A 144,179-nucleotide genomic window follows, 5' to 3' on the forward strand; every position below is an offset into this window, starting at 1 on the left:
TTTAGAATGAATTTTAAAACAATTTATAGACGAAACCAGGTATTGTAGTGTAGTGCAAACGTTTAGCTTCTTCTAGTAACTTTAAAATTTTACCATGAGTGAAACGCGTGGGCTCTGTCGTAGATTTGTGAGTACTGGGTTATGGGGTGGGATTTGTTCAAAGTATTTACATTGGGGGGAATGCAGTACGGAAGCCAGTGGGCATTCTGGCGTGATCCTCTCCTGGGAATGCAGAATCTGTAGTATAAATAAGTTCATAGAGGAGCAGGAGCGTAAGATCTGTGCCCTTCTGATGCAGTTACAATACACAAAGAAAGAACTAGATAGGTAGAGGAGGGAGGGTGAAGGATGGTGGGGAATGGGAACTGGCAGTTGGCACGAAGGTAACTAGGAGGAGGAGGTATTCATACTGTTGTACTTTGGGTATATGCAATAGATTTGAGCAACTGTCAGAGTTGAGTGGAGAGGAGCCTGTTGTAGCTGTAGGTGTAGGAAACATGCAGCAGTCCTCAGCAGTTAGGAAACCCTAGTCAGTTGCAAAGTCTAACAGAATGAAGAGGGTTCTGCTGCTAGGCAGTTCACACGGTAGAGGTGCGGGCCAGCAGCTGCAGGAAGTGTTGGGGAGTGAGTACCAGGTCACCAGCATTGTGAAGTCTAGTGCAGGGTTGACTCAGGTGACTGACAGCATAGGCGAGTTATATAAGAATTTTACGAAGGAGGATCAGGTAGTGATCGTGGGTGGAGCAAGGAATAGTCTTGATAGGGACAGGGAATATGTTGTAGGTGGTGACCTGGTACAGATAGCTACTCAAACTGGTGGCAATATGTGCACTTCATGCAACTGTTTCAACACCACGATAGGTCTCATATTAATGCGGCTGTTAGGCACGTTAACATGGGGCTGGAGAAGGCACTGTTGGCAGAGGGCATGGGTCAGTTGGGTCTATCAGTAGATCAGGTTTCACTAGGCATGGCCAGCACCTCAATAGGCATGGGAAGAGGATGCTGGCAGAGCTTAAAGGTAACAGTGTAGTGGGTGGTGGTGGGATCATTCATGGAGAAATTCCTGTAGTATTTGGTGTTAGAGCTGCACCTTTTTTTAGACTGAAGTCAGCTGATAGGTGTACCTGCTTAAAGGAAGTGCCTCTAACCAAGACATTGCATGTAGAGAAGGAATTAGCACATTTCGTCAAAATATAAGAGGTATTAGAGATAAAGTTAGTGAACTGCTTATAGATGTTGACTCTGAAATTATTGGTATATTGGAGCACCACTTAAATAATTTGACAATTCAGATGCTTCCTTTACAAGGACACAGACTAGCTGGCTGTTTTTCAAGGCGTTCCTTGCAGAGTGGAGGAGCGGCCATGTACAAAAAAACAGTATTCAGTTTGAGTCCACAGACATATGACGGCACTGCACTGAACAGTTATTTGAATGCTGTGCAGGGGCAGTTGAATTTAGTGAAACTAAACTTCTAATTGTTGTTGTTTATAGGTCCCCTAATTCTGAATTCAGAGCATTTCTGCTCAGGCTAGAGAGCGTTCTTGATTCACTTTATAGGAAGTACCAGAAATTAGTTTTATGTGGTGACGTCAGTATTAATTTTGTATATGATTGTGCAAGTAAAAGGTCGTTGGTATATCTCCTAAATTCGTAAGATCTGATGAAAACTGTGATTTTTCCAACTAGGGTGCAGGGGAACAGTAGCACAGCCATAGACAATATTTTCATTCTTTCTTCATTACTAGTTGGGCATTCTGTTAGTAAAAGGGTGAATGGCCTTTCAGACCATGATGTATAAATTGTAACACTAAAAGGCTTTTGTACTCAAACAAGTGTCTCATACAATTAAAATCAGTATAGGAAAGCTAATCCAACAGCAGCAGAGAGTGTTTCAAACCTTGCCAAGTAACAAGAGTGGCAGGATGTTTATAGTGCAAATAAAATAGATGGCAAATATGCTTTCCTTAGCACATTTCTCATGTTCTTAGAGAGTTGCTTTCCAGTAGAACATTCTAAACGCGGTACTAGCTGTAAAAGGAAGCCTGGGTAACTGACTAGTGGGATAAGGATATCATGTAGAACAAAGTGGGAATTATATCAAAAAGCTAGAAGTAGTCACAATGAAGCTAGAGTAGCCCATTACAAACAGTATTGTAAGGCACTTAAAAATGTCATTAGGAAGGCAAAGAGTATGTGGTACTGAAATAGAATAGCTAATTCACAGGATAACATTAAACCATATGGTCAGTTGTTAAGGAAGTATCCGGTCAGCAACACAAGGCTGACGATATAAAGTCAGTTTGCAATAAAAATATTTCTGTTAGTGATAAATCAGATCAATGTACTGTATTTAACAATCATTTTCTGAGAATTTCTGGCGAATTAAATGAAAATTTAGTTTCTACAGGGAATCATATAACTCTCTTGGCAAATGCCTTTCCGAGGTTGATGTCTGAAATACTCCTTCGTGATACAGACAGGGGTAGATTGAGTCAATAATTAAATCACTGAAGACCAAGAACTCTTATGGGTATAATGGAGTGCCTATCACAATATTAAAGTATTGCGCTGCACATGTCAGGCCTATACTTAGCCATGTTTATAATTTTTCATTTCAGAATAGTCAGTTTCTTGAACGAGTAAAGTTCTCAGTAGTAAAGCCACTTTATAAAATGGAGAAAGGGATAATGTAGATAATTTTAGAGCTATTTATATGCCATGCATGTTCTCTAAAGCTATTGAAAAGGCTGTGTATGTAAGGATAATTGATCAGTTTGGATCACCTAATGCTATTCGATGTACAGCTCGGCCTTAGAAGTCGTTTAACAACTGAAAATGCTATAATCTCTTTTCTCTGTGAGGAAATGGATGCGTTAAGCAAAAGGTTCCGAACGCTAGGCATATTTTTTGATTTAACTAAGGCGTTTGATCACAAAATATTACTCCAGAAGTTGGACCATTACAGAGTATGAGGAATAGCTCACAATCGGTTCACCTCTTACTTTAGCAACAGACAGCAAAATGTCATTATTAACAATGTTGAGAATGGCTGTGATGTGGGGTCTGACTGGGGTACAGTCAAGTCGAGTGTGCCCAAGGGATCAGTGCTGGGGCACTCCTGTTCCTTATTTATATAAATGATATGCCCTTTAGTGTTACGGGTAATTCCGAAATATTTCTGTTTGCTGATGACACTAGCTTGGTAGTAAAGGATGTTGTGTGTAACATTGGCTCAGTTTCAAATAGCGCATGTCATTATGTAAGTTCATGGCTTGTAGAAAAAAACTAACGCTAAATCACAGTGAGAGTCAATTTTTACAGTTCCTAACACACGATTCAACAAAACCGACATTTTAATTTCACAGAATGGGCATATGATTTGTGAAACTGAACAGTTCAAATTTCTAGGTGTTCAATAGATAATATACTGTTGTGGAAAGCCCACATTCAGGATCTAGTTCATAGATTTAATGCTGCCACTTCTACTATTCGAACGATATCGGAAGTAAGTGATAGTTCGATACGAAAATTAGTCTACTTTGCTTATTTTCATTCGCTTATGTCGTATGGTATTACACGTTGGGGTAACTCTTGCCATTCCAAAAAAGGATATTTTTGGCTCAGAGACGGGTGGTTCGGGCAATAAGTGGTGTAAGTTCGTGAACCTCTTGTCGACCCTTGTTCACTAGTCTGGATATTTTGAGATTGGCCTGTCAATATATATATATATTCTTTACTGTCGCTCCTTGTTAACAATATTAGGTTATTCCCTAGAATGAGCAGCTTTCACACAGTTAATACTCGGCAGAAATTCAACCTGCATTTGGACTGGACTTCCTTAACTCTTGTGCAGAAAGGTTGCGGCATACTGCTGCATCAATTTTCAATAAGCTACCACAAGAATTCAAAAAATCTTAGCAGTAATCAACGCTCTTTCATATCTAAACTGAAGATTTTCCTCATGGGCCACTCCATCCTTCCTTGAAAACTTAAGCTGATTCTTATATTGTTGATTACGTTTACTTAAACTTATGGATAGGCTTTTTTCGGGTTCATAAAAGTTTTATTTTTATCTGTTATTACTTTTATGTTGTAATTTCATGTAACGACACGTTCCATGGCCTTGGAGATTTGCTGCGCAATTTGGTACTATGGAAGTAGACGTGCAAATAAATAAATAAATAAAATAAAAAAGTATTTTTTGTCGTCCTATTAATTCATATTTACTAATAGGCAAGTCATATTTACACCTTTTGTTAGTAATACGCCAAGCGAAAATGTATATATTGGTCATATATTTAATGACGCAAGAATAAAAACGTAAAAATGTTACCCAAATGCACTATTTCAAGTGATACTGTCAAAAACAAACACAACGATTACTAGAAAGCTTCATTTGTCAGGAGTGTAGTAGACGAGCAGCGTGACAAACTAGCCTGTGCGCTGACGTAAGAAATTGTTGGGAGGAGTCAACAAAATGTTATCCAAGCCAACAAAGGCGGCTTCCGACGTAATAAGCAGCGCACACGTGGTAGCACTATTCAGTTTGAAACAAATTCAGTCTGGTTAGACATGCCGAAAGTAAAGTGCTCGAGCTGCACGAAACTGTTCGTGATTTTGGAGAGAAGTTCTTCAGCACTGACGAGGAAATACTATTTGCTAAAGTATGTGAAGTTAAATTTAATACATAAAACGCTTTAACGGCCAACATCACTATAATACCGCCAAACACAGCAGATGTGATGAAGAGAAATACCGGAAATGACAGCAGAAAAAGTCCGTTATTTGAGCAGAAGGTAGTCTTCAATCGTGCAGCCATGATTCAAGGACTTGTGTCAGATTATGGTGTCTTGTAGCACCCCATTGGAGAAGCAGAAGAATCCACTCTTCAGACAGTTCTTGGAGAAGTACACAACAAATCCAGTTCTATATGAAGATACTTGAGAAATAATATTTTGTCCGCCTGGTACGGGAATGTACTAAACAAAATACGAATTAATGTTGGTGACAAAATGGGTTTGGTGTCCATAGATGAAACCGCCGACGCGGGTGGGTGTTAAGTTACAAATGTTGCTGTTGGTGTTCTAAAACCTGACAGGCCTGCAGAAATGGTCCTACTAACGTAGGAAGCTCTCGAGGGATTAAACAACTTGACAACTGTCATTGTGTTTGACAACTCTGTGTAGTTACTGGTGTGAACTGAGACAACGTTTTACTGCTAGTGACAAACAGTGCTTCGTAGGGGGCTAAAGCAGGTGGCACCAAATTCTCAACCCCAGTACGATGTACCTCACTTGCTTTGCACGTGTGTTACACAGAGTTGCAGAAGAGGTACGATCAAATTACCCTGATATTGAAAAAATAATTTCCTGTGGCTAGAATATATATGTGTAAGGGTGCAGAAATTCATGGAACAAGTATCTTCACTGCCCCTCTCACCTCAGTCTGTTCTTACACGAAATATTACTGCACGAATTTCATCAAAACTAAGACAATATTTTGTGAGCCTGATAGCGATGTAATCAGTTCCTATAAAAACTGTAAAAGGGGAACTATGACAAGATATGAGGTATTCACGCTGTATTCAGTTGTTGGGCTATTGTGGAGGATATGATGTTCTTACAGATATTTGCATAATGAAAAAGGTATAAAGCGTAATACTCGTGATTCAAAAAATTAAACATTTACAGCTACATAGATTTCAGGGATGAGAGCCATAGTGCAATGCTATCACCTGAGATATTGCCTGTTGAAATTGCATGAAGCATTTAAAAGTTGTTAATTGTAGGGTTCTTGTGAAAATATTTAGTACTTATAAAATATTAAGTTCTGTAGTTTTCAGTTATTGAAAATATTATTGTTTCATTGCATGCACCTCATTTTTCTGAGATCGCAAATGTACTCAGTTTTACTTTATTATGAAACTGTGATTTATTACAGAATTTCTAAGAGCTCGAAGTAGCCATATTTCAGATTCCCTTACGCTATACCATTTCTGATGCATTGTCTGCCCTCCAGCTACAGGAGTAACCACTGTGCATATGATCTGTGATCTGTCCATTTCCTGCTATTCACTCCCCGCCTTTGTAGCTGGGCATTATACAAACAAATTCATCTCCTACCAATTCTAGGCGTTACAACTCGACGTGGTAATTATGATGGAATACTTTAAAAACGTGGTGTGCAATAGCAAGAACAAGGTTTTATTGTTCAGATCGGTGTCATTGTTTCCAACTTCATGTTTACACATGCAGAAATTTGAAAAACCAAGTGCTGGTTGTTTTCAAACATTGCACTCACAATGTGTTAAGAAGTGAATTCTGTATCCATGGTACTTAAGAAAATTATATAAAGTCATCCTTTATTTTTTATGCTTGTATTTATATACACTCCTGGAAATTGAAATAAGAACACCGTGAATTCATTGTCCCAGGAAGGGGAAACTTTATTGACACATTCCTGGGGTCAGATACATCACATGATCACACTGACAGAACCACAGGCACATAGACACAGGCAACAGAGCATGCACAATGTCGGCACTAGTACAGTGTATATCCACCTTTCGCAGCAATGCAGGCTGCTATTCTCCCATGGAGACGATCGTAGAGATGCTGGATGTAGTCCTGTGGAACGGCTTGCCATGCCATTTCCACCTGGCGCTTCAGTTGGACCAGCGTTCGTGCTGAACGTGCAGACCGCGTGAGACGACGCTTCATCCAGTCCCAAACATGCTCAATGGGAGACAGATCCGGAGATCTTGCTGGCCAGGGTAGTTGACTTACACATTCTAGAGCACGTTGGGTGGCACGGGATATATGCGGACGTGCATTGTCCTGTTGGAACAGCAAGTTCCCTTGCCGGTCTAGGAATGGTAGAACGATGGGTTCGATGACGGTTTGGATGTACCGTGCACTATTCAGTGTCCCCTCGACGATCACCAGTGGTGTACGGCCAGTGTAGGAGATCGCTCCCCACACCATGATGCCGGGTGTTGGCCCTGTGTGCCTCGGTCGTATGCAGTCCTGATTGTGGCGCTCACCTGCACGGCGCCAAACACGCATACGACCATCATTGGCACCAAGGCAGAAGCGACTCTCATCGCTGAAGACGACACGTCTCCATTCGTCCCTCCATTCACGCCTGTCGCGACACCACTGGAGGCGGGCTGCACGATGTTGGGGCGTGAGCGGAAGTCGGCCTAACGGTGTGCGGGACCGTAGCCCAGCTTCATGGAGACGGTTGCGAATGGTCCTCGCCGATACCCCAGGAGCAACAGTGTCCCTAATTTGCTGGGAAGTGGCGGTGCGGTCCCCTACGGCACTGCGTAGGATCCTACGGTCTTGGCGTGCATCCGTGCGTCGCTGCGGTCCGGTCCCAGGTCGACGGGCACGTGCACCTTCCGCCGACCACTGGCGACAACATCGATGTACTGTGGAGACCTGACGCCCCACGTGTTGAGCAATTCGGCGGTACGTCCACCCGGCCTCCCGCATGCCCACTATACGCCCTCGCTCAAAGTCCGTCAACTGCACATACGGTTCACGTCCACGCTGTCGCGGCATGCTACCAGTGTTAAAGACTGCGATGGAGCTCCGTATGCCACGGCAAACTGGCTGACACTGACGGCGGCGGTGCACAAATGCTGCGCAGCTAGCGCCATTCGACGGCGAACACCGCGGTTCCTGGTGTGTCCGCTGTGCCGTGCGTGTGATCATTGCTTGTACAGCCCTCTCGCAGTGTCCGGAGCAAGTGTGGTGGGTCTGACACACCGGTGTCAATGTGTTCTTTTCCATTTCCAGGAGTGTATATATCTTAGATTGTATGTGCTTGCAAATTTTGCTGTTTTTAGGGCATTAAAATCTGCATGCTACTGATGAGGAAATACTGAATCGATTCGGGTAAAAAAGAAATTTATTACACATTTCACTAAAAGAAGGCATTGGTAGATAGAAGCTTCGTGAGACATCAGGAGCTCATCAGCTCTGAAATGGAGGGACATACGGGAGATTAAAATTGTACAGGTAGACCAAGGCATGAACGCAGTTCAGATGGAAGTAGGACGTCGTAGTTACGTAGACATGAAGTGGCTTGTACAGGTTAGGCTAATGAGGAGAGCTACGTCAAACCTGTCTTCAGAAGGAAGAACACAACTAAAGCACTGAAATACTGTGTTTCATAATTAAGAAGCACCAATTTTTCAGCGATGGCCTTTGGTTAATGCATTTTTTTTCCAATGCCACTGCAGAAAACAAAACAAAAAATCGTTTTCAGGAAACTAGGTGCATTCCGCAAACAAAGGTCTTGTGAAACTCAATTCGCTCTGTTTGTTCATGACATTCAGAGAGTCCTAAACAGTTTCGTCCAGGTTGATACCATGTGCCTTGTTCCAGAAATTTGAAAAGTTCCGCCCTACTGGTTAGTGAACAAAACCGAAAATGGAAAAGAATGTAGCACAGCACAAAAGGTGTCCTTTTTCCACCTTCCTTTGTTGCGCGGTAAAGCAAAGAGCTGAACAGATTGAAAGAGAGAATAGCTGACAAAGCAAGAGTTTGTTTTACAATCGGTAGCTCACTATTTCTAAGGCTGCTATCACAGACACCAGACGACGTCTCCGGAGGCCGCCGGTAACATCGGCCGATAAATTTGTCATAGAGCGTCCGACCTCCTTCGTGAATTTTTGGTTCCACGAAGGTCAGTACTTGATCCATGAAGGAGTTTAGAACCTATTCTGACCTCCTCTGGCGAGATGGATGCCGCGATTTTGCTCTGATACGAGTGCTGTATTTCAGCTTTTGCTGTTAAAAAAACGTGCAACTCATGTGACTGGGCCGTACTTGTCTCGAAAAGAACATGTCGTTGACTGCACAATTTTTCCGCGTTTATTGTAATAACCAGGCAAGTTTTACGGTATATGAAATGAAGAGAGAAACGTGCTATTACATAAGTACTCTAAACACAGAAAACCAAAATTACAAACACACTACACAGCTACAAATAAATTCAGCTAAACAGGCATTTGTCAGTTCACCTTCAATGACTGTCATTCAGCTTACATTTAAAATAACTTACTGCCGGCCGAAGTGGCCGAGCAGTTCTAGGAGCTTCAGTCCGGAACCGCGCTGCTGCTATAGTCGCAGGTTCGAATCCTGCCTCGCGCATGGATGTGTGTGATGTCCTTAGGTTAGTTAGGTTTAAGTAGTTCTAAGTCCTAGGGAACTGATGACCTCAGATGTTAAGCACCATACTGCTCAGAGCCATTTTAAACATTTGAAAATAACTTACTAGAGCACCTGAAGCACTGAAAAGCCGAAAAACCGCACACCAAGTTAGTAAAATATCTCATACAATAGAATCACGAAACTGCTAACATAAGAACCCCAAGTAAGCTGGTATAGCAACTTGTATGCTAATGCTCACCCACCACAGTCCAAAAAAGGACCACTACAGAAAATTTAAGCATCACCTTTCTCTCCCGAAAACAAAATTTTTTGAGATTATAATCTAGGTCTAAAATTTCCGATACACATTTTGCTTGTGATGCAGATGACATGCTGCATTAAAAATAGACGTGAGGCTGAAATGCCTGGAATGCCACAGAATATGTATAACGTAATAAAGGTAACTTTCAATAGATTATTATTAAATTTTTAAGTTCGAAACTTGTGGTTTCCAATAAAGCAGCGATTTCATATCATACATTCCGAGGTATATCCTCGTTATTCTATTTATTTTCCTCAGCATGTTTTCCGTGCGCGAACGTCGTCCGATTCGATGAAGTTAGCAAAAACAGTGGTTCAAATGGCTCTGAGCACTATGGGACTTAACATCTGAGGTGATCAGCCCCAAGACTTAGAACTACTTAAACCTAACTAACCGAAAGCCGTCACGCGGATCCAGACTGTAGCGCCTAGAACCGCTCGGCCACTCCGGCCTGCCATATTTTATGTTGTACCACTCCTGCGCAACGTCTTCTACGACGCAGTTGAATATTAAGGGAGAAACCATAACCTTGTCACGATACAGTTTTAATTTCATTTCTCTGTTAGACTTTAGGTTTTGTACCATTGAGCCTTTTTCACATAACTGGAAAACCTTAAAGAAACTGGTCAAAGAGCGTGTCTGCAAATCACACAAAGAACAAAATACAAAGTAAATATCTAGCAGTAATACAGTGCCCTAAAATTGTAGAAATAAAGTACGGAAAACTGGAGAAAGTTCCTCAGTGAATGCATTTAGACGACTCCATTCACGAGGCTGGTCCGTAAAAGAGTCGCCAAGAAATTCATTGACACGAACTGGAAAGTGTTCATACTTGCGAAAAAAAATTTATGACGAACAGTGCACGTCAGTACTCTCAAATCTGAGGCACTACAATACGATCGTCAAATTAGAGCGTATTTGGGACTGAAATACAGATTTTAAACCAAAAGAGACACGTAGAACGAATTTGTACGAGAGAATAACAGGCAATTAGGAAATTTTGAAGCCCAAAATACAGACTAAGAAAAAATAAGGAAATTCAGAAGTTTATCAACATTTATTAGAATATAAAATAACACGCTATTAACATGTAAACAGAATGAAGCCAACTAGATTAAATAGGCAAATTGGGGAGTTCCACGAAATTTACATAAAAACTAAAATTAGGGCAATAGATTGACCGCAGCAATGAAACGGTACCTGAAAGAGATGGGGGTAGCAGAGCAGGAAATACAAGATCGAAAAATGTTTATTTAACGTATGTAACGACTGTACCGTTGTCTAGGTAGATAAATCAAGGACACAGGAACCACTTTGTTCTGGGGACAGGAACTGAGGAGTTCTGATATCCCCGTTGTTGGACATCGCGAGGTCCGGTAGGATATATACGAGAAGAATTGTCTCTTTATAAAAGCAAATCACCGTGTGACATTTTCCAGTAATTTCGGAATAAGTACGAAGAAATAAAGCACACTGACTACTGGGTGTTTCCACAAATGTAGATTCGAACATTAATGCGTTATAGCGGTATGGAAACTGTTTATTTTTTTACCTGTTTATATATTTTTCTATTTATTTTACGATATTTTTTGAAACAGTGTGAAAGACAACGTCCGTTTTGTTAGCAGAAGGCGGATAAGATTTGGAATGTCGTAATAAAAATAGTTAAACACCAAAAACACAACAGTTTCTCTTGTAACTGCAAAACAAAGGAGACAGGTTTAGTTTCCTTCGGCAAACGTGGAGACTTGTCGAATTTGCTGTTTCCAAAGTTCTCAAGTTGGAACAGTGTCAGTATGTGTTGCTTGATGTCAGCATGCAGTATTCTACCACACTAAACTGGACAACTTACCTCATGTAGCTCTTTTGGGACATGCACTTGTGGCGTTACGTTTGTTGGACATCTCCTTGTACTTACCTGAAAAAGAAGAGCAACATCAATATTAGCACAAAGGTACAATGACAGTTGTACTTTTAAATAGTTTAGTTTGATTATTCATGCTGTACAGTATATACATAGGGAACTGACATGAAGTCGTGCGATATATTGCGGGTTAGTCACTGCTTGACCACAAAACGAATAAAAAATTATGACAAGATCTGCGCGTCCAGAGCATCATACACTGTCTGAAAAAAAAAAACACCCAGAAGACATGGTCAGACGTCAGTGTAACTTTGTATACGCACGCACCATCGGCAGGTAATGATTCGAGTTGCAGTTCTCTGTGACAGGTAGAAGGACCACCAAAGTGCCTTAGTTTTACCAGTGTTTAGTGTTGTTATCGGGTCAGGTAGGGTATATAAGGGGCGTGAACATCGTCATATGTTGAGTGATCACCCTGTGAGACACGGAGATGCCGCTTAGTCGTGTAAGCTTTATCGGCGCCAGAGAGAGTTAGAAAGAGACCTCATTCTGGGTCTCCATGGAGCCAGCTGGTCGGATCGCATAATACCCAGATCTGTGGGACATTCGGATGCGACAGTGGTTCGATGTTGGACTGCATGGGTACGTGAAGGCAGGTATACTCATTGTCAAGGTTCTGGACTACCACGTCTGACCTCAACAAAACGGGGCAGCCGTATTGTGCACCAGGTAACCGCTTCACATCTGCGCCTTCCATCAGAAATGGCTCCCTACAATATTCTGTTTCATCCTGCACCACAGATCGTGTACTAGCACCAGCCAGATAACGGAATTACTCATAGTTTCCCACGCCTAGGAGCCCTTGACACCGTAACACAAACGACTGCGTTGGGCTGGGAACGGGCAGCTGATGAGTTTGTGTTTAGCAAAGAACTGTAGTTCAACACTAGCACGGCAGATATGGCAGCGTCCTGGGAAGAGGTCTCATTCTTCCAGTGTTTTGGAGAAGCATAGCGGTGTTACTCTCGGCGTGGGGAGTCATAGGGTGAGATATCAGGTCACGACTGGTAGTAGTAGTAGTAGTATGGTATTCTGCCTTACGACAGGTCTTGTCACGGGTTAAGTCTCTTCCACTTTTGTCTGTCCATTGCCAGTCTTTTCATTCCCGGATATTTGTCTTCTTTGATATTGTCCAGCATTTGTTATCTTCTTTTTCCTCTTCCCCTTCCCCCCCCCCCCCATTCCTTCTATTCCTTCCTTCAATAAACAGTCCCTCCTCAAACAATGTCCAATCCAGTTCCGTTTTCTCTTTCTGATGACTATCAGCATGTTTCTTTCTTCGCCAACTCTTCTTAATACTCCTTCACTCCTTACTCGGTCTTCCCATCGCACTTTTTCCATTCTTCTCCATATCCACATCTCTAGTGCCTCCAATCTTCTTTCATCTTCCTTCCTCAACGTCCAGGTCTCCGCACCACATAGTGCAACGCTCCAGATGTAACATTTGGCAAAACTTTCCTTCATATCTTTGTTTAGTGGTGTTTAGTGGTCCACAAAGTAATTTCTGTTTCCTCTTGAATCCTTCTTTTGTCATTTCAATTCTTTTCTTAATTTCTGTTGGGAAATACATATCATTCATTATTACACTTTCCAAGTAATTGGAGTTATTCGCGTGATCTGGTTCCTCTCCCCGTATTTTCATACGGCATTTTCTCCCTTTCCTCCAATTACCAAGCTTTTAGTTTCTTATTGTTATTCTTCATTCCATATTCTTCTAATTTTGAGTTTAGATCATCTAACACTTGTTCCATCTCTGTTGCACTCTCTGCCATCACAACCATGTCGTCTGCAAATCTTATACACTCCACTCTCCGACCCCTACACAAACTCCTCTTCTTCCATCAAAACTTTCACTAATAATTTCCTCCAGATGTATATTGAACAGTGTTGGTGATAAACAACCACCTTGTCTTATACCTCTTCAATTTCTTCACTCATCACACCTACTCTTACTCTTGCTCTCTGGTTCTAATATAAATTTCTAACTAGCCATCTATTCCTCCAGTCAACTCCATGTTTCCTTAGGATTTCCATCAGTTTGTCCCATCTGACAGTCAAAAGCCTTCTCAAGTTCAATGAACACAAAATACACCTTCCTTTTCTTCCCCATGTACCTCTCCCATATCACTCTCAGTAGCCCAATGGCATCTCTAGTTGCTACTCCTCACCTGAAAACAAATTGTTCATCTACTATTACGCAATTCAGCTTTCCATATAGCCTTCTGTTGAGTGTTCTCAGCAAGGCTTTGGCTGCATGCGATATCAGGCTCACTGTTCTATGTTCCTCATACTTTTTGCTGTTGTTTTTCTTTTCTATACGTCTTAAGATACTTTCTGTAAAGTCCTTTGGCCATTTTCCTGTCATGTATATTTGATTACACAATTCAATCAACTCCCTTTTCCCTTCTTTCTCCAATGACTTTAACAGTTAGGCAGGAATATCATCAATTCCCATTGCCTTTCCGTTTTTCATCTCCTCCATAGATTCTTCAATCTCACTAGTTAGTATTGCATTTCCTTTGTTATCATCTGCAACTTCTTCTAGCCTAAGGTCTTGTTTACTTGGCCGGCTGTCTGCAGCTGTCACTGATTAATTAAAAACTGATGCTACAAGGGTACGTCATGGACATCCTGCGACGTCTCATGCGACATTATTGTGGTGTCATTTTTCAGCAGGACAGTGCTCGTCAAGATATGGCACGTTTCTCTATGAACTGTCTGCCTGATTTTGTGCTGCTCTCGTGCTCAGCAAGAGCCCCAGATCAGTCCCCGACAGGACTTTCTGGGGATCAGTTCGGCCCTCAACTCTATTCCAGTGCCAGTATCCAATCTCTCCACCTGTGGATTTTCATTTCGTTTCCTTTCCCCCTTCTGGTTGTTTCAATTTTATTGTCAGGCAGTGCATAAAATAACAAAATATATGAGTAGTTGGTTGCCTCGTTTGCAGCGCTTGGCAGTACCTAGGACAGAGAATACAGCTCAACAGCACAAATCAGTACACCTCTGGAAAAGACAACAGAACCAATAAGGATCCGTACAGCCTTAAAGAGTAAACCCTGCTGCTTTCTGCTGCTGATGATGACAATGATGCTATACGATAGTGGAACGCTACACTGGAAAACCTTCACTTCTAGTAACTCACGAAGTAAAACAACTGATATAAGGCTGCTTTAAATCAAGTAGCCGGAAGGGACGGACTAAGTCTCTGGAATTAAGTTAAAATTCCCCGCCCTCACTCCCATGTAAATATCCTACTGATTTTCACTCTTTATCTCGACCGATTGGCGGATGCCCAAATAGTTTCTATATTAAGAGACCTCCCGAATGCTTCCCAGTCTTACTCAGTTCTGAATGTGATCCGCTTTACGATACTTAATTCGTCACCTTCCTCCCTACCCCCTCTCCTTTCTCCTTCTCTTTTCCAACAAACTTCTTTTCTTAAATTCGTGGACTTGTTGGGTTGGTTCTGTTACATTAAAATACTTCTCGGTGTACCACCATGTAATCATATAAAATACTTAAAATAACCTACGTTTCAGCGTATTGCAAGGGCCATTCTCAGGAGAGACTGTTTTTAATGAAAATATTTTGGTTTATAATGGTTTCAACGTTTCGGTTAGGCTTAAAAAATATGTGGTTGATAAAAGAAAAGAGGAAGACCACCCCAATATGACTAAAATGAATGTTATTTTAGAGTATTAACATTTTAATTATTTTATATGATGAAACGGAAATGACATTTTTTACAGATCTACATACGACAGATACTTCGGATGTACCATACTTTATTTAAAACAACATTTTTTTCTCATTTCTTTTATAGAACATCTTTATCACCTTTAAAACTATTCTCCATTATACATATCACGTTTGTCCATTCACTGATCGGTTATTTTATGCGTATCTTCAGTCATTATGGTTGACAGCCTCTGCCTCGTTTTCTTCCTTCTTGGCACTTTCTGCACCATCACATTGGCGTCCTTTCATGCCCCTTTCCGTATGTGTAAACAAAAAAAACGCACGAAACCAGGCGACGTGAGCAAGGAACGTGGGGTCAAGGAACCATGCCATTTTCGGCCAAAAGCTGGAGTAACCAGATGGCTGTCTGAGCAGCAACGTCGTTCCCTCAACCCTTGCCACCTTTTCCAACGATCGAAGTTACGGAACGGTCGAGAACCTCCCGTTAGAAAACATGATTAACAGTGTGACTTGAATAAGGCTATCTCTTTTTTTTAAAAAAAAAAGGAGGGAGAGAGAGGGAGGGAGAGAGAGAGAGAGAGAGAAAGAGAGAGAGAGAGAGAGAGACAGAGACTTAAAGAGAAATGCCTTGAAAAGCTATTTTTGGGCGAGGAAACCACAACGTCTTCCAATTACTCGACTATTTCGTTTTAGGGTTGTAACCATAGCATCACGACTGCCCGTTAGTTATAAACCTGGAAAAAAAATGGGAGTCAGCTTGGAGCTGTTCTTTCGAAGTAAGCACGCTTCCAAACGGCACTCGTGTTGTTGGTCACTCAGAAGCTATGAAGCTTTGAATCTTCTCATACTTAAATATTCTGTTAAAATATGTTGAGCTTCAAGACAGTCCATTTAACTTTTCCGTGAATTTAGTAGTCTATTGTTGGTCTTCAAGCACTAACTGGTGGCTAGCGTTGCTGCCTGTGGATCACGGGGTCCCGGCTTCGAGTCCCGACTGGGTTGGGGATTTTCTCTGTCCGGGGACTGGTTGATTGTGTTGTCCTCATCATTTCATCATCATCATAATTTGTAACAGTACCCAGATTGGACTGCGTAATAACTGGGACTTTGTACGGGCGCTGATGAACGCAGTTCAGCGCCCCACAATCCAAACATCACATCATCAAGCACAAACTCAGGAAATCTCTCATTTTCTTCCATTTGAAGAGATGGTGGATATCCCAAACGAGGATTGCATTCAAAGACCATGTCACATTTTTGAACGAGGCATGTCACAATAGTTTCTGTGGAAAATTTCAAGCTGCGTGTTGTTTGCTTACACATGCCTTCGGAAAAAGACGAGGAGAGAATGAAACAATCGGGGTGACAAAATTCATATTATCTTGAAAGTCTCTTCGGGTTTGCTGCCGGATCCTAAAATCAACTTGACTCGATATTTCGGCGATCCAACTGTTCGCCATCTTCAGGAAATGCTGCTTCTGCTGATGAGTCCCGCTGAGAACTGACGCAAGATTGCAATTCGACGTCCTATATAGGCCACCGTTCAGTACACGGCGCATGTGCCGCCCATCACGGTTTCTGGCTTCCATAACAGGGAGGTGGAGCCGCCCTTAGTGAAACACTGCTGGCAACGATATATCGCAATCAAGGCCGCATCGAAGAACGTTCAGTTTTGATGCGAGATAATACAGGATTCCACGTTTTGCTAAGAGGAAACCCATTGTCCCTGTTGATTAAATTATCAGCCAACCTAATTTCAATTGCCTCTTTATACACAGTATTCCAAAAACCGGAAATGTTGGCAATTACAACAGTTTCCTCAAATTTCTTCGTATGGCCGCATGGACGTGATGCTCTTAACAGGTTTTTGGACCACTTCAACTGTCTTCATCCCCGTATCAAATTTACTATGGAGGTTGAAAATGATGGGATGCTTCCATTTTTAGACGTAATGGTTTATAAAAAACCAGATGGAACTTTGGGACACAGTGTTCACCGAAAGCCGACACACACAGATTTGTACCTGCACCCTCAGAGTTGTCATCCACCACACCAACGTAGTGGCGTCCTTAGGACTTTGGTACGGAGAGCATATGCCATTTCCGACGCAGACAGCTTAACCCAAGAACTTGAGCATTTGATGACTGTTTTTAAGGAAAATGGATACACCGAGAAACAGATTCGTCGGGCTATGGAATTTGGACCGTCTCCGGAGGTGTTCGAAGAGGAACATAGATCGGTGGCCTTTCTTCCTTATGCTGGAGGCTTATCGTTTAAGATTGGACGAATTTTAAGGAGTTTTAACATCAAGAGTGTGTTCCGTCCACCCTCTAAGATTAGGGCTCTGCTCGGCTCTGTGAAGGATGATTTGGAATAGTGTGTATAAAGAGGCGATTGAAATTAGGTTGGCTGATAATTTAATCAACAGGGACAATGGGTTTCCTCTTAGCAAAACGTGGAATCCTGTATTATCTCGCATCAAAACTGAACGTTCTTCGATGCGGCCTTGATTGCGATATATCGTTGCCAGCAGTGTTTCACTAAGGGCGGCTCCACCTCCCTGTTTTGGAAGCCAGAAACCGTGATGGGCGGCGCATGCGCCGGGTACTGAACGGTGGCCTATATAGGACGTCGAATTGCAATCTTGCGTCAGTTCTCAGCGGGACTCATTAGCAGAAGCAGCATTTCCTGAAGATGGCGAACAGTTGGATCGCCGAAATATCGAGTCAAGTTGATTTTAGGATCCGGCAGCAAACCCGAAGAGACTTTCAAGACTTATTACGCCGGGAAAGCCTACGTAGTCACAAAATTCGTATTAGGTTTTATCTACCAACAGTCGGCAGAGGTAGAAACGAACGCGCCAGTAGTTGCGCGGCACAACCCTAGCGTAAAAAATGCATATCACAGAAGCTCCGCCGAGGGCTACACTGTTCCGGAAACTTTCGGATAGCCCCGTACCCGCTAGTAATTACATACCAATAGCAGCGTGCTGAGTAAGTTATACGCTGTTAAAAACTACCACGTGTAATAGAACAGGCATTTTATTCACCCTGTGATTGCTGCATGAGAGTGTTTAATGTGCAAATGACGAACTTTGAACACTATTTAATGATTTACTTGTACCTAGTAGGATAATAATCACATATTGGGCGACTGTTTAGCGCTAACTCGAAAACGTGGGTAATTTCGCAGCAAACTTGGTAGCCTGAGCTACTTTTCGTACTATGGTCATATTCTAGGCACTTTCGATGAAGGAGCAGGTATAGACTCAGATCATGATGCAGTAGTGATGATGGATAGGCTGAAGTTTAAAAGATTAGCCAGGAATAATTAATAGGCAGAGACGTGGGATACAGAAGTACTAAGCAATGACGAGGTACTCTCGAAGTTCTCTAAGGCTATAAATACAGTAATAAGGAATAGCTCAGGAGGCAGTAAAGTTGAAGAGGAATGCACTTCTCTAAAGAAGACAATCACAGAAGTTGGAAAGAAAAACGTAGGTACAAGGAAGGTAGTGTAACTGCGAAGAAACCATGGGTAACAGAAGAAATACTTCAATTGATCGATGAAAGGAGGAAGTACAAAAATGTTCAGCGAAATTCAGGAATACAAAAATACAAACCGCTGAGGAATGAAATAAATAGGAAGGGCAGGGAAGCTAAGACGAACTGGCTGCATGGAAAATGTGCAGAAATCGAAAAAGAAATGATTATCGGAAGGACTGACTTAGCACATAGAAAACAACCTTCGGTGGAGTTAAAAGCGAGGGTGGTAACATTAAGAGCGCAACGGGAATTCCACTGCTAAATGCAGAGGAGAGAGCAGATAGGTGGAAAGGGCGCATTGAAGGCCTTTATGAGGGGGAAGATTTATCTGATGTGATAGAAGAAGAAACAGGAGTCGATTTAGAAGAGATAGGGGATCCAGTATTATTATCGGAATTTAAAAGAGCTTTGGAGGACTTACGGTCAAATAAGGCAGAAGGGATAGATAACATTCCAGCAGAATTTCTAAAATCTTTGGGGGAAGTGGCAACAAAACGACTATTCACGTTGGTGTGTAGAATATATGAATCTGGCGATATACCACCTGACTTTCGGAAAAGCATCATCCACACAGTTCCGAAGACGGCAAGGGCTGACAAGTGCGAGAATTATCGCACAATCAGCTTAACAGCTCATGCATCGAAGCTGCTTACAAGAATAATATACAGAAGAATGGAAAAGAAAATTGAGAATGCGCTAGTTGACGATCAGTTTGGCTTTAGGAAAAGCAAAGGGACGAGAGAGGCAATTCTGACGTTACGGCTAATAATGGAAGCAAGGCTAAAGAAAAATCAGGACACTTTCATAGGATTTGTCGACCTGGAAAAGGCGTTCGACAATATAAAATGGTGCAAGCTGTTCGAGATTCTGAAAAAAGTAGGGGTAAGCTATAGGGAGAGACGGAGTCGATTTAGAAAAGGTAGGGGATCCAGTATTAGAAGCGGAATTTAAGAGAGCATTGGAGGACTCAAAATCTAACAAGGCTGAAAGAATAGATAACATTCAATCAGAATTTATAAAATCGTTGGCGGAAGTGGCAACAAATTGAGTATTCACGTTGGTGTGTAGAATGTATGAGTCTGGCGACATACCATCAGATTTTCGGAAAAATATCACCCACGCAACTCCAAAGAGTGCAAGAGCTGACAAAAGCGAGAATTATCACACAATCAGCTTAACAGCTCATGCATGCGAGTTGCTGACAAGAATAATATGCAGAAGAATGGAAAAGAAAATTGACGATGTGTTAAATGACGATCAGTTTGGCTTTAGGAAAGGTAAAGGCAGCAGAGAGGCAATTCTGACGTTGCGATTGATAATGCTAGCAAGACTAAAGGAAAATCAAGACATGTTCATAAGATTTGTCGACCTGGAAAAAACGTTCGACAATGCAAAATGGTGCAAGATGTTCGAAATTCTGAGAAAAGTAGGCTATTGGGAGAAACAGGTAACATACAATATGTACAAGAACCAAAAGGGTGTAATAAGAGTGGACGACCAAGAACGAAATACTCTGATTTAAAAGGGTGTAGAACAGGGATGTAGTCTGTCGTTCCTTGTGTTCGATTTGTACATAGAAGTAGCAATGATGGAAATAAAAGAAAGGTTCAGAAGTGGGATTGAAATTCATGACTAAAGGACATCAACGATACGATTCGCTAATGACATTACTATCCTGGTTTAAAGTGAAGAACAATTACATGAACTGCTGAATGGAATGAACAGTCTAATGTGTACAGAATATGGATTGAGAGTAAGTCGAAGAAGGATGAAAGTAATGAGAAGTAGCAGAACTGAGAACAGCGAGAATCTTAACAACAGGATTGATGGTCACGAAGTAGATGAAGTTAAGGAATTCTGCTAGATACGCAGTAAAATAACCAATAACGGACGGAGCAAGGAGGACATCAAAAGGAGACTAGCAATGGCAAAAATGGCATTCCTGGCCAAGAGAAGTCTACTAATACACTCCTGGAAATTGAAATAAGAACACCGTGAATTCATTGTCCCAGGAAGGGGAAACTTTATTGACACATTCCTGGGGTCAGATACATCACATGATCACACTGACAGAACCACAGGCACATAGACACAGGCAACAGAGCATGCACAATGTCGGCACTAGTACAGTGTATATCCACCTTTCGCAGCAATGCAGGCTGCTATTCTCCCATGGAGACGATCGTAGAGATGCTGGATGTAGTCCTGTGGAACGGCTTGCCATGCCATTCCCACCTGGCGCCTCAGTTGGACCAGCGTTCGTGCTGGACGTGCAGACCGCGTGAGACGACGCTTCATCCAGTCCCGAACATGCTCAATGGGGGACAGATCCGGAGATCTTGATGGCCAGGGTAGTTGACTTACACCTTCTAGAGCACGTTGGGTGGCACGGGATACATGCGGACGTGCATTGTCCTGTTGGAACAGCAAGTTCCCTTGCCGGTCTAGGAATGGTAGAACGATGGGTTCGATGACGGTTTGGATGTACCGTGCACTATTCAGTGTCCCCTCGACGATCACCAGTGGTGTACGGCCAGTGTAGGAGATCGCTCCCCACACCATGATGCCGGGTGTTGGCCCTGTGTGCCTCGGTCGTATGCAGTCCTGATTGTGGCGCTCACCTGCACGGCGCCAAACACGCATACGACCATCATTGGCACCAAGGCAGAAGCGACTCTCATCTCTGAAGACGACACGTCTCCATTCGTCCCTCCATTCACGCCTGTCGCGACACCACTGGAGGCGGGCTGCACGATGTTGGGGCGTGAGCGGAAGACGGCCTAACGGTGTGCGGGACCGTAGCCCAGCTTCATGGAGACGGTTGCGAATGGTCCTCGCCGATACCCCAGGAGCAACAGTGTCCCTAATTTGCTGGGAAGTGGCGGTGCGGTCCCCTACGGCACTGCGTAGGATCCTACGGTCTTGGCGTGCATCCGTGCGTCGCTGCGGTCCGGTCCCAGGTCGACGGGCACGTGCACCTTCCGCCGACCACTGGCGACAACATCGATGTACTGTGGAGACCTCACGCCCCACGTGTTGAGCAATTCGGCGGTACGTCCACCCGGCCTCCCGCATGCCCACTATACGCCCTCGCTCAAAGTCCGTCAACTGCACATACGGTTCACGTCCACGCTGTCGCGGCATGCTACCAGTGTTAAAGACTGCGATGGAGCTCCGTATGCCACGGCAAACTGGCTGACACTGACGGCGGCGGTGCACAAATGCTGCGCAGCTAGCGCCATTCGACGGCCAACACCGCGGTTCCTGGTGTGTCCGCTGTGCCGTGCGTGTGATCATTGCTTGTACAGCCCTCTCGCAGTGTCCGGAGCAAGTATGGTGGGTCTGACACACCGGTGTCAATGTGTTCTTTTTTCCATTTCCAGGAGTGTATTAAATATCGGCCTTATTTTGAGGAAGAAATTTTTGAGTATGCTCGTCTGGATTACAGCATTGTATGATTGTAAAACATGGGCTGTGGGAAAACCGGAACAGAAGAGAATCGAAGCATTTGAGATGTGGTGCTACAGACGAATGTTGAAAATTAGGTCTACTGGTAAGGTAAGGAATGAGGAGGATCTGCGCAGAATCTGATAGGAAAGGAATATGTGGAAAACACTGATAAGGAGAAGGGACAGGATGATAGGACATCTGTTAAGACAGCAGGGAATGACTTCCGTGGTACTAGATGGAGCTTTACAGGGCGTAAACTGTAGAAGACAGAAATTAGAATACATCCAACAAAGAATTGAGGTTCTAGGCTCTTCAGTCCGGAACCGCGCTCTGCTACGTTCGCAGGTTCGAATCCTGCCTCGGGCATGGATATGTGTGATGTCCTTAGGTTAGTAAGGTTTAAGTAGTTCTAAGTCTAGAGGACTGATGACCTCAGATTTTAAGTCCCAGAGTGCTTAGAGCCATTTGAAGGAATTGAGGATGTAGGTTGTGGTGTCACCGCCAGACACCACACTTGCTAGGTGGTAGCCTTTAAATCGGCCGCGGTCCGCTAGTGTACGTCGGACCCGCGTGTCGCCACTGTCAGTGATTGCAGACCGAGCGCCGCCACACGGCAGGTCTAGAGAGACGTCCTAGCACTCGCCCCAGTTGTACAGCCGACTTTGCTAGCGAAGCTACACTGACAAATACGCTCTCATTTGCCGAGACGATAGTTAGCATAGACTTTAGCTACGTCATTTGCTACGACCTAGCAAGGCGCCATGACCAGTTTATACTGAGATTATATAATGTATCAACAAGAGCGATGTTCTCCAATTATGGATTAAAGTTAAGTATTACATCAACTACGTACTTTATGTATTAGACTCAACTCCTTTAATCTGTTCCAGACCTCGCGCCAGTCTGCGTGAGCTTAAACGCGTGCCTTTCGGCATCCTCGCATAGTGACTTGGCTGTCTTGCCAAGTCACAACATAGGTAGCAAGCGGTACTCTGAGATGAAGAGGTTGGCACAGGAGAGGAATCCTTGCGGGCAGCTTCAGACCAGTCAGACGTCCGCCGCTCGTGGTCTCGCGGTAGCGTTCTCGCTTCCCGAGCACGGGGTCCCGGGTTCGATTCCCGGCGGGGTCAGGGATTTTCACCTGCCTCGAGATGACTGGGTGTTTGTGTTGTCCTCATCATTTCATCATCATCCAGGAAAGTGGCGAAATTGGACTGAGCAAAGATTGGATAATTGTACGGGCGCTGATAACCACGCAGTTGAGCGCCTCACAAACCAAACATCATCATCATCACCAGTCAGAAGACTGATGATTCAAAAAATAAAAAAAATGAAAGAACGGCATACTACATTCTACATTTATACTCCGCAAGCCACCCAACGGTGTGTGGCGGAGGGCACTTTACGTGCCACTGTCATTACCTCCCTTTCCTGTTCCAGTCGCGTATGCTTCGCGGAAAGAACGACTGTCTGAAAGCCTCTGTGCGCGCTCTAATCTCTCTAATTTTACATTCGTGATCTCCTCGGAGGTATAAGTAGGGGGAAGCAATATATTCGATACCTCATCCAGAAACGCACCCTCTCGAAACCTGGCGAGCAAGCTACACCGCGATGCAGAGCGCCTCTCTTGCAGAGTCTGCCACTTGAGTTTGTTAAACATCTCCGTAACGCTATCACGGTTACCAAATAACCCTGTGACGAAACGCGCCGCTCTTCTTTGGATCTTCTCTATCTCCTCCGTCAACCCGATCAGGTGCGGATCCCACACTGATGAGCAATACTCATGTATAGGTCGAACGAGTGTTTTGTAAGCCACCTCCTTTGTTGATGGACTACATTTTCTAAGGACTCTCCCAATGAATCCCAACCTGGTACCCGCCTTACCAACAATTAATTTTATATGATCATTCCACTTCAAATCGTTACGCACGCATACTCCCAGATATTTTACAGAAGTAACTGCTACCAGTGTTTGTTCCGCTATCATATAATCATACAATAAAGGATCCTTCTTCCTATGTATTCTCAATACATTACATTTGTCTATGTTAAGGGTCAGTTGCCACTCCCTGCGCCAAGTGCCTATCCGCTGCAGATCTTCCTGCATTTCGCTACAATTTTCTAATGGTGCAACTTCTCTGTATACTACAGCATCATCCGCGAAAAGCCGCATCGAACTTCCGACACTATCTACTAGGTCATTTACATATATTGTGAAAAGCAATGGTCCCATAACACTCCCCTGTGGCACGCCAGAGGTTACTTTAACGTCTGTAGACGTCTCTCCGTTGATAACAACATGCTGTGTATACTAAATATAACCACGTACTATGAGCGAAATATAAATTGGCACATAGATCGTGAGACTCAGAGCCTCCCCAGTCGTGCAAAACCAACAAGCCTGAAGTAAAAATTAACGACTGTGTACACAATGATCACACTTGGAGGCGTCTGTTACCATCGCAACGAGGTCGCTCAAACCTGACCGATCTTCAGCGTGCCGACCAGCCGCACACGATTGTAACGACTGCAATGTCGGAACGTGCGGACACACTTGTACGAGGTGACCGACAGATCACAATCAAACAGCTCGCTGCTCACTGCACGTCTGTCTGGGTACTGCTGACACACTCGTTCATCATTTGTGGTACTGTGTGTCCTCACCTCTAAAGGCCATAAAGAGCAACGAAGGAGCATCTGTGCGGAACTGCTTTCGCGTTACGAGGCTGATCGTGGCAACTGTTTGTCGAAGCGGAAACAAAGCGGCAATTCATGGAGTGGCGCCACATGTAATGGTCCCCTAGTCGTAGATATAGCTAATTGCTATAATCGCACTATTTCACTCCCATTTACGGAGCTTGTTGGCACTTGATGTTAGGTTGGCGCCATTAAAATGCATTGTGTTGTGGTAATCGCTGCTACTTGCTGGATCGCTGCTGTGTCTCGATGCTGATGCTGGCTCTAAATCTGGTTGTCTACGGTTAAAAACATGAGGTCCCGTGTTTTTTATGTGCTTTTGATGATAAAGAACGAGCGAAACCAACAAATATGTAAACTTCAAATATTTATTACTCTGGTGGCCATCTTAATTCCACTGTCCACCAAAGACCATGACTCAACACAAAGTAGTACTTCCGTTACATGTTCTTTGCAGTGTTTATCCACCTCAAACAATAACACACAAACACACTTTACCAAAGTGACATTCCGACTGCCCCCCGACCCTTCTTGCAGCTTGTATTTATAACATTGTCAAAGAACTACTAAAAAGAGATATAGTTTATAAGTCACATGTACATCTGTTATCATAATTTGTGCAGAAAAGTTATTAATTTGCATCGAGTGACATAATTTAACATGTTATTAAAATGACAGACAGATTTGTTGACTTGACAGAATAATTCTCTGTTACAAAAAGGCCGTTTTTTAGAAGTTTGTCAATTGACTTCTCTAATTTGCATAAATAAGTAAATAACATGAATTATTAAAAATTACATTTGTTTTCGTCTAAAATAGGATTGATTACATGAATACTGAGTGAAAACGCTCCTAGTGAACAAATAGGTTTCACTGGGTGATTTTTATTTAAGGAGATCCAAAATTCCTAAGTTGGCCACTATTTTTCGTACTTCATATTAATTATTTAAGATGAACATAGTGTTTTTACATGATGACATTTGCTGTATCAGTGATCAAGTGATATAAACTTTCGTGTGGGTCAGTTATTCAGTATAATTTAATGGGTTGACTGTTTATGGAGACATGTTATGCAATCATTGTTAACATACACAATAACTTTTCTATAATCATAAATACTCGTTAAACTGGTTGAATTTGGAGGGTATCGCATACTTCGGTACAGTATAGCCTTTAATATGTTCCGTTACACACACCACCACTCCTCTCAAGATACAGTTCAAATCGGCACCATCAGCCAGCCGGTAAAATCGTGGCGACGGTTTTCTGGCACTCTGAAAGGGCGTTGTTCTGATTGATGTCCTTTATCATGGTGCCATGATCAACACTGAAGTGAACTGTAATCCTCAGGAAATTCAAGAAACAATTTCATCGAGTTCGTCGTCTACAATTTGAAATGAACTTCTCCTTCTCCATGATAACGCAAGGCCTCATACAAGTCCGCCCATTTGACAGGAGCTCTCACATCTTCACTGGACTATTCTTTCTCATCCCAGACTCGCGTCTTCCGATTTCCATCTGTTTGGCCCAATGAAGGATGCAATCCGTGGGGAGCAGTACATGGACGATGTGGAGGTTACTGATGCAGCAAGACTTTGTCTACGACGTCGACCAGTGGATGGTTCAAATGGTTCTGAGTACTATGGGACCTAACATCTGAGGTCATCAGTCCCCTAGACTTAGTATTACTTAAACCTAACTGCCCGAGTCAGGATTCGAACCTGCGACCGTAACAGCAGCGCGGTTCCGGGCTGAAGCTCCTAGAACCGCTCGGCCACAGCGGCCGGCACCACCAGTGAAGTGGTACCATGTGGGCGTATAGGGTCTCCCAGTAAGGTGTCTTAAAGTCTTTGCACTGAACGGATATTATGTTGAAAAATAGGGTATTGTAGTCAAAAGAGTGGGGCACAGTATAGTGTATTGGAATCCTGAATAAAACCACCTTGCTTTAACACCCCTCCTGCATTACGTAACGTAGTAGAGTTTTTTTCCTTACTTTTCAAGTCAGTGTACGTTGCATTGTTTCCAACTAGGGTGTGTTCCGTCCGAACTTACATGTATTTGTTTCAATCATTAGCTGTAGTATTTGTGTTAATGGGTCCCTGCTGCACAGACTACACATCGAACGTCAACAGCATACAATAAAATAAGAAATTAAGAACAAGCATAAGAAATTATTAGCGGTTGCTAGGACGGTGAAGACTAAGACGGAAAACTTTCAAATACTGTCAGCTGTGCAAGTTTAAGTAATGAGTCAGCTTGTGCAGCTTGCAGCTTAGAAAGTAATAAAAGAGGGCTACCTCGGCTTCCGCTGACACCTGTGACGTAGTTTTGTCATTCAAGAGAAACTTCTGATAGCGCGGGTGCGCTTTACGGCGGTAAGAACACGCGAGGCAATAAAAAGTGGTCTTGAAAGTGCCTGCACACGCCATCGTTTAGATTAAGGCGTGTTTCTAACGGACAAGACGAGGAACGAAGTAACATTTCAGTTCTATTTCATCCATTTTACATGGTTGGTGAAAACCTGCAACTGTAAAAACTATAATTTTGTCTGTTATAGAATTGCGTGCTCCACTACCGGTCACGATTTTGTCTTATATATTTTCTGCACGTCGTGTCTCGGGAGACAACCGGCATTATCACGTGTGTTTTTCTCTTCTTCTTCTTCTCTGTAGACATGACATGTGAGAAGCTGCATTATTCTGCTGCCTTTAGTTTTATAAAAACAGGAGCTATTTTGTAACTACTGAGGACTCTTTCTCTATAGATAATAAGGAGTTTGGAAATGACTTTTACGTACGTACCACTTGTTTTCATTTTGCTGTCAGTAAGTAAAAGCGATTTCCCAATTCACTATTATCATCAGAAAAAGATACATTAGTAATGTGAAAATAACGCGTGTTTATATAACAGTAAACTCACCATAATAATGCGAGGGCTCACACATCGCGAACATCACACATAAAAAATGCCGTAAAAACCCATAAATCCCCTTCAAAATGACTTTTTCCGAAACGCGTCATGCAGAAAATAAAAAAGAGGAAATGTGTGACGCAGGTCCAGATTTTACTTTGTAACATACACAACGATAATATTTCAGTGCCAACGGATTAAGTTTGTAAATGAGTGTGACAGCGCTCTTACATTTGTCCTGTATTGCAGAGAACATTGAATTATTCAGGTGAAAGATTATAATTTAATATTTTCATTAGCATAATCGCAGTAAATGTTTTACCTCGTTAACAGGTATTGGACGCCACCGGCCATCACCAGAACTAGGAATGAACACTTATTTTCCTCTCCGCACTCTGAACACAGTACAAAAAAGGAAAACAAAAACTGTGTTTCTTATTCACTGATCCCTTGCTCCCTGTGTTTTCTCTGGTCTGATAAAGCATTTTGTAGGTTGTTCCCAATGCAGAGAGTACATAAAGTAAAGTATTCTTTTCTTTCTCTTTTCTAGTTCTGTTGATGGCAGTCCGCTTGACAAAAGTCGTTTTATAAGAAAATTATAATTTTTCATCTGTGTAATGATGATTATAGGAGAGAAATATCAGCATCGTTGCGAGTGAGACCACAGTTCAAAATGCTTTCTCTCCGTACAAAAGAAAGCTCTTGTTAGAAAACTTGTGTCTGTGGACACGTGCAGTTAGTGTAGTTGCGAGATGTATACTAATAAGCATTTTTACATTAAGATAAATGTGAGTGTGTGAAATTAAGGGCATCTGCTGTATAACAGTTATGCTTATCGACAAGTTTATACAGTTACAACCACTGCTAACAATAATAACATTAATAGTAATAATGATATGCATAAGTTATCTGCCAAAAAAATTTGTTTTGTGAAATTTTTTTTATACTGTAGACAATTAAGTACAGTTTATGGCAATAACGAGATAATGTGTAGGCTTTCGCAACGCTCCTTTCCGCATTTTTGTATAAGTGGGAGTTTTCGTGCTTTTCCATTTCTTCTGACAAATGTACATGATCCCTAACAAATGTATTAGTTCACGAATTTACTTTCGGTCTGAAAATCAGATATTCTTACGCTGCACCGACACAATAACTTGTGGTAACTGTATACTACCTTGTTAAATATTCGCTTGCAGTCACGGTTATCTGATTTCATCACTCTCAATCAAACGATGTGTTCTCGGAGGCCCTAGTTGCTTTCCGGCTAACTTTTCCTGCTAATTTACTTTTCTGTTCTCGGAATGAGAGTTTCGCTCCGCAGCGTAATGTGCGCCGATATGAAACTTCCTGGCAGCTTAGAGCTGTGTGCCGGACCCAGGCTCGAACTCGGAACCTCTTCTTTTCGCGTGCAAGTGCTCTATCGACTCAGCTACCCAAGCACGATTCACGACCTGTCCTCACAGTTTTACTTTGCCGGTAGTATGTGAAAGAGACTCAACATAGTTCGTCTTTACACTACACACTGAAAATCGATTCTCGCACAGTAAACAATCAACTTCAAATGCAAAAGAGCCGCTTGTGGAAATGATTAAACTAAAGTAGTAATGTCTGCCAACATGGTCACTTGACTAAAATACAAATGAACCGCTGAGATCCATAAGGGCCTAAAGCACACCGCCGTCGATTCCACATTTAAGTGAATATTGGAGCAATCAGTGATACAGATTTCTTGAATTTTCATAAATACAGTGTGGGCCCACAGCACAGATAAACCCGACTCACGATAGGATCAACAGATTTCAGAAGCATGAATAAATGCTGCAATCTCACAATCTATCTTAATGTGCTTTAGGCTCTTATGATTCTCAGTGTCTCAAATGGATTACTGTACGGTAAAATTCATAACTTATCATACTATAAGTCATCCAGAAACCCATGAAGCAGGTTTACTTCAGTACAACGTTAACATATACTGCCGTCAGATACAATTTTACCACGTTATGTAGTGAGGGTTGGGGCTAAGAAATGAAAGAGGAAGCCGCCTGGTAGAATTTTGCACAGAGCACAACTTAATCATAGCTAACACTTGGTTTAAGAATCATGATAGAAGGTTGTATACATGGAAGAACCCTGGAGATACTAAAAGGTATCAGATAGATTATATAATGGTAAGACAGAGATTTAGGAACCAGGTTTTAAATTGTAAGACATTTCCAGGGGCAGATATGGACTCTGACCACAATCTATTGGTTATCACCTGTAGATTAAAACTGAAGAAACTGCAAAAAGGTGGGAATTTATGGAGATGGGACCTGGATAAACTGCAAAAACCAGAGGTTGTACAGAGTTTCAGGGAGAGCATAAGGGAGCAATTGACAGGAATGGGGGAAAGAAATACAGTAGAAGAAGAATGGGTAGCTTTGAGGGATGAAGTAGTGAAGGCAGCAGAGGATCAAGTAGGTAAAAAGACGAGGGCTAGTAGAAATCCTTGGGTAACAGAAGAAACATTTAATTTAATTGATGAAAGGAGAAAATATAAAAATGCAGTAAATGAAACAGGCAAAAAGGAATACAAACGTCTTAAAAATGAGATCGACAGGAAGTGCAAAATGGCTAAGCAGGGATGGCTAGAGGACAAATGTAAAGATGTAGAGGCTTATCTCACTAGGGGTAAGATAGATACTGCCTACAGGAAAATTAAAGAGACCTTTGGAGACAAGAGAACCACTTGTATGAACATCAAGAGCTCAGATGGAAACCCATTTCTAAGCAAAGAAGGGAAAGCAGAAAGGTGGAAGGAGTATATAGAGGGTCTATACAAGGGCGATGCACTTGAGGACAATATTATGGAAATGGAAGAGGATGTAGATGAAGATGAGATGGGAGATACGATACTGCGTGAAGAGTTTGACAGAGCACTGAAAGACCTGAGTCGAAACAAGGCCCCCGGAGTAGACAACATTCCATTGGAACTACTGACGGCCTTGGGAGAGCCAGTCCTGACAAAACTCTACCATCTGGTGAGCAAGATGTATGAAACACGCGAAATACCCTCAGACTTCAAGAAGAATATAATAATTCCAATCCCAAAGAAAGCAGGTGTTGACAGATGTGAAAATTACCGAACAATCAGTTTAATAAGCCACAGCTGCAAAGTACTGACACGAATTCTTTACAGACGAATGGAAAAACTAGTAGAAGCCGACCTCGGGGAAGATCAGTTTGGATTCCGTAGAAATACTGGAACACGTGAGGCAATACTGACCTTACGACTTATCTTAGAAGAAAGATTAAGAAAAGGCAAACCTACGTTTCTAGCATTTGTAGACTTAGAGAAAGCTTTTGACAATGTTGAGTGGAATACTCTCTTTCAAATTCTAAAGGTGGCAGGGGTAAAATACAGGGAGCGAAAGGCTATTTACAATTTGTACAGAAACCAGATGGCAGTTATAAGAGTCGAGGGGCATGAAAAGGAAGCAGTGGTTGGGAAGGGAGTGAGACAGGGTTGTAGCCTATCCCCGATGTTATTCAATCTGTATATTGAGCAAGCAGTGAAGGAAACAAAAGAAAAATTTGGAGTTGGAATTAAAATCCATGGAGAAGAAATAAAAACTTTGAGGTTCGCCGATGACATTGTAATTCTGTCAGAGACAGCAAAGGACTTGGAAGAGCAGTTGAACGGAATGGACAGTGTCTTGAAGGGAGGATATAAGATGAACATCAACAAAAGCAAAACGAGGATAATGGAATGTAGTCGAATTAAGTCGGGTGATGTTGAGGGTATTAGACTAGGAAATGAGACACTTAAAGTAGTAAAGGAGTTTTGCTATTTGGGGAGCAAAATAACTGATGATGGTCGAAGTAGAGAGGATATAAAATGTAGACTGGCAATGGCAAGGAAAGGGTTTCTGAGGAAGAGAAATTTGTTAACATCGAGTATAGATTTAAGTGTCAGGAAGTCATTTCTGAAAGTATTTGTATGGAGTGTAGCCATGTATGGAAGTGAAACATGGACGGTAAATGGTTTGGACAAGAAGAGAATAGAATCTTTTGAAATGTGGTGCTACAGAAGAATGCTGAAGATTAGATGAGTAGATCACGTAACTAATGAGGAGGTATTGAATAGGATTGGGGAGAAGAGAAGTTTGTGGCACAACTTGACCAGAAGAAGGGATCGGTTGGTAGGACATGTTCTGAGGCATCAAGAGATCACCAATTTAGTATTGGAGGGCAGCGTGGAGGGTAAAAATCGTAGGGGGAGACCAAGAGATGAATAGACTAAGCAGATTCAGAAGGATGTAGGTTGCAGTAGGTACTGGGAGATGAAGAAGCTTGCACAGGATAGAGTAGCATGGAGAGCTGCATCAAACCAGTCTCAGGACTGAAGACCACAACAAAAACATGTAGTGAGGGAATATCTGACAATGAGGAGTGTGCCATCATCTAGGCCGGCCGCGGTGGTCTCGCGGTTCTAGGCGCACAGACCGGAACCGCGCGACTGCTTCAGTCGCAGGTTCGAATCCTGCCTCGGGCATGGATGTGTGTGATGTCCTTAGGTTAGTTAGGTTTAAGTAGTTCTAAGTTCTAGGGGACTGATGACCCCAGCTGTTAAGTTCCATAGTGCTCAGAGCCATTTGAACCATTTTTGAACCATCATCTAGCAGGAGTCTGCCGCATTTTGCTACCACGTGGTGCCACCGATGTAAACATCTAGATGAGTGGAAAGGGATAGTTGTGCACATCGTGAAAAACGCACTTTGTTTACCAAATCCACATGTATTTGGTCCGTAAGGTAATTATGCCAAGAGAGCTGTGCATGAGCAAAAGCTCCTTAAAATGGCCACAAGTGAAGGTGTGCTCGCGAACCCGATGCAGAGTTTCACGGAGTCTAAAGGAGCAGTAGCGTGGTAGATGTAAGTGCCGTACCTTCCAGATTGCAGCATCTGTGTTACGTTTCAACAGTGTTGGAAGAAAAACAACCAATAAATCTGCAAGGTGTCCAAAGTAAGGGTGTTCACGTGCTCTTGTGTTCTTACACAGCAGCCGCCATTGCTAATAAGATAACAAATGATTGCGCACAGTAAATACTATCTTTTATTTTACGCTTAGGATAGAGGTCTTCCCAAGATTTATTAGCGGCGTTGTGGTGAAGTTAATTTCGAAGTTCTGTTGCAAAGTGGTTTACGTACGCAGTAGAAAAACATTACAGTAGAAAATTGTTACCGTTCGACGGGAAAGCTTTCACGAGTAATCAATGTGCTATTTAGCTAAGAAGCGACGGCCTTCGTCAGTTACAGGCAAATGAACTTAGCTTTGTCAGAGTAAGCCACACAGCATATAAATGAGCGCATTAACATGCACACACTCACAATTCGTTATGCAAGATGCAAATCAGATTGTCGGAGAGCACACCTGACCACCTCAAATCGTAGCCAATTGACCGCCCGTCTATAGTTCGTCGTCGTCAAAGCGACCATTGATGGGTCCACAAGCCAAGCGTAATAATGTTCGTGCGTACACACACACACACACACACAATTACATGGGGAGCCATCAGTCTCCCTCACTGAAATTACGCCTTCCCCAATCTCATTTCACCAGTGATAACCTCTGCCGTGACCGCATTACCTGTTACACTTCACGTCGTCAATAATACCTATTAGATATTCATCAGTTCTTTTTCTTTCCATCGCTGTAGTGTTTTGAGTTTATATCTGGTACAGAATAACAGAGTGATCGACAGATGAGCATGGAACAGGAGGGAGATTTCAGATCATCGTTTCGTGCCGTCGCAATGTGAACCCAGTAGAAGCAGCGATGGTGTTCCGCACCGAGCGTATTCATACGTTCCTCGTTAACGTGCAGCGTTGATACTTTTTCCTCGATTTGGTCGCTACTACCACCTCTGAAAGTTCACCACCCTGCAGACTTAGCAACCGGTACATGTATTCAGCTGTCAAAAGTATCAGAAAGGTTTTCGCTTGTAACTTCCGACTCAGCCGTTTCGGAGCAAGGGTCCGTTACCTCATATTGATACCCTTCTCTACCATCTCTCAAAGTTTGTAACATCATCACAGAACCATCCTACATACGTAAGAGTGGAATTCGTATGTTTTTCTGGTAAACATTTCGTCCAGAAGCCACTTGTTTGTCTAACGCTGATACAGTTTGTATACTATCAGCCAACATTTTTTACATCTTTGTACGAGAAAACACAAGAAGAATTTTCTATCACTGTTTCACACATCCATAATTTATTTCACTATAGCTCCGGATTTAAAATATACTGTTTGAGGGGCCGTTTCGTCGAATCCGGTTACAGAACATCTTTCAGTCCAGTTCAGTATATATATATATATATATATATATATGGTGTTACAAAAAGGTACGGCCAAACTTTCAGGAAACATTCCTCACACACAAGTAAAGAAAATATGTTATGTGGACATGTGTCCGGAAACACTTAATTTCCATGTTAGAGCTCATTTCACTTTCTTCCACCTACGCTCAATGGAGCACGTTATCATGATTTCATACGGGATACTCCACCTGTGCTGCTAGAACATGTGCCTTTACAAGTACGACACAACATGTGGTTCATGCACGATGGAGCTCCTGCACATTTCAGTCGAAGTGTTCGTACGTTTCTCAACAACACATTCGGTGACCGATGGATTGGTAGAGGCGACCAATTCCATGGCCTCCACGCTCTCCTGACCTCAACCCTCTTGACTTTCATTTATGGGGGCATTTCAAAGCTCTTGTCTACGCAACCCCGGTACCAAATGTAGAGACTCTTCGTGCTCGTATTGTGGATGGCTGTGATACAATACGCCATTCTCCAGGGCTGCATCAGCGCATCAGGGATTCCATGCGACGGAGGGTGCATGCACGTATCCTCGCTATCGGAGGACATTTTGAACATTTCCTGTAACAAAGTGTTTGAAGTCACGCTGGTACGTTCTGTTGCTGTGTGTTTCCATTCCATTATTAATGTGATTTGAAGAGAAGTAATAAAATGATCTCTAACATGGAAAGTAAGCGTTTCCGGACACATGTCCACATAACATATTTTCTTTCTTTGTGTGTGAGGAATGTTTCCTGAAAGTTTGGCCGTATCTTTTTGTAACACCCTATATATATATATATATATATATATATATATATATATATATATATATATAGGGTTATTACAAATGATTGAAGCGATTTCACAGCTCTACAATAACTTTATTATTTGAGATATTTTCACAATGCTTTGCACACACATACAAAAACTCAAAAAGTTTTTTTAGGCATTCACAAATGTTCGATATGTGCCCCTTTAGTGATTCGGCAGACATCAAGCCGATAATCAAGTTCCTCCCACACTCGGCGCAGCATGTCCCCATCAATGAGTTCGAAAGCATCGTTGATGCGAGCTCGCAGTTCTGGCACGTTTCTTGGTAGAGGAGGTTTAAACACTGAATCTTTCACATAACCCCACAGACAGAAATCGGATGGATCTAAGTCGGGATAGCGTGGAGGCCATGACATGAATTGCCGATCATGATCTCCACCACGACCGATCCAACGGTTTTCCAATCTCCTGTTTAAGAAATGCCGAACATCATGATGGAAGTGCGGTGGAGCACCATCCTGTTGAAAGATGAAGTCGACGGCACTGTCGGTCTCCAGTTGTGGCATGAGCCAATTTTCCAGCATGTCCAGATACACGTGTCCTGTAACGTTTTTTTTCACAGAAGAAAAAGGGGCCGTAAACTTTAAACCGTGAGATTGCACAAAACACGTTAACTTTTGGTGAATTGCGAATTTGCTGCACGAATGCGTAAGGATTCTCTACCGCCCAGATTCGCACATTGTGTCTGTTCACTTCACCATTAAGAAAAAATGTTGTTTCATCACTGAAAACAAGTTTCGCACTGAACGCATCCTCTTCCATGAGCTGTTGCAACCGCGCCGAAAATTCAAAGCGTTTGACTTTGTCATCGGGTGTCAGAGCTTGTAGCAATTGTAAACGGTAAGGATTCTGCTTTAGCCTTATCCGTAAGATTTTCCAAACCGTCGGCTGTGGTACGTTTAGCTCCCTGCTTGCTTTATTCGTTGACTTCCGCGGGCTACGCGTGAAACTTGCCCGCACGCGTTCAACCGTTTCTTCGCTCACTGCAGGCCGACCCGTTGATTTCCCGTTACAGAGGCATCCAGAAGCTTTAAACTGCGCATACCATCGCCGAATGGAGTTAGCAGTTGGTGGATCTTTGTTGATCTTCGTCCTGAAGTGTCGTTGCACTGTTATGACTGACTGATGTGAGTGCATTTCAACCACGACATACGCTTTCTCGGCTCCTGTCGCCATTTTGTCTCACTGAGCTCTCGAGCGCTCTGGCGGCAGAAACCTGAAGTGCGGCTTCAGCCGAACAAAAAATTTATGAGTTTTTCTACGTATCTGTAGTGTGTCGTGACCATATGTCAATGAATGGAGGTACAGTGAATTTATGAAATCGCTTGTAATAGCCCTATATATATATATATATATATATATATATATATATATATATATATATATATATATCTGCAAGGAAGTTTCAAAACCAGCCCACACTCCGCTGCAGAGTGAAAATTTCATTCCGGAACATCCCCAAGACTGTGGCTAAGCCATGTCTCCGCAATATCATTTCTTCCAGTAGTGTTAGTCCTGCAAGATTGCAGGAGAATTTCTGTGAAGTCTGGAAGGTAGGAGTCGAGGTACTGGCGGAAGTAAAATTGTGAGGACGGGTCGTGAGTCGTGCTTGGGTAGCTCAGTTGGGCAGTCTGCCGCCGGCAGTGCTGCGAGGCGTTCACGCGCCAGAGCGCTGCGGGCGAGGCGCGCACCGTGTGTTTGTGTTTACTTCGGCCGCTGTACGTGCCGTTTTCCTTCTAGACCACCATGGGTCGCAACTATCGGAAGAAGACATAACGTTTCAACTTTTGTTCCGACTTCGCCCGACCCAATGACCTAGAGGTACAACGATTTATTCGCTATGAAGTTAAAACACCACCAACGCATCTAATTGGTATCCGCTTCTCCATAGTTAGCAGTACCGTCTACGTCAAAATGATCAACGATGCGGCGCGCGAAAAGGTGCTTCAAGAGGCAAAACGTGGACTGCGCTTCTGTAATTCCGACGGCAACGTCGGACCCATTCCGTCGATCACGCAGGTCTCGGCACACGAACGATAAGGATCTTCGAACTGCCGTTCGAACTACCTGCAGACGTCGACATCGCAGCGCTCCGTCCCCATGGCAACGTTCTGGAACATGTTGCCGAACGATGGGTACAATTTCAAACCGGTGTCAGATAGGCCCGCATCGAGTTGCAGAAACACGTGCCTTCCTATCTACGTATCGGAGGATGCCGTGCCATTATAATGTACGACGGCCAACCTCGGACCTGTTCCGGTTACGGGAAAGAAGGTCATCTACGGTCTGAATGCATTCATCGACGTGTCGCGCAGCTCCCGTTGTCGGAAGCGTCCGTCACACCCACGATGACCGCCCTACCGGTCACTTATGCAGCGGCTCTTGCCACGCCTACAGTCCGTCTCCCGGTCCCTCCGATCGGCACGTCCCACCGTCCCAGTCATCTAAGGACGGTGTAGACGTCCCACCTGACAACCTTGCCATCGAACAGGCTCCCGCACCGGACGCTGAAGAGACCAGTACTTCTTCACAACACCTGTTTGACAATTTCATTGTACCCACCGACGCGTTCGAACCAGGTCGACGAGCCTCCTTGCCGTCGTCCGAAATTGAGGAACACGTGCGCAAACAACGCTCGCCACGTAGGCGCAAACGCCACCGCCGTTCACCTAGGGGCTCTCAAAGCGTCGCCACCCAAGACGACGAAGACGACACCCAACCAACCGACATTTCCACGCAGAGGTCGGCGGACAGCTTTCACGATGAACAAGACGTTTCGCAGGACGGGACCGCCATGGAGGTCGCCACGCACAACGAAGCGATCGGTGCGCAGGTTGAGACGCCTGTCTCCCCGCCGACAGCTCCAGGTCTCTCTCACAACGAAGCCATTCCCATTAACTTTGGACAGACCCACGGCACAGGAGCATGGGCCGACGACGTTGAGGAAGGTACGCCCCCTCCTCCGGATGAGTTGCCTCCGCCGGACGAGGCTGCCTGTTAACATCAACCATTGACACAAACGTATCGGTTCGCCACACTGAACATCAACATGATCGGCACTGCACCCAGGCTGCAGCTCCTATGTGACATGCTTCGGGCCTCTGACGTCGACGTCGCCCTTCTTCAGAAGTACGCTTTGCCACACTACCACCGATCTACGGCTACGACTCATACGAGGTGCGGCTAGAAAACAACCGGACTGATGCTGGAAAAAACATTTATTTACAATTATTTACAATTTCATGTTATCTCCTTCAATGTACTCTACTCCTCGGTCTCTACACCGCTCCATACGAATTTTCCAGTGTTCATAGCAATGCTGCAGATCATTTCCGGTAAGTCCATACATTAGTTCCGTCGCTTTTTCTTTTACTGCTTCAACAGTCTCAAATCTAGTTCCTTTCAAAGCTGACTTGACTTTAGGGAAAAGAAAAATGTCACAGGGGGCAAATCAGGTGGGTAGGGTGGATGATCTAAGATGGGAATGTTGTGTTTTGCCAAAAACGTCTTCACTGACAACGCACTGTGAGCTGGGGCATTGTCTTGGTGAAGGATCCATGACTTTTTTCTCCACAAATCGTTCCGTTTTCTCCGTACTCGCTCACGTAAGGTAGCCAGGACGCTAATGTAGTAATGCTGATTCACTGTTTGTCCCTCTGGTACCCAATCAATGTGCACAATCCCTTTGATGTCAAAAAAACAATCATCATTGCCTTGAATTTCGATTTTGACATTCGTGCTTTTTTTTGTCATGGAGAACCAGGAGTTTTCCAATGCATTGATTGACGTTTAATTTCGGGATCGTATGTAAAAAACCACGATTCATCGCAAGTAATAACATTTTGTAAGAAGGTGGGATCACAAAATTTGATGTTAACACGCTGTTCTTTCTGTACACTCAACATTTTCCGACGCACAGACAAAACATCAACTACTTAAAACAGACGCCACGGGCAGACTGAGTGCAGGAGGCAGATGAAACTCGAGCAGTAGGCGGAGCGAGAGTCACGTGACAGGACACGCGACTTTCAGCCTTATTGCATTCGTTTTATTGTTTCACCAGTACTAGTCCGGTTTTTTTCTAACCACACCTCGTACACGTTCACATATGACCAGTCGGGGCGCGGAGTGGCTTTCTAAGTACGCGACGGAATCACGCTCAAGGTCACGACAATCCTTCCCTCTGGAAGGTGCATGGCTGTTACCATCTTCGAAACGCGCGTCATCAAATTCTACGCTCCCTCTGGCTCCACGAACCGTCGGCAGCGGTCCACTTACTTCGGACATGACGTGGCGCCCCTGTTTTCTGGGCGCTATGATCGCCTTATCAGGGGAGGCTATTTCAACTGCGTCCTCCTTCCGCAGGACCAAATGCCTGGTTATTAGCCATGCCCGGCGCTGCTCACCTTAATCGAAGATTTTCATCTAGTGGACGTTTGGGAGAAAATTCATGGCAATACCCCCGGTTTTACCCATTACGCAGCACATTCTGCAAGCAGACTGGACCGGTGTTATATCTCTGCCCACCTTGGCAACGAAGTCTCCCAAGCAGAACGATGGCCTCTTGCATTTTCGGACCATTGCGCCGTCATTTGTTCCCTGTCTCTGCCACCTCAGTCAGTATGACGCAGCAGAGGTTACTGGAAGCTTAATACCTCCCTCCTTAATGATTCACACTGCCGACAATGTACTGGCACTACATGGGCGTCTTGTGAAAGACGCCTCCAGCAGTACACCTCCACGTTCCATTGGTGGCTCAAACGTGCCAAACCTGCGATCAGAAAGGTCTTCATGCAATGTGGCAAGGAAGCAGCAGCAAGGCATCAAGACATGACTAATTTTCACTACGCCGTCCTCCGTGAGCCCGATGCGTTCCCTCCATCACCCGAAACCCATAGGGAACGACAGCTCGTCTCCTCTCTCTCCAACGTGCTCTACTGGATGGTGTCGTGGTGCGTTCCCGACGACAGGACCTCCTCCACGACGAAACAACATCCACAATCCATGCCGCAACCGACCATCGTCGTCGACGTCGACTTTTCGTCCCCCAACATCACGACCTCAGACGGTGTTCACCACACAACACAGGCGACAGTGGTGCCTGCTTTTGCTGAACATTATCGCCAATTTTATGACGACGAACAGATGACAAGGCCAATTCCTGATGATCCCCGTCCTTCCCCTGATCGGACCCTCGCCGTAGCGGAGTCAACGTCCATGATGTCTGCAATCACCGCAGAAGAGGTGGCAGATGCGATCAACAAGGGGGCCAAGAACAAATCACCAGGACCAGATGGTTTCCCCGTGGAGTTTTACCGGGCATTCACCACGTTAATGCTTCCTTGCTGGACGGAAATGATTCAGGAACTCTTTAGCCCGTCCTTCCTAATTCCACCTGAATTCGTCACTGGCATTCTTTTACCCGTGCCTAAGCCGAGGGGAGGGTCTTATGTCTCTGCATATTGCCCCCTTACATTAATGAATGCAGACTATAAAATCTATGCTCTCCTCTTAGCAGCGTGCATACGCACCGTCTTACCTACGGTCCTTTCGCCGGAGCAGACTGGACGTGGTTGTGGGGTCACCTTGAATGCTGACTCACCAGTACCATTATTTCTACAAGGACTGCAGCGGGTCTGCACCTCTGGTGGCCCACGAATACCGTAATCTCTACCAGGACTACAGTGGGTCTACTCTGTGATGACCCACCTACCAATATTATTCAAAACTTCGACTGACTCTGCTGTGGGTTTGCTCTGTTGTGTCCCCTTTACCTGTCTGCATGTCAAAGGTCAGCACTGTCTTTCCGTTGGAAGGACAACACTACTTCTTCAAGACTGCATGGAAATCCACTACTTCTGTGTGCAATTTCTTTTACTAATGAGACTTTGTGAAAAAAAACTGTAATTACTATTATGATGAATGATCAGGACTATATGGACTGTGAGAAAATTTTAGCTTTTGACCAACATTGTATCAATAAGTGTGTGCATTTGATTTCTTGTTATTGTAATTGTGAAAAATTTTTAACAAATATGTATTGGCCAGTGCCCAAAACAATTTGTAAAATTTTTTGTGGGGAGCATGGGGGCTATGTAAGTAGGCTGTTTAGGTTCTTATATTGGTAAACGTCGCTGCCACGTAGCGCTCTGTATGAAAATCACTGGCTGTGCTGTGTGCAGTCTGTGGCTAGTTTGCATTGTTGTCTGCCATTGTAGTGTTGGGCAGCTGGACGTGAACAGCGCGTAGCGTTGCGCAGTTGGAGGTGAGCCGCCAGCAGTGGTGGATGTGGGGAGAGAGATGGTGGAGTTTTGAAATTTGTAATACTGGATGTCATGAACTGCTATTTATATTATGATTTTTCAACACTATTAAGGTAAATACATTGTTGTTCTCTATTAAAATCTTTCATTTGCTAACTATGCCTATCAGTAGTTAGTGCCTTCCGTAGTTTGAATCTTTTATTTAGCTGGCAGTAGTGGTGCTCGCTGTATTGCAGTATTTCGAGTAACCAAGATTTTTGTGAGGTAAGTGATTTGTGAAACGTATAGGTTAATGTTAGTCAGGGCCATTGTTTTGTAGGGATTTTTGAAAGTCAGATTGCGTTGCGCTTAAAAATATTGTGTGTCAGTTTAAGCATAGTCTTATATAATTTTTCTAAGATCCTGGCAGGGTCGCCATATGAAATGTCCCCTTAGAAATTTATACAAGACTATGCTTAAACTGACACCCAATATTTTTAAGCACAACGCAATCTGACTTTCAAAAATCCCTACAAAAGAATGGCCCTGACTAACATTAACCTATACGTTTCACAAATCACTTACCTCACAAAAATCTTGGTTACTCAAACTACTGCAATACAGCGAGCACCACTACTGCCAGCTAAATAAAAGATTCAAACTACGGAAGGCACTAACTACTGATAGGCATAGTTAGCAAATGAAAGATTTTCATAGAGAACAAACAATGTATTTACCTTATTAGTGTTGAAAAATCATACTATACATAGCAGTTCATGACCTCCAGTATTACAAATTTCAAAACTCCGCCATCTCTCTCCCCGCATCCAATACTGCTGGCGGCTCACCTCCAACTGCCCAACGCTATGCGCTGTTAACATCCACCTGCCCAACAATACAATGGCAGACAACAATGCAAACTAGCCACAGACTGCACACAGCACAGCCAGTGATTTTCATATAGAGTGCTACGTAACGTTACCAATAAGGAAACATAAACAGCCTACTTACATTAAAGAAAGCATAAACAGCCTACTTACATAGCCCCCATGCTCCCCACAAAAATTTTTTTACAAATGGTGTTGGGCACTGGCCAATATAGATTTGAAAAAATTTTTCACAATTGCAGTAACAATGATATAAAATGCACACACTTATTGATACAATGGTGGTCAAAAGCTAAAATTTTTTCACAGTCCATAAAGACAGTCCTGATCATTCATCATAATAGTAATAACAGTTTTTTTTTCCACAAAGTCTCATTAGTAAAAAAAAATTGCACACAGAAGTAGTGGATTTCCATGCAGTCTTGAAGAAGTAGTGGTGTCCTTCCAACGGAAAGACAGTGCTGACTCTTGACATGCTGACAGGTAATGGGCCACAATGGAGCAAACCCACAGCAGAGTCATTCGAAGTTCTGACGAATATTGGTAGGTAGGTCATCACAGAGCAGACCCACTGTAGTCCTAGTAGAGAGTCTGGTATTGGTGGGCCATCAGAGGTGCAGACCCACTGCAGTCCTTGTAGAAATAATTGTATTGGTGAGTCAGCAAAGGTGTAGACCCACTGTAGTCCTTGTAGAAATAATTGTATTGGTGAGTCAGCAAAGGTGTAGACCCACTGTAGTCCTTGTAGAAATAATTGTATTGGTGAGTCATCAAAGATGCAGACCCACTGCAGTCCTTGTAGAGATGGCCAGCAGCCATCTGTTGCGACTGTGCAGATGCACAATCACCATTGAAGAGTCTTGCGGATAATATAGCAAGTCCATAAACCACCACTCGTGCACTCACAAAGTTTTTTGGAAGTGTCCTTAGAACCAGCAATGCTGTTATCCAGTCCCTTGCTGGATTATTAACACACATGCAAACACTAACAGTCCCTACTTCTCACATATTGTCCATATACTATGACCAACAGAAATGTGTGCAGTGAAATTGGCAACGTTACGTAGCGCTCTATATGAAAATCACTGGCTGTGCTGTGTGCAGTCTGTGGCTAGTTTGCATTGTTGTCTGCCATTGTATTGTTGGGCAGGTGGATGTTAACAGCGCATAGCGTTGGGCAGTTGGAGGTGAGCCGCCAGCAGTGGTGGATGTGGGGAGAGAGATGGCGGAAGTTTTGAAATTGAGCTGCTATATATATTATGATTATTAAGGTAAATACAGTGTTTGTTCCCTACTAAAATCTTTCATTTGCTAACTATCCCTATCAGTAGTTAGTGCCTTCTGTAGTTTGAATCTTTTATTTAGCTGGCAATAGTGGCGCTCGCTGTATTGCAGTAGTTCGAGTAACGAAGATTTTTGTGAGGTAAGTGATTTCTGAAATGTATAGTTTAATGTTCGTCAGGGCCATTCTTTAGTAGGGATTTTTGAAAGTCAGATTGCGTTGCGCTAAAAGTTATTGTGTGTCAGTTTAAGCACAGTCGTGTATAAATTGTTCCTTCCGCCAATTTCGCACAAGCCAATCACGAGCTGGACGCCGGCATTCTACGCTCGGTGAATGGTCTTTGCACTGCAAATCAATTTGACCAGAGACTTAAAGTTAATTGGCAGAAAACGGAAAAAAATTCAGCTTCGCGGCCTCTTTCCCACACTTTTCTCATGTCTTTTGCTAACACAATACAGGGTGGAAGCAGAGCCCTACATAAACAGCTTGTTATCGCCCCTTTTGTGTGCATTACAAAGTTTGCAAAGAACGGCCATAAACTCACATTGACAAAAGATGTCTGGGCGCCAGTTTTCCTACTCCACGGACATTTGCAGAACGTTTTGGCGGCTTGCAGGCTAAGAAGACCTAGAATGCGCTGTCGGCGACTTTTCGGCGCTAGGCCGTATACCTGGACGTCTGACCCTGTCCGTGGCGCCAAGTTTAATGTGTTTCTGCACAATACGATCGCGGCACTGGACCTTCTGGAAATAAAAAACGCGCTTTGTCGCCCCACCAACGCAGTCGTTTAAGTCGGCACCCTGTTTCATTGAATGCAGGTAGAGCTTACCATATTTCTTTCCCTAGAGCATGCAAACAAGACCATAAACTGCTGCCCACCATTTCATCACAATGTATGAAGTTAATTCGCCGTAGATCGTATTCCCTACACCAGATCAGAAGTGAGAGTGCCCTGCAATCTCACTAGGTTGCCTCGGACTTGTCAACATGCGGGCACAATCTTCTGCACTCTTTGTCCATGCTATGTTGCACACTGGTGGGGACCAGTCCCGTCCTTACCACGCAGTCTCTTAGATATCGTCTGACCAGCTTCTCTCGATCCACTGCTCAATGTGGCACCTATTTCACCATTATTGTACCACGTCACCAATTGTTTTGAAGAACTCAGCTACGTTTGGGCCGATCTTCCAGTCACCCGTCCTCTCCGTACAAAAGATTATTATCATTTGTTTATGCTGTCCAATTCTTGCGACCCCATGGTGCTACAGCTCCCTGACATTAACTGGTGAACGGTTTGGGGGTGTGTGCATGGACCCATTTTACCGTTGACTGTGTCTGCACTCTGGTATGTTTTAGTCTATGGCAAATTCCCGACTAATAGTCGACTTTATCGCGTAGATTAAAACTGAAGAAACTGCAAAAAGGTGGGTACTTAAGGAGATGGGACCTGGATAAACTGAAAGAACCAGAGATTGTACACAGTTTCAGGGAGAGCATAAGGGAACAATTGACAGGAATGGGGGAAAGAAATACAGTAGGAGAAGAATGGGTAGCTTTGAGGGATGAAGTAGTGAAGGCAGCAGAGGATCAAGTAGGTAAAAAGATGAGGGCTAGTAGAAATCCTTGGGTAACAGAAGAAATATTGAATTTCATTGATGAAAGGAGAAAATATAAAAATGCAGTAAATGAAGCACGCAAAAAGGAATACAAACGTCTCAAAAATGAGATCGACAGGAAGTGCAAAATGGCTAAGCAGGGATGGCTAGAGGACAAATGTAAGGATGTAGAGGCGTATCTCACTAGGGGTAAGATAGATACTGCCTACAGGAAAATTAAAGAGACTTTTGGAGATAAGAGAACCACTTTTATGAACATCAAGAGCTCAGATGGAAACCCAGTTCTAAGCAAAGAAGGGAAAGCAGAAAGGTGGAAGGAGTAAATAGAGGGTCTATACAAGGGCGATGTACTTGAGGACAACATTATGGAAATGGAAGAGGATGGAGATGAAGATGAAATGGGAGATACGATACTGCGTGAAGAGTTTGACAGAGCACTGAAAGACCTGAGTCGAAACAAGGCCCCTGGAGTAGACAACATTCCATTGGAACTACTGACGGCCTTGGGTGAGCCAGTCCTGGCAAAACTCTACCATCTGGTGAGCAAGATGTATGAAACAGGCGAAATACCCTCAGACTTCAAGAAGAATATAATAATTCCAATCCCAAAGAAAGCAGGTGTTGACAGATGTGAAAATTACCGAACAATCAGTTTAATAAGCCACAGCTGCAAAATACTAACGCGAATTCTTTACAGACGAATGGAAAAACTAGTAGAAGCCGACCTCGGGGAAGATCAGGTTGGATTCCGTAGAAATACTGGAACACGTGAGGCAATACTGAACTTACGACTTATCTTAGAAGAAAGTTTAAGGAAAGGCAAACCTACGTTTCTAGCATTTGTAGACTTAGAGAAAGCTTTTGACAATGTTGACTGGAATACTCTCTTTCAAATTCTAAAGGTGGCAGGAGTAAAATACAGGGAGCGAAAGGCTATTTACAATTTGTACAGAAACCAGATGGCAGTTATGAGAGTCAAAGGACATGAAAGGGAAGCAGTGGTTGGGAAGGGAGTAAGACAGGGTTGTAGCCTCTCCCCGATGTTATTCAATCTGTATATTGAACAAGCAGTAAAGGAAACAAAATAGCAGTTTGGAGTAGGTATTAAAATCCATGGAGAAGAAATAAAAACTTTGAGGTTCGCCGATGACATTGTAATTCTGTCAGAGACAGCAAAGGACTTGGAAGAGCAGTTGAACGGAATGGGTAGTGTCTTGAAGGGAGGATATAAGATGAACATCAACAAATACAAAACGAGAATAATGGAATGTAGTCGAATTAAGTCGGGTGATGTTGAGGGTATTAGATTAGGAAATGAGACGCTTAAAGTAGTAAAGGAGTTTTGCTATTTGGGGAGCAAAATAACTGATGATGGTCGAAGTAGAGAGGATATAAAATGTAGACTGGCAATGGCAAGGAAAGCGTTTCTGAAGAAGTGAAATTTGTTAACATCGAGTATAGATTTAAGTGTCAGGAAGTCATTTCTGAAAGTATTTGTATGGAGTGTCGCCATGTATGAAAGTGAAACATGGACGGTAAATAGTTTGGACAAGAAGAGAATAGAAGCTTTCGAAATGTGGTGCTACAGAAGAATGTGAAGATTAGATGGGTAGACCACATAACTAATGAGGAAGTATTGAATAGGATTGGGGAGAAGAGAAGTTTGTGGCACAACTTGACCAGAAGAAGGGATCGGTTGGTAGGACATGTTCTGAGGCAACAAGGGATCACCAATTTAGTATTGGAGGGCAGCGTGGAGAGTAAAAATCGTAGGGGGAGACCAAGAGATGAATACACTAAGCAGATTCAGAAGGATGTAGGTTGCAGTAGGTACTGGGAGATGAAGAAGCTTGCACAGGATAGAGTAGCATGGAGAGCTGCATCAAACCAGTCTCAGGACTGAAGACCACAACAACAATCGCATAGGACTGGCCACCTCCCCACTCTGTATTGACTGTCAGCTCGAAGGCACCGACGAACACTGTCTTCTGTGTCCCCTCAAACGAAACGTATGGCTCCTCATCCAACGAATCATGGGCTTTTACCTTCGTTCCCCGCCAACGACGGTAACCCCAGATTTCTTGTTGTTGCCACAGTCAGTTCACTACCCTCTTGCTAAGCACCATACACTCATCTCGTTTCGAGGACAGGCTTTAGAATACCTCTTTCAGAGTGGTCCGCATACAGTGCTTGACTTCTGGTGCAACGTTATGACCGCACATAGCACCAGCACCCGAAAACCATCTTATCGACAAAGTTTTGGCGGTTACTCCGCAGCGTCTTCCTTGACCCCCCTTAAAGTTGGAGTGTGCCGTGCCTACCCGTCACATGATGCAACAGCCGTTCTCAGGCATCGAAAGGAAGAAGACAGAATATGTTATATTTTGTTGTATTTAATGTTTTTCTAATATTTTTTGTTTAACTAACAATCATTTGCGTATGTTTAAATGGTACCTTGAAGAACTGTTGCATTGTGTATATATATGTACTGTTAGTTTGTTCATTAAAGGTTATTAAAAAAGAAGTTGATAGAGCACTTGCCCGTAAAAGGCAAAGGTCCCGAGTTCGAGTCTCGGTCTGGCTTACAGTTTTAATCTGGGAAGGAAGTTTCAAAACCAGTGCACACTCCGCTGCAGAAACGTTCCACTATTTCTCTACCATACATAAGATTTTCACTCTTGCTATTTTTCATTGACTTCTAACATTTATTTATTCATAATCAGATTTTCTTGCTCCGTCATTTACCTGGTCCCTTTAATTGTTTTATGCTCACCGTGGTAACTAAGACGACAAGATCAGTGCCCTGCATTTCTTACGTGTGTTTGCGAATTTTTTTCCTGTTGATCGAAATAAAACTCATTCACACGCTAGTCAGAATCAAACAATAATATGGAAGGCAATGGGACACTTTAAATGCTGAAGTGTCTAAATCTGAGAATAAGATTTTCACTCTGTAGCGGAGTGTGCGCTGATATGAAACTTCCTGGTAGAATACAACTGTGTGCTGGGCCGAGACTCGAACTCGGGACCTTTGCCTTTCATGGGAAAGTGCTCTATCAACGGAGTTACCCAAGCACGAGTAATGAGAAAGTTTCGTGTCTAATTTTGGTTCAATAAACTCCGTTCTTTGCAAAAAAATGTATTTCTTCTTCTATTTACCGAAAAATGTTTCGACATCTATGTGTCATTTGCTGTGAATCTCGAAGTTTGTCTGGAAGATTATTAAATGAAGTCTACTATCGTGTTCCAGTTTTAGACCTAATAAGTATAGCATTAGTTTATAAATCCAAATTTAATTCGCGAATACAGGAAAAACGTAAGCAGGAGTGTAAAACTCCGGTAAGATGGTTGTACTAAAGTGACTTTCATTACATTACGTAAAAAGTTGAGAACTTTGTGGCCAACATTTATTTTTTCGACACATCCTGTATATGTCTCCATGTAACACACAATACTGGAAATTAGTGAAGAATTTTTATCTTTCTCCACAGTATGAAGGACCTTGACTGAGTAACTATCCACATTTAGCCAATATGTTCCCCGTCGCAGTTAATTTTTTTCTAAACGGTGCAATTCGTAAGGCCTTCATTAGGCCAAACCCAGAGATAAATATAGTGCTATATTGTTTTGCGAAATTTGTTCTCGTACTGGACAAAGAGTATCTACAACTGTTATTATTAATGCGAATAAATATCAACTGCAGATGCACAAAAATATTGTGTGAGACAACCTGTTCAGGAAGTTAGAAATGGTTCGACACCAAAACTAGCAGCGACACAAATTATATTTTATGCAAACGGAGCTGTTATGTATTACGCCTTGGAATATTAATAGCCCTATATAGTGCTTAATCATTTCTTCGATTCCAGTGTGTAATCCTTCCAGTTCGTATACCATTTAGGCGGAATACAGTAGCCTTAGCACTATACAATGATTTGGTAGGAAACTTGCCCATACCTGTATCTCGGAAATTGTTGACATGGAAACGAACGCGATAAAAATGTAACAGTTTCATAGTGTAACGTAGTAAAGTTTTCAGCTGTTTTACGGACTTTGCTTGATGTGTTATCGTACGCGTAACTCTCCACGTGGCCTGACGATCGGACTATAGTACCGAAACACCTAGCCTAAAACTAAGTTCTTTTAATTATGACTGGGTGTATTTTTGTTCAGCTCCCGCTGATAAGGAATGTCATTTGACAGCGTTATGCAGTGTGTTCCACAAAGAAGTTCAGGAGATTTATGAACGACATCGGACCTATAGCCTATCGCCTGTGATAGGGAATGTCTACGAGAGGAAAAGAAGCACGGAATGTAAAGACAGATTAATTCTCCGACGCATTAACTGAAGGCGTTACGTTTCCCGTGGCGATGTTCCCCCAGCCGCCTGGCAACCCATGGTTGAAACACACAGTGCTGACCTACTTTTAGATGCGTTGTACGTTTTCAAATAACTGACAGTGTATCGCCTTACGGTTAATTAGTGCGGAAAGAAGTTATGTCCTGAAGTAGGCCAGGCATTAAATGAAAACGCAGTATTGGATGACTGTTTATGTGAAGGTTACCGGACGAGGTCCCATGTTCTACAAAGTATTTATTCCGTTGTTTCTAAAAGTGAAAAATGATGCGTATTTAGACTCGTGATGTTTCATTTACTCTCATTGAGTCACATAACACTCAACAAACGCCGATGATCATCGTGGCAGGTTATTTTTCATTAATTGATTAAATTTTCTCAGGTTACCACTAGAGTAAAAGGATCCTCTTTAAACAAAGTTTCAAAGTAGTTCCTATTCGTCTTCAGAAGTCCTGGCCTGAAGATGGTGAGTAGAGAACTCGCTGAAACGTTCCCACTCGGTTGATTGCCATCAGGTTTTCATACTCGAAATTCACCGAGAAAGCTTCCGTATACACTACTGGACAACTGCTGTGGAACAACTGAAACCTGCTAAGGAACAACTGCCAACTGCTACAGAAGAACTGACAATTGCTACGGAACACTCGACCAGTGATAGTAAAAGGAAGTGTAGAGCGTGGGACGTGTTAACTGCAGCGAACGCTCGGTATGCGCACAACTGTTCATGCAGTACGTTGTTTGACTATGGCTCTTGTGCAACAAAGTAGTATGATGTTCCGTTCGGTACGGCTACACGTCCGCAAGATATCTATTAAGTGCTTACGGTCGTGGATGTGCAACTGGAATGCCTGAACCTGGTCAAAATGTCACTACTGTGACCAAAGTATTCCGTGTGCCCAGAAGTATCATCTCGCTGTTAGAAAAGGACGCTGAAGGTGGAAATGCTATGCAAAAGCATGCTGCTGGTCATAGACGGGCCACCACACCGCAAGAGGATCAATACGTAGCCCTAGTGTCGAAAAGTAACAGACATCTTACTCCTAAACACATCGCTGCAGACCTTGCAACCACTACACATGATGTCTCTACCAGAACCATTTTGCGCCGATTAAATCAGGCTGGTTGATATGTCTGGAAGCCTGTTAAATGCATCCCACTTCAACCTCACCATGGTCGAGAAGGAATTCCTTGATGTATAGAACATGTTTGTTTGGGGCTAGCAACAATGGTCCATAGCGATGTTCTCCGTCCGCAGCTCGTGGTCTAATGGCTAGCGTTGCTGCCTCTGGATCACGGGGTCCCGAGTTCGACGACCGACCGGGTTGGGGATATTCCCTGCCCGGGGACAAGGTGTTCGTGTTGTCCTCATCATTTCATCATCAATACCATCATCATCATTCGTGAGAGTGGATAGACTGGACAGTGTAAGAAACTGGGACTTTGTGCGCGCGCCGATGGCCCCGCAGTTGAGCGCCCCACAAACCAAACATCATCATCACAGTAATGTTCTCCGACGAATCAGCCGCGCGGTCTAAGCGTCTTGTCACAGGCCGCGCTGCTCCCCCCGTCGGAGGTTCGAGTCCTCCCTCGGGCATGTGTGTGTGTGTGTGTGTGTCGTCCTTAGTGTAATTTAGTTTAAGTTCGTTTAAAAGAAAAACCCACTTGTTATCATTATCATTTACGACATCCCAGATACCATAGACCACAATGAGCTATGTGATACCATAAAATCCCAAAATTTTGACGGCATGAGTTCTGAAGAGTTTAAAAATGAATTCGAATTAAGATTTAAAACTGTTCCCAGAGAGAGAGAGACGTAGTTGATCTTGTAGCCGAAGAATCCGGTAAAATGTGGCAAAAGCTAACGGCTATGGACAAGATCTACATTGGTTTCCACTTGATGGTACTTCGCTGTCATATCTGTCGAGACTTAGATCGTATACATAATTACTTAGATCGGAAGCCGGCTCTCTCCAGGTGTGGAGCAGATCACATAAACAGAAACTGCACGAGACAAGGAATTTGTATTCCTTGTACTAAGAGGGGTAAAAAGACGTTCAATGTACATGAAGAAATTGACCCACAAATAGGATGCTGGAGCAGAGATTGACATCAAGGACCCATTATGGCTGACGCCACAACGGCATATACGATGCCAAAAAGAAAATTCCCGTGTAAGAGGTGAAAGGATGCGGAAAGGGCAGCAAGATTCAAACAATTTATAACTTTAGTTGCAAAAGGCAAATCGCGAAGGATGGAAATGTGGACACGTGCGTTCAGACAGACCCTTCGGAACAAGTGGCCGCTCCCTCTCCCTACTGCCGGGGACACAGATTGCCAGAAAATCGGGCAACACAAGATAGGCGTCCTGTTGTAGTGGGCCGACCGGTGTTTGGGTGTTTGTACAAGAGAACTCTGTACCAGAGCAACCAGCACAGGTAGGCGCAGCCAGCAGCACAAATGCTAACTCAGTCCAAGGTCAGCCACTGGTCAGACGATTGGTGGTTGATCCTGTGAGAATATATCCAAATCGGGAACATTCCATGCAGTTGTCCCGCCTGGAGGAGCCGGCTGTCCTGACCACGGCACTACGACACGTGGTGCATGTAGGACACAAGTATGGGCGTAAAGTCACCTTCTCGGCTATGGAGGCTGTTGACTGGATGCAGCTGAAGACTATGAATTTCCCCACTGACTTCGGTGCCCTGCGTGACCTTGTGAAGAAGGTTTTTGAAAGACGAAATGAAACATTCGACCTAGATGAAATTTACAATCAGTCTGTCTACCTAACGGAAGAATAACCTTCGATTGGAGAAAGACCTTTCCAGAATAATATGTGCATACTTATTTCCCATGACAACAGCGACACAGATAGGACAGTTAAATGCCCATAATAGTAGGATGGTCATGCAGGAGCTTCGGAGGGTGGTGGACGAGATGAGCCTTCATGTTCTCTGTTTACAGAAGATATACTCTCTGCCAGGGAAGATAGCATTTTCAGCTGTAAAGTGCCAAGTGGTAAGATTTGGGTATGACCCAAAGGCCACCATTATAGTGGTTAGCAAAGCGTTAAGAGTCACCGTGCTTTCACTGTTGTCCGATGTAATGTTGTAGAGCTCCAGTCACCAGTAGGCATCATATATCTGGTTAACATGTACGTTCAGTACAGAACCAATATAGACGTACACCTTGACCAACTCCTGCAGTAACTACGTCGCTGAGAGGGCGTAGGACTGTTGTGGTGGCAGATGTGAATGCTAAATCCCTCCTATGGCACAGTGGCAGTCGGGATGAAAGAGGCGGAAAAATGGAGCAGATCATCACGTCTTTACAGTTTCTTATCGCCAATAGGCCACGAACCCCCCCCCCACTAAACTAGCGGAGGAGGTGAGGGCGGGAACATCGACATCACGTGAATGTCAGCAAATATTGCTGGCTATATTCGAAATTGGATGGTCAGAGAGAGGGTCACCACAAGTGACCATAATCTAATCACTTTCAGGCTCTCTGACAGAGAGTGCCGCTGGGACACAGAACAGAACAGACTGGGAGCGCCTTGCAAGAGAGTTTGACGCCCAGAAATGGCCGGATGGTGACGAAGACGCCAACAGACACGCCGAAGAACTGGTGAGTGCACTCACCAGAGCCGTAGCGGCCTCTCCGTCACCATGGTATGCGGAACTAGGGCAGATGCGTCAGTCTGTCAGGAGGGCGAGAAGATACTACTAGCGAAGTGTCGTCTGGGAAGAAAAACAATGATGGTTGCGGATTTACAGAGACGCAAAGGAGCAGTTCCAGAAGGAACTGAGAACAGTTAGGCTCCAGAGCAGGGAAAAGTATGTGCAGAGTCAATTGGCTATTGATCCCTGGGGCATTCCCTACAAGATAGTGAGAGAAAAAAATCCGGTCGCCAATGGTGCTCTCCAGCAACAACGATGGGAACCGAATGACGGGATCCTCGCAGGAAACTGATGAGGTCCTCCTCCTATCCCCGCTCCCTGACGGCAGTGCAGAAGAGGATACGGAAGAGCAACGCCTAATTAGACAGACAGTTCAGGAAAATATGTGAATAACACAGTGGTGTATCTGTTCTCCGAGGAAGAAGTGGTGGCTCAAATACGATCGTTAAAGAGAGGCAAGGCCCCAGGACCAGATGGCATTGTAGCGAAAGTGGTGCAATACCTCGCTCCTCAACTGGTAACACCTCTGACAAGAGTATACAGTGAGGCATTTGCACCTCAGGATGTTTCCCTCCATCTGGAAACAGGCTAATCTAGTCATCATCAAGAAAGGCCAGGGCAAAGACCCAAAAGAAGTAAAATACTACAGACCAACCTATCTGTTGGATTGCTGGGCAAATTGCTAGAGCGGTTACTGGCTGACAGAGTGAAAGCACGCCGAGTGCTGTGTGGGATGAGCTACAGGCAATTCGGCTTCCGGCAAGGTCGATCTGCTTCTGACGCAATTGCCCTGGCGGCCGACGTCTGTGGGTCGTCCCCACATAAGCACAAATTGACATCATGGTTGGCACCAGTGGCGCCTTTGACAAACTGTGGTGGCCTTCGCTCTTCTACCGCTTGCGGCAGAAAGAGTGTCCAGGGCCGCTATATGGCTGTCTTAGGACCTGTTGTATGGGAAGGGAGGGCTGGCTATCGTCCCCTAGCGGGAGAACTGGCAAAAAGATTACGAAGGGGTGTCCACAGGGCTCATTCCTAGGGCCACGTTTTTGGGATATAAATATGGAGCCTCTCCTGGACAGCCTGGAGAGCAGTACAGATGTGCTAGAGGCGACAGACTAAGCGGCCGTAGCCACGAAGAATTAAAGCCTAAGATTGAAAGGGCAAAGACCATTCTCACACAATGGTGGCAAGCAACGAAAATGAAAATATCTCCCAATAAATCGTCGTACTTATTATTAAAGGGCCAACTGGCCAGGAATCTAACGGTACGGATCGAGGGTTCACCAGTTATTAGGAGCCGCGACTCCCGATACTTGGGCAAAACTCCATTTTTCGTCTATGATGACACCCAACACATCGAAGCGGTGACTGAAATGTCTTTATAAGTAGTGAACAACCTCATTATGATCGGGCATACGAGGTTCTACCTACCCGCAGAACAGATGGAACTATATCGTAACACCATTCTCACCTCCATCGTGGGTTACGGGTCCGGAGTCTGGGCACACAGGCTCACGAGAGTCATGCCAGCTATAGCCACGAGGCGGGTGCAGCGCAACATGCTTCTACGTTCGATTGGAGTTTACAGAACATTTGCTGTCGGGGTATTGCTGTTGCTCATTGGGCTGTGTCCCTTAGACATAAAAATTAAGGAACAAGCAGCTTGGTATTCAGTCAAGAGAGGGGAAATTGAAAGGACTGAACATATTCTGGGGATATGGGCAGGGGATACATTTGCAATCAAAATAAGGGGCGAAGAATTGTGTCAGGAATATTGGGATAACGAAGACACAGGACGAAGGACTTATCAGCTCCTGCCTAACATCAAGGAACGGCTACAACTCACACATTTCAAATGAAGTAAAGGAATGCTGCACTTCCTTACGGAACATGGACTGTACCCGGCGTATAGTTGCCGGTTCGGGAAGAGGGCTATTCCCTCGTGTGACTATGGTGCTGAAATAGGCAATCCGGACCACGTGACCTACGAATGTCCCCTTTTCGACGAAATAGCCACCGAACTCAGACAACAGTTACTAAATAGAGACACTATCGTGTTATCAGAGATCCAACCACCTTCAGAATCATTGACAGTCTTGCCAGCTAAAGTACTGCAAGAATACCGTAGGGAGAGTCAGTGAATCATAGGAAATAAAATGAAATTCCTCACACCTATCCCGTTCAGCCGGGGCGTAGACTGACCGATCGCCGTGACGGTCACAATCCGCCACGTCTTGGAACAGGGGGAAGGTGCGATACAAATCCTGACTTGACTCAAAGCAAAGTAATGATGACTAATATTAGTTAGTTAGTTTTAAGTACGATGTAGTCTTTTGCAAATCGCCAACAGTACCTGCAGCGATTTCCAATTAAGGCCAGCCCAGTGCCAGGGGCATGCCCGCTGCGGTTAACTCGGTGGGTACGGCCAAGAATAATTAGGTTTACAGATCTACTAGCACGCTTGTAACGCTGCAGGAGTTAGCTTGGTGGGATAGAACAGAATATCAGTAGATAGAATACACTTGCCCATAGAGTTACTTATCTACTGTAGTAGATAGAAAACTAGGAAATCTAACACATAGCAATAGAATTAAATGTTGCTACGAAAATGATGTATTGTACACAATAAGACCCACTAATAAGTAAGTTGGTGGGTTATGACGCATTAATATTATTTGCCGAATAAAGATTTTTTTTTAAAAAAAGTGGTGTATAACCTTAGGAACCGATGACCTCCGCAGTTTGACCATCATTCTCCGACGAATCCTACTTCACTGTGCCGAGTGATTCTGGCCACTAGTTAGTGTGGAGAGAGAGAGAGAGAGGAACGCATTACACACCACAGTCCATGGACGTCATCGGTAAGGCACATGCGTTACGGTGTCAGCAAGCACTATGCACAATGACCGAGCACTGCTGCATATCTTCGCGAGAAGTACGGTTACAGCACAGCGGTATTGCAGGGCAACTATCCTGTATCGTTTCCGTCTGTTTAGGGGTTGTTTTGTTAATGGACAACAATGCCCTCCCACATAGGGCTGCTGATTAGTCGGACACACCTGAAAGTGAAAATAGTGAACGTATGGAATAGCGTGACTACGCCACGGACGTAAACCTTTACAATGTGCCTGAGATGCTCTTGGCGGACATGTTTCTTAACAAACACTCCACCCCCCCACCCCCCCCACCCCCCCACACGGGACCGTGAAATAACTGAAAACCGCCTTGAGAGAGAAGTGGGGCAATACATCCTAAGGACTCGTTAACATTTGGTGAAATGAAATGAAAGACCTGCAGCCGTTCTTTCGGTGTTATTTATTACGTAGCATCCAGCTTCGGTGTCTCAGTACGCCATCTTCAGACTTTAACTAATGCGAGGGGGTAAAAAGCAATCGTATACGCGATTCCATAAGCGGCCAATATCTATGACCTGGCTGCCGTCGACTAACGTAACAGGTATGTTGTGTCTGCAACCACCAGCCACCAATAGTTCGCAGGAGAGCTTCTGTGAAGTTTGGAAGGTAGGAGACGAGATACTGGTGGAATTGAAGGTGTGAGGACGGGTCGTAAGTCGTGCTTGGGTAGCTCACATGGCAGAGCACTTGCCCGTGAAAGGCAAAGGTCGCGAGTTCGAGCCTCGGTCCAGTACACAGTTTTAATCTGCCAGGAAGTTTGACTCAATACTTGGGAGCCAGCAAGAATAACAGGTGCAAAGTGTGCATTATTTTCTGAGGAAGGAATATTATTCAGATTCCGATATCGACTTTTATATTGGAAGTCTGATCTGTGTCACATATGAACGCTATTTATGTCTATTATCCTGCCTTTCCATGTGGTGAAATGTGTACCAGTGTGTGATACAAAAATATACCATTCCATCCTTGTTTCGTATGTACTGTGTTTCATGTCGTCCATCATTGCCAGTGATTACTTCTGTCTAACAATGTCTCTGCTCGTTAGCAATTGTCAAGCAGTTTATGTTTCTTCCCAGGAGTTTTAATGGTCCAAGTTTCACATCCATAAAATGTTGTGCTCCAGACACTGCAAATATTGTTGAGGTAAAGCTTTCTTTATAGGGCAGCTGACAAGTGGGGACGGTTCGATGTTTTATTACAACATGGCGATGTCGAAGGTGGGTAATAGCATCCAGCAGGCTGCAACAACGCTTCTGATCGAATCATTTGCTCGTACCGGTTACACCGATGAAGCTTTATCGCAGACGTCCTTACTCCCCTCTCTCCGAAGTAATGATTAGCAAATAAGTAACGAGACTCTAGGCGGCAAGTTTTGTAGACCCTCGTCGCCAGTTTTGTAAAGGCCTCGTCGCTACTGCTGTGGAGGCTGGGTTCCCACTGTTGCTACGGTAGGTCGAGTTTGTGAGTTCGTGAAACGGCTTCTGCTGCAGTACACCGCTTATAGAGTTCCTCCCTGCCGCTATTACACAGCTGTGCCGCAGGGTCAGGCAACAGAGTAGGACTCCAACAAACTAGTAACCAAGTCACACAAATGAGTTAAGAGGTTTAGTTATCTTTGAGACTAGTTGAATAATGAAATCTGAAACACTGCTTGTAATATTGCAAAAAAATCTTTGTTAAACTTCCTAGTACATAGGAAGTGCAATTTAGAAAAACTGTCTATTCACTTCTAAGAGTACTAAACCTCTTAACTCATTTGTGTGACTTGGTTACTAATTTGTTGGAGTCCTACTCTGTTACCTGACCCTGCGGCACAGCTGTGTAATAGCGGCAGGGAGGAACTCCATAAGCGCTGAACTGCAGCAGAAGCCGTTTCACGAACTCACAAACTCGACCAACCGTAGCAACAGTGGGAACTCAGCCTCCACAGCAGTAGCAGGCTGTTTATGTTTTCTTATTGGCAACGTTACGTAGCGCCCTGTATGAAAATCACTGACTGTGCTGTGTGCAGTCTGTGGCTAGTTTGCATTGTTGTCTGCCATTGTAGTGTTGGGCAGCTGGATATGAACAGCGCTTAGCGTTGCGCAGTAGGAGGTGAGCCGCCAGCAGTGGTGGATGTGGGGAAGTGAGATGGCGGAGTTTTGAAATTTGTTAGACTGGATGTCATGAACTGATATATATATATTATGACTTTCGATGACTATTAAGGTAAATACATTGCTTGTTCTCTATTAAAATCTTTCATTTGCTAACTATGCCTATCAGTAGTTAGTGCCTTCAGTAGTCTGAATCTTTTATTTAGCTGGCAGTAGTGGCGCTCGCCGTATTGCAGTAGTTCGAGTAACGAAGATTTTTGTGAGGTAAGTGATTTGTGCAAGGTATAGGTTAATGTTAGTCAGGGCCATTCCTTTGTAGTCATTTTTGAAAGTCAGATTGCGTTGCGCTAAAAAAAAAAATATTGTATGTCAGTTTAAGGACAGTCCTGTATAATTGTTCTAAGGGGACGTTTCAGTTATCTTTGAGACTAGTTGAATAATGAAATCTGAAACACTGCTTGTAATATTGCAAAAGAATCTTTGTTAAACTTCCTAGTACATAGGAAATGCAATTTAGAAGAACCGTCTATTCACTTCTAAGTGTTCGCTAAACGACATTAACTGTCTATATCAGCCCAGGACGATGTTTTATAGCCAAATTGGCGAGAGCTACTCTTCTGTTTTCCGAGTAGGCTTTTGTCCGTTGTCATCCGGTCATTGGCTGATTGTACTCGGCCGGCAATTGGCCGAGGCAAAGTCGGTATCTTCTTGCTTAGCGCCGCCAGTGGCGCTGGTGGAAGTCACGCAAGTGGCGGGCTTATGGCACTGGCACCAACTCGCATTTGCGCCTGTACTTCATTTGCCCTGTCTGTGTCTTGTTCGGACGACACAGCAGCAGTCGAATGTGATGACTGTTGGCATCTACCGGAAATGCAGCTGCTGTCGTCCGAACAAGGAAAATGGGGGCTGAGACGGTCGCGTCCCGATGTTTTATGATCTCATAGTGTCCGGTTCTAAGTAAGCTTTTGAGCTCAAAAAATAGGTCTTCTTCCAAGTGCTAAGAAAGACAGCGGCCATGTTCCACCCGCTGGGACACAGAGAGCAGATAAATCCTTCAGTCCTCAGAGGTGTCGTATCCTACCTAGGGAGCAACTGACCGTAAGGGGGACTTTTTCTGAGTCAAAGTGTCTCTTTTAAGATACATATGTTCAAATTTTTTGTGAATTTTAACAGCTGACGCCAGTCTGGATAAACAATTTTCTGATTATTCTAGCTGTTGTGGCCAGGTTGTAGAAATTATTCTCTGTTGACGGTTGTATCATAGATCAGATTCTATAATTTCGTTTTACAGTTTGTAAGAATTACAGATTTATCTCGCAATCCTCCGATTTTCCTTTGACGGGGAAATATGCATGCAGAGCTATACATACATCAAAATTAAATTCTCACATATTGTAAAAATGGATACATGTATGTGCGTGTATATGTTCCTCACCTTCTCCTAAACCACTGGACCGATTTCAAACAAACTTGATACACATATACCTTACTGTCAGGCAATAATCGCTGTGTGTGTAAGGACCACCTGCCTATCGAAGGAAGAGGGATGAAGAAGAAATACAGCCGACGACGCATGAATTCACAGAATTTAAGCAGTCGTTGTTTGAGAACGAGAGCACTTAGCGACTTGCAGCAAACTTAACTCATAATTTCAAAACTTGATGGAAGTTTTGTTTCTGACAACCCCTGCAAAATGATGAAAGGAGAAAGGTGTATCGCTTATTTCTTTTCCTCAGTTCATGCAGTAAAAGTACCACACGATGCATGTGGCCATTATTTTTTACCTCTTTATTACTAACTGTCTTCACGACATATTCTGAAGACTCTATGAGTATACAGTACTGAAAGTAACTGCAAAGTTATACCGTTGTACGAAACGTAGCTCAGGAAATCTGACGTCATAAACAGTGAGAGGCGCGAAAAATTGCCGCATCGTGCATGACGTTTAAATTTATTATTTCGTTGCTACCAAATCTATTCGCAACACATTTCGCAGAAAGTATCCAAATACGCCGCTGAATGCACCTACAGAATTATGTCATTGTACTGCCCATAGTAGAAACGACGAGATACACATTAAGCACAAGGGAAGAAGCAGAGAGGTGCAGGCGTGGACACCTATAAATAAATACCTGAGCAACGTCAGGTTTCTCTACTAGTTAATATTAAAAACTTAAGACACCAGGGAGTTGACTGAAATGAGGGGATTAATATTATGTAGCAATAAACATCTTTATTTAATTAGTTGAGGCCGTTTTCTTTCTAATCGGACCTCAGGCGACGCTCAGATACAAGTCTCGGCATGAGGTGAGGATGTCATGAGGTGTGTTGTCACAGTAGTCCATGTTTCCTTCCTTCTTCTTCCACTATTCTGTCGTTCCCAGTTGAATGTTAAACAAGCCGTTATTCCCCTTTCTGTTACATCACACTAATCATTGCTTTTCTTCCCTTAAACTATTAGTGGCGATGAAAAAATTTCCCTTGAAGGCATTGCTGCAGTGTATATACAACATAGCGTGACTTCAAAGTAGGTATATAAGCACCGAAATTCAGGCAAGGGATTAGTGTAGCATGTCTTTCCGAAGTGAATGCGGACAATGCAGAAATGTGAACAATGGTGACGTTTTTACCAAAAGGGTCCAAATAGGACCAACGTGCTGTTATTTTTTTTCTTGGCTGCTGAAAAATAAACACTGGTAGACATCATCTGGAGAATGAAGAACTTGAGTGGGGCAGCATGTCTGTAGTAACCACCATGTGGAATGGTGACCCGAGTTCTGTGCTGGTCGCGATTCGACTCCAGACGCGGGTCAATCACCGAGGCCAATCAGAAGTAGCGCCAACTCAGGCGCGAGATACGAGGGCAGTTCAATAAGTAATGCAACACATTTTTGTTCTCGGCCAATTTTGGTTGATAAAACCGGAAATTTCTTGTGGAATATTTTCAAACATTCCCGCTTCGTCTCGTATAGTTTCATTGACTTCCGACAGGTGGCAGCGCTGTACGGAGCTGTTAAAATGGCGTCTGTAACGGATGTGCGTTGCAAACAACGGGCAGTGATCGAGTTTCTTTTGGCGGAAAACCAGGGCATCTCAGATATTCATAGGCGCTTGCAGATTGTCTACGGTGATCTGGCAGTGGACAAAAGCACGGTGAGTCGTTGGGCAAAGTGTGTGTCATCATCGCCGCAAGGTCAAGCAAGACTGTCTGATCTCCCGCGTGCGGGCCGGCCGTGCACAGCTGTGACTCCTGCAATGGCGGAGCGTGCGAACACACTCGTTCGAGATGATCGACGGATCACCATCAAACAACTCAGTGCTCAACTTGACATCTCTGTTGGTAGTGCTGTCACAATTGTTCACCAGTTGTGATATTCAAAGGTTTGTTCCCGCTGGGTCCCTCGTTGTCTAAGCGAACACCATAAAGAGCAAAGGAGAACCATCTGTGCGGAATTGCTTGCTCGTCATGTGGCTGAGGGTGACAATTTCTTGTCAAAGATTGTTACAGGCGATGAAACATGGGTTCATCACTTCGAACCTGAAACAAAACTGCAATCAATGGAGTGGCACCACACCCACTCCCCTACCAAGAAAAAGTTTAAAGCCATACCCTCAGCCGGTATAGTCATGGTTACAGTCTTCTGGGACGCTGAAGGGGTTATTCTGTTCGATGTCCTTCCCCATGGTCAAACGATCAACTCTGAAGTGCATTGCGCTACTCTTCAGAAATTGAAGAAACGACTTCAGCGTGTTCGTAGGCACAAAAATCTGAACGAACTTCTCCTTCTTCATGACAACGCAAGACCTCACACAAGTCTTCGCACCCGAGAGGAGCTCACAAAACTTCAGTGGACTGTTCTTCCTCATGCACCCTACAGCCCCGATCTCGCACCGTCGGATTTCCATATGTTTGGCCCAATGAAGGACGCAATCCGTGGGAGGCCTACGCGGATGATGAAGAAGTAATTGATGCAGTACGACGTTGGCTCCGACATCGACCAGTGAAATGGTACCGTGCATGCATACAGGCCCTCATTTCAAGGTGGCGTAAGGCCGTAGCATTGAATGGAGATTACGTTGAAAAATAGTGTTGTGTAGCTAAAAGATTGGGGAATAACCTGGTGTATTTCAATGCTGAATAAAAAAATGTGTTGCATTACTTATTGAACTGCCCTCGTATAAGCACCGATATTCAGGCAAGGGATTAGTGTAGCATGTCTTCCCGAAGTGAATGCGGAGAATGCAGAAACGTGAACAATGGTGACGTTTTTACCAAAAGGGTCCAAATAGGACCAACGTGCTGTTATTTTTTTTTCTTGGCTGCTGGAGAATGAAGAACTTGAGTGGGGCAGCATGTCTGTAGTAACCACCATGTGGAATGGTGACCCGAGTTCTGTGCTGGTCGCGATTCGACTCAAGACGCTGGTCAGTCACCGCGGCCAATCAGAAGTAGCGCCAACTCAGGCCCGAGGTACTTGAGCACCCGCCCTACAGCCCTTATCTCTCCCCACGCGACTGCCACGCCTCCGTACTCTTGATCAAAGGCCTTGAAGGGTGATGATTCCCATGGGGCAAGAAAGTGCAGCAGGTACTTACGGACTTCTTCACGCAGCAGGATACGTTGCTCCATCAAACGTATTTTACACCTCGTGCGTCGGTCGGCTGGCTGCCTGAACGCCCGCGGCGATGTTACCTGATCGGCACTCCGCTTCTGGACTGTGTGGCCTTCGAAATGAAACTTTCTGATGCACTCATTTATTATGTGCCAAGTGTGCTATCCACCTACATTCCCTGACAAAGAAAGTTAGGCACCCAGAAGGCAGGGCTGGATATTGTAACTTCGAACAGTTACACCATCGGCGGGTAATTAAATGATTCGAGGAACTATTTTCTGTAACTGGCAGAACGACCACCAGATTGCTTAGTGTTGTTCGTGTTTAGTGTCGTTCCCAATCACGGTAAGGTATAGAAGGTGCATGAACAGCGCCAGGTATTGAGTGATCACTGTGAAGCAAACGGAGATTCCACGTACCCTGATGAGACAGCGTTATCAGACAGACAGGTTTGAAAGCGGCCTCATAGTGGGTTCCCATTTTAGACAGCTGGCCAGATCGTGCATTATCCAGATTTGTGGGGCATTTCAATGTGACAACGGCCCGCTGTTGGAGTGCATGGAAACGTAAGAGCAGGCATATTCGTCGTCAAGGTTCCACTCGATCACGTCCAACCACCACAAGAGGAGACCGCCGTAATGTACACCAAGCCCATCGTAGCCTTTTACACGTGAGCCTGCCAGCCGAAAAGAAGTAAAGAACTCCCTACAACGTTCTGTGTGGTCATGCACCATAGGCCGGAGAGTAGCAAAAGCCATACTGGGGAATTACCGGTCCTTGCACACGCTGTCATAAATGCCACAAAACAAAGGACCGCATTTGATGGCGTCCTTTTGTGTTCAGCGAGGAATCTTGGTTTTGCACTACCCCGGATCACCGATGGCGAATACTGCGGCAATCTGCAGAGACGTCCCTTTTTCCAGTGTTTTGGAGAGGCACGGTAGCGATACTTTGACTAGAGAAGTCGGTAAAATGTCGAAATATCGATATTTCGATACATTTTCCAAAAAATAATGGAATGTATCGGCGATATTTTTTCCACGATGTACCGATGTATCGCTATCCAAATGTCAACGCGGAGCGCCGATATTATTATTTTATAATACAGGGTGATTCAAAAAGAATACCACAACTTTAAAAATGTGTATTTAATGAAAGAAACATAATATAACCTTCTGTTATACATCATTACAAAGAGTATTTAAAAAAGTTTTTTTTCACTCAAAAACAAGTTCAGAGATGTTCAATATGGCCCCCTCCAGACACTCGAGCAATATCAACCCGATACTCCAACTCGTTCCACACTCTCTGTAGCATATCAGGCGTAACAGTTTGGATAGCTGCTGTTATTTCTCGTTTCAAATCATCAATGTTAGCTGGGAGAGGTGGCCGAAACACCATATCCTTAACATACCCCCATAAGAAAAAATCGCAGGGGGTAAGATCAGGGCTTCTTGGAGGCCAGTGATGAAGTGCTCTGTCACGGGCTGCCTGGCGGCCGATCCATCGCCTCGGGTAGTTGACGTTCAGGTAGTTACGGACAGATAAGTGCCAATGTGGTGGCGCTCCATCCTGCTGAAATATGAATTGTTGTGCTTCTTGTTCGAGCTGAGGGAACAGCCAATTCTCTAACATCTCCAGATACTGTAGTCCAGTTACAGTAGCACCTTCGAAGAAAAAGGGACCAAAAACTTTATTGGGTGAAATGGCACAGAAAACGTTCACCTTAGGCGAGTCACGTTCATACTGAGTTGTTTCCCGCGGATTCTCGTCGATTCACTTCTGCCGTACTCAATAACACAAAAAGCTTTCTGTTGAGCGGTCGCCATCTTAGCATCAACTGACGCTGACGCCTAGTCAACAGCGCCTCAAGCGAACAAATGTATAACTAAATGAAACTTTATAGCTCCCTTAATTCGCCGACAGATAGTGCTTAGCTCTGCCTTTTGTCGTTGCAGAGTTTTAAATTCCTAAAGTTGTGGTATTATTTTTGAATCACCCTGTACATTTTTTCGCAATTTTTGGTAAATATTTGAAATTGTTCTTTCGAAATTGTAGTAGAATATAATTTTTCTTTCACTGTGTGAAGTAGTCTTACTACTTTCTGAGCTTTCATCACGTCCAGTCTTCCTCTCTGTGTGAAGGAAGTATAGGTGGCACAAAGAAGAAGTCTTGTTGCAGTGGGGGGTGTGAATGGAATAACAGTTTTCCCGATGTGAAGAACTAGCACACCCGTGCTATTTCTTCACGTCACCATTCTTCGGAAACATTTGCTGAAAATCATGAACAAAAATGTAAGTGACAAGACTGCTCTTTGCGATGGGCGTAGAAAAGGAAGGGGAAATGCCAATATAATCGGCGCTCGGTGCTACCAACAGAAACTGCAACGTTTAACTTCACCTCGCAATTTTCGACACTACAACTGCTAGGTCGTAGTGGCAGAAATGGAAAAATGGGAAAGTCTGCATAAAGTATTCCGGACATAAATGTGACGAAACCGAACGACGGACACCATTTACTGCGCGGCTTACGCGCAGTTACCATAGTTAATAAAGCGGTTATCGCCAAGCGTGAACGTACATCGTTTTCGTTTCAGTTTTGGGAGGACAGGCAGGCTGCTAGCTTGTTGATTTACAGAATATTTAATAATAAATCAGTACTTAAATATACAGCTTTAAAAAAGGCATTACATTTACAATGTGCAGCCAACATTTTTATAGGCCAGTACGGTGATATTTTTTCGATATATCGGTACTATTTTTGCCAAGTCGATGTCGATAGCGATTTTTTTAAATACCGATGTATCGGATTCCCGTTATTTTTAAAAATATCAACAGTCCTACTTCTGATGTCGTGTAAGGTCTAAGGTCTCAAGTAACGGCTGGTAGTTGGAGTGGGGGTGGGGAGGGGGGGAGACCGTGACGGCGCTACGTCACAGACATGTTACGTCCTCATATGTTACCTCTCATGCGTCATTAACGTGGTGCCATTTTCTAACGGCATAATGTTTTTTCCACACGTGGTATGTCTGTCTATAAACTGTCTGCATGACGCTAAGGTTACGCAATGCCTAAAATGAAGCCTAGATCTGTCCCCGAAAGAATATGTATGGTACCAGTTTGGACACCACTTCAGTCGCAGTGACTTTCTCCAGGATATCAAGGACGAGTTGCAGCAGTTGTGGGCCGGCTCGCCTCAGCGGAGGATACAATACCAACTGAATCAGTACAAGCTTGCACGCTCACGGGAGCGCAACGTCATACTGACAATTGGGTTCATACTGCTTCTTTGATATTTGACTCTATATTGTAATCATTGAAATAATAGCATATACTCTCTCAGCCCTCCCCACCTACTGGGTGCTACACTTTTTTTTGTTTTTTTTCAGGCAGTGCACTGCAGCAACAAAATCTTCTCTTCGTGTGATCAAAAGTGCCATCCCCCTAGTATATGAGAGAACCATTCTCAAGTCCTTTCTAAGCTGTGTGTACAGTAAGACCGTAAGGATAACCATGGTTGACAGACGGTGGCCAACTCCATGTCCAATAAAAAATTATTTACGTGAAATGAATTCGCAGTCGCGGATGCGAAACATCCGTATGCCGCCGTTCTCGCGTCATAACCTATACTCGTGCACGTATTATACATTGCACGCACGGGGAAGGACGTTTCAATTGAAAGTCACTGCCCGGTATCGCCGGATAAATACGATACTGAAATACCTGTATTGTTAAGAAGAACGATGTAATGTTCCTTCAAAGTAGCATGCATGTCCGAAGGAAAGAGCACTGCGGCGACTATAGCCGCTATGAAGTACGCGAAATCTATTCGCAGTTGCGAATACAACCATCAGCTGTATACGAGCCGACTACGAGTAAGTTACCGTTGCAGGAAATACAACATAAGGAAGTTTGGTTCTTGCCATGGCCATGGCCACGGCTGAAAAAGCTAAGGCGACCGCTTTTATAAAGCGGGAAATCCATGTTGGTCGTATTTCCTTTACACAGCCGAATGTTGTTCGCATTCGCAATTGTGAATACATTTCATTGTAGTCGCCGCAGTGCCTGTTCCTTCGGAATGCATATATCGCTGAAGGAGCGTTGCATTGTACTTCTGAACAACGCAGGCAATGCAGTATCATGTAAAATGTTACGTATTCAGAATGTTGTCACTGAAATTAACAGTTTAAATGTGCCCACTAAATACATTACCTTTGTTTGTATTACCATTACGTTAGAACACCGTTCAGAAAATTTTTTGTCATCTGCTGCAAAACGTGTATTAGAAAAGACAATCTGAGCATATAAACGAAGAGATTCAGATATTTGGAGATTATCGTGTACTTTCTAATGCATTTCATTCGAATGCTGGCTTGATCATTTAAGAAAATCCAATGCGTACTCTTTTTTTAAAAAACTTCACCAATTGTAAACTGTAAGTAAGCGTCCTTTGTAAATGTTTGTAAATCGCCTGAATATATGTAAAATATTCACATTACCGGTTTCGGAATGCAGTTGCTGTCTTCAGATTTGCTAATACTTAACAAGTACAGTTAGTCACTTGAAGATCATGAAGCCATCTAATACATTTCAATGAATGTAAGTGTTATCACAACATGGTAGAAAGATTGTTTACTGTGTGGACGTATGATGTACATTAGCTTAATTTTAGACAGCTTCGCGATATTTAAGTATCTACCTGCATTTATTATACACTGATGAGCCAAAATATTATGATTACTGCCCACGACGAGGTTGAATGCTGCCTGTGGGGCACGTGACACGGTAAGAGAAGTATATGAGCGGAGCAGGGACGAATAGGGAATCATTCTAGGACCAACAAGTGGCGCAAATGCGGAAATCCGCCGACTTAAGCGACTTCCGTTCAAATGGCTCTGAGCACTATGGGACTTAACTTCTGAGGTCATCAGTCCCCTAGAACTATTTAAACCTAACTAACCTAAGGACACCACACACACCCATGCTCGAGGCAGGATTCGAACCTGCGACCGTAGCGGTCGCGCGGTTCCAGACTGTAGCGCCTAGAACCGCTCGGCCATCCCGGCCGGATAACCGACTTTGATGAAAGCCAGAGCGTTGTGGGCCAGTGCCTGGGAACGAGCATTTCGGAAACGACGAAGAGGGTCGATTGTTGGCGGTTACTGTCTTGATCTTCTATGGAAAGTGGTTGAAGAATGCTGAAACCGCGAGTAGGCGACAAGAAGTTGGATGTCCATACCTCGTCACAGAACATAGGGATCGGACGCTTCCCTGCTTTATAAAGCAGGATAGGCGGCGATCTGTGGCAGATCAGATGACAGAATACAGTGCTGGCGCAGGCAGAGGTGTTTTGGAGCTCACCGTTCAACGTACAATGTTGAACATGGCGTGTTCCCATGTTGACCCAACAACATGGTCAATTATGATTACAGGGAACACAGGACCATCGATACTGGTCCGCTAATCGATGGAATCGACTCGCCTGGTCGGATAAATCCCGTTTATTGGCCGCACGGGATAGCCGTGCGGTATAGGGCGCCTTGCCACGGTTCGCGCGGCTATCGCCGTCGGAGGTTCGAGTCTTCCCTCGGGCATGGATGTGTGTGTGTCCTTAGCGTAAGTTAGTTTAAGTAGTGATTAAGCCTAGGGACTGATGACCTTAGCAGTTTGGTCCCAAAGGAACTTACCACCACCCGTTTATTGATGTACCAGGTACACATCAAACAGTTACGTCAGCAAGTAGCTGACGTGTTCAGTATACGTGTGTCAGTATTGTCATACACGTACAGCAAAAGTGAGCGAAACCGTTAGTGCTTGGAATGTTTTTAAATAGGATGGTATGGCTTTATCCAAGAGAAGACGGTGTAGGACAAGATGTTGACACTTTCGCGGTGTTTTTGATGAATCTGATCATTCAGAAACATGAATATTCACTTGACAGCTCAGCCGAAGTTATTCTGGATAGGATAGTGGACGAAGAAAACGACTTTACAGATTATAAGGCGATTAATAGTGTTCAAATTGTAGTGCTAGTTGCACTGGCGGAAACAGTACTCCTCAAAGAGAAGCGGACACTTCCTTTGACTATAAACCTTCAGCAGAAAAGAAATCCATTACTGTTAGTATTCTAACAAAATTTTCGGAAGAATGCCTTGAGCGTGTTTATGATGATTATCAAACATCTAACATCCGTTATTGAAGAGATGTCATTCTATAAAGAGCACACCGAACATCAAAGTAATCAAAGTAATATTTGATTGTGTGGAGAGAAAGAAAGACATAATGAACACCCATTTCGAGGAAACAAGGTAATAAAAAAACTGGAAGTCTGATACAGCAAGAAATGAAGAAAAATTTGTCCATTACTGGCACGTGAAATTTTGGACAACGCAAAAAGCAAGAGAGATTGGGAACACAAAGTTTAAATGTTCTTCTGCTTTCATAGCACGCCTCAAGAAAAAATACAGAATGTGCCGTCGACATGTCACTGCTTTCATGACAGCCAGAGATGCACTGGAAGGCCAAGATAATCACCAGTCTGGAGCCCGTTTGCCGAAGAAGTAAACCAGGAAACTGCAAGTTTCCAGACACAACCACATTGCGTTTGGAACATTGATCAAGGGGGGATAATCAACATTCGCTATTGTCCAGTCCGCATACAATGCAACTCACAGTTATACAATAGATAATGAGCTTTCAATGAGTGCACACTAACAAAGAACCTCAAAATTTGTCTGGAAGGAAAGCTTTTTACAAGTTAAAAAGGCTATTGAGGACAGCCTTCCACCAAACATAGGTTTGGAGGGAATTGGGAAAATGGCATTTCAAATACTTTTGTCGCAAATTGCCAGAAGTGTATACTACTTTGGATTCCTGCAGTACTTACAAAGACACAACAACAGAAAAGGATTCATCTGCGAATAAAGACGCAAAAAGAACAAAAAACTCTTAATGCCTTTGGATGCATGCTTCTTTTGGCAATATAACGTAAGAGACCCACTAAGGACACCCTGCAGTGACACTAAATTTGAAAATACATTATTAACGGTCAAATCTCTGCTCCATTGTATCAGCCTATGATTAAATTTTCTTGGCAAGCGGTTGGGTACAATAGGCCTACACACGTAACTGTACTAAAGAATGTGATTCAAGTGGCATTTTCTTTTGCAGCTCAAGAATGTTATTCTGAGAACAGCCCACGTGTTGATTTCGCCAAATGTGCCTCTTGTGATTCTGAACATTGTTTCATGCATATTGTTGAGGGACCTCATGTATATTTCTAAAGTTCGATACTGACCAAACAAACATTAATACAATCGAATGCTTTCACCGTCATGATCACAGTGGTACGTAAAGCTTCTACACAAATGAAGAACCGAATTCCTGTTCGAGCAGAGAAACTTCCCTTGTCAGTAATAGGGCACTAACAGCTGAGGTACATAGTCCTGCTAGTATAAGGTAATGTCACAATTTTCGACAGTTTCGAGTTCTGATCGCTCCACCTTACCGAACATACCATGCTTCCACGCTCGTAAACGAAGTAAAGTGTGTAACTTTGTGCTAACTCCCGTAAAACTTCGAAGGTACATTCTAGAACTAGGTGTGAAGTCTTGTAACGTCTTTACTTGCTTCCATTAATGTCCGTCTTTAAGGCCCATTACAACTGCAAGGTTATTAAAACTTTCGGCCAACTAAATTTATAGCTTTCTAATTCGCTCACGTCGTTACAGAACAGAAAAGCATTAACAGCACCTCGCTGATAATGAATGTAGCATTTTTTTCTCGTACAAAAGACGTGACAAATTTTACGACGAATCATGATGTGATGATATCACGTATCTTACGCGAAGTGTGATCAAAAAATATGGTGAATGAACTTTTTTTTTAGCATCAGCTGCTGATGCTCCAACGATTCGATGTAATTTGTCTCATAACCCGATCCGTTGAGACGGGCAGCATCAAAAAAGTTCGAACACATTCTGACTTGTCAGTCAGCGTCCAGAGCCGCTAGAGTGAAGTTGTGTTTGCAGCGTCTGTCGAATGTCACGGATTTCCAACAACGCGTGAAGGTTAAGTCCTACTCCAAGTTGCAACAAATTGCCAGAGGAACTAATTACTTGTTGAAATTGATGTAGGACGGTAAAGCTGTAACTCTGAAGTTTGTTTACATGTAGAATGGGCAATTTAAAAGTGTAAATGAGTCGGTAGAAGACGGCCAGTGTTCGGGATGTCGATTAAAAACGTGCAGAAAGGGGCAAAAACTGCTGACCCTAACAAGCTAATAACTATTCGAGAGCTTACCGAAGAACACAGCATCTCTTACGGGTCCGTGCGAAGCATTGTAACCAATAATTTGAAAATGAGACCAATGAGTGCCAAATTCAGAGTGAGAAAGAGAAGAAAAATCGTGTGTCGGTTTGCATTGAGTTGAAGGATCGCTTCATTTAGGTTCCGGACTTCATATACAAATCTTCACTGGAAATAAGCTTAGGTCTCTATATATAACCCTGAGACGAAAATTCAGATCCCCCAATCATTGAATTTTCGCGGCCTAAAATGGCACTTCAGTCAAAATCGCATATCAGAGTCTTGCTCATCGCTTTTTCCGATACTGTGGGCGTAGTGAGATCGGAGTTCGTTCCAAAAGGGACAGCTGTAAACATCGAGTATTACAAGGGTGTATCTCAACTTTTGCCAAACGATGTAGATGAAAGGGAACAGAAAAATGGACCAATGGCTTCCTTCTTCATAACGACAATGTGGCGTGCATTTGATTCGCAAGTTTTTGGCCGGAAGGAATATTCCTGCCTGTCCATATCCGCCTTACTCACCAGATTCAGCACCATGCGACTTCTGACTCTACCCAATAAAGGAATACGTTTCGACACTATTCCTGACACTGCAAGGCCTACAACAGAGCAACTGAAGCCCTTCCAAAAGAAGCCTTCCAGAAATTCTTCCAGTGATGGATTCAACCTCAAGGAGCCAAGGACAGTACTTTGAAGGGGATTGAAACAAATTCTACGTGAGCTTATTATTTTGTTTGTAATAAAATTATTCGCCGTATAGTCTTGTCACACCTCTCATATGTTTCTATATGTCAAGCGTCTTGTTAAAGATCATAAATGTTATTCATCCAAAATTCAAAGGAACGTGGTGCTAGCACATGAAGAAATCTACTCTGAGGAAAAATTGTACTGGAAATCGTAATTACGACTCTAAATAAAATGAGATAGACGTATGCTGGACAGATACCAATTACGACTCTAAAGAAAATGAGATAGAGGTATGCTGGACAGATACCCAAGCGAATGGATGCTCAATGAAATGCGTAAATTCATTGTATAATTACAAATCATAAGAAGAGCGAATCACATGTGGCTACGTATGTAAAGATAAAAACGATGATAAAGACTATGAAAAAACTATAATAATGGTGGGATGATGATTGTGTTGATGACACGATTACAGAGAGACATGTATATAAACAAGAACTGAAATATACCAGGAAGTAATTAGAAAGGAATTTATCATTTGAAGGAAACTGCACAGAAACTGAACTGGGCCGTTGCATCAGTTACGTGATTTACTGATAAGACGTTAAACTGTCTGTAAGATACTGATGTTGAGGTATTACATAAAGCTCTCTTATAACATATGCGCAGTAAAGATAGTCTCTAACGCTCCGTGTGAGCAGGTATTGCTTTATCAACGTGGCTGCTATTGTCTCAAACACCAAATCGCAACATAATGACAACAGCGCACCATGAGGCATGCTGGCATTGCGCTCATATGTCGCGGTAAGGAAATTATACACCGAATCGGCAAAGAAAATGGTATAGGCATGCGTATTGAAATACACAGATTTGTAAACAGGCAGAATACGGCTCTGCTGTCGGCAACGCTTATATAAGACAACAAGTGTCTGGCATAGTTGTCAGATCGATTACTGCTGGTACAACGCCAGGGTATCAAGATTTCAGTGACATTGAATGTGGTGTTATAGTCGGCGCACGAGCGATGGGACACAGCATCTCCGAGATAGCGATGCAGTGGAGATTTTCCCGTACGACGATATCACGAGTGTACCGTGAATATCAAGAATCCGGTAAAACATCAAATCTCCGACATCGCTGAGGCCGGAAAAACGATACTGCAAGAACGGGATCACGTGACAGAAGTGCAACCCTTCGGCATATTGCTGCAGATTTCAATGCTGCGACATCAACAAGTGTCAGCCTGCGAACCATTCAACGAAACATCATCGATATGGGGTTTCGGAACTGAAGGCCCACTCATGTACCATTGATGACTGCACGACACAAAGCTTTATGCCTCGCATGGACCCATCAACACCGACATTGGGCTGTTGATGACTGGAAACATTTTACCCGGTCGGACGAGTATCGTTTCAAATTGTATTGAGCTGATGGACGTGTAACGGTATGGAGACAACCTTATGAAACCATGGACTCTACATATCAGCAGGAACTGTTAAAGCTGCTGCAGGCTCTGTAATGGTTTGTGGCGTGTGCAGTTGGAGTGATATGGAACCTCTGATGCGTCTAGATACGACTTCGACAGGTGAGACGTACGTAAGCATCCTGTCTGATCACCTACATCCACGTCCATTGTGCATTCCGACGGACTTATACAATTCCAACAGGACAATGCGACACCCCACACGTCCAGAATTGCTACAGAGTGGGTCTTCTGAGTTCAAACACTTCCGCTGGCCACCAAACTCCCGAGAAACGAACATTGTTGAGCATATCTGAGACTCCTTGCAACGTACTGTTCAGAAGAAATCTCCACCCCCTCGTATTCTTACGGATTTATGGACAGCCCTGCAGGATTAATGGTGTTAGTTCCCTCCAGCATTAATTCAGTCATTAGTGGAGTCCATGCCACGTCGTGTTGCGGCCCTTCAAATGGTTCAAATGGCTCTGAGCATTATGGGACTCAAAATCTGAGGTCATAAGTCCTCTAGAACAGAACAACTTAAACCTAACTAACCTAAGGACATTACACACGTCCATGCCCGAGGCAGGATTCGAACCTGTGACCGTAGCGGTTCCAGACTGTAGCGCCTAGAAACGCTCAGCCACCGCGGTCGGCTGCGGCCCTTCTCATCGCTCGCGGGGGCCCTACACATTTTTAGGCAGGTATACCAGTTTCTTTCCCCCCATGAACCATGTACCTTGCCGTTGGTGGGGAGGCTTGCGTGCCACAGCGATACAGATAGCCGTACCGTAGGTGCAACCACAACGGAGGGGTATATGTTGAGAGGCCAGACAAACGTGTGGTTCCTGAAGAGGGGCAGCAGCCTTTTCAGTAGTTGCAGGGGCAACAGTCTGGATGATTGACTGATCTGGCCTTGTAACACTAACCAAAACGGCCTTGCTGTGCTGGTACTGCGAACGACAAAGCAAGGGGAAACTACGGCCGTAACTTTTCATGAGGGCATGCAGCTTTACTGAATGATTAAATGATGATGGCGTCCTCTTGTGTAAAATATTCCGGAGAAAAAATAGTCCCCCATTCGGATCTCCGGGCGGGGACTACTCAAGAGGATGTCGTTATCAGGAGAAAGAAAACTGGCGTCCTACGAATCGGAGCGTGGAATGTCAGACCCCTTAATCGGGCAGGTAGGTTAGAAAATTTAAAAAGGGAAATGGATAGGTTAAAGTTAGATATAGTGAGAATTAGTGAAGTTGGTGGCAGGAGGAACAAGACTTCTGATCAGATGACTACAGGGTTATAAACGCAAAATCAAATAGGGGTAATGCAGGAGTAGGTTTAATAATGAATAGGAAAATAGGAATGCGGGTAAGCTACTACAAACAGCATAGTGAACGCATTATTGTGGCTAAGATAGATACGAAGCCCACACCTACTACAGTAGTACAAGTTTATATGCCAACTAGCTCTCCAGATGACGAAGAAATTGAAGAAATGTATGATGAACTAAAAGAAATTATTCAGATAGTGAAGGGTGACGAAAATTTAATAGTCATGGGTGACTGGAATTCGGTAGTAGGAAAAGGGAGAGAAGGAAACGTAGTAGGTGAATATGGACTGGGGCTAAGAAATGAAAGAGGAAGCCGCATGGTAGAATTTTGCACAGAGCACAACTTATTCATACCTAAACCTTGGTTCAAGAATCATAAAAGAAGGCTGTATACATGGAAGAAGCCTGGAGATACTGACATGTTTCAGATAGATTATATAATGGTAAGACAGAGATTTACGAACCAGGTTTTAAATTGTAAGACATTTCCAGGGGCAGATGTGGACTCTGACCACAATCTATTGGTTATGACCTGTAGATTAAAACTGAAGAAACTGAAAAAAGGTGGGAATTTAAGGAGATGGGACCTGGATAAATTAAAAGAACCAGAGGTTGTACAGAGTTTCAGGGAGAGCATAAGGGAGCAATTGACAGGAATGGGGAAAGAAATACAGTAGAAGAAGAATGGGTATCTCTGAAGGATGAAGTAGTGAAGGCAGCAGAGGATCAAGTAGGTAAAAAGACGAGGGCTAGTAGAAATCCTTGGGTAACAGAAGAAATATTGAATTTAATTGATGAAAGGAGAAAATATAAAAATGCAGTAAATGAAGCAGGCAAAAAGAAATACAGACGTCTCAAAAATGAGATCGACGGGAAGTGCAAAATGGCTAAGCAGGGATGGCTAGAGGACAAATGTAAGGATGTAGAGGCTTATCTCACTAGGGGTAAGATCGATACTGCCTACAGGAAAATTAAAGAGACCTTTGGAGAGAAGAGAACCACTTGTATGAACATCAAGAGCTCAGATCGAAACCCAATTCTAAGCAAAGAAGGGAAAGCAGAAAGGTGGAAGGAGTATATAGAGGGTCTATACAAGGACGATGTACTTGAGGTCAATATTATGGAAATGGAAGAGGATGGAGATGAAGACGAAATGGGAGATACGATACTGCGTGAAGAGTTTGACAGAGCACTGAAAGACCTGAGTCGAAACAAGGCCCCCGGAGTAGACAACATTCCATTGGAACTACTGACGGCCTTGGGTGAGTCAGTCCTGACAAAACTCTACCATCTGGTGAGCAAGATGTATGAGACAGTCGAAATACCCTCAGACTTCAAGAAGAATTTAATAATTCCAATCTCAAAGGAAGTAGGTGTTGACAGATGTGAAACTTACCGAACTATCAGTTTAATAAGTCACAGCTGCAAAATACTAACGTGAATTCCTTACAGACGAATGGAAAAACTAGTAGAAGCTGACCTCGGGGAAGTTCAGTTTGGATACCGTAGAAATACTGGAACACGTGAGGAAATACTGACCTTACGACTTATCTTAGAAGAAAGCTTAAGGAAAGGCAAACCTAGCATTTGTAGGCTTGGAGAAAGCTTTTGACAAAATGTTGACTGGAATAATTTCTTTCAAATTCTGAAGGTGGCAGGAGTAAAATACAGGGAGCGAAAGGCTATTTACAATTTGTACAGAAACCTGATGGCAGTTATAAGAGTCGAGGGACATGAAAGGGAAGCAGTGGTTGGGAAGGGAGTAAGACAGGGTAGTAGCCTTTCCCAGATGTTATTCAATCTGTGTATTGAGCAAGCAGTAAAGGAAATAAAAGAAAAATTCGGAGTAGGTATTAAAATCCATGGAGGAGATATAAAAACTTAAAGGTTCGCCGATGACATTGTAATTCCGTCAGAGACAGCAAAGGACTTGGAAGAGCAGTTGAACGGAATGGACAATGTCTTGAAGGGAGGATATAAGATGATCATCAACAAAAGCAAAACGAGGATAATGGAATGTAGTCGAATTAAGTCGAGTGATGCTGAGGGAATTAGATTAGGAAATGATACGCTTAAAGTAGTAAAGGAGTTTTGCTATTTGGGGAAAAAAATAACTGATGATGGTCGAAGTAGAGAGGATATAAAATGTAGACTGGCAATGGCAAGGAAAGCGTTTCTGAAGAAGAGAAATTTGTTAACATCGAGTATAGATTTAAGTGTCAGGAAGTCATTTCTGAAAATATTTGTTTGAAGTGTAGCCATGTATGGAAGTGAAACATGGACGATAAATAGTTTGGACAAGAAGAGAATAGAAGCTTTCGAAATGTGGTGCTACAGAAGAATGCTGAAGATTAGATGGGTAGATCACATAACTAATGAGGAGGTATTGAACAGAATTGGGGAGAAGAGAAGTTTGTGGCACAACTTGACCAGAAGAAGGGATCGGTTGGTAGGACATGTTCTGTGGCATCAAGGGATCTCCTATTTAATATTGGAGGGCAGCGTGGAGGGTGAAAATCGTAGAGGGAGACCAAGAGATGACTACACTAAGCAGATTCAGAAGGCTGTAGGTTGCAGTAGGTACTGGGAGATGAAGAAGCTTGCAGAGGATAGAGTAGTATGGATAGCTGCATCAAACCAGTCTCAGGACTGAAGACCACAACAACAACACCAGTTTCTGTGGCTCTTCAGTGGAGAAGCGTAGTGCAGACGAATCGGAAATTGTTTTAGTGACTATGTGGACCACTAATGGGGAAATCCATTGACAAAGGCAGAAGTTCCGCTGGGAAGCCCTTACATATACTCTATACATTCCCCAACTCCCAACACGATTTCCATATATTTGGTGCCCTGAGGAAAGACATTCTTTGGCTGTCGACCTGCTTCGGCCGAAGTGCACGCCTGGGTACTATCACGGTCTGTAGTCAACTGGAGCCATTTTTCCATGAAGGCATTGACCATCTTTTCTCACGGTGGGATGAGTATGTTAATAGTTATGCTGATTATTGTTGAAATAATGATGAATCTAGTTACTTTTTTCCTCTTCTCGATCATTTTCATCTGACTGCCCCTTGTAGGACAACGTTTCATATTGATTACTGTAACGTGTTTTCTTCAATTATTGTGAACTTCCGCTTCGTGCCAGTTCTCGTTGCTGATTATGGCACGCAGAATATATCTCGTTTATTCAAGCCTGAGTATGACTTCTATTCTGAACTACATCTAAACAGTAGTTGGGTAACCTCTTTATTCGCTATTAGTTCTATCAAACATCTTCGGAATAAGCAATTAAGGAGTCATTGCTTACGTTAACGTTTATTGACAGCACTTTTTTCATTTACATACTGATAACTTCCCATCCTAAGAAGCTTCAGCAGTAGGATGAGCATTCCTGTCTCCGACCACAATTATTCGAAATAGTTTCTTTTGTGCCTATTTTGTTTAATTTTTACTGTGAAAGCAATGGCGATTCGAGAGGCTCTCTAAATTTGGTTGTCATGTGGACCTCCTGAACCTGCTAACAGTGTTACATTTGAAAATCTAAAGAAAACCCAAAGAAGAACAGCAACACGAATGTGATTCTTTTACTTATCCCGGCGTAAAACATGATAAAATAGCTCGCAGGTCGGCGACGGAATTTCAATACCCAACAAGCCCAATATTTCAGCAAGTGATCACGTTTCCAAAATCACGAAGATATCCCATAACGAACTGACTTCGGAGGCAGACGCAGCAACAGCACCCATCCATGGGCGCGAACTCGGCTTGGCAGCGGGTGAAGGAGGAAGGAGATGTTGCAGTGGGAGGGGAGCAGAGGAGAGGTAGGCCCCTCGTCAGTTATTAGGCAATAACATCGCCAGGGCTCCTGATGATGGCAATGCAGTCACTTGCCGAAGTACTTCCCTGTTGGACACCGACACCATGCGTTTCACATGTGAACTGCTTCGCAAGTAAAATGAATATTTGAGGACTGACAATCATAGAAGAATCATCTTCAGCAGGCATGGGCAAACTTTGGTGACCCGCGCCTAGTCACCTGCGGCGACAGCAACGCTCCTAGCGCATAAAATAAGTGAAATTAGAGTTCGTACGGAAAGATATAGGTGTTCATTCTTCCCGCGCGCTATACCCGATTGCAATAATAGAGAATTGTGAGGATAGTTCGATGAACCCTCTGTCAGGCACTTAAATGCGATTTGCAGAGTATCCATGTAGACGTAGATAGATGTAGAAAGTCAAAACTACAGCTTCCGTGACAATACACGCCACACCGACGGCCTCATGCGTTTTCGAGAGTACATTCGTTTTATGTCCACCCCACCTTAAGATGTTTTCATTTATTTACGCGTCGTGAACATTGTACCTTAACTTACAAAGTTTTACAACAGCTGTTACAAAGATTTCCGTTGCAAAATTCTGCAACGCCATTAGTAAAGAAGCAATGTACACGACACGTAAGTAAATATAATACCAGGCATCTTCAAATGTCATCAAGAAAAAATAAATACCTGTAAACTCAACTGCAAACAGATAACTCATTTAAAATTCCTACAGCAGTAGCATTGTTCTAATACGTCCACACTTCTCAATGGACAAAAATTAGTGTCTGTTTGAAAACACTAATTTATGATTATTAGACAAATTTCCACGAGGTTATGTGAGATAACCAGAGCACATCTTGGACCAGAGTAGGTTTTATTTCATCAAAATCGTAACACAAAAAGAACGATACCGTAATTTTCATTTTTATTTAAAATTGTCTTCTACTTATGGTCAGAAAAAACAGAACACCTTGAACGACTAGAGAGAGGACGTTCATATTCACGTGACACGTACGTTAGTATATTCTGTAGAAATGATTAGCATTGGAACCATTTCGGCCCGCCAGTTCGAGGTCAACATCGATATCGCGGGGCAACACCTGTACCTGCAGGCTCTAGTTGTCGCTATAAAGCGATGGCAATGGATCAGTGTGACTTGAGGTGGCGAGCACGATTCCTCGCAAACGTATGCGCGAACTGTGCCGTCAAATCACTATTACTGGCATGAGAGAATGCGACGCATCCAACGGGAAATTGCTGCTCGTGTGGGAGAAAGTGTTTCGGCAGTGCCACAGGTGTGTGCAGAATTGTTCACAGAAGGCCGTAGACTACTACGAGATGAGTCAGTTAGTAGCATCCAGACCAACCTCCCAGAAGATCGATTCCTCATCTAAATGGCATTGCATGACAGATCTGCGTCCTCCTCGGCTCTGGCGCAACAGTGGAACAGTGGAACACATCGTAAACTATCAGGGGTAACAGTCTGTAACCTCCCCCTCACTTATCGACCTTAATAACAGTGAAAAATTAAACCGCGTGTACCTAATGGAAATTTGGGAAAAGCTATCGTCACCGAATTTAATTTGTCGGTAAAGAGGGAGGAAAGGGTTACACCTAAATGAAAGGAAACTGATGGAAATTAATTTTGAAAAGGGGTAAAGTTAATAAAGAAAGTAAATGTGCGGTCATTACGTTAACAATTAACTGGCGGTAATTAGATATTTGAGATTTGGGGGAAATTACGGTCGCCAGTCCTAAGGACAATTACTATAGTAACTGAAAAAGAAAGGTTATTACACATATAATTAGCACTAGAAGCGTGGCAACTGAATGTTGACACGTGTAGTGTGAAAACTGAAAGTTTGTCAGAAGTAATAAATTTCGCTACACCCTGACTTAATTTAGCAAAAGAATTAATAAAACCGGAAAATCGAAAGTTAATTTAGTGACTGAAGTTAATAGTGAGCTTTCTTTCTGAAGCACATCGAAATTCAGTAAAATACGGTTAGTCTTGGACTACCTCAACAATCATTTCAAAAGCTACTTGAATCTACGCAATTTAGAAATAAGAGATTTAATTTTGAACTTGAATTAAATGATTCTGAACAATTAACAATAGTAAAATTTAGTACGTACCAAGCTGAGCTGCAGTCACAGGTAAGCTAAAATACGGTAACAAAACTCGCACTCTTAATTCGTGCTTGTGTAATCTAAATATTGTAGCCAGCTATGAAAACTTTAACTGAACTATGAAATTAAAGCAGTGAAATCGAACGATGCTGGCGTTTGAATTTCAACGACACTCGGGTTCATTCCGGAAAAGGAAGGGACCATGCTTGGTAATGCAATTGGGACAATGAGCAACAAAGGTTCATGCTAAGTTGCTGTAATTATAGTTACGAAAATGGTACAGTTTGAAAAGCTGAGGTCTGCCATACAGTTCTAAAACTTTACGTGCTTCCAGTCTTCCTTGTTGGTTGATTGAAGGTTTGAAGCCGTCGATCGAGGAGGTTGCGACAGTCACTCATTGTCGGCCGTCGCTGTTGCAGAAGCTGGATGTTGGCACGCCTTCCTCTCGACACGGTCACCAGGCGAAACGGGCTCTTGACGTGCACCAACTAATGCTTCCCGTCCGCGACACCATGTCAGAAACTATCATCGCGAGTCGAGCGCAATTACATGCTGCCAAACCCCGAAAGCGCGGCAACTCGCGGGCGCGTCTCACAACACACCTGCTCCACTCGCTACTCCAGCCAGACTCCCTCTGCCCAGCCCGCGCTCCACGCGACAGAGTTAACACTACCAAAGATCCTACACACTTTGATTCTTCACACGACCTATCGATGTAATGGTTCGATAGCAGTTTTCCCTAGGCAAGACCCAGCGTAAAAATACAAATAATATTTACGAAACAAACCAATTATACATCGACATAAATGCATAAGTATATATATATATATAAATAGTAAAACAATTATAATATACGAAGACACAGAAATGTTATATATTCAGGTAACAAAAATAAGGAAAACTAATTTATAGTACAATAAATGGAAATAGGAGGATATGCATTTCCGGCGTTACACGTCCATCACCTTTTATTACGGCATGGATTACATGCGCTTCGTCCACATTTTGGTCTACCTTTGACGAATATGAAGAAACGTCCTAGACGACAATGGCGTATAGAACGAAGTCACTGGGGACAGGAATGACATCAATAACGTTTTCAGACGAATCCAGGTTCTGATTGTTTAAAAATGATGGCCGCATTTTGGTTAGCCGCACACAGGAGGAGCGGCGTCACAGTGACTGCATTCGCACAAGGCATACAGCGGCAGCCGAAGGCCTTATTGCGTGGGGTGCTCTTGGGTCCAACGACAAATCACAGTTGGTGCGTGTCCAGAGCACTGTGACGAATGTGATCTACGTAAATGACATCCTGCGACCCGCAGCCATACCCTTTCTGCACAATGTCCCAGACATTTTTCAACAAGACAATGCACGACCACATGTTGCCGCATGAACATGTGCCTTCTTGGTGTCACAGTATGTAAACCTATTGCCCTGACACGCCATATCATCACACCTGTCGCCCATCGAAAATGTGTGAGATATGGTGAAACGATGGCTGCAGTGCTGTGACCCATTTCCAACCACCACAGATGACCTTCGGAACCAGGTGAATGCACCATGGATGGCTAGAACACAGGACGCTATTCGCTCGCCTCTTATACACATCGATGGCATCATGCGTGGAGCAAATTATCAGGACCCATGGCGGACCCTATGGCTACTAGGCAACAGGACATATGCTGAACGGAGGTGACTGAAAAAGGTTGCAGAACATACTAACGTACTTGTTCTGTGAATATGAACATCCTACCTCTAGTAGTCGTTGGGATGTTAGTCATCACAGCTTAGTAGACGAAAAACCCAATAGATGACGCTGTTCTGTTTTTTTTAACTCAATGACAGATGGATTATCGGAAGCTTACGTCAGTGATAGAGTGAAGCACTGCAATCTTATCTTTACGAATACAAACGAGCAGTGAATTTACTTGGCTAGGATGTACGGATTTACTGCTTTCGCTTTTTGTTTAAAATACTTAATAGCACTACTTTGCTTCTTTCGATAGCTTTTATTTGTATTCTTTGCTAGGAATTTATTAAGTTGGATTTCTGATTTGGTTGCGTACTCGTTACATCTTGATTTCGTTTTGTTTACAAATAAAAATGCTTAGAAGACATTCGAGGCTTTCAGGGTACATCAGAACAGCTAAAAGACTGAGGAATATGTAGTCTCAAGTGTGGTGTCACCGCCAGACACCACACTTGCTAGGTGGTAGCTTTAAATCGGCCGCGGTCCATTAGTACATGTGGGACCCGCGTGTCGCCACTGTCAGTAATTGCAGACCGAGCGCCACCACACGGCAGGTCTAGAGAGACGTACTAGCACTCGCCCCAGTTGTACGACGACTTTGCTAGCGACTACACTGACGAAGCCTTTCTCTCATTTGCCGAGAGACAGTTAGAATAGCCTTCAGCTAAGTCCATGGCTACGACCTAGCAAGGCGCCATTAACCATATCTGAGAGTCTCAATTGTATTATCAAGAGCGATGTACCACAAGGATGAATTAAAGTTAAGTATTAAAGAAGCTACGTACTTTTCTTTATAGCATTCATAACGTATCCTGTTTCAGACCTCACGCAAGCCGGCGTGAGTTAACGCGTGCATTTCGGCTACTTCCGAGGGGCGTGGCAGTCTTGCAACGCCACAACATCAAGAACCCCATGAAGATCAAGAGAAGAGACTTGTTGGGGGACATCGCGGTGTAAGTTGCTCTTTGGGAACTCCTTTTGAAGTGAGACACGACGTAACTCTGGTGGAGAGTGTCATATGTTATCTCGCTCCTCAGAATGCTTCACTCACAGAGGCTTGAAGGTAGTTCTCTCCAACGTAACACCATTGAAGCTGAAATTTTGACGTGTAGTGGCACAGTTGAGTGAGGTTTTTACGCCACGAATCCGGCTTTTTACTAAAAATGTACCATTTCACTTTAAACACGTACAGCTTCTGGAGACCTTTTGTTATGCCATGATCATAAACAAAGCCCGAGGCCAGATGAAGCGTTTCGCGGGCGTGTTTCTCAGTGTCAGCTGCTCTACGCGTGGCCGGCTCTGCGTGGCTCTCTCCCATGTTAGCGAAAAAAAAAAACAATAACTTCCTCAATCAAATGCTGTATAAAAGGAAGCTTTCAGAAAACAAAAACAAAAAAAGAAATAAATTGCACATGTGGGAGTTGTAACCTCCCCCTCACTTATCGACCTTAAGGACAGTGAAAAATTAAACCGCGTGTACCTAATGGAAATTTGGGAAAAGCAATCGTCACCGAAGTTGATCTGTCGGTAAAGAGGGAGGAAAGGGTTACATCTAAATGAAAGGAAAAATGCAAATGAAACTGGTGGAAATTAATTTTGAAAAGGGGTAAAGTTAATAAAGAAAGTAAATGTGCGGCCGTTACGTTAACAATTAACCAGCGGTAATTAGATATTTGAGATTTGGGGGAAATTACGGTCGCCAGTCCTAAGGACAATTACTATAGTAACTGAAAAAGAAAGGTTAAAATGGTTCAAATGGCTCTGAGCACTATGGGACTTAACTTCTCAGGTCATCAGTCCCCTAGAACTTAGAACTACTTAAACCTAACTAACCTAAGGACATCACACACATCAATGCCCGAGGCAGGATTCGAACCTGCGACTGTAGCGGCCGAAGAAAGGTTATTACACATATAATTAGCACTAGAAGCGTGGCAACTGAAGGTTGACACGTGTTGTGTGAAAACTGAAAGTTTGTCAGAAGTAATAAATTTCGCTACACTCTGACTTAATTTAGCAAAAGAATTAATAAAACCGGAAAATCGAAAGTTAATTTAGTGACTGAAGTTAATAGTGAGCTTTCTTTCTGAAGCACATCGAAATTCAGTAAAATACGGTTAGTCTTGGACTACCTCAACAATCATTTCAAAAGCTACTTGAATCTACGCAATTTAGAAATAAGAGATTTAACTTTGAACTTGAATTAAATGATTCTGAACAATTAACAATAGTAAAATTTAGTACGTACCAAGCTGAGCTGCAGTCACAGGTAAGCTAAAATACGGTAACAAAACTCGCACTCTTAATTTGTGCTTGTGTAATGTGAATATTGTGGCCAGCTATGAATACCTTAACTGAACTTTGAAATTAAAGCAGTGACATCGAATGATTGTACTTTAATGCCGGCGTATGAATTTCAACGACACTCAGGTTCATTTCGGAAAAGGAAGGGACCCTGCTTGGTAGTGCAATTGGGACAATGAGCAACAAACGCTCACGCTAATTTGCTGTAATTTTGTGATGCAACAGATTTAAAAGTTTGAAAAGCTGAGGTCTGCCATACAGTTCTAAAACTTTACGTGCTTCCAGTCTTCCTTGTTGGTTGATTGAAGGTTTGAAGCCGTCGTTCGAGGAGGTGGCGACAGTCACTCATTGTCGGCCGTCGCAGTTGCAGAAGCTGGATGTTGGCGCGCCTTCTTCTCGACACGGTCACCAGACGAAACGGGCTCTTGATGTGCGCTAGCTAATGCTTCCCGTCCGCGACACCGTGTCAGAAACTATCATAGCAAGTCGAGCGCAATTACATGCTGCCAAACCCCAAAGCGCGGCAACTCCGGGAGCGTCACACAACACACCTGCTCCATTCGCTACTCCAGCCAGACTTTCTCTGCTCAGCCCGCGCTCCACGCGGTAGAGTTAACACTACCAAAGATCCTAAACACTTTCGTTCTCCACACGACCTGTCGACGTAATCGTTCGATAGCAGTCTTCCCTAGGCAAGACCCAGCGTAAAAATACAAATAATATTTACGAAACAAACCAATTACACATCGACATAAATGCATAAATATATATATACAAATAGTAAAACAATTACAATATGCAAAGACACAGAAATGTCATATATTCAGGTAACAATAATAAGGAAAACAAATTTATAGTACAATAGATGGAAATAGGAGGATATGCATTTCCGGCGTTACAGAATGTCTGTGCGGAGTTATAAATACCTGGGCAAAGCTGGGTTTCTCAGCTAACTGAAAAATTAGCTTAGAGGTATGAGAATTCCCTTTTTTATGGGCCGTAGGTCATAGAGGATTGGTATACTCTGACAAACTCGACCAATTGGCGGTGGAAACAACTGCTTCGGGCCTTGTAACGAACGTCAGCCTTCTCATAAAGAAAAGACTGCCGTTTTACTACATCTTCATGACAGTCCGATATTCCATAAGCTCGTACTCTGTTCACGGGTCGTTAACGTGTCGTTCCGTACCTGTTTGATCCCACACAATCCATACGCATCAACGAACGAACGCCGCTCGGCAGGAGATCAGCTGTGTATAACACGGCGAGACGGCCCCCCCCACTGATGGAGCTGTCAGATAGGCCGCGCTTGACGAGGGGCGAGCGGTGCGCCCTCTGCATAATGAAGTGGGCGGTCGCTGGCTGACTAATTTTAGATAACAGCCGTGCGTGGCAGTGTTAACCGCACCGCGCCTTCCAACATGCTCCAGTCACACTTAACCTCTCTCTTAAAACGAGCTGTGTTTTATCCATTTGGGACAAGACAAAAGTGAGTCTCTGGTAATCCATCAAGGAAGGTGTGACTGCAGCCAGACACGAAGTACTTGCATAATGATAGCAAAACCATCAGCTGTATTTGAGCCTACGTTGTTTATTCTTTTCAGCACATATTACCAGTTTCCACACCAAATGGTGTCATCTTCAGGGCCATGCATATGGAAACGCACATAACATGATAGAAGAGTACGAGAGCACGGACAAATATATTACTGTTATCCATACGAAACCAAATTCAGCATCTAACTTACATTGTATATTTCTTTTTTTCCCATCATTGACGTAGTGGGAAATCCACACATACAATGAGTTACACCAGCATAGCGACCGCAGTAACGTATATCCCTCAACAGAACACCTACAAATATGAGATACAGCAATGGCTCAAATGGCTCTGAGCACTATGGGACTTAACATCTGTGGTCATCAGTCCCCTATAACTTAGAACTACTTAAACCTAACTAACCTAAGCCCAACACACACATCCATGCCCGAGGCAGGATTCGAACCTGCGACCGTAGCAGTCGCGCGGTTCCGAACTGAGCGCCTAGAACCGCTAGACCACCGCGAGATACAGCAATAATTAAAAGAAAAGAAACAAACTAATAACATAATACCACGTGGCTGGAGTGGACAAATGCGACGCCAACGTAACGAACAAATGTTTGATGGAAATCACAGACCCACCTACATACCTATATATACTCTAATACCTCAAAAACGTAAACATTGTAAAACACGCTCTAAAACCTGGTATATAAATAGACCCGTGTTCCACTGATGTTACTCTAAAGCAACCCAGTCATATCCCTAAGGTCCACAGCGCAAGCTTAGCAAATGCGTAATTTGTGTTTTTGAAAGACCCTAGATGCGATATCTCCAAAGAAACAACGAAGCATGTCACCAAAGTTCCTAGTACTTCCAGGAATTCTACCGGACGTAAAATAATCTTGCCAACATTAGTAACAACTACTGTCAATTTGTACCACAGGATTAAAAGTAGCATACATGACATACTGTATATCGACAAACTATTGCCGAGGAACATCCCGGGTGGCAAATCTTCTATTTACATGTAACAATAGGAGTAACCTAGTCAAAGTCAGTCAGTAAAACCAATAGCCACACATGTGCAACTACACATAGCGGGCCATTAACTTAAACTACACTGTGGTAGCAGTACACCAGTGGAACCAAACTGTGCGACCAAAAGGTGTACCGCTATTGCAATATAATTTTGGTGCGCATAGGTTTAAGAATTTGTCACGTTTGCGTAAGTTTTATCTGGGTTCCCATTATTATGGAATCTTCGGAGATCTTTGTCTTGTTCTTGTGTGTTAATATGTACATGTTCTTGGTTTTATTCAGCTGGGTTTACATATGGGCGTTTCTAAGTTAATAGTCCGGTTTGTGTAGTTGCCCATATGAGGCTGCTGGTTTTACTGATAAACTTTTACTAGGTAACTTGTTATAACCTGTTGTTACATGTAAATAGCAGATTTGTCTCGGCAATTATTTTTTGACATATATCATGTGTGCTAGTCTTAACCCTGTAGTACATATTGATGGTGGCTGTTACTAATGTTGGCAACATTGTTTTACGTCCTGTAGAATTCTTCGAATTAGTAGGAACTTTTGGTGATATGCTTCGTTGTTTCTTTGGAGATATTGCATCCAGGATCTTTTACACAAGCAAGTTACACATTTGCTATGCATATTTCGTGGAGCTTGGGGATATGACTGGGTTTTAGACCATGTTTTACAATGTTTGTGTTTTTGGGGTATTAGAGTACATGTTGCTATGTCTGTGGGTTTGTATTTTCCAACGAATGTTTGTTCATTAGGTTAGTGTTGTATTCGTCCACTCTGGCCGCATGGTATTTTGTTATTAGTTTCTTTCCTTTTTGGTGTTGGTATATTGCATATTTGTAATAGAGAAGGGCGAAGTCGTTCATCCTTGGGAACCAGATAACTGGTGGGTACCATTCATTTTCACTCGTTCACTGTTCATTGTGTTTGGTGTACGGTTCTTATGAAAAACTGTAAATTAATAGCATAGGTGACTGAAGATGGAAGGCGCCAAGAGGGGGCACTTGCTTCCGCCCTGGAGTACAGAGTTTTTATTGAAAACAGAATTCTCACACATTTATAATATTCGTGATTCTGCAAAACATCTCGTTTAGCCAACTGTAGCTTTATGTGAGTGATCACAGTGAAATAATATAAGATGGCGCACCAAAAAACGGCCCCGAGTACAGACTGCTCGCCAATTACGCACGATTCGTTGACCGCTACGAGCAGAAAAGATAAACAAGTAATAATTAGGCAGTGAAGAAACAACAAATAGGCTAATAGAAACAACTTCGAAACAATAGATGACGATTGGTAAACGACAACGTGCAGTCTAGTACTCGGGACCGATTTTTCGTGCGCCACCCTGTACCACTGCAATAGTATCATAGGAGTTATCATATTCTCTTTACAAAATGTGACACCGTACACTCGATCACGAAGCACGGGCTTCATTCGGTTGTAAGTCGGTGTGCCTTCCAAAACAATGAAGATGCTCTTCTTCCAAAAAAAGACGAAAAATGGCCACTCATGTGTTCCGTACCTACAAAAAAAAATCTTGCTTTTTTATAAGTATTTCTTCTGTTATTTATCGAAATAGTGAAGTAAGCTGATACGCCGTTTTCTTACCTGAAAATGTGTATGTTTTACATACCACGTAATTTTTAAGTAATTTACGTATTATAAAATACATTTTAATTACCGGTCGTGGATGCTGAATAGAATACGAAAAGAACCAGAAGTTCAGAGTTGAAAAAATTTTTGAAATAGATCTAGAATGGGCATGTGAGGCGAACGAAACGAACAACAACAACAACAACTCGATACTGAACTAACAATGAGAAGTCGGCAGTGGAACTGCGACGAGTGGCCATGCGAAGAAGGACGAGTCCGGCCGAGCGAGACCGAGACAGCGACAGAGACAGGCGAAGAAGGACGAGTCCGGCCGAGCGAGACCGAGACAGCGACAGAGACAGGCGAAGAAGGACGAGTCCGGCCGAGCGAGGCCGAGACCGAGACAGGCGGGAACGGGACCGAGGCTGGAACGAGACAGGCCGACGTGCCGTTGCGGGAACGAGCCGACAGTTTCCCGTTCCTGGGAACTATAAATAGAAAGCCGCGACCGAAGTGAACTATCAAAGACCGCTCCTTAGAATTCGTTCCTCGCTCGTTCCGTTCATCTTCAAGAAACGTTCCTTTGGACCAGTTAGTTCACGAACGACCCATCTCTAGTTTGTAGGTGCTCTGGTGAGGGATATATGTGACTGCGGTCGCTATGCTATGCTGGTGTAACTCATTGTACATGTGGGGTCTTCTCAAGTCCTTTATGTCACTGATGTGAAAAAAAACGCTGTATTTTGTTTTTTATGGATAGTAATACTACATTTTATTACGTAATTATGTAATTTTATGACGTGATTTATCCCTTTTCAGTCATAAGCTATAATGCAGGGTGCCTGAAGATGACACAATTTGGTGTCGAAACTGGTAGTATGTCTTAAAAATAATAAACGACGTAGATTCAAATACAGTCGCTCACTTGGTTATCATTATTCAAGTAAGACAAAAGTGGTAATGGGAATCTACTCAGAGCGCCTGCTTCCCAAGGACATTACTCCAACAAAGGAAGTATATTAGTCGCCTCAGCTTCGGATATAGAACGTAAATAGGTGCAGAGAGCCACTAATGTTCGATTTGCTACAGGTGAAAAATAGGGACAGTAACAATAACTATCTTAACGGTTCGCTGCGTACAGTAGTGTGACCAAAGAAAACTATCACAAAAATGAGATGACAGGGTAACATCCCTGGGGTGAACATAAAGGAAATGTAATTCAGCCACTAAACATTAGCCTTAAAAACTTGTTAATCTGATTTTTTAGTACCGTTCATCAGTCGGATGTCTTACCAAGAAGGATTAACAGAAGATACAGAAAATATCCAACGACGAGCAGCACATAATGAAAAGCGCTGAAACTGAGACGTTTTGCTTCGCGGAGGTTTACTGTTGAAATTACGATAGCGTGCGTCGAAGGTGACAGGCAACACGTACTTCTCCCATATAAGTCCTGCCAATTGATCAAGGTGCGAAAATCCGAGAAATTAGAGCCCATGTGGAAGTTTATTGACAGTCGCTCTTCACTTGCACCATTTCCGAATGAATCACTGAAGAGGAAAAATTATAGTGGTAGGAGACGTACGCTCAGCCATAGACCGTAAGATGGCTTGCGCTTGTATATGCAGATGCAGAACCTAATATCTGGAAATTTCCATCAGTTTTTTGCATACAAAACCTGCCAGGCAGCTTGATCTTCAGCAAGGCAACCGCCACTCAACGTTAAAAAATTGCTTGAAAATTGAGAAACATACCAATGACATGAGTGTACTCCAGGTCACCGGCTCTGAATCCTATGGAGAACGTCTGGAACGTCTTCGAGAGACGCGTGCCTACCTTTTGACCAGCTTTGACTAATTTCGAAAGTATGTTTGCGACAGTTGACCACGAAAGAAGAAGATTCCTCAATGTGTACCTGGTCTTAACAGAGTAAATGCCATGACGCCACGATTGTCAGCAGGGTGAAAGAGAGGGCTGTACATCCTACCTGGAAGGTGTGTCTGATTCAACTGCTCATGTGTGTACTAACGTTTACTGACATTCAAAATACAATATTCAACGTTGACAGGCGTTGGCAATCCGCGCCAACACCTTTCATGAGTAAGAAAACCTACTGTCACTCAAAGCTTACTGTGACGTGATGTCAAAGCGACCTGTCTTCCATAAAACTCGATGTGAACACAAACTCAGTAGCAATCAACAGACGAAGAACGTTAAAGACACCATATTGGATTCAAACAAATTTGGTTGCTGTCATAACTTGTGTATTAAGAAAGTATTAGTTTCCAACGCCACAGTACAGGAAGATTTATCAAAAACACGCCACTCTTGGTACAGTCTATTATAATTAAATGTTGGTAAAAACTTTCAGCAGATCTTAACATGACAGACACTTTGTTGAACATCATATGTATTCACCGTGGTGCAGTGGCTAAAGTTGTGCAGTTACAAGGTCGCAAGAAATAGGTTTGCGTCCTGTTGTATTCAAATACTTTTTAATACGTCTTCGTGTTTGTGAAATACTATGGGACTATCTTATTAATGTAACAGAAGCATATTCTGCAACATTCGAGGTCATTAACACAGAAAAGCACTCTCTTTCAGGAGTGAGTATGTTCGATTTTATGACTTCTGTCTGATTAAAAAACGAAAGATGACATTTCTGTTTTGTGCCTTCTCAGGACGCCTGACATATACCACTAGATAATAACTTTGGGAGTCGAAACTAGTTGCAGTTTTAAATAAAAAGACAAGTCAAAATTTTAAACATGACTGAAGCAGCAACTTTTGAAAATCTTCACGGTAAATGATAACGGCCAACCAGTTGAAGAATAAAGAGTTATCGAAATCCTTGACCACGGTTTCGGTATATGTAAGTATACTTTCATCAGAAGCAAAAATACACCTTAACATGAAGACACCTTCATTAGCAAAAACATAGCAACATACCTGAGAAAGAAGAAAAAAAAACAATTATAGCTTAAATTACCAAAGTATTACAAGCACAAACATTTAGTCACTTACTAAAATCACATCCTGCAGTGGAGATGCATGAAACAATCGTGCCAAAGGCGTCTTCAGTAGTCAAAATTAAAATATCACCTCCAACTGTACTGCATAACTATAAATAGATGGTCGATGCGAACACGGCATACTATCAGTACTTAACATGTGAACTAGCGTGAAGAGGATATGGAACCACTAGGGCAGTCAACTTCCCCGAGAGAGGGCACTTAAGTTCTTCGGCGGCCTTCCTCTCGTTCAATAGCAGCCATCTCTATCTGATGATACTCTGGCTGGTTTCACTACACGGAACAACACTGTGAAATATTTACTGTCGAATTATGTATACTGTATCTTCAGAACATATATATGAAGCTTTGACAGGTGTAATTAGACAGTACTCTGTGTTATTAACATATGACAAAGAACACATGCATTGCAATGTTTTTACGTGGTCATGGAGCGAAATATTGTAAGACTCAGTAAACATATAAGCTGTATTTAAGATATCTAAAGTTAGCACTCCACTTTCACCACAATCCATATATGTTTTCATGTATACAGCGGTTGGCTTTGGGTGTTAGCATTGTGTATGAGGGAAGTGTTTCTGGGTTCACGTTTGGAAGAAGAGGAACAAGTGATCTTCAAGAGTATGGTATGCGCGAGAATCTCGCGCAAATTAAAGGCTAGGATACATACTACAGATGGTTTCGATTTACAACATTTTGTTCGCTTTCGCTAGTACTTACTAAGGGGGTAAGGAGAGCGCACGTTCTGCCCCATAGGTGGGAGCAGGGAGTGGTAACTTCCATCATTCTCATACAGTGCTCTGTTCATCTTGCACCTCGTACCTATCACTTGCAATGCGAGAAATGACACAGGGAAGTAACAAACTTTAGTCAATATGCACTATATATTCATGTTCACATCTGATGCTCACATATAGTACTGAATATGAAACTAAATTACGCCCATTTTAGGACCTTTAATGTTAAACTGCCGAGAGTCTAGTAGCTGGGATTGACAAGAAATCTGCATAGTGCCTATGAGTCAAGAAACGACAGACACACAGAATATCTTTCTTGACTCATTACGTAATAGCGTTTAATCGATATATCAATAATTTAGATAAAGGATATATGCATCGATATTATGAAAACATGATGATATTTGAAATTAGATATGTTTTACCCATCCCTATCCCGAAGTATCTCTGTCTTGTTTCGAGTGGGGTGTCTCTAGGAGCTCGAAGCCCTTGTCTTGGAGAGACAAGCAGAAACTCGGATGTTCCAGAAGCCAAGTTTGAGACAATGTGGTTGCTACGGCGGTGAAACTGTGATAGGGACTTCTGGTTAAGCGCCCTTAGATCACTGCCACGCCTCTTGGAGCGCAGCTGTGGTTGTCTGTTCCTGTGTAGAAACACGGGCCTTTGTCTTTTGTGGTGTTCGCCTAGGAAGGCACTCTTGGCCTTGCTTTTGTGCGCTGTCGGCGCTATGGTCGTAGTTTTCTAACTGACAAGGCCGATCGACGTTTTCAGCATGGTTTTGTGTTGTTGAGTGAGGCTTAATCTGTTCATTGCACGCGTACCGCTTTCGTTTCTGTCACATCATGTTTCTTCAGAGTTATTTATATAGAATAATTTCTCGCGTTGTGTGTTTTTTGAAGTTGCACCGAAAACTAGCTTTCTTTGCGAAGAATTTGTAACTATGTGGCCAAGTAGGTGGCGATACCCATGTGTGATTACTGATTCCAGCTGGGAACACTGGTGACAAACTCTCTTTGAAACTAAAAAAGATAAGGAGCAATATCATTCTGTTACTTCCTTGTCATCTTACGTACATATTCGTGTCTTATTGATAATTTCTGTGTGGTATTTCAAACCAGTTGTAACTGAGCCGTGTGTACTTCCATCTTTCCACGGCTCGTTTCCTGAGCGTCGTGTGGAGCCAATATTTTTGGTAATCGACAGTGTTTGGGCGCGATCGGGCTCTAGCATCTCGTTGCTGTCTTTTATTGCTTCGCTTCTATTTCGTTTTTCCGCTGTTGTTCAGGGTTGGTCTTTTATGAAGCTCTTTCGTTTGAACTTCCGCCCGTAGTGTACCCACTATCGATTGCGAGGTCTTTGGTGTACTTAGAAACCGTAGGTTGGCAATACGACCTACTCACGTGTTTACTGCAGCAGACTATTTGGCCTGCACTATTTATAGGCGGGCACGGTCACGCTGGAGGAGTCGAGTTCGCGATGCCGAAGAGCGCCGGAGTCGGCCGCTGGTCGGTCGGTTGGGCCTGGCCCGCCGGACGCCCCAGCGGCCGCTCCACACAGGACGGATCCCAGGTGGACGACCCAGGCTACGGCACCGGTTCATGACAGGATAGAACGACGATCGACAGGCGCTATTCGACCGCAGAAGACTACACACCGCACGACGAAACCGTATTCGGACGTCGGCCATACATCACATCACGACGGACGCAGCAATGAAGACGACCGCCAGGACTACGCCAGAAGACTCGAAATATGTCGGGAGGAGGACAAAGAAACGCTGAAGGACATACAACGCCTTATCCGCTATTCACGGGAAACGCAAGAGCAGGATAACGACACCTGTCTGGCATCTCTATCTGTGGACTCAGATGTCGAATCACAGCACTCCCACCAAACGGTCGACGACGCGGAGATGGCAGCGGCCTTTCCAGCAGAAAACGACAACGACTCCCCACACGCAGAGGGGGACTTTACGCTCGTACACAAAAAACGGCGCAGAAGCAACGCATTAGCCAAGGACTTAGCCAACCCAGCTAAGAGACGAACGGAGACCATCCCCACAACGAACCGATTCGCCCCACTGACACCTCAAGCTGCGCCTCCATCAACCACCAACAAGCCACATGCACAAACTTCTAATGCCGCAGAAGCCGTGGACAGAGACAAGAATGTGCTTCGCAAAGTGCCCCCAGTCACAATTTATTACACAAAGGATTACGTTCACCTCAATGAAACGCTCAACGGACTTCTAGAGGTCACCCTTAAAGCTATATACCAAAAGGACCGCATCAAATACCACTTTGAGTCCTTCGAAGACCTAAGGCGTGCAATAAAATACTTCACGAACCACAGCTTCTCCTATTTTACGCATCAAGCACCAGACGACAGGGAACTGAAAGTAGTTGTCAAACGCCTTCCGGCGGAAGTTACCGAAGAACAACTTTACTATGCCCTCAATGAAAAAGGCTTCAACGTGCTACAAGTCTACCAATTTAAGGAACGCGACGAGAAGACGAAACAATTGATACCGCAACATGTGTACCGAGTCACCCTCCCATCCGGAAAAGACAGTGACAAGATATATGATGTCAAATACCTGCTCTACACACGAGTGATAATAGAAACCTATAATAGTAAAGAAGGACCAGTCCAGTGCCGACACTGCCAACGTTTCGAGCATACAGCGAACTACTGCAGCATGCCAGCACGCTGCGTCCGCTGCGGTGGATCCCATAAATCATCGAATTGTACCCATCCTAGGACGGCGCCCCCAAAGTGCGCCAATTGTGAACAAGAACATCCAGCGACCTTCCGTGGCTGCCCAAAATTTCAAGAACTCCTACGGAAATATACTAGAAGGACACCAAAGAAGTCGACCCCACAACGGCCTATAATTGCTAAGAACTCGGCCATGGCAGCGATTCCGGCCACCCAACAACAAGCGGCACCTCTCCCTGTGGAAACAATCGCCTCTCGACCATAACCGGCACCCAGAGTGACTCTCCGACAGACAAGACAACAGCGCTCGTACTCCGAAGCAATACGTGCCCATCCACCGACGCCAACACCAGCGGAGACACCATCTGCCTGGTCGACCACTTTTACACCAGCGTTAACAGATATTCTTCAACTACCACCGCCCTCCAGCAGAAGCTGACGTCTATCCTCTCGCTTGTAGAAAGCGTACTGACAGCTTTTCAAACACCCTAAATGGATAAACGGCATCACACGAGGCATCTTAACTTCTGCATTTGGAATGCCAACGGCCTGAAACTGAAGAAAATAGAATTCACGGACTTCTTACATCGCCACAAGATAGACGTAGCATTTGTCTCCGAAACACATCTCCGTGAGTCAACCGACCTCCGCTTGAGGAACATGCACATCTACCGGACGGACCGCAGTTCTGATCAAAAAATGTATTCGTCACCACCAAGAACGTTTACCCCCACTCCAGACCTTAGAGGCCACGGCAGTAACAATCCACACGACGCTCGGAAACATTACCTGTATTGCGGCTTACCTTAGCCCAAAGAAGCCTCTCCACCCAGAAGATCTTTACTCCGTTACAGAGGGTTACGAAAAGATCCTCCTTGGAGGGGATCTTAATAGTAAACATGTTGCCTGGAATTCCCGTAAGACTAACCCAAAAGGACATATGTTGTTTGCACTGGCTGAGAATTTACATATTTCCGTCCATGGACCACGGGAACCGACGAGGATACCTTACGTCCAGACACAAGACCCTGATGTTCTAGACATCGCCATAATCAAGAACATCAACCCGAATCTCCATCTGCGGACGCTGGATGATCTTTCGTCAGACCACAGACCGGTGTTAGGACTCATAGAGAGGGCTACTTTGCAACTCCCACTGCCGACGACAAGAACTTACGACTGGCAGCAGTTCCAAGCGTACCTCAACAACAATGTGCGACCAACCCAGGTTGTTACTACCAGAGAAGCGATTGATGAGGCAGTCGCAGTACTCACAAAGAAGATTAACAATGCGAAACAACGAGCACTCACGGAGCACCTGCAACCAGAAGTCAATTATGACGAGTTTCCACCACCACTGCAGGAACTTAAGGCAAGGCGCAATCGATTTCGGAAACGATGGGTCCGCTACCGCCATCCGGACGATAGACGGGAGACTCACAGACTAACCCGCGAACTCCGGCGGAAGGTTCAGGACTGGAAGCAACACACGTGGGAACTCAAAATGGACAACTTACTATTACGCACCAAAGGTGAATGGCGAATAGTTAAAAGTCTCAGACAACAACAGCCCCCCAAAAGGGCAATTCGAGGACCCCATGGCCTCTTGTACGACTCACTTGCGCAGGCGGAGCTGTATGCGGATACATACCAACAACAGATGACTACGCCCCCCACGGAGGATGGAGATGATGCACTCCACCGTGCAGAGGAGGACACAGCGGCGGAATGGGAAGCTATTCGGGACGCCCCGACTACCGCTATGCCCCGGCTGACAACGCCGGAGGAAATTAGGAGGATTATCAAGTATAGCAAACACACCTCACCTGGAGCAGATAGAATCAGCAATGCGGAGTTGAAACACCTCCCGAGAAAGCCTGTTGTGCTTCTCACCCGGATAGTGAACAGCTGCCTCAGGACTGGATACTTCCCAGAGGCATGGAAGATTGCCAGAGTAGTGCCAATACCAAACCCGGGCAAGGATCTCTCACACCCTGACAGCTACAGACCCATAAGTTTACTGCGGACACTGGGAAAGGTACTGGAACGTGTCCTATTGAAACGCATGCTGAACATCCTTGTGGCACACAACATCATCCGGCCGGAGCAGTTTGGCTTCCAGGCGAAGCTATCGGCTGAGTTACAACTACTGCGCATCACGGAATCTATCCAAGACAATTTCAACAAGAAACGACATACTATTGGAGTCTTTCTCGATATAGAGAAGGCTTACGATAAAGTATGGCGACGCAACTTGATCGTCAAGCTCCGACGTACCACTCCCCTACCAGACTGCTATTTAAAACTTCTCGACAATTTTCTTCAGGATCGCAGATTATATGTTCGCATTGATGACAAGAATTCATCAACACGGCCTGTCCTTGAAGGACTTCCACAAGGATCGGTCATCTCTCCACTGCTGTTTAATTTATATATTAACGACCTCCCGACGGTGCCACATGTTACTGCCAGTTTCTATGCCGACGACACAGCGCTCCTGACTGCAGGCACCAGAATGGACCACCTCGTCACACGGATGCAGCGCCAACTAGATTTAGTGGACCACTGGACCCACATGAACAAAATAACGGTCAACACAGAGAAAACCAAAGTTATTGTCTTCACACGTCGGAGACCCATTGTCAATGAACGCCTACGGATATCAGACCAGCCACTCTCCTGGGCAACAACTGTAAAATACCTGGGAGTGCATCTGGACGCCAAACTGTTGTATAGTCATCACATTATGGAGAAGAAGACGTCTGGTCTCAAAATGCTGGGAGCTCTCCTCCCATTTCTGAAGAGCTCATACCTCAGCCAACGCACGAAACTCCAGTTGTACCATGCCACAGTCGAACCATCTATTTTGTATGGATCGACCTCTTGGGATACTACGTGTGCCACTAACTACAAGAAGTTACAGGTTGTACAAAGCAGATGCCTACGATGGATCACAGGAGCCCAATGGTGGACCCAAAATCATGACATTCATCGAACCTTAAGCGAATCTTACCTCTCAGACAAGGTCAAGGACAAGGCACGAACCTTATTTCGGAAGTTGGACATGATACGTGACAGTACACCACAACTCACCACAGTAGGTACGGTAGAACCCTTACGCAACCATAAATATAAAGTACCGAAGGCGATAGTATTTGAGCCTCCGTAAATGATATCCCTACGTACTTCTCCATAATTTAAGGACATATCGTCCTTTAGCACTTCTCCACACATGTTTTCAAATACACACCAAAAGCAGCGAATTAAAGGACCCTTCTGTGTGCCCAAACTAAAGCCGAAAGAAGAATAAATAAATAAAGAGAAAATTTTTACCCCTTCCATTCCCTACAGAAGTAAAAATCAACGAAGTTGATCAGACTTCAGCACCACCACACACACACAAAAAAAAAAAAAAACACGCTGGAGGAGGTTGTCGCGCAGTGGCCTTCGTGTCTGCTCTGGTGACGTCGGCATCCTGCCTACCGCGTACGGGTGGTGTTATTGAATCTGCACTTTTACCCGTGGAGGAACGCCGGCCCGGTTGGGCCTCTCTGTCCGCTCTTCACTGGTTGTCCGCGGGAGGCGGGTGGCACTCTAATCATCGCCTGCGTCGACGAAGGCAAACAAACAGTAACCATCATGGGGCGGTGGAGCCGCCGTTCGGCGAGAGTTTGAGTCCGGGAGCAGTTCGGCTGGGTCGGTGTCTGCCGGGACGACTGGGGACGGCTCAGAATTGTGATCAGCAGTCCCGGACAAACGACGAAGTGCGCCGAGGGAAAGGAGAAAAGAAGTGTGAATGTTTCAAGTTGATCGTCCTTTGGGATTGAGTTCATCCAGTCGTCTTTCCCGCCTTGTGGTCACCGCTGTGGCACTCCTCTGTTCTGTTCACTGATGCAATTCTGGTAGTGCAGATTCATCCACGCATCGTTGCTAACCGGTGTAGTGGTGTATTTTGGTAGTTATTTGTGTACGTTTGCTCTTCTATGTTTTGGTAGTTCATCCTACCGCCCTGTGGTTGCAGAATTTCGGGTGGGGAGTTAGTTCCTTGTCTCCCAAGATCTATTGCTGTATTATTAAGGTTAATTCTAGTTCAGTCTAGTGTTCTGTTAGTCCCTGGGTATATATGTCCGCCATACTGTTTGCGCTGTATTTATTCTAAGTGAGTTGCACTGACAGTAATTCGGGGTTTGAGTCCTGTCACGGAGCTGATAAGGGGTCACATTGGTTTCGGTTTGTCAGTGGGAGGGTGTTGCCTTAGAGGTTTGTTAACATTGGCATGTCAGCGTTGTCTAGAGCTACCGGGACCTAAAGAAGAACATTGTGCTGATTAGGGAATGTTGTTACACGTTCTTGTTTTCATTTCGATACCTGTATTTGTGAAGGCAACCGTATGAAGTAAGATCTGTTCTGAAGCTATGCTGGATCTTGCGCTCTTGCGATTTTTGGTTTTGTTTTGATCCCGACTATTTGGGTATCAGGCACATGGAACTGTGTTGTTAATGTTTGGCTTGAACAGCGGATACGCGGTTAGTTCACTACGTGTGTAGTGGCATGGCGTCCTCGTGAAGGCGTGCCCGCTAGATTGCTATTGTGTCTCCTCAAAGTGTAATTTCCACCTTACTAAAACCCCCTTGTAAAAAGGGAGGAAATAAAAAAATTAGAAATACCTTCTATTTGCATTAACTATCTTACCTGTCGCTTAAGTAAATATCTACTCAATGATTAATCTAATGGGAGCACCTATCCTAAAAGCAACTAGCGCACTTCTCTTATGGTGGCCCTCGTGCCTATTTTGGTCAGAAATATTTATAAACAGGCTGACATACTCCGTATCGAACTTCTGATGTTGTTTTTTGAGTGATTGTGGATTGTTAAAATTGATTGTAGTGCAAACGTTTGTATTTTACCAACCGTGTTTATAAGTTATTAATGTGATTGGCTGGAACGCAATACGAAAGTTTTAGGACCATAGGTTGTCCAGGTAGAAATGTGAAGCCATGCTGTGTTGTGAATTTATGTATTTATGTTTTATATTGCAATAGAATTTAAATGTGGTAAACCCACGCTTTGTGATTAATAATTAAAGATTTAAGAGTGCGTTCACTTAGCGCTTACTTATGTGTTGTGTTCTTATTATTTTTAAAACTATAATAGGCGTTTTAGTTTCTTAAATTAAAGCCTTTCCAATTCGAAAGTGGTGGCCCTCCCATTTTGGGCAATTGTAAGCATCGAAGTAGGATTTACGTAGTTGATGTTATGTATTGTATGTTATGAATAAATTATTTATGTGTTAAATCACGTCTGATATGTCAATTCCTTGGACCCGTCCACACTTTGGTCGTAGTCTTTTAATATTAAATGATCAGACCACCGTTGCAGTAATTTCCCATATGATGATATATATCTTATATAGAATTTTTGATCATTAGCGTATCTTTCTACCACAAGTTATATCCGTCTTTCCATTGCATTAAAACGTTTCCTTTGTCCAAACGTGCACCCACATGGCTCTATATCCTTGCACCAGTGTGGCGTTTCCTTGAACTGCTAGGTCTCCATTTTACCGTTTCGCTACTTAAAAAACGCACTTACTTTGTATCGCCAGTCATTATTCTACTGTCTTTCGTAGAATGTACAGTAAGGTAAGTAGTTGAGTGGCAGTTTGCTGACGCATGTACTTCAGACCAACATCATCATCGGATCAGTCTCTTCACCATAAATGTCGTCATTGTTGTTTAGGTTTACAAAGTTATTATTGTAAGTGCTTAGTTGCATAGTCTACAGATTGCAAAACATTGTCTTGCACGAATTTAGTTTCCTAGCTGTCCAAAGTCATTCATTAATGTAGCAGTGTTCCTGCTGAGAACCTATTAATATATTCATTTCAGAAACTTGTAAATCGGAACTCCCCATTGCGCTTGCGAAAAACTACTACTCTTCTTATAATTTACGAGTCGTTTTGTGTTATCATGTAACGGTGCCTTAAAATTTGCTCCAAAATTGGAAATGAGTATTTTGTAACAATTTGCGAGACGACGGAAGGCTTTCGACGAAGTATATAAAGCAAAATCTCACGGAAAGATGTCAGAAGAAACGAAAAAGAGGTCGAAAGTTAAGGCTGAAGAGCTGTGGGCGACAGGCGGAGGATCGGCATTTGAGGCGGAAGAGTAAGCGGCTTTGCGAGTTTCTGCGTAGCTACGAACAAGGGGCCTGTTGAGCGGAGGCGGTGGGCGGAAGTGGGGGGCGGCAGCATCTGGAGTCAGGTTGTCTGCCGTGTGGAAGCTGGACCGCTACCTCTGTTGGCTCCGTGAGGAGGTTCGGGCAGCTGTCGAGTGCACGGCAGAAGATGCTGACTTGGTGTACGGACAGGATAGCAGCACCTGGCTGATCTACCATGAAACACCACCACAACAGTCACGGTACCTTCCGACTGCATCTTATACCAGGACATGAACCCTGACACCTAGCTCAAGCCTGATTTACACCAAAGCGAATGGAAGCGAACGACCCTTCGCAGACAAATCGGCAGTGTTCGCTATCATTCGCTTGTATCTGTGAACAGACTAGAGGGAGCGGAACAAAACACGACATGAGGAACTTAGCCTACGAATTCTGGTCTACTGTTTTCTTCCGCTAATAATCGGCTCTCAGGACGCAATATTACAGACACGGTCTAAGATTTAAATCTCCTATATTCAGAGATTATTTCACACAGTGAGTGAATTATTTTTGAAGAAGTAAGCAAAACTGCACAGATTGTAGATGCCTGAATTTGTACGTATGCGGGAAGTGCATGGAAGTAGAGCTCTTAAATGACACTATATTGTAGCTCCATTTTTCCTTAAGCATTATTCCGAAATTTGACGCACATCTAGACTGACGCTCTTCACTGTCTTCTCATTACAATTCAGGAAGAAATTTAAAAGTTAAACATTAATCATGACCAGCAACATAACCTGATCAAACATTAGCATTAACACTCCGGTAATTTGCAGTGGGAGGCAATGTAGCACTGAATTCCTCCTTATGTTTCCCGTTATGCTGTAATACTGCGTTCGCCTCGCACGATCATCACTTTGCTGCTCACTTTTGCTATTAGCTGCAGATATTCTTTTACATATGGTAAAAAAAAATCAGCACAAAGAAACAAATCACAATCCAAAAACGACGAAAAATTTATATTAGCGGCTGTTGTTGTCGTCAGCAGCGCGATATGACAACGGCGAACAAAACTGGCGAGGCCACCAAGCTCTTTTTGCTGAGGGGTTGCTGCTATGGTAGGTCTTTCGCAAGCTGCTGCCTGCCTGTCACTTTCTTATTCTGATCCTGCGTATAGGCAGACAGCTCAATCTCTCGGTTTTCCCTGGCGTGTAACCTGCACAAGCAGCATCTTCCTCTTGCGAATTGCATATACACTCCTGGAAATTGAAATAAGAACACCGTGAATTCATTGTCCCAGGAAGGGGAAACTTTATTGACACATTCCTGGGGTCAGATACATCACATGATCACACTGACAGAACCACAGGCACATAGACACAGGCAACAGAGCATGCACAATGTCGGCACTAGTACAGTGTATATCCACCTTTCGCAGCAATGCAGGCTGCTACTCTCCCATGGAGACGATCGTAGAGATGCTGGATGTAGTCCTGTGGAACGGCTTGCCATGCCATTTCCACCTGGCGCCTCAGTTGGACCAGCGCTCGTGCTGGACGTGCAGACCGCGTGAGAAGACGCTTCATCCAGTCCCAAACATGCTCAATGGGGGACAGATCCGGAGATCTTGCTGGCCAGGGTAGTTGACTTACACCTTCTAGAGCACGTTGGGTGGCACGGGATACATGCGGACGTGCATTGTCCTGTTGGAACAGCAAGTTCCCTTGCCGGTCTAGGAATGGTAGAACGATGGGTTCTATGACGGTTTGGATGTACCGTGCACTATTCAGTGTCCCCTCGACGATCACCAGTGGTGTACGGCCAGTGTAGGAGATCGCTCCCCACACCATGATGCCGGGTGTTGGCCCTGTGTGCCTCGGTCGTATGCAGTCCTGATCGTGGCGCTCACCTGCACGGCGCCAAACACGCATACGACCATCATTGGCACCAAGGCAGAAGCGACTCTCATCGCTGAAGACGACACGTCTCCATTCGTCCCTCCATTCACGCCTGTCGCGACACCACTGGAGGCGGGCTGCACGATGTTGGGGCGTGAGCGGAAGACGGCCTAACGGTGTGCGGGACCGTAGCCCAGCTTCATGGAGACGGTTGCGAATGGTCCTCGCCGATACCCCAGGAGCAACAGTGTCCCTAATTTGCTGGGAAGTGGCGGTGCGGTCCCCTACGGCACTGCGTAGGATCCTACGGTCTTGGCGTGCATCCGCGCGTCGCTGCGGTCCGGTCCCAGGTCGACGGGCACGTGCACCTTCCGCCGACCACTGGCGACAACATCGATGTACTGTGGAGACCTCACGCCCCACGTGTTGAGCAATTCGGCGGTACGTCCACCCGGCCTCCCGCATGCCCACTATACGCCCTCGCTCAAAGTCCGTCAACTGCACATACGGTTCACATCCACGCTGTCGCGGCATGCTACCAAAGTTAAAGACTGCGATGGAGCTCCGTATGCCACGGCAAACTGGCTGACACTGACGGCGGCGGTGCACAAATGCTGCGCAGCTAGCGCCATTCGACGGCCAACACCGCGGTTCCTGGTGTGTCCGCTGTGCCGTGCGTGTGATCATTGCTTGTACAGCCCTCTCGCAGTGTCCGGAGCAAGTATGGTGGGTCTGACACACCGGTGTCAATGTGTTCTTTTTTCCATTTCCAGGAGTGTACATCTGGCGCCACTTCTCCGCACCCACTCGCCATCTTCTTCTGTGTTTACTTTCCTCGACATTAATTTCCTTGCCTGCATTGCCTCTTCCACATTATTCTGCTACTTGCGTCGTGGGCGCCCCTCTCCTTCCGCTGGTATGCTATGCACCGTCGTATCCTATTTGGTATCCTGTCTCCATTCATCCTATTCACATGGCCAAACCACGTCAGCTGTTTTTATTGTACGTCGTCACAGATATCCCTATCCATTTTTTTATCCTTTGTCAGATTACGTCATTTCTTATCCCATTCATCCTAGTACAGCCTGAGCTTCGTATGAAGTAATCCATCTCAGTGACAACCAGTTTATTCTTATTTTCTTTAGCACTAAATACAGCTCGTGTTATTATCAGCGTTTCCTGATTTCCCTTGTTCGCTGCTGTTCTGTAATATTATGCATGCGCAACTTTAATAGGTGTCTGGTGGTAAAGAAATGAATAAAACAGTACGTAAATGCTGCCTGAGACCATAGCAGGCTAGCAAGTTGAAGGCAATGTCTGGATGAGTACACAGAAAATCTTTTAGAGTAATTGTAATAAAGAAGTGAGTTCGTCCTTCAAAAGAAAACTTTTGATGTCTCTGAAAAGGAAATTTTATTTCCACGGCGTGTTAGCGGCAATGACGTATTGCTGCTAGCAATGAGCTTTCAGTGTAGAAGCCACTCAAAAACTGAGAGGTTATCGCTTTTGTCTATTATTGCGTATACACCCAGTGGCCACTGGTTATATGGGAACAGAATTATGGAGGATGATTCCATGATGATGTTACAAACGTTCAATGATGATGGAGTAGGGTAAATGTATCAGGTTAAGTAAGGATCCCTGGTCCGGAAAAGACTGAGTCGCAAGTTATAAGCGAAAATCGTTCTGATACCTCTTACAGTGGGATACATGTATTGCTACTGTTGTTGGTAAGATTGTGAGGTGGGCAACTTTCAGAGTTGGTAGCAAGGACCAAAACAAAACAAAAATGTCTAACATAGGCTCTAAACTGCATACCTTACGAGCACTTTTTCAGTGGCAGAGATCTCTATCACAGTATCGAAGGTGAACAAGTACTTATAGCTTCGAGATTGTTAAATCAACCTGTCAAGAAACGAACTGCCGTTCTTTGGATCTTCTCTATTTCCTCTGTCAATCCTAATCCCATACACACGAGCAATATTCAAGTACTGGTCGAACGAGAGCGTTATAACCTACCTTATTATTTGACAGACTAAATTTCCTGATGATACTTCCAATAAATCTCATTATGGGCTCTGATTTTCCAGCGATTAGTTTTATGTTGTCTTTCGACTTTAAATCGCTCCGTACACAAAACGCCTAGGTACTGTATGGAAGTAACTGCTTCCAGTGATTGTTCTGCAATCGTGTAATCATACAATACAGTGACTTCCGGTCTATGTACTCGGAAGACGTTACATTTGTTTATGTTGAGGCTCAATTGTCACTCCCTGCACCAAGTGTCGATCCTGTGCACTTCATTCTGTATTTCGCTACAATTTTCTGGCGTTGCAGCTTCTCTGTATTCAACAGCATTATCCGCGAAGAGCTTTTTGCAGTTTCCAAAGTCGTCAAGGGACGATCAAAAAGATCCCGGCTGAGGGCGTCGCTGCTGAGTGTACACAACGTAACGCGACTCTAATGCTGGTATTTAAGCACCGACACGTGGACAATGGATTAGTGTGGGATTTGCGTTTTTCAAACTTGCTTGCCGTAAATGCAGGTGCACGAACTAAGGCGATGTTACACATGTTATCAAATGTATCCGGACAGCCCCAAAAATATACGTTTTTATATTAACAGAATATTCCGTCGGTTCTTGGTAGAACAACATTATAATAATAAATGAAAAGCACCAGTTTGCTTTTGTTCTACAATATTATTTTTATTGCTAACCGGTTTTCGGCTTACAAGGCCATCTTCAGGCATTTACTGAGTATTATCACCAAAGAAGTTAAATGTTAGCAGACAACATTGGAAGAGAAGTAACACATCTAGAGTGAAGTAGAAACATACAGTGAGTAACATCTTTGCAATTAAATAGTAAAAACTGAACAGTACATAAATAATAATGAAGTTGACAGGAAAACCTTTAGCACAAAATAAGAATAGCATGCCTACATAACAGTTTCTATTGATAAACAAAACTATTGAAATAAGATAAAATTAGTACTAGGCAAGGCTGCATCAAGAGGTATGAAACATGGAGAGTTATTCACAACCAATTAAAAAAGAAGAGACAGTTGTCAATGTAAATACAGAATACACGAGGAACTTAAGCCATATCAATACAATAAACAGAAATTAATAAATGCAGGAAAACTGAGGTGTTTGAGGGAACCTACAGTTTGAGAGTGTGGTGGTACTGCATTTTAACATTAACATTATAATCAAAGCAGTGGCTGTATACCAGTTTACATTAAATGAACGAGCAAAGTAAAATTTTCCTGCATTTCCTGCATTTATTAATTCCAATGTTGTGTGCTAACATTTAACTTCTTTGGTGATAATACTCAGTAAATGCCTGAAGATGGCCTTGTAAGCCGAAAACCGGTTAGCAATAAAAATAATATTGTAGAACAAAAGCAAACTGGTGCTTTTCATTTATTATTACATACGTTTTTCATATAAGGTGCATTGTGCTGCCACCTACTACCAGTTACTCCATATCAACCACCACAGTATCGTTAGACATCGTGAGAGAGCAGAATGGGCCGCTCCTCGGACTCACGGACTTGGAAAGTGGTCAGGTGACTGGGTGTCGCTTGTGTCATACATCTGTACGCGAGATTCCTGGTTCCACTGTTTCTGTTGTGATAGTGAAGTGGAAACGTGAAGCGATACGTACAGCACAAAAGCGTACAGGCCGACCTCGTCTGTTGACTGACAGAGACCGGCGACAGTTGAAGAGGGTCGTAATGTGTAATAGGCAGACATCTATCCAGACCATCACACAGTAATTCCAGACTGCATCACGATCCACTGCAAATACCATGACAGTTAAGTGGGAGGTGAGAAAACTTGGATTTCATGATCGAGCGGCTGCTCATTGTAAGTAGGTTGTTGATGTTTTCTTATTGGCAACGTTACGTAGCGCTCTATATGAAAATCACTGGCTGTGCTGTGTGCAGTCTGTGGCTAGTTTGCATTGTTGTCTGCCATTGTAGTGTTGGGCAGCTGGATGTGAACAGCGCGTAGTGTTGCGCAGTTAGAGGTGAGCCGCCAGCAGTGGTGGATGTGTGGAAGGAAATGGCGGAGTTTTGAAATTACATATATTATGACTTTTAATGATATTAAGGTAAATACATTGTTTGTTCTCTATTAAAATCTTTCATTTGCTAACTATCCCTATCAGTAGTTAGTGCCTTCCGTAGTTTGAATCTTTTATTTAGCTGGCAGTAGTGGCGCTCGCTGTATTGCAGTAGTTCGAGTAACGAAGATTTTTGTGAGGTAAGTGATTTGTGAAAGGTATAGGTTAATGTTAGTCAGGGCCATTCTTTTGTAGGGATTTTTGAAAGTCAGATTGCGTTGCGCTAAAAATATTGCGTCAGTTTAAGCACAGTCGTGTATAATTTTTGTAAGGGGACGTTTCATCATAAGCTACACATCACGCCGGTAAATGCCGAACGACACATCGATTGATGTAAGGAGCGTAAACACTGGCCGATTAAACTGTCGAAAATCGTTGTGTGGCGTGACGAATCACGGTACATCAATGTGGCGTGAGTGTGGCGAATGCCCGGTGAACGTCATCCGCCAGCGTGTGTAGTGCCAACAGTAAAATTCGGAGGCGGTGGTTTTATGGGGTGTGGTCGTTTTTTTCAAGGAGGGGGCTGGCAGACCCTGTTGTTATGCGTGGCACTATCGCAGCACAGGCCTACATTGATGTTTTACGCACCTTCTGGCTTCCCACTGTTGAAGAGCATTTCGGGGATGGCGATTGCATCTTTCAACACGATCGAGCACCTGTTCATAATGCACGGCCTGTGGCGGAGTGGTTACACGACAATAACATCCCTGTAATGGATGTAATCCTAAGAACACCTTTGGGATGTTTTGGAACGTTGTCTTCGTGCCAGACCTCACCAACCGCCATCGATACTTCTCCTCAGTGCAGCACTCCGTGAAGAATGGGCCGCCATTCCCCAAGATACCTTACAGCATCTGATTGAACGTATGCCTGCTAGAGTGGAATCTGTCATCAGGGATAAGGGTGGGCCAAACGCTATACTGAATTCCAGTATTACTGACAGAGGGCGCCACGAAATTGTAAGTCATTTTCAGCCAGGTGTCCGGATACTTTTGGTCACATAGTGTATTATCAGAGCACCCAACCAGGGCGAACGTGCTGTTATTCTTTTCTTCGAAGGTTAAACAGTGGTAAAGATCCATCAGAGGGTTAAGAATACAAATGAAATTAAGGCGAAATGTCCAGTAAAACTGGGACAAGCGGTGCTGCCGCTTCATGATAACGCACGTCCCCATATCGCAAACATAACGCAGAAGTTATGCCGACTCACATGGGAGACACTATAGCAAGCGCCCTTCAGTCCCTTAAAAAGGGCCGACTATTCCTGTCAGACGAGGATATGCATCAGGCAATTATGGACCTTCTCATGCAGCAGAACATGCAGTTTTATCGTACGGTTATCTTCAGCTTGATGCGTCGGTGGGATAATTGCTCAGTGCCCATGGCGATTTCGTCTGATTGGCATACTGCTTCTGTACTGCGTGGCCTGGCAACGGTGACTTTTCGATCACCTCTTGTGTACCGTGAAAAGTATCTTGCCTGGATGCACTACCGATGTTACTTTTACGACTGAAGACTTCTCTCCGTTCAGAATGACATACTGTGTTGCTCTTCGTCAGAAACTCTTCAGTCCAATCATTCGGTTGCTACGAAATTCCGTATACTCGAACTAGGTTATTATAAATGACTGAAAGGATTTCCTGGATTTGCTGTAGCTGTATTATTTTACGTATTGTCACACGGTTTTGCTCACACATAGAAAACAAAAATTTTTCGCACATTACAGGTCCACACTATGTCTCCAGTTGTGGAATGAGCCAGTCTTCCTCTATGTTCTGATGCACGTGTCCTGTAACAGTCTTTTTGCAGATGGAAAAGACACCGTAAACTTTAAACTATGAGAAGTTCTTTAAATACCTCACTGCACACAAGCATGAGGTTCACAGTAGTGCATCATAATCACAACTTATATCTAACATGAAACTTCTTCGCAGATTAAAACTGTGTGCCGGACCGGGTCTTGAACCCAAGATCTTTGCCTTTCGTCCGAATGCGCTCTACTAGAGGGAGTAAAACTGTGAGGGCGATTCGTTATTCGTGCTTGGGTAACTCGGGTGGTAGAGCACTTGTCCGCCAAATGCAAAGGCTCTGGGTCACGCACACAGTTCTAATCTGCTGGGAACTTTCACATCAGTGCATATTCCGCTGAAGAGTGAAAAATTCATTCTGTACCAGAATGATTTAGTCATTCATAACCTCAACTAGTGACTTTTCTCGGGAACAAGAGGCAGAAACACCGTAAGTATATATAAATCCTGGTTTTAAGCTATAACAAGTAAGTTGTAAGTAAATATGCGCCCATATTTCCAGAGGGACCACAGAAGATGCCTTTTAAATAAAAGAGAAGCGCGTCTGGTGCAAAATTCTCTTTAAACACTTGCAGTAAACTTAAGACAGAGGAACCAATAATAATCGACTTTATAAAGTGTTTCCACAAGTTAAATCTGAGAAATATAAAGATGTCATAAGGCTTGGGAAGAAGTGTGTGCCAGCCTCAGGCATGGAACCAAATAAAAAGGCCGCCTCCGATGTAAATTTTACGGATACTACGTACAGTTTAACTTTTCAATCTTTATCACTACGTACAGTTTAACTTTTTAATCTTCATCACATACGACTCTTAGTAGCGCAAGTTTTTCTTTCTTTCCTTTTTTGTTTTTGTTTTTTTGTAAGACGCAGACTCATCATTATATTCAGTAACCTGTGAAGTGCTAATAGTTGTTTCTTGTTATCTTTTGACATTATACTAAACAAACATAGTTGTTTTGTGCAAGAGCGAGAGACAAGACCTATCTTTTTAAAAAATTCAATAAATATGATAATAAAGCTTCGTTTGGTTACGAAATAGGCTATTGCGGTGTGTTAGTGGCCTCAATAAACGTTGGGAAAAGGCAAGACTGTTTAATAAAGTTTTTCAATTTTCGGACAGCTTTTTTTATGCAAACGTGACTTTACACCAATGCCTTCAGTTTGAGGCAAATATTACCAAAGCAAATAAAAGTGCAATAGCCTCTTGCCATAGATATATTTCTTAAATTTATATAAAAAAGCAACTGGGGCTTTTGAGACGCATTACGATATAGTCATTGTATCTGTCCAGCTGAATTAGTTTGTAGCCCTTATGGAAAAGGTACGATGAGCTCGTTGGGAGCAAATGATGAACATTAAATCCATCAAAACTTTTTCCTTTTACGTCAGCATGGCTCCTAAAGTCTTATGGTGTGATGAACAACGCAGGTCCGCCGCTCGTGGTCTCGCGGTAGCGTTCTCGCTTCCCGAGCACGGGGTCCCGGGTTCGATTCCCGGCGGGGTCAGAGATTTTCACCTGCCTCGAGATGACTGGGTGTTTGTGTTGTCCTCATCATTTCATCATCATCCAGGACAGTGGCGAAATTGGACTGAGCAAAGACTGGGTAATTGTACGGGCGCTGATAACCACGCAGTTGAGCGCCCCACAAACCAAACATCATCATCACAACAACGCAGGGGTAAGAAGGTCTCTGTGTATAGGCTCGCTGCGACTGTCATTTAGTGCCATCTGTGGGCAGATACGTTTAGCTAACAAAACCAAAGAGTAACCTCTGCTGCAGCAGAAGGGCATAGACATCCCAATACCTACACATGGAATGATCTTGCTTAAAGATTGCAACATCAGACTCGTCCCGAAAACTGACTCCCATCGTAGCAAATAAATTGTAGTGAGCTCACCTGACCTGCCTCATCACGCACTGTATTACCTGCATAACAGTATGGATCTCCGTCAGAGGCAGCCTTTCTCTTAAGATCGGAACACAGCACAAGTGTCTTTAACTTCATCACAGACGGTCAGAACAGGTCAATCCGGCAGAAGGTAATTACTGACACAGTGGAGGCCCATGTTCCTACTAAAACCATCCACCCCCACCGTCCCACTCTCCCTAAAGCGGGCTGTCCTCCTCCTCCGTGAATCCCACGGCCTCTATAACCTTCCTGCACACTCGTGACAGGGATAAACTCCATCGCCACTGGCAAATACAGAACCTTATTACAGCAACGAAACGCCGAGACTGGCGCCAGACCTGCACACGACTCAACGCCACCCTCCCTATCAACTCCTCCAAGTACTGGTCCGCCTTCCATCGCTTTACTGGTTCCCTTTCCACTCCCCACTACCCCCTTCTCCACAACGACCGTCCCCTTCCGGACAACCTCAGAAAGGCCAACCACTTCGCTTCCCACCTTTCCGAGGTCTTCTCCATCTCAGATGATCCCCACTTTGATTATTCTCTTTTCCTCACCATCATGGAACACGCTGATATCTCAGTTGCTCCACGTGTTCCTAGTTTCCAGTACTTGGGGCAGTTGCCCCCCTCTGACATCAACACTCCAATCATAGCACAAGACATTAAACTTATCCTCTAGTCCAAATGCAACATGGCCCCTGGTCATGACTGTGTCACCTACCACCACCTTAGAGAAAGCCCCTATTCCTTCCTGACTGTCCTCACCCATCCTCACCCATCTCTATAACGTCACCCTCTCAAACAGCTTCTACCCTAACCTGTGTAAGACCTTCCACGTCCTCTTATTCCTCAAACCCAACAAACCCCCTTCCGCAGCCTCTTCCTATCGTCCCATCTGCCTCACCTCCGTCTTCATTAAGGTCTTCGAATCAATCCTCTCCCACCATATCCATCAGCACCTTAAACAACAACACCTCCTCCCCCTTACCCAGTGTGGCTTCTGACCCTCCTTCTCTGCTGAAGACGAACACCTTAACCTCGTTCATCTTCTCTCCCTCCAGCTCAACTCCTGTCACTCCATCATTTTTGTTTCCCTCTACCTCCAAAATGCCTATGACCACGTATGGCATCCCGGTCTCCTCTTTAAACTCCAAACCTACGCTGTGCCTATCAATTTTGTCCATCTGGTCGCTTCCTTCCTCTCGTGCCATCCTTCCTATGTCAGCTTCCACAACACCAACTCCCATATCTTTTATCCCACTGCTGGCATCCCCCAGGGCTCTGTCCCCTCCCCTCTCCTGTATCTCTTGTATACGGCTGATATGCCCAAGTCACCCCCACCAGTCCACCTTCTCCAGTATGCTGATGACACTGCCTTCCTGGTTCTTTATCCTACCCTTTTCAACGGTCCCAACACACCCTCCAAACCCACCTTAACCAATTCAACACTTGGTGTAACCAGTGGTTCCTCCGTCCTAACCCCTCCTAAACTCGGGCAATCATAGGGCGTCCACCCACTCCTTCCATCTCTATGATTTCTACCTCACCCTTTATGGTCGTCCAACCAGTTCACCCCCTCCCTGAGATACCTTGGCATCACCCTCAACCATCACCTCACCTGGATCTCTCACCTCCAGACTATCCAGAAGACAGACCATTCCCACCTCCGCCTCCTGAAACTCGTGTCTGGCCGGACATGGGGATTGCATCCTTCCGCCATCCTCCACACCTACAAATCCCTCATCCGTCCTATCCTCTGTTATGCCAGCGTTGCCTGGATCTCTGCACCCACCCACTTTTACACAGCCCTCCAAATCCTCGAACGCCATGTACTCCACCTTGCCTTCCGTATCCGCCTTCCTTCCCCCACATCTGTATGAACTCATCCCCTTCCCCCACCTCCTCCTGTTCCTCCAACATCTCTGCATCCTTTACATTGTCTGCAGGCTCGATCCCCCCACATCCTGGTGTCCTCCTTCCTCCCGCCTGTTGCTGTACCTCTATTGCTGTATCCCTCCCTCTCTCCACCTCCAGACCTTCCTTCATCTGGGCGTTTTCCAGCGCCTCCCCCTCCTGGATGATGAACTTCGCTGTGACATATACCCTTCCTTCCAACTATAACCTGGCCTTGTTCCCCCCCTCCCCAGGGTCCACCTTTTCCTCTCCCCTCCTTCTCCCAGAGCGGATTTTCCTCCTCCCCCCCCCCCCCCCCGTGAGACCCTGCACCCCATCCTTGCCTCTTTCCCTCCCATATCCCACCCTACATGGCCCTCTTCAGCACCCCCCCCACCCATCTCCCCCCTCTCTTCCCCTCCCTCCCTTCTTCCCTTCTCCCTCATCTCCTTGCTCCTGGCAGATCTTCCATCTTGATTATCGTCAATGTGCCATGTCAGTGTTGTGTTTAGTGGTGTTTGTCCTGCGCATCAAGAGCTGTGATTGTAATTATGTGCTGGCCTTGTACTTAGCGTTACTGTCTGTGTTTGGAATGTGCAACGCCATCTGTCGAGACTTTTATGCTCCAGTCATACTGCGCCTTGTGTTCTTTTAATTGTCCCAGTGTGTGGTTTTTTGTGAGCGCTACTTTTTTACGGTTTTTATCTCCATTTTACCGTCGCCCCTTTTTTGTCTACTGTCTTGCATGATGTTCCCCCTTTTTTATATCTATGTTCACCAAGTTCTCTCCTTTGTTATTTTTAAACGTCTTCTGTAGCTTGTTCTATGTATTTCGGCTGAAGAGCAGCGCATATGCTGCTGCCAGCCCGCCCCGACGGGGAATTGAAATACAATAAAGGAAATTATTCCGCTGAAACGAGAGGAACCATGTGGCCGAAAATCCGCGGTCGAATTGCGCGATTGAAAGCAAAACGAACACTGACAGACTCAAAATTGTCAGAACGACAAAGGAAAGAGTTTGCTACGAAGCGCGTATCGATTGATCGAAGCTGGCCAGAGCAGCCTCGCCTATAGTACAGCAATCACGATTTCAGAGACGCAAAGAAAAAAATTGCACTGACTAAAAAAATCGCATCTCCAAGAGGGAATCATGCAACATAAACAAAAACTGCATAAGAGTGGCGCTGGTTGCGCCACTATGAGTATGTAAGTCAGGCTTCTATAAAATACACACTGTAACTGTCCCTAGTGTTACTTACCTTTGAGATATGATGTGGTGAGTTGATGTTAATCAGGAACACCTTCAAGGCGACAAAGACGCCCTTGGAGACCTGAGTTTCTCCTGGCGTATACAACTTTCAAATAACTTCCGGGAATTCAGCCAGGTAACACTTTCAGCGACCGCCGATATTTCGGCGGGAGAACACCCCGCCATTTTCAAGGCAAACTGCAACGGACAGGCGGCATACATGTAAATTTAATACCTCGGTTCTCGGACCGAAGCAGGAAAGATAACGCACACACACACACACACACACACACACACACACACACACACACTGAACACTAGTGCCACCAAAGATGACCAAAGTCAGAGCTATCGATAGTGAGACTATGAATTCGCAGCTGAGGCAGCATTGACTCTGTTCCTCCGTTTTTTGACAAGGAAGAGAGCCGGATTCCAAACAGAGTTTAAACAGAAACCTCCATCACTGTTAACGAGGTTGCTCGCTAATTTAATCTCAACTGCCTCCCTAATCACACTGTCCCAATAGCTGGACGTGCATGCCATTATCTCGGTGTTATTATATAACATGGGGTGACCAGTATCCAAGCAATGTTCGGCAATAGCAGATCTATTTGGCTGCTGTAATCGTGTGTGCCGTTTATGCTCAGTACATCTGTCCTCCACGGTCCTGATAGTTTGACCAATATATGCCATGCCGCAGCTACAAGGGACACGATATACACCCGCCTTACGCAGTCCAAGATCATCCTTAACGGAACTCAAAAGTGCTCTAATTTTAGATGGAGGTCGGAAAACACATTTCACATCGTATTTCCGTAAAATACGACCGATCTTATTGGACGTGTTTCCTACGTAAGGCAAGAAGGCAGTAGACTTAGGTGTTGACTCAGAATTATCATCATCACCTGATGTACAGTTGGTCGACAGCGCAACGCACGATCAATCTGTCTATCACTGTAACCATTTTGAAGAAATGTAACTTCAAGATGGGACAGCTCAGCTGGCAAAGTCTCAGCGTCAGAAACGACATGTGCCCTGTGTACCAAGGTACGAAGTACCCCTTCACGCTGAGCCGAATGGTGACAACTATTAGCTTGTAAGTACAAGTCGGTGTGAGTACGTTTCCTGTAGACTGCATGTCCCAATGATCCATCATCCTTCCTCCTAACCAACACGTCGAGAAAGGGAAGGCAACCATCCTCTTCCACCTCCATCGTAAAACCAATGTTCGGGTGGATCGAGTTCAGATGTTCTAGAAAGACATTCAAATTCTCCCTACCGTGAGGCCAAACAACGAAGGTATCGTCAACGTATCTAAAGAAACAGGCGGGTTTTAAAGGCGCCGACTCCAATGCACGTTCCTCGAAGTCTTCCATAAACATAAATTAGCGAGCAACCTCGTTAACAGGGATGGAGGTTTCTGTTTAAACTTTGTTTGGAATCCGGCTCTCTCCCTTGTCAAAAAACAGAGGAACAGAGTCAATGCTGCCTCACCTGCGAATTCATAGTCTCACTATCGATAGCTCTGACTTTGGTCATCTTTGGTGGCACTAGTGTTCAGTGTGTGTGTGTGTGTGTGTGTGTGTGTGTGTGTGTTATCTTTCCTGCTTCGGTCCGAGAACCGAGGTATTAAATTTGCATGTATGCCGCCTGTCCGTTGCAGTTTGCCTTGAAAATGGTGGGGTGTTCTCCCGCCGAAATATCGGCGGTCGCTGAAAGTGTTACCTGGCTGAATTCCCGGAAGTTATTTGAAAGTTGTATACGCCAGGAGAAACTCAGGTCTCACATTGTTTACCTCTACGGGGAGGAAATGTATCGGTGTTTACGTAAGTTGGATAAACTTCGTAGCTGTCGAGTTAGACTGCAATGTGCTTTGTCGTTTTTATTGAGGTGTCGTGATGAAAATCATGTCCCAACATTTGCTAAGGTTGTGCACCATATTAATTCTCCTGCCGCCAATCGAATTAAGCAACGTGCTGGCTTGACTCTTGTTCGCGAAAGGATTCGTTTTATTCGTCGACGTTTGGATTCTGTTTCCAAAGAATTGTATCGTTTTTATTTAATGGTTGCATCTGAAGTGTCTCATTTCACTTGGGATTGGTTGGACGGTGCCTCATGGACCGAAGCTGACTGGGAGTACAACTCAGTTACTGCCCCGCATTTGGCAAAGTTTGAACGTTTTCATCGCGCGGAGTCGGATGTTATATCTCGACGTTCTGTGATAAATCTCACAGAGAAATCTTTTGACGACACAACCTTATCCGTTCTAGGGAAGGGTTTAAATTTTGCACCCACTCCGAAGAATTTGCCGGTAGTTGATTTTATTAGTTCAATTGAACAGGCAGTTTGCAAACTACCTCCTGAAGCTGCAGAGGAAGTTAGGAGGGAGGCATGCCGTGTTTTGACTAGGGTCGTCCACCCAAGAGTAATGTAACAGCAGCAGAGAGGGCTGCTTTACGCTCTCTCAAAGTTGATCCCAGTATTGTTATTTTACCTGCTGACAAGGGCAATGCCACCGTTGTTTTAAATAAGCATGATTATGTACAAAAGATGCAACGTTTACTATCTGATTCAACGTATCGCAGAATCGATGCTGACCCCACGAAAAGTGTTGAGAGAAAGACCAACAGCCTCCTGAAGAAATGTGGTTTGTCGCAGGACACAATCAAGAGGCCTAACACCTATAGTGCGGTTCCCCCTAGGTTATATGGCCTTCCAAAGGTTCATAAGGAAGGGGTTCCTTTCCATCCTATAGTGAGTAACATTGACGCCCCGACATATCGTGTATCCAAACATCTTGCTTCTCTGTTGAGTCCACAAGTAGGACGGTGTGAACATCATATCAGGAACTCAGCTGATTTTTTACGTCGTTTGGAGGGACTGAGGCTGAATGACTCTGATATTTTAGTGAGTTTCGATGTGGTCTCTCTCTTCACTCGTGTTCCTCTGTCTGATTCGTTGCGGTTAATTGAAGCCAGGTTTGGTGCTGATTTAACTAATCTCTTTAGGCATGTGTTGACATCCACTTACTTTTTATTTAATGACCAGTATTACGAGCAGACAGATGGAGTTGCGATGGGTAGTCCGTTGTCTCCTGTTGATCGCAAATTTGTTTATGGAAGACTTCGAGGAACGTGCATTGGAGTCGGCGCCTTTAAAACCCGCCTGTTTCTTTAGATACGTTGACGATACCTTCGTTGTTTGGCCTCACGGTAGGGAGAATTTGAATGTCTTTCTAGAACATCTGAACTCGATCCACCCGAACATTGGTTTTACGATGGAGGTAGAAGAGGATGGTTGCCTTCCCTTTCTCGACGTGTTGGTTAGGAGGAAGGATGATGGATCATTGGGACATGCAGTCTACAGGAAACGTACTTACACCGACTTGTACTTACAAGCTCTCTAAAATTAGAGCACTTTTGAGTTCCGTTAAGGATGATCTTGGACTGCGTAAGGCGGGTGTATATCGTGTCCCTTGTAGCTGCGGCATGGCATATATTGGTCAAACTATCAGGACCGTGGAGGACAGATGTACTGAGCATAAACGGCACACACGATTACAGCAGCCAAATAGATCTGCTATTGCCGAACATTGCTTGGATACTGGTCACCCCATGTTATATAATAACACCGAGATATTGGCATGCACGTCCAGCTATTGGGACAGTGTGATTAGGGAGGCAGTTGAGATTAAATTAGCGAGCAACCTCGTTAACAGTGATGGAGGTTTCTGTTTAAACTCTGTTTGGAATCCGGCTCTCTCCCTTGTCAAGAAACAGAGGAACAGAGTCAATGCTGCCTCAATTGCGAATTCATAGTCTCACTATCGATAGCTCTGACTTTGGTTATCTTTGGTGGCACTAGTGTTCAGTGTGTGTGTGTGTGTGTGTGTGTGTGTGTGTGTGTGTTATCTTTCCTGCTTCGGTCCGAGAACCGAGGTATTAAATTTGCATGTATGCTGCCTGTCCGTTGCAGTTTGCCTTGAAAATGGCGGGGTGTTCTCCCGCCGAAATATCGGCGGTCGCTGAAAGTGTTACCTGGCTGAATTGCCGGAAGTTATTTGAAAAGACGCCCTTGTAATACCTCACTGAGTTTGAACATGATCATGTCATAGGACTATGAGGAATTCGATGTTCCTTCTGTGACACTGCAGAAGGACATAGCAGGAATGCAACCACCTCACATGATTGCTGGCCGCGGTGGTCACGAGAATGTTCGGTCAAAAGAAGACCGGGCTCCGAACGGCCACAGACCATCGCGTTTAGCCAGCCGGCGCAGGTCGCAGGTTCGAATCCTGCCTCGGGCATGGATGTGAGTGATGTCCTTAGGTTAGTTAGGTTTAAGTAGTTATAAGTTCTAGGGGACTTATGACCTCGGAAGTTAAGTCCGATAGTGCTCAGAGCCATTTGGACCATTTGAACTTTTGGTGCTGTGATTTTTCTGCGCCAGAGTATGTTTTGAGGAAAACTGAACTGCTAAGTAAACAGACACACATCAGTTTGTTATGTTCTTCTGTTGGTTGTTGAAGTTAGTCTCCATTAGAGGCAAACAGTATACGTCGTCCGCAAAACCGTGGTTGTCTGAACATAATATTCCATTAAGACCTATTCTTTTTTCGTTTTTAAGGATTTGAAAACCAGTTCTGCGGCTACTGACAGTAAATTTAATGATATGGCGACAGCTGCTATCGGAAGTCCCTCCGTTGATTGACTCATATTGTTCCCGGAAGTATGCAGCTTTGCCGTCCGGAGTCGCCCGTGCGGTTCTAGGCGCTACAGCCTGGAGCCGAGTGACCGCTCCGGTCGCAGGTTCGAATCCTGCCTCGGGCATGGATGTGTGTGATGTCCTTAGGTTAGTTAGGTTTAATTAGTTCTAAGTTATAGGCGACTGATAACCTCAGAAGTTAAGTCGCATAGTGCTCAGAGCCATTTGAACCATTTTTAGTATGCAGCTTTCACAAACGTGGATAGCTGTCATGTAGATCAAGAACCGTGCAGTATTATTTCACCGCTTAAACAACTGTCACACCCGCAGCCTGCGCAGACATCTCGCAATGAACGCCACTTGAGAAGAGTTGTGTATTTTGACAGAACCAGTTATAAACTGTAAATACTTCGATGGTGGGTCGCAGTCTGCTAGCGAGAGTGACGTCTGCTGCTATGAACTCTACAGGCAGCACCTCGGACGGGGCCGTCGCGTGTTATCGACAGCTTTCACGTTCTCGAATGCGTTGCACAACTGTTGCGAAAATGAGTTGCCGAGTGGGGCTTTTCACGCGATGTACGGGATTAGCGAGCGAGGGAACACTGAATAATTGACGTATCAGGGGAAACGCTCTCTCTCTATCTCTCTCTCTCTCTCTCTCTCTCTCTCTCTCTCTCTCTCTGTCTCTGCAGCTGTAATACCCTTTCGTAACTGGTGGTATGTTTCCGCGTCGCAGGCAATACAGCTGATTTCGATACAGTGATTGCCCCTTCACTGATCTGTACGAGTGTTATTCGATAGGTTAGGCAATGTTCACGAACGAATGGAAAATTTTATCAAGCTGCGTCAGTGGTGCTAGCTGTACACATAAATGATCTGACGAACAGACTAAGCAACAATTTGCGGCGGTTCGCTGATGATATTGTGGAGTACGGGGAGGTGTCGTCATAGGTTGACTGTGGGACGATTCAGGGTGACTTAGGTCAATTCTCAGATTGGCGGGATGAATGGCAGCTGGCTCTAGATGTAGAAAAGTACAAGTTAATGCTGACGATCAGGAAAAAGAAAGCATTAATTTTCGACTATAGTATTAGTAGTGTGCTGCTTGACACAGTCACTTTGATTAAATATCTAGGCGTAACGCTGCAAAGCGATATGAAATGGAAGGTGCTTGTAAGAACTGTAGTAGGGAAGGCCAAAGGTCGACTTCGGTTTATTGTGACAAACTTATAAAAGTGTGATTTATCCGTAAAGGAGACCGCATATAGGACACTAGCGCAACCGATTGTTGAATACTGTTCAAGTGTTTGGGATCCGTACCAGGTCGGACTGAAGGAAGGCGTCGAAGCAATTCAGAGGCTAGCTGGTAGATTCGTTACCGGTAGGTTCGAACAGCATCTAAGTGTTACGGTGATGCTTTGGGAACTCAAATGCGAATCACTGGAGGGAAGGCGCCGTTCTTTCTAAGGGGCACTATTGAGAAAATTTCAAGAAAAGACATTTGAAGCTGATGGAGAAGAGTTCTGCCGCCCTCAACGTACATTGCGCGTAAGGACCACAAAGATCAGAGAAATTAGGAAGGGAAAGCAGGAAGACTGTGTTTATCGTCCAGTAGACACGGAGGACAAACTCGGGTCCGCAGCTCGTGGTCGTGCGGTAGCGTTCTCGCTTCCCGCGTCCGGGTTCCCGGGTTCGATTCCCGGCGGGGTCAGGGATTTTCTCTGCCTCGTGATGACTGGGTGTTGTGTGATGTCCTTAGGTTAGTTAGGTTTAAGTAGTTCTAAGTTCTAGGGGACTGATGACCATAGATGTTAAGTCCCATAGTGCTCAGAGCCATTTTTGACAAACTCGGATTGTATCATGGAGGGCGGGGGGGGGGGGGGGGGGGGAGGAAATCGGCCGTGCTCTTTCGAAGGAACGAATGAATCATGCAGACATTTTCCTGAAGCGATTTAGGGAAATCACGGCAAACCTAAATGTGAATGGTCGGACGTGGGTTTGAACCGTCGTCTTCCTGAATGCGAGCCCAGTGTCCTAATCAGCCGGCCGGAGTGGCCGAGCGGTTAAAGGCGCTACAGTCTGGAACCGCACGACCGCTACGGTCGCAGGTTCGAATCCTGCCTCGGGCATGGATGTGTGTGATGTCCTTAGGTTACTTAGGTTTAAGTAGTTCTAAGTTCTAGGGGACTTATGACCACAGCAGTTGAGTCCCATAGTGCTCAGAGCCATTTGAACCATTTTGTCCTAATCACTGCGCCAACTCGCTCGGTAAGAAAAATTAGGGCTCCTATGGTAGCATGTTAAAAGTCGTTTTTCCCTCGATCTGTTTGCAGGTGGAACAGGAAAGGAAAAGGCTAAGTAATGGTGCAATGTACCGTCCGCCACGCACAGTACGGTTGCTTGCGGATTATGTATTTAGGGATAGAAGACCTCGGATGTAGTCACTGTCAAGGAACAAGTTGGTTGTACTGAGAAATTAGAAGCTGTGCCGTGAAGTTTTTCATATAATCTCATAAACAAAGTATTCGAAGTACATCCGTTCTTATTCTTTTAGTCACGTATGCATTGTTTTCAAACATTTTTTAGAAAAAAGGACATATTTTTAAATCCTAAGTTCGATCCGGAATTTTATTCTTAAAAATACGTGAACGGGTTCTTAACATTGTTTACCTGACAACAGAGTGCACTTAACATGTGTTTCTATTGACTTACCACTGTTTACTTGTTGGGGGAGTTAAAGAAACAAGCGAGCCTACGGCGAAACTTCACAAAAATACAAGTTTAAGAGATCTGAATTGTTTCTTACCTATTTTCGCAATGAAGCATAATAGCCTCAAAAATTGATGTGTGATTCATCACAATACAAAATTAATTTTGTCACCTAACTACGGCACATAATCAATGTTAAAGACGGCCGTTAATGTTTCTTTCAACACATTGTCACGTAAATACACGTAAACAATAGTAGGGCACGCAACTTAATATTGCTTCCTCGCTTAAATAATTGTTCACATTTAACTCATTAGCAACAACATCTGAATCGCATTCAGGAACGTATTCTGGTTTTTATCAGAGTCATAGGTATCCACATCATCGTTGGATTTGTAGAAATCGTCCCTTAAAAGCATTTTCGTGCCACGGACACTGTAAACATTACTACTAATGCAGGCAGCTCTAATTATTACGCTTACCACTGTTTGCACGCACACATAAGTTGCCGTTAGTGAGGTACTTATATTATATACAGAGCTGCCATTTCTCGGCTTATCGTAGAACTGTTAACTAATATGAATAAAGAAAACCACGTGCCACGTTTCACGAGCAATAACTCTGCTTCCCCACACTGTCCCTCACTATGTTTACACCCGAGGTCTTCGAACAGCATTCTTGTAACGCTTCAACTGTAAGATTAGAACGATTCCAAAGTGCTACATGTCTCTGGCATATAGGGGAAGTTCAAGAAAAGTGACAAAACTAAACTGATACTGAAGTTAGAATTACAACAATTTGTATTTGAATTCTCTGTCAGAAATTAAAGTGAATGCTTCTGCATTTTTGGGAATACCATCAATAAGGGAAACAACAGGGAGTGACAGTTTTCTTAAAAATAAATTATTACTTAAGTCCTAATACAACATTTTTAAAGCTACGTCTATGAAAACTGGTATTCGACTTCTCGATTAGAAGTAAAACATATACGTGTTTTAGTGTTTTCGGAAGTTTAGCCCCTAAGGGGGTGAAATAGGGATGGAAATTTTTATGGGAATATTTTATTATGAAGGATTTTTTGAGCCCAATCTAAGAAAATTTGTAGTTGGCTTTATTGTTAGGAGAAAAAAATACATGTTTCAGTGTTTTTGTAACTTCAGTCCTTAATGGATGTAAGTAGGGGATGAAAATTTTTGTGAAAATATTTCGGTATATTAAAACATTTCTGAAGCTAAATCTAGGAAAATTTGTATCTAACTTCTTAAGGGATGGAAGTTCCTATGGAAATATCACTACAAGAACTCAGAACGCAGGATTAATGGAGATATCCGACTCCAGCTGTCAGAACCCCGTTTTGGTCAGAAATACGTTCGGAAAAGACCATTGTTCTGAGGCCTTAGTGTGCAAAGTTTCGATGTTGCAGTTTGTGAACAACAAAATATACGACTGAAGGAAAACGAAAAAAAGTGTGCAGACCATATAGTCAACACGAGCAATGCAGCGAACGCTATGCTAGTTTATTATACGATCTATATTATAATTTAGCTGGCTATTTGCGCCCCATACACACAATAAAGGAACTTGTGCCGTCCCCGTCTCCTAACATTTTTAAAGATACACATGCTTTCTATATAATTATGTTCGCTTACGAGACTTCGCTCAATAAATTCACGCCGTATGTGGACCCGTACACAGAAAAGACGTATATTGTTGTTATAGCTTTAGTAAACAAATTTATTTCATGTTTTGTATAGCCGCTTAACGCTAAACAAAATTGCATGAAGTTCAAGCGGACTCTGCAAAGGCGTTGTAAACACTTTCTAAAGCTCCCAAAATGGTATACATGTAGCTTCAGAAGCACGACACATGAACTAAAGTCCGACAGAGAAGTTATGGTCACGACACATCACTTATAACAGCTTGAATGGGACCAATTCACTTTAAGCTGTAAAATAAAAAAAAGCACTCACGTAGGGAGAAACGACCATCTTGATAAATAAGAAAGGACAGAGTTTGGACCGAACGATTTAGGTTTTTATTTTTCTCACCTGTGGTTCGAGAGTGGAACGCTAGAGAGATAATTAAAGTTGATCTATGAACCTGGAAAGGCTCCACGGAGTCTATACAAACATTTTTATCCTTGTACTGTTTTGTTTTTATAATAAATGCCATCACATTCAAATACACGTCTGAACATAAATCTTTTAATCTGTAGGGGCTGGGCAAAAATGTGGAAACTTCAGAAAAGAAGCAACCTTCAACATAAAGGCAGATGCTATCCAAGCCTACAGATTGCGCTGTTATATTTTGAAACGTCCCCTTTGGAAAAATTTATGAATTACCCTGCTGATAAACCTCTAACGTTATTTGACTTTCAAACAGCTGAGCAAAACTGAACGTACTCAGACATTTCTCTCTTTACTTGTTCTGATCAACACTAAACTGACACACAATATTTTTAAGTCAACGCACTCTGACTTTCAATACTCCCTACAAAAGAATGGCCCTGACTAACAATAACCTATACCTTTCATGAATCACTTACCTCACAAAAATCTTCGTTACTCGAACTACTGAAGTACAGCGAGCGCCAATACTGCCAGCTAAATAAAAGATTCTAACTACTGAAGGCACTAACTACTGATAGGCATGGTTAGCAAATGAAACATTTTGCTAGAGAACAAACAATGTATTTACCTTAATAATGTTCAAAAGTCATCATATATATAAATATATATCAGTTCATGATATCCAGTATTACAAATTTACTCTTTCTGATGTACACACGTCCAGAACGTCAGCTCTCAAAATTCTAATATCTCTCTTCCTACATCCACCACTGCTGGCGGCTCACCTCCAAATGCGAAACGCTACGCGCTCTTCACATCCAACTGCCGAACACTACAATAGCAAATATTCCAACAATGCAAACAAGCCATACACTGCACACAGCACAGTCAGTGATTTTCATACAGAGCGCGACGTGGCGTTACCAACATAAAAACCTGAACAGCCTACTTACAATTTGACTATGAACGACACCTGTGCTATGACCTCAAAACCTGTCAAGAGTCGGCCACGATCAGAACAATGTTCTACGCATTTGTGAGAGCATTATGTCGGAGAATTATGTGAATTAGAAGTGTGCAGATCGTTAGTGCGCTATGGTGGGTGCTTTCGTAACCAAGGTAACCTAAGTGTTTGGTGTTTCAAGACGCACAATTTCGAAAATTTATAGCACATACAAGGAAAGCGGAAGAACATCATCGGCTAATTCACAACGCGATCGAAAGTGTATGAGTTGGATGATCGAAACGGACGGTGATTGGGACTGTGACGAAGAATAAAAGGGCGAAATCTGCAAATGTCCCTGCAGAATTGAATGTCATACTGGGGAACTATGTCAGCGCCAAAACAACACGAAGTATAAGCAGTGAATTGCAAGGCGAGATGGAATTTCAAACTCGTTCATCAGTGACGCAACTACTGGTAACTTGGAAAATGTGGTGCCGAACCACAAAACCTGGACTACGGAGTAATGGAAGAACGCCATTCTGATAGATGTGTCTTGTTTCACACCGTTCCCAACATGGCGGATCTTCGGTGATAATTTGGGCAGCCATGTCATGGTATTCCGCGGGACCCATGGTTGCTCTGAAAAGTCACTTTACTGCCAAGGATTACGTGATCATTTTCGCTGGTCATGTCCATCCTATGATACGACGTTCGTTCACCGGTGGTAATGCTGTTCCAAGACGACAACGTTGCTGTTCGCACAGCTCGCGTGGTCTCGCGGTAGCGTTCTCGCTTCCCGAGCACGGGGTCCCGGGTTCGATTCCCGGCGGGGTCAGGGATTTTCACCTGCCTCGAGATGACTGGGTGTTTGTGTTGTCCTCATCATTTCATCATCATCCAGGAAAGTGGCGAAATTGGACTGAGCAAAGGTTGGGCAGTTGTACGGGCGCTGATAACCACGCAGTTGAGCGCCCCACAAACCAAGCATCATCATCATCATCATCGCACAGCTCGCATCGTTCAAGACAGGTTTTGTGACCACGTGGATTGATTGCCGCGTCTGACGTGGCCACCAAGTCACCAGGACTCACAATTGACCCTTTGTCGTCTACTTTGGAGAGAATATTGCGTGACCGCTATGCACATTTATTATTGTTAACTGAATTTGCCACTATTCTGCAGTAAGAATGGTATGAGATTCCCTTGAAAACCATACAGCATCTGTGTTTAACTTTTCAAAGATCACTAGAATCTCGTTTGAATATCAAACGGTTTTCCTACACCGTATTAGGCATGTTAGGTTGAGCCGTGGTAAAAATTGCTGTTTTGAAGAGCGCGCCGCAGGCGCCGCAGCGCGTAGTGTGAAGCAGTCGCCCTCCGTTTCTGGCGGTGGCACCGCTGTGGCAATCGCAGCTTTAGTGTCTCTCCCTCTGGTGGAAAAGGGGAAAGGTTGCCTGTTCACGTAAATTTAAGGGGCTCCGGAACGCCCTATACTTGCAATGTTAAAATAACGCTTATAAATTACATCTTTCCTCACAAAGTATTTGAGGTAGGAAGTTGAACTTTTTACAGATTATTTATTGGAATATGGGCTACAACTTAACACAGGGATTTTACAAAATTTTAGTTCAGTTATTAAAGATGATTTTTTTTCAATTGTAATGAAAATTCACAACATTTTTTGCAATTTTTTATTTATATATACAAAAATATACAGTTTTTTGGAAAAAGGCTGTGTTAAATTATGCAGAAGGTACTGTGTAACATTTACTGAAAGTTTGAAACAAATATGTTTGGAAGATCCTTAGAAAACATGTAATTAGTATGAGAAAATAAAAGTTTTGGGAATCGAGCGACAAAGATTGGATTAACTTTTTAGTTCATTCCAGGTCCATAGGATGGATTATCTTCATCCTCTGCAAACTCCTCCAACAGCTCCCTCTTGTTCCTCCTCCTGTTTACTCTTGCTTGTATTTCTAGACTCTTTACAGCCCTGTCTGCAGCCCGAAGGCGTTCCTTGTCTAAACCAAGCATCGCTCGTACCATGTTAGAATGTTATTATTTACAGTAATAACACATACCTTTGGCTTTCCAACATTTCTCCTTTTCTTAAAAGCATTCAGAGGATTTCTAATAACTTTACTTTTACTCATTATTATACTTCAACAAAACAGAGACTCAAGAAACAGAATTAATTACGATTTTTTTCGAGATAACGACAGAGTAAATAAACATGACACAATCGACAATCACACCAGCGTTATATATTGAACCATCACAGGTTAGCCACAACACATACTTTATCTGACATCACTAAAATGTACCTGATGAACACGGACGTTAATAATAACACCATTTGACAGCAGTTTAACAGCGCCACATTGGGTCACGCCCATGTAGAACACATTTCAAAAAAAATTTAAAAATAGTTGTAGTCTTCGGAATTGAATAAATTATATATCTTTTAAAAGGTAATAGTCTGCAGAATCAGAAAACGTAAAAAAGTAAAAATTGAACTTTTCATGATTTTGAGCCTTTCCGGAGCCCCTTAATGGGCGCTATAAGTTCGCCAGGGGGTCAATTCGTCAGCCGGGTCAGTGTGGGGCAGTCAGTGTCTGTCTGTCGTCCGGAGTGCTAGTATGTGCTATGCCGCCAGTCTGCTCGAGTTTGTTCAGGCAATAGTCATTGGCGGTTGGATCGATCGGTTGGTCGGTCGCGCACTGAGACACAAGATGACTTGTCCGCCTTGAGCGTCGGCGTATGTGAGGTCGCCACGTGAGTCCAGTGGGCCGCGCCGTATAGCGAGGGGTAGTGGCTTCGCGGCCCACACGAGAGCAACAGGAGTCAACCCACGACATCGGTCTGGCCGGCGGGAGCTGCGACGCCGTGAGACGGGAGATCGGCGCGCCTTCCTGCGTCCGTTGAAGCGGCTGGCAGCGGACGGTTCGGGAGAGCGTTTTGGGGGTGCTGCGCCTTCGCCAGACATCGCAGTTTATTAGAAGTTAAGTGATTCGTGATATGTTGCTTCATTTACTTGTTAAATTCTACTTGTTTTCTTGATCAGTCTTTCTTCCCCAGCTTGCTGGTCTGTCTCTCGTCCAAATTTGTTAGGCAGTTAGTGTCTTCCTATCTGTCTGTCTGTCGGTCTGCTGTATGTTAATAGCTGCCTCTGTCAGGTTTATCGGATTCGGTGTTAACGAATTTACTTCTTGAAGCGTAGCGGCCGAATTCCTGAAATGTTTTTATCTTGCCTATCATCTTGAGAGGCGGTATATGTGTAATGTAGAGCATGTTTGGCCAAACTTGTATATTTTATGTAAGACTGCATTTCAGGGGTTTTTATTTAAATGGTAATTTTAGTATATAAAGTTGCCACCCTTCCACTGTAAGAGTTTTTTTTTTTTCTTTAAAATCAAGTGGCACCTTCGGTGGCAAGTTAATCTACGGGGTGCATAATTTATGTGCTTGTGTGAGTTGTGAAAATTTTTAGTTTAAAGTAATCTGGTGTGTTGCAGATTTGCACCAGTGTAGTCTTTCAGAGGTTGTTGTGAGCGGTCGTGACTACGGCCGTGTCAAAAGGGAGTGGCAAGGTTCTCAGCCCGAAAGCTCATACAGTCGAAAATTTGTTCTTTCTGCCTCTGAATAAATTGTAACTTGATATTTAGAGGGTGCTTTCTGATTATAATTTTAAATGTTTCCAAAAATAAAGGGCTTTTAGGAATAAAATTTCCATTTGTTGAAAGAAATTCGATTTGTTTTCATCAGTTACCCACTGGCAACTTCTTCCACGCTCACATAGTGTGATTAAATGTGTTAATGTTCTTGATGAATCGCTGTAAAATAAAGCACATTCTTAGGAAAAGGATTTGAAAGTAAATTCATGGTTCAACAGTGTTATTTGTGGTATTTTCATGTTTTGGTCAACCCTCCGCATCTTTATATATCTTTCCTGCAACAGCGTCTGTTTCGACTATCGAAACACAACAATCAGGAGACAGAGTTGTTGACATTAAGATATGACTAGTTGGTTGGCCTTAGTGTCAGAGGACACGAATAAAATACAGGGTGATTCAAAAAGAATACCAAAATTTTAAAAATGTGTATTTAATGAAAGAAACATAATATAACCTTCTGTTATACATCATTACAAAGAGTATTTAAAAAGTTTTTTTTCACTCAAAAACAAGTTCAGAGATGTTCAATATGGCCCCCTCCAGACACTCGAGCAATATCAACCCGATACTCCAACTCGTTCCACACTCTCTGTAGCATATCAGGCGTAACAGTTTGGATAGCTGCTGTTATTTCTCGTTTCAAATCATCAATGGTGGCTGGGAGAGGTGGCCGAAACACCATATCCTTAACATACCCCCATAAGAAAAAATCGCAGGGGGTAAGATCAGGGCTTCTTGGAGGCCAGTGATGAAGTGCTCTGTCACGGGCTGCCTGGCGGCCGATCCATCGCCTCAGGTAGTTGACGTTCAGGTTTCATAACTAACCTTTTTCGTAGGACTCTCCATACAGTTGATTGTGGAATTTTCAGCTCTCTGCTAGCTCTGCGAGTCGATTTTCCTGGGCTGCGAACAAATGCTTGCTGGATGCGTGCTACATTTTCATCACTCGTTCTCGGCCGTCCAGAACTTTTCCCTTTGCACAAACACCCATTCTCTGTAAACTGTTTATACCAACGTTTAATACACCACCTATCAGGAGGTTTAACACCATACTTCGTTCGAAATGCACGCTGAACAACTGTCGTCGAATCACTTCTGCCGTACTCAATAACACAAAAAGCTTTCTGTTGAGCGGTCGCCATCTTAGCATCAACTGACGCTGGCGCCTAGTCAGCAGCGCCTCAAGCGAACAAATGTACAACTAAATGAAATTTTATAGCTCCCTTAATTCGCCGACAGATAGTGCTTAGCTCTGCCTTTTGTCGTTGCAGAGTTTTAAATTCCTAATGTTGTCGTATTCTTTTTGAATCACCCTGTATTTACATTAGTGTGAGTGCCGTATGAACGTGGACTGCAGAAAGACGGTGATTATCACTGGGTAAATTGTGAACTGTGTGTTGTAATTCCAATCCTGGACAGTTTGTATTTGTGCAAGGGGCGCATAGGAGTGAGTCGGTGCTGAAACAGTGAGTCCTCATTTCAAAATTACAAGCACTGTGCTTTGATGTGATGTAATTAGCCTGGAACTATGTCAAATCACTCAATGAACTCTAATTGTTTCGCAGGAGGCAAGGAGTAGGACATCGTACAGACAAGTACACTCCGTAAATACGCCAGTGCCGCATATTTCAAATTGTGTTCACTATGGAGCCCGATCCTAGGACGTCTGTGTCAGTACAGAAGTAGTAGCGTTATAGGGAACACATATGAAGCGATTCTGGAGATACTATTTTCAACACAGAATCGTCAAATATCAGCATTGCGAACCATCATCGCCACACTACGAGAATCGCGAAAACCTCCGACGAGGAGACGTGTAGTCAAATCTGAGCTTTTGAAGCGAACTGCTAACTATGACAACGCTGTCAATTGTAATAGATATGTATTGTGTGTTTTTTCTTTAAAATAAAATGTTGTTCCACTTGTAATATTGTTTAACAACGACAGTATGTCACGAATTGAATATGTGTGCTGTTGTACGTCTTCAAAAAGCATAGTGACAAAACCGAGTCGAAACGCTGCCCACTAGAACTGCACAGCGCTTTCACTTGTATCTATGTAAATTCAGGCATATTAGCATGTTTATTTTTTGCGATCAACACAACACGATGTGGCACTAAATATTCGAGTAATCCTTTACAGTGCACGAGTGGACGACACGCTGCTTGTAACGCCGGAAATGCATATCCTCCTATTTCCATCTATTGTACTATAAATTTATTTATTTATTTATATTTATGCATTTATGTCGATGTATAATTGGTTTGTTTCGTAAATATTATTTGTATTTTTACGCTGGGTCTTGCCTAGGGAAAACTGCTATCGAACGATTACATCGATAGGTCGTGTGAAGAATCAAAGTGTGTAGGATCTTTGGTAGTGTTAACTCTGCCGCATGGAGCGCGGGCAGAGACGGACAGTCTGGCTGGAGTAGCGAGAAGAACAGGTGTGTTGTGTGAAGCTCCCGCGAGTTGCCGCGCTTTCGGGGTTTGGCAGCATGTAATTGCGCTCGACTTGCGATGATAGTTTCTGACATGGTGTCGCGGACGGGAAGCATTAGCTGGCGCACATAAAGAGCCCGTTTCGTCTGGTGACCGTGTCGAGAAGAAGGCGCGCCAACATCCAGCTTCTGCAACAGCGACGGCCGACAATGAGTGACTGTCGCCACCTCCTCGATCGACGGCTTCAAACCTTCAATCAACCAACAAGTAAGACAGGAGGCACGTAAAGTTTTAAAACTGTATGGCAGACCTCAGCTTTTCAAACTTTTAAAATTGTTGCATCACAAAATTACAGCAACTTAGCATGAACCTTTGTTGCTCATTGTCCCAATTGCATTACCAAGCAGGGTCCCTTCCTTTTCCGGAATGAACCCGAGTGTCATTGAAATTCAAATGCCAGCATCGTTCCACTTCACTTCTTTAATTTCAAAGTTCAGTTAAAGTATTCATAGCTGGCTACAATCTTCAGATTACACAAGCACAAATTAAGAGCTCGAGTACTGTTACCGTATTTTAGTTTACCTGTGACTGCAGCTCAGCTTGGTACGTACTAAATTTTACTATTGTTAATTGTTCAGAATCATTTAATTCAAGTTCAAAGTTAAATCTCTTATTTCTAAATTGCGTAGATTCAAGTAGCTTTTGAAATGATTGTTGAGGTACTCCAAGACTAACCGTATTTTACTGAATTTCGATGTGCTTCAGAAAGAAAGCTCACTATTAACTTCAGTCACTAAATTAACTTTCAATTTTCCAGTTTTATTAATTATTTTGCTAAATTAAGTCAGAGTGTAGCGAAATTTATTACTTCTGACAAACTTTCAGTTTTCACACTACACTTGTCAACCTTCAGTTGCCACACTTCTAGTGCTAATTATATGTGTAATAATCTTTCTTTTTCAGTTACTATAGTAATTGTCCTTAGGACTGGCGACCGTAATTTCCCCCAAATCTCAAATATCTAATTACCGCTAGTTGATTGTTAACGTAACGGCCGCACATTTACTTTCTTTATTAACTTTACCCCTTTTCAAAATTAATTTCGAACAGTGTCATTAGCATTTTTCCTTTCATTTAGATGTAACCCTTTCCTCCCTCTTTACCGACGACGGTGACGATTGCTTTTCCCAATTTTCCATTAGGTACACGCGGTTTAATTTTTCACTGTTATTAAGGTCGATAAGTGAGGGGGAGGTTACATGCTGGCATATGTATTAATGTAATCGGAAAAGTTAGGTCTCTGATGACGGGTGTCATACCCCGAAATCGGTAATGTCACAAAAAGTTAAATATTTCTCAGAGTATTTGTGGCTGGTTGCGTTCTTCACCAGCAAAAGTTAAGAAAAACTTCCACTGTGTTTTAACACATTTCACGTCTAACCTCGTGTTAGCATACTCTCAAGGATACGTTTCAGTCCACAATAGCAGCTACGAAAGGACTTCAACTACTGTATTTAGCAATACTTCACTACTGCAAATATAAATAATCAACCGTGCGGTCTAGGGGGCGCCCTGCCACGGTTCGCGCGGCTTCCCACCGTCAGAGGTTCGAGTCCTACCTCGGGCATGGGTATCTGTCTTGTCCTTTGCGTAAGTTAGTTTAATTTAGATTAAGTAGTGTGTAAGCTTAGGGACCGGTGACCTCAGCAGTTTGGTCCCATAGAACTTACCAAAATTCAGGAAGCAACTCGTTTAAAAGTGATCAACAAGTTATCTTCGCGTTTTCTGTCGTTTTTGTTACGATTTCTAATAATCCTCGCGTATGCTTGTTTTGCTCTGAAACATGTCACCAATCTGAATATTCTAAGATGAACTGTAGTGCGCTGTCGCTTCATGTTTGACCAGTTTCTGAGTAGGCATGGTTTAAATTTATGCATATCAGTCTTCGTTGACATTACGAAAAACTGTGAACAAATATTTTTGAAATGTAACGTGTCAGATTGATGTACTGGAAAATACAGAAAAGATGTTGCGAAGTTTACTGCGACGAGTGATATGCTGCAGTCAGAAAGAGCGAGCGAGAAGGAGAGAGAGGGAGGAAGAGAGAGAGAGAGAGAGAGCGCATTTTAGTTCAAAAATGGGACTTAACATCTGAGGTCATTAGTCCCCTAGACTTAGAACTACTTAAATCTAACCAACCTAACGACATCACACGCATCCATGCCCGAGGCAGGATTCGAACCTGCGATCGTAGCAGCCGCGTGGTTCCGGACTGAAACGCCTAGAACCGCTCGAATACAGAGGCCGGCAAGGATTTCAGTGCTTCACTGACTCGCGTCAGTGAACTTCAGATTCCAACAAGTGCAGTTCCGTTACAAAATTCAGCTGCTTCGTTTGTGTCATCATTGCCTTTTTTTCGGCTTTAATTTTCTACGAAGAAGTGCCAGTATTGAATGTGGTTTCCACCATTTGAAACACCTTCTGTAATGCATAAGTTTCTTTAAGGATATTTTCGCTCTGCAGCGGAGTGTGCGTTGATATGGTACTTCCCGGCAGATTAAAATTCTGTGCCAGACCGAGACTCGAACTCGGGACCATTGTCTTTGGCGGGCAAGTGCTCTACCGCCTCAGCAAATCCGAGCACGACACACGACCCCTCCACATAACTTTACTCGCGCAAGTTCCTCATCTTCTGCCTCCAAAACTTCACAAAAGCTCTCCTGCGGAACTTGCAAACTTGTTTGACATTGCTCAGCAAACAGTGCTCGAATTAAGGCTTCTGGGCACTGATTGTCGTTACTGTCCACCACATACCAAAGCTTTAACTTGTTCAGGATTAGTTGCATTTCTATAAGTGTTTATTCCAGACTGGTTGTATTTCGATTTCTCTATCAGCCCCTTCAATTTGTTCGTAACGATTTGAATTACCCTAAATATTCCACTCCTACAGCTTCAGTTAACTCCTTAGTTTAGTATGAATTAATCTAACTCTTCCGGCAGCACACAGGTATATTACACGCATCGCAAGTGCTACGTGAAAGGGGGGGCCATATGTACAATCGAAAGTACGAAGTGTATTTTGTCCATCATCAGCCTCTAATCGGCATCTCCAGAGGCCAGTTGTGCAACTGCCGATTGTTCGGCGCTATGACATACAGGGTCAAATTGGGCCGCTTGGTTCTCGCATGTTCTCTGCGGTGAAAATGTGTTTCGCTATGCAGTGCCGAGTCTCCCGAACAACGGAGACGAAAGAAAAGACTGCGGAACGGTAAGTGTGCTAAACTGGAGAGCGGAGACCAAGAGAAATGGCTGCGGCATTTACAGTTAGGCCGACCCGGATATGGGTAAAGAAATTCTTATTCGGGATAGAGTTACCTCTGGAAAGAAAAGCATCCAGCCGTTTCAAAAATGGTTCAAATGGCTCTGAGCACTATGGGACTTAACATCTGAGGCCATCAGTCCCCTAGAACTTAGAACTAATTAAATATAACTAACCTAAGGACATCACACACATCCATGCCCGAGGCAGGATTCGTACCTGCGACCGTAGCAGTCACGCGGTTCCTGACTGAAGCACCTAGATCCGCTCGGCCACCGCGGCCGGCTCCAGCCGTTTCACGTCGAAGAGAAATTGGTAATACTAAGTTTTGTCCAGATTAAGCATGATACATCTGCTACGTACTATTTTATTACTCTATTTTGTTCCGTAAGAGCATTGCGAAATTGCGTCTCGGTCATGTAACTTATTATTACACTAAGTGTAAGTAACATAATTAACACAATAATTGTAAATCTCTGGATTCAGAAGAAACCTTGTAAGTAGGCTGTTTAAGTTTTTATGTTGGTAACGCCACGTAGCACTCTGTATGAAAATCACTGACAGTGCCGTGTGCAATCTGTCGCTGATTTGTGTTGTTGGAATATTCGCTACTGTAGTGTTCGGCAGTTGGATGTGAACAGCGCGTAGCGTTGTGCAGTTGGTGAGCCGCCAGCAGTGGTGGATGTGGGGAGACAGATGGCAGAGTTTTGAGAGCGGACGATCTGAACGTGTGTCCGTCAGAAAAACGAAATTTGTAAGACTGGATGTCATGAACTCATATATATATAATGACTTTTGAACACTGTTAAGGTAAATCTTTCATTTTCTAACTATGCCTACCAGTAGTTAGTGCCTTCAGTAGTTAGAATCTTTATTTGGCTGGCAGTATTGGCGCACGCTGTATTGCAGTAGTTTGAGTAACGAAGATTTTTGTGAGGTAAGTGATTCATGAAAGGTATACGTTCGCCGATGATATTGTAATTCTGTCAGAGACAGCAAAGGACTTGGAAGAGCATTTGAACGGAATGGACAGTGTCTTGAAAGGAGGATATAAGATGCACATCAACAAAAGCAAAACAAGGATGATAGAATGTAGTCGAATTAAGTCGGGTGATGCTGAGGGAATTAGATTAGGAAATGAGACACTTAAAGTAGTAAAGGAGTTCTGCTATTTGGGAAGCAAAATAACTGATGATGGTCGAAGTAGAGAGAATATAAAATGTAGACTGGCAATAGTAAGGAAAGCGTTTCTGAAGAAGAGAAATTTGTTAACATCGAGTATAGATTTAAGTGTCAGGAAGTGATTTCTGAAAGTATTTGTAGTGAGTGTAGCCATGTATGGAAGTGAAAGATGGACAATAAATAGTTTGGACAAGAAGAGAATAGAAGCTTTCGAAATGTGGTGCTACAGAAGAATGTTGAAGATTAGGTGGGTAGATCACGAAAGTAATGAGGAGGTATTGACTAGGATTGGGGAGAAGAGAAGTTTATGGCACAACGTGACTAGAAGAAGGGATCGGTTGGTAGGACATGTTCTGAGGCATCAAGGGATCACAAATTTAGCATTGGAGGGCAGCGTGGAGGGTAAAAATCGTAGAGGGAGACCAAGAGATGAATACAGTAAGGAGACTGAGAAGGCTGTAGGTTGCAGTAGGTACTGGGAGATGAAGGAGCTTGCACAGGATAGATTGGCATGGAGAGCTGCATCAAACCAGTCTCAGGACTGAAGACCACAACAACAACAACAACAACAACGTAAGTTATTGTTAGTCGGGCCATTCTTTTGTAGGAATTATGGAAAGTCACATTGCGTTACGCTAAAAAAAATCTTTGTTATTTTACTGTTGATCAGAATAAGTAAAGAGAGAAATGTCTGAGTACGTTCAGTTTTGCTCACCTGTTTGAAAATCAAATAACGTAAGAGGTCTACCAGCACAGTCATTTCATAATTTTTCTAAGGGGATGTTTCAACCTTAACAGACAAGACCGCAAATGTAATTTTACTGATTACCAGTTTCGGATCTGCAATATACAAAACTGCATCTAAGAAGTACAGAAATTGAAACTGTTAATATTAAGTTTAAAGTTCCATCACATAATGCATATCATAACAAAATAGACTGATTAGTGTAGAGCTACCCAAATGCGGGACACATCGTCGTAATTTCCGTGAGCAGGATCGTTTGTTATTCAATACAGTGGAACAATGATGTAATTTAGACCAAAACGCATTTAAATCGTCACGACAGTATTTTAATGTAGGAATAAATAACAAAATACATGGCGAGATTACAAACCTTACCGAGAAGAAAAGGTCGTCATATGTAGTGAACACTGACAGAACCACACAATTTTCATGTGTCGACATTGAGATCATGCTTGCCACATTACGTTGTTCTAAAGTAACGTCGGAATTAGTTAGCGTTGTGGACTGCCGCGCGGAGTAGCCGTGCAATCTGAAGTACTATGTCACGGATTATGCGGCCCCTCCCACCGGCGGTTCGCGTCCGCTCTCGGGCATGGATGTGTGTGTTTTTCTTAGCATAAGTTAGTTTAAGTTAGATTAAGTACTGTGTAAGTCTAGGGACCGATCATCTCAGTAGTTTGGCCCCTTGGGAATTCACACACATTTGAACATTTTTTTTGTTGTAGACTCTGTGAAACGAGATGTCTGTTCTACACTAGAAACTACAGAGACCACAAGGATCACTACTGGTGACGTTACTTAAGGGGCTCCGGAACGCGCTATACTTGCAATGTTAAAATAACGCTTATAAATTACATGTTTCCTCACAAAGTATTTGACGTAGGAAGTTGAACTTTTTACAGATTATGTATTGGAATATGGGCTACAACTTAACACAGGGATTTTACAAAATTTTAGTTCAGTTATTAAAGATGATTTTTTTCAATTGTAATGAAAATTCACAACACTTTTTTGCAATTTTTTATTTATATATTCAAAAGTATACAGTTTTTTGGAAAAAGGCTGTGTTAAATTATGCAGAAGGTACTGTGATACATTTACTGAACGTTTGAAACAAATATGTTTGGAAGATCCTTAGAAAACATGTAATTAGTATGAGAAAATAAAAGTTTTGGGAATCGAGCGACAAAGATTGGATTAACTTTTTAGTGCATTCCAGGTCCATAGGATGGATTATCTTCATCCTCTGCAAACTCCTCCTCCAGCTTCCTCTTGTTCCTCCTCCTGTTTACTCTTGCTTGTATTTCTAGACTCTTTACAGCCCTGTCTGCAGCCCGAAGGCGTTCCTTGTCTAAAGCAAGCATCGCTCGTACCATGTTAGAACCTATCTTCATTCCCATATTTCTAAATACCTTGCACCTTACAATGTTGCCATCATTGAAAGTCGCAACAGCAACTTTACTTTTACTCATTATTATACTTCAACAAAACAGAGACTCAAGAAACAGAATTAATTATGAATATTTTCGAGATAACGACAGAGTAAATAAACATGAAACAATCGACAATCACACCAGCGATATATATTGAACCATCACAGGTTAGCCACAACACATACTTTATCTCACATCACTAAAATGTACCTGATGAACACGGACGTTAATAATAACACCATTTGACAGCAGTTTAACAGCGCCACAGTGGGTCACGCCCATGTAGAACACATTTCAAAAAAAATTTAAAAATAGTTGTAGTCTTCGGAATTGAATAAATTATATATCTATTAAAAGGTAATAGTCTGCAGATTCAGAAAACGCAAAAAAGTAAAAATTGAACTTTTCATGATTTTGAGCCTTTCCGGAGCCCCTTAAGAATAAGCATCATCTCAGTATCTGGACGTCAAAATTGTCTGGTTCTGTCACTGTGCATTACATATGGCTACCCTTTATTCTCGGTAAGAGTGTAGTCTCACCGCATATTTTGTTATACATTCTTACAGAATAATATTGTAGTCAGGACTTAAATACTTTTTAGGCTAATTGGTCTACTGGATGGTGTAGCAAACGATCGTGCTCACACAGATTATGACGATTTGTCCCAATCATGAGAAAGAAGCTCATGAACAGAAAGTTAAGACATTGTGGCATTCTGGAACACCGGAAACATATACGATGAATCATGGATATCACGTGCTGTAGAAAGGAGACATCACAACACCGTCATCATCCCAGGAAAGTTATAGGCATCGGAAACGTTGGTCATGGATCCCAAGACGCACTAGAAAGCATCAAGAAACCAGAGATAAGAATCATCAGCAAAATCATAGGATCCAATGAGACAGAGGAAGGTTGCACATGTTCGTAGGGTGCAATCAGTCGTTGGCGAATAGGAAAATTTTCTGCAGCCAAAATCGCTTTGTGTTTTTATTTCACAATGACCGGTTTCTAGAGAATCTTTCTGACATAATAAGATCTGGAAAATGGAAATGAAGTGCCATGCTTCTTTACTGAGCGTAGGGGAACGATGCGGGAGACCCGCACCGCCTTACTAGGCAAGGTCCTAATGGAGGTGGTTTGCCGTTGCCTTCCTCCGACCGTAATATAATAAGATCTAGCACATGACAAAGACAATTTATTACTGGGTACAAACTTACATATCATTTGATAAGAAGTACATAAGCATTACTTTACCTGCCTACCGAAAATTCTCATTAACAATCATACATGCCACTTCTGCAATGAGAACACTTTCCACTTAGAAGAAACATCACCACGATGGCTTGTCAAACACGTAAAAACAACATGTAAAATATGCATTGCAGCAACTGTGTGCTCGGGAGTAGAGGTGAACAAAATAAAGAGTGCAGTCGTGGCCCAAGGTCATCGCAGGAAAAACTGAAAGGGCAAACAGGCTACTGCAAAGCTGGTCGTTACATGAACGGTGAACAGGTGGCGTACGTGCGCACATGTCGGTACTCGACATTGTCTATTTCTGTAGACCATAACCCTCTTGTCTGAACAACATGGCAGAAACACCAGTTCCCATGAGAGCAAAACCCTTCCTGTCCTACTCCTTAGTTCGCCACTTTCTCGAAGTCCTTCTCAGTAGCAGGAACATGACTCTGGAATAACTCCCCGCACAATATTAGAGAGCTGAATAAAATTCATAGCTTCAGAAGACAGTTAATGATATGTCGACTGCAGCACAATAATGATTACTACTGTGCTTAGACGCACTCGCTCACCCTTGCATATCCTTCCTTCCAACCAGACATTCCTAATTTCCCAGCCTTCTTAGCTAGTGCAGTCCCCTTAAATTTGCTTTCCCCAGAATTCGCTACATCCGAAATTTCTCTTTTGTACACCGAAAAATTCTTTTTATATTTTTCTGTGTTCTGATATAGCCGGTCCGGGGGTGATCTGCAATGTATGATAACTGAAGAAAAGTTCATGTTCCAAGATCGCTAAAACACCGTTTTATTGGATGACCGGTTTCGACAGAGCTGCGCTATCGTCATCGGATCTGCAAGACGATGAACAGAATTCGATAGGAAAATTTTAGAATGATGTTTTTACAACTTGATAAACCGTCTTTTCCATAATCTATGAAATTATAACATACTTTATGCCTTCAAATTAATTACCCACAAGTTGCTTCACAATGTGAGTACACTTCCCACGACCATGAAGGTCACTATACATCAGTATGTCAAATATAAAAGCATTGTGTAGAAAGATAAACATACCTGTACTGCTCCGATTACAAGTGTTCATGTCCACCACCAGCTGGCGTTTGACAGGGAAGTGGTGTAAACACAACGACCACCATGTTTCCACAAGTGGCACAGTGGCGGTTGACAAATTATCGTCTTGGACATTGCATAAAGCATATTTACATAATTTCGTATAATTGTTTATACGTTATTAAGGGCCATTTTTATTTGCTTAACTATACAAAACCAAACCAAATAAGTATATAAATCTTACGTACAATTAATGTATCTTTGAAAATTTTGTAGCATAAAATGTGTGCGATGTACTTTAGGAAACATGAATTAGACTCACAATAGGCTAAATATAGATAAAAATGAAAGGCTGATTGTTTGGTTGGTTTGGGATATAAAGGGACCAAACTACAGGGTTATCGGTCCCTTTTTCCTGACGCAAACAAGGCTCGGGGTATAACAACACCCAAATTTAGTTTGGGAAAGTTAAAGGGGGTAAAAGGAATGGGGAACCACACCGAAAGAGAAAATGAAAGAAATTAACAAAAAAGGGGGAACACGTACACCACACGGAAAAGTAGAGGAAGGTATTAAAACCATAGAGCAGATGGTATGGGCTGGCTGACCACAACAATAAAAGAGGATGAGCTAGCCACTCTGCAACCCACTAAAGTGTCCAGCCCAGAAAGACAAGGCGACATGAACACACATAGGAAAAAGGCTAACAACAAGGCTAACAAAATGCAAAGAACGGATGACAGAGTTAAATCGGAGGGAGGGTGGAGGCCTTGGATTTCTTTTATCAAATGTACTTACATTAATTATACGTAAAATTTCTATAACTCTCAGGTTTTATACCATACAAGAATGTAAATAAAATGGGGTCCTTAATAATGTATTACCAATTACATTGAATTCTGCATCTGTTTTGTGCTATCTGCAAGACGATAATCTGTCAACCGCCACGTTGCCACCTGTTGGACGTACGTAGTAGTCCAGGTGTTCACACCACTTCTCTATCAGGTGCCAACTGGTGGTTAACATGAACACATGTAATCGGCTCGATATAGTTGTGTTTATGTCTGTACATAATACACTCCTGGAAATTGAAATAAGAACACCGTGAATTCATTGTCCCAGGAAGGGGAAACTTTATTGACACATTCCTGGGGTCAGATACATCACATGATCACACTGACAGAACCACAGGCACATAGACACAGGCAACAGAGCATGCACAATGTCGGCACTAGTACAGTGTATATCCACCTTTCGCAGCAATGCAGGCTGCTATTCTCCCATGGAGACGATCGTAGAGATGCTGGATGTAGTCCTGTGGAACGGCTTGCCATGCCATTTCCACCTGGCGCCTCAGTTGGACCAGCGTTCGTGCTGGACGTGCAGACCGCGTGAGACGACGCTTCATCCAGTCCCAAACATGCTCAATGGGGGACAGATCCGGAGATCTTGCTGGCCAGGGTAGTTGACTTACACCTTCTAGAGCACGTTGGGTGGCACGGGATACATGCGGACGTGCATTGTCCTGTTGGAACAGCAAGTTCCCTTGCCGGTCTAGGAATGGTAGAACGATGGGTTCGATGACGGTTTGAATGTACCGTGCACTATTCAGTGTCCCCTCGACGTTCACCAGTGGTGTACGGCCAGTGTAGGAGATCGCTCCCCACACCATGATGCCGGGTGTTGGCCCTGTGTGCCTCGGTCGTATGCAGTCCTGATTGTGGCGCTCACCTGCACGGCGCCAAACACGCATACAACCATCATTGGCACCAAGGCAGAAGCGACTCTCATCGCTGAAGACGACACGTCTCCATTCGTCCCTCCATTCACGCCTGTCGCGACACCACTGGAGGCGGGCTGCACGATGTTGGGGCGTGAGCGGAAGACGGCCTAACGGTGTGCGGGACCGTAGCCCAGCTTCATGGAGACGGTTGCGAATGGTCCTCGCCGATACCCCAGGAGCAACAGTGTCCCTAATTTGCTGGGAAGTGGCGGTGCGGTCCCCTACGGCACTGCGTAGGATCCTACGGTCTTGGCGTGCATCCGTGCGTCGCTGCGGTCCGGTCCCAGGTCGACGGGCACGTGCACCTTCCGCCGACCACTGGCGACAACATCGATGTGCTGTGGAGACCTCACGCCCCACGTGTTGAGCAATTCGGCGGTACGTCCACCCGGCCTCCCGCATGCCCACTATACGCCCTCGCTCAAAGTCCGTCAACTGCACATACGGTTCACGTCCACGCTGTCGCGGCATGCTACCAGTGTTAAAGATTGCGATGGAGCTCCGTATGCCACGGCCAACTGGCTGACACTGACGGCGGTGGTGCACAAATGCTGCGCAGCTAGCGCCATTCGACGGCCAACACCGCGGTTCCTGGTGTGTCCGCTGTGCCGTGCGTGTGATCATTGCTTGTACAGCCCTCTCGCAGTGTCCGGAGCAAGTATGGTGGGTCTGACACACCGGTGTCAATGTGTTCTTTTTTCCATTTCCAGGAGTGTACTTTTATATTTGAGGTGCCGATATATAGTGATCTTCGTAATAGTGGCAAGTGTGTATGCAATGTGAAGCAACTTGCAACGCTGATGGACGATATGTTGCAAAAATTTTATAGCGTTGTTAGAATGCCATAGGTTAGGTAACAAGACATTTTCACAGGTTGTGACAGTCGTGGATTAAAACAGTGATCCAGGAAGTGTAGAACGAATTTATTTTATTTTCGCCAATGATCATGAAACGTTCTGTCCTCTGACTACCGGTTTCAGTCACCAATGACCGTCTTCAAATCTACAGCAAATCATGGGAAATGGAATACGACTAGTGAACAGATTATACCTTAAACAATAAAATACACCGTGACGAAACATTACGGTACATTATGGTAATACATTGTTACGGACCCTTTTATTTACATTATTGTATGCTACAAACCAGAGAATTATAGAGATTATACGTATGATTAATGTAAGAACATTTGATAAAAGAAATTCTTTTAAATTCTTGACTACATTTAGCATATTTCGAGTCTAATTCCTGTTCCCTAACGTATGTCAAATATATTTTACCCTTATTACTTTCATGGATATGAGACATGCGCTTAAAATATGAATTGGCATACGTGTTCTATAACTTTCTTTAAGATAATAAAGTCATAGTGGCATGGTCAGAAAATATACAGAAAATATGCATAGCAAACTCGCACATACTTAAAATGTGATGTAAACTTGGCCACAGTTCTTGCAACACAGTAGCAACAACATATATTCGTGCCTTAAGCAGGTTAGATCTCGCTACTGTAAGTCTACACACACTTCGTCGATTATAAAAATTGTATAGTATGCAGATGTCGCTACCGTACGCGTACACACACTCCGTCAGTTATAAAAATTTTATAGTATGCAATAAGGGAAGAAAAAATAGGTATATTTTATCTGTTTGCTACAGATCTGACGATGGTCGTTGCTAATTGAAACCGGTTGCCTAAGGAGCAAAGTTTTTGTGATCATTGCTGGAAATAAAATAAATTCATTCTACATGACAGGTTATCAAGTTTTAACGTGGCGAGTGTAAAATTTTACTATATCAACTTCTGTTCGTCCAGTTGCATATCCCACGATGATACACAGCATAGCTCTGTCTGAACTGGGCATCTAATAAAGTGCTTTTTAGAGGTCATGGCTTGTGTATTTTTCTTCCGTTACCACCTTTTATATCTGCCACTATTATAATTATTATTATTATTGTTATTTCTATCACTATTAGTGGCAGCAGCAGCAGAATGGTAGAAGTATTGGCAGTATTAACTTTACTAGTTCATATTCAGCATTGTTCACTTACATTGTCAGTATTGACAGATAAATTTTAATACTATTTGTTATTCCTTGGGTAACTACGGTGTAAAATGAGGGCCGGCCGAAGTGGCCGTGCGGTTAAAGGCGCTGCAGTCTGAAACCGAGCGACCGCTACGGTCGCAGGTTCGAATCCTGCCTCGGGCATGGATGTTTGTGATGTCCTTAGGTTAGTTAGGTTTTACTAGTTCTAAGTTCTAGGGGACTAATGACCTCAGAAGTTGAGTCCCATAGTGCTCAGAGCCATTTGAACCATTTGAATTTGTAAAATGAGGTACTGTATGTATGAAATCCTGATCCGACGTAAGATAGAGCCTGTTGGCCCTAATGAAATCAGGTGTAACAAAAAAATTAAAAAAAACGCAGTGACAAATGCACGGATCCTCGACTGGCGTTCCCAGTCCCCCGATCGTAACCTTCATAGAGTGTCTGTGATGTGCACGGGGCGTATATTTTTATCCAGCCCTACAGCCAGCAATTTTTATGAACTAACTCAGTATCTGTTTCAAACATGACAAGAAATGCTCGAACAGTCCACGGGTGTACTGCCGGTCCATAGTGTCCAACGGGCATAATATTTCGGCGGTCAGACATGTCGCCATCGTCAAGTGCGCTGAAGAACTGAGCTCCTGGGGGCGCTGCTCTCACCTATTTCTTTCCCCTCTTTTGGGAAGTGTGCGGGGGACTTTGTAGCCTT

The sequence above is a fragment of the Schistocerca cancellata genome, chromosome 2, assembly GCF_023864275.1.
Source record: "Schistocerca cancellata isolate TAMUIC-IGC-003103 chromosome 2, iqSchCanc2.1, whole genome shotgun sequence".
NCBI classification, from domain to species: domain Eukaryota; kingdom Metazoa; phylum Arthropoda; class Insecta; order Orthoptera; family Acrididae; genus Schistocerca; species Schistocerca cancellata.